Here is a 144,179-nt window from a genome sequence, read left to right as displayed (position 1 = left end):
ATAGGTCAAAAAATGTCTGAGAGGCCACCCTTCAGGCCCAATGTCTATAATAAACTTTCCTAACTGCAGTCTTAAATCCTGTCAGTCACCTAAAAAATGTGTTAAACTGCTCATGAGTTGGGCTTGGCAAGTAAAAATAGCTCAAACACTTCTTACCAGTCTTAAAAGTATCATTCAGAATCCAGGTCTTACAGAATCCACACCATGAATGATGGCATAGACAAAGCTCAGCCCAGCATATCAGCACCCAAATTTAACCAAATGTTGCTATTCCAACCCAATAGCATTGAAAAACAGAGATAGAATTGAAAGAGGAAAAATCAGAGTTAAATGCTGCATTGGTCTCCTAAACAGAGACCTTTTTTATTGTCATCCAAATACACTGAACTGCTAAAAATTGTCCATAGAAGTTGATCATAAAATCAGTTTTTATCTGAATTGATATTTCTCATGGTATAATGGTTTTCAAACACTTAGGGATGCATAAAATATTTCCCTTCTCCTTAATATGAATCTTGCTTTATCTATTATGGAAATATTTCACAACAGTTGTAAAAAATTTTTGATATACACTTAAATATTCTTGAAGAATTTTTATATTGATCTTGTAGTCAGATAAAGAAAAGATTGACTATCCATTAAGTTAAACATAAGACATCAGACTAGAAATGCATTCACCAAGTAAAGTCTTTATGGTAATTTTCCATTTATATATATTTTTAAAGATTGCTATATAGAAGTATAGGATATATAAACTTGATATATAGAATGCTAAGGTATGTCTGCAGAAAGAGACTAATATGTCACTAATATACCTCTTAGTTATTGGTTAATGAGTAGATAACTCAATCTACTTTAAGAATAGCTTAAAAAGTATACTTTTCCAGTTTTCAAAAACATGGATAATATATATTGTATAGGATGTCTACTTATAGCAAATAAAAAGAGATTCAAGTCATATTACAAAATATATTGTTACTGTAAAGCATCTTGAAGTTAAAGTGTGGCCCAATATTCTGAAATATCAAAAGAAAGCAAGGCAATTATTATTCAAATAATAATAGTACTAAATTTCTAGAAAGACATAAGATTTATTAATGCTTCAGACTCATTAATAAATATATATTTGAATCACTGATCTCTATGAATATTTCCTAATATATATGAAATACCAAGGCTCTACTTTGCATAAATCTTGCATAATTATTCCTAAATGAGGCATTCTAACTCATATTTTTGAGTTGGCAAATGAAAGGTTGTCTTTGGTCTTCTTAAAAAAAAGAAAGGCTAATATCTAAGAAGATGGCTGACTTGGAGTATTTGTTTTATTTTCAATGATACTATTTAGCATGAAATAATTCCCATTTTGAATGTATCTATTGCACAAGCTAGAAAATAACCACAGTATCATATTTGATACAACAACCTTCACCTTCTTGCACATCCAATTCAATACATCATAAAAACCACTTGATTGTACCAGGGAATTCCCTCTTAGTTAATATTTTTCTCCAATTCTACCACTACAAATCTAATTCAACTGACCTAATCCAAGTCTCATATGGAGTCCTGAATGATTTTGTAAATGATCTCCACAAATCTACTTTTACTCTACCACTACACAACAATAAATTAAAATCCTATGGCATGCTACTTTCTATCACAGGAATATCTACTTTGTATATGCCTTTTGTCACAGAATTTTGTCTGTCTTCATTCATTACTAATTTCCAGGAGCCTGAAAGAGTATCAAATATATGCTAAATCTCAGTAAATATTTTGTGAGTGAAAGATAAAGATTAGGTGAACTTAAATTAGAGCAAAAAAATCAATGAGCAGATTGGATTAAAGATGGCAGCATGAGAGGAGAGACAGAGGCTTCCTCCTAAAACTGGATACAATTAGAAAATGTAATTGGCGCAACTAATCCTGAGAGAGTGCCAGGAAAGAGGATGGCTTCAAACTGCACACACCTGGAGAAAAGAGCAGACCTCAGCGAATGGGGCACCAGTACCACTCCCCTGTGACCCCGGACATTGATTCAGGGTCTGAGCAGCTATGGAATAGAGCTTCTGGACACTAGAGAATGCCATATAAAACATGATATGCCAAAGGAAACTTGTCCAGAGTAAAATTGTTAATACAACTCCTGAGAAAGATTTAAATGATACAGACCTCGTGACTCTTCCTGAAAGGGAGTTCAAAATAAAAATCATCAACATTATAATGGAGGTACGGAAAGACATCCAAGAACTCAGGAATGAATTCAAGTCAGAGATCCAATCATTGAAGAACACAATGGAGGGTATTAAACATAGATTGGATACAGTGGAGGAGACAATAAATGAAATAGAAACTAGAGAAGAGGAATACAAAGAAGCTGAGGCACAGAGAGGAAAAAGGATCTCTAAAAATGAAAGAATATTGAGAGAAATGTGTGATCAATCCAGGAGGAACAATATTCACATTATAGGGATACCAGAAGAAGAGAGAGAGAAAGGGATAGAAAGTGTCTTTGAGAAGGTAGTTGCTGAAAACTTCCCCAATCTGAGGAAGGAGATGGTCTCTCAGGCCATGGAGATCCACAGATACCCTACACAAGGGACACAAGGAAGATAACAGCAAGTCACATAGTACTTAAATTGGAAAGATCAAGGATAAGGACAGACTGTTAAAAGCAGCCAGAGGCAGAAATAAGATCACATACAAAGGAAAGCCCATCAGACTAACAACAGACTTCTCAGCAGAAACCTTACAGGCCAGAAGGGTGTGGCATGACGTATTTAATGCCATGAAGCAGAAGGGCATGTAACCAAGATTACTTTATCCAGTGAGGTTATCATTTAAATTTGAAGGAGGGATTAAACAATTTCCAGATAAGCAAAAGCTGAGAGAGTATACCTCCCACAAACCATCTCTGCAGTCTAGTTTGGAGGGACTGCTATAGATGGAAATGTTCCTAGGGTTGGATAGCTGTCACCAGAGGTAGTAAAACCACGGTAGGGAGGGTGGAACAGCTGATTGCGAGGCAAATGCAAAATTAAATAGACTTTCCCCAAAGTCAATCAAGGTATAGATAAAAAGTACAGAATTTGATACCTAATATATAAAGAATGAAGGAAGAAGAAAAAGGAGGAGAAATAGAAAAGAACCCTTAGATTGTGTTTGTAACAGCATACTAAGTGAGTTAAGTTAGACTGTTAGATAGTAAGGAAAGTAATCTGGAATCTTTGGTAACCACGAATCTAAAGCCTGAAATGGCAATAAGTACATACCTATCTATAATCACCCTAAATTTCAATAGACTGAATGCACCAATCAAAAGACACAGAGTCACTGAATGGATAAAAAAAAAAAGACCCACCTATATGCTGCTTACAAGAGACTCACATCAAACCCAAAGACATGCACAGACTAAAAGTCAAGGGATGGAAAAAGGTAATTCATGCAAACAATAGGGAGAAAATAGCAGGTGTTGCAGTACTAGTATCAGACAAAATAGACTTTAAAACAAAGAAAGTAATAAGATATAAAGAAGGACATTACACAATGATAAAGAGCTCAGTCCAACAAGAGGATATAACCATTCTAAATATATATGCACCCAACACAGGAGCACCAGCATATGCAAAACAAATACTAACAGAACTGAAGGAGGAAAAAGAATGCAATGCATTCATTTTAGGAGAGCTCAACACACCATTCACTCCAAAGGACAGATCCACCAGACAGAAAATAAGAAAGGACACAGAGACACTGAACAACACAGTAGAAAAGATGGACCTAATAGACATCTATAGAACTCTACACCCAAAAGCAACAGGATACACATTCTTCTCAAGTGCACATGGAACATTCTCCAGAATAGACCACATACTAGCCCACAAAAAGAGCCTCAGTAAATTCCAAAAGATTGAAATTCTACCAACCAAATTTTCAGACCACAAAGGTATAAAATTAGAAATAAATTGTACAAAGAAAGCAAAAAGACTCAGACACATGGAGGCTTAACAACACACTTCTAAATAGTCAATGGACCAATGACCAAATTAAAATGGAGATCCAGCAATATATGTAAATAAATGACAACAACACAAAGCCCCAACTTCTGTGGGATGTAGCAAAAGCAGTCTTAAGAGGAAAGTATATAGCAATCCAGGCATATTTAAAGAAGGAAGAACAAACCCAAATGAATAGTCTAACATCACAATTATCAAAATTGGAAAAAGAGGAGCAAATGAGGCCTAAAGTCAGCAGAAGGAGGGACATAATAAAGATCAGAGAAGAAATAAACAAAATTGAGAAGAATAAAACGATAAAAAAAATCAATGAAACCAAGAGCTGGTTATTTAAGAAAATAAACAAAATAGATAAGCCTCTAGCCAGACTTATTGAGAAAAAGAGAATCAAAACACATCAACAGAATCAGAAACGAGAAAGGAAACATCACGATGGACCCAATAGAAATACAAAGAATTATTAGAGACTACTATGAAAACCCATATGCTAAGAAGCTGGAAAACCTAGAAGAAATGGACAACTTCCTAGATAAATACAACCTTCCAAGAATGACCAAGGAAGAAACAAAAAATTTAACAAACCAATTACAAGCAAAGAAATTGAAGCGGTAATCAAAAAACTACCCAAGAAGAAAACCCCCGGGCTAGATGGATTTACCTCGGAATTTTATCAGACATACATAGAAGACATAATACCCATTCTCCTTAGAGTTTTCCAAAAAACAGAAGAGGAGGGAATACTCCCAAACTCATTCTATGAAGCCAACAGGACCCTAATACCAAAACCAGGCAAAGACCCCACCAAAAAAGAAAATTACAGACCAATATCCCTGATGAATGTACATACAAAAATACTCAATAAAATATTAGCAAACTGAATTCAAAAATATATCAAAAGTATCATACACCACGATGAAGTGGGATTCATCCCAGGGATGCAACGATGGTACAACATTCGAAAATCCATCAACATCATCCACCACATCAACAAAAAGAAAGACAAAAACCACATGATCATCTCCATAGATGCTGAAAAAGCATTCGACAAAATTCAACATCCATTCATGATAAAAACTCTCAGCAAAATGTGCACAGAGGGCAAGTACCTCAACATAATAAAGGCCATATATCATAAACCCACAGCCAATATCATACTGAACAGTGAGAAGCTAAAAGCTTTTCCTCTGAGATCGGGAACAAGACAGGGATGCCCACTCTCCCCAGTGTTAATTAACATAGTACTGGAGGTCCTAGCCATGTCAATTAGACAAAATAAAGAAATACAAGGAATCCAGATTGGTAAAGAAGAAGTTAAACTGTCCCTATTTGCAGATGATATGATACTGTACATAAAAAACCCTAAAGACTCCACTCCAAAACTACTAGAACTGATATCGGAATACAGCAAAGTTGCAGGATACAAAATTAACACACAGAAATATGTGGCTTTCCTATACACTAACAATGAACCAATAGAAAGAGAAATCAGGAAAACAATTCCATTCACAATTGCATCAAAAAGAATAAAATACCTAGGAATAAACCTAACCAAAGAAGTGAAAGTTCTATACCCTGAAAACTATAAGACACTCGTAAGAGAAATTAAAGAGGACACTAACAAATGGAAACTCATCCCATGCTCGTGGCTAGGAAGAATTAATGTAGTCAAAATGGCCATCCTGCCCAAAGCAATATATAGATTTGATGCAATCCCTATCAAATTACCAACAACAATCTTCAACGAACTGAAACAAATGGTTCAAAAATTCCTATGGAAACACCAAAGACCCCGAATAGCAAAAGCAATCCTGAGAAAGAAGAATAAAGTAGGGGGATCTCGCTCCCCAGCTTCAATCTCTACTACAAAGCCACAGTAATCAAGACAATTTGGTACTGCCACAAGAACAGAGCCACAGACCAGTGGAACAGATTAGAGACTCCAGACATTAACCAAAACATATATGGTCAATTAATATTCGATAAGGGAGCCATGGACATACAATGGGGAAATGACAGTCTCTTCAACAGATGGTGCTGGCAAAACTGGACAGCTACATGTAAGAGAATGAAACTGGATCACTGTCTAACCCCATACACTAAAGTAAATTCAAAATGGATTAAAGACCTGAATGTAAGTCATGAAACCATAAAACTCTTAGAAGAAAACATAGGCAAAAATCTCCTGGACATAAACATTAGTGACTTCTTCATGAACATATCTCCCCGGGCAAGGAAAACAAAAGCAAAATTGAACAAGTGGGACTATATCAAGCTGAAAAGCTTCTGTACAGCAAAGGACACTGTCAATAGAACAAAAAGGTACCCTACAGTATATGCGTGAATATATTCATAAATGACAGATCCAATAATGGGTTGACATCCAAAATATATAAAGAGCTCATGCTCCTCAACAAACAAAAAGCAAATAATCCAATTAAAACATGGGCAGAGGAACTGAACAGACAGTTCTCCAAAGAAGAAATTCAGATGGCCAACAGACACATGAAAAGATGCTCCACATCTCTTGTTACTAGAGAAATGCAAATTAAAGCCACAATGAGATAGCACCTCACACCAGTACGAATGGCTACCATCCAAAAGACAAACAACAACAAATGTTGGTGAGGTTGTGGAGAAAGGGGAACCCTCCTACACTGCTGGTGGGAATGTAATTTAGTTCAACCATTGTGGAAAGCAGTATGGAGATTCCTCAAAATGATCAAAATAGAAATACCATTTGACCCAGGAATTTACCCTAAGGATGCAGCACTCCAGTTTGAAAAAGACAGATGCACCCCTCTGTTTATTGCAGCACTATTTACAATAGCCAAGAAATGGGAGCAACCTAAGTGTTCATCAGTAGATGAATGGATAAAGAAGATGTGGTACATATACACAATGTAATATTATTCAGCCTTAAGAAGAAAACAAATCCTACAATTTGCAACAACATGGATGGAGCTAGAGGGCATTATGCTCAGTGAAATAAGCCAAGTGGAGAAAGACAAATACCAAATGATTTCACTTATCTGTGGAGTATAAGAACAAAAGAAAAACTGGAGGAACAAAACAGCAGCAGAATCACAGAACCCAAGAATGGACTAACAGTTACCAAAGGGAAAGAGACGGGGGAGAATCAGAGGGTAGGGAGGGATAAAGGTGGGGAAGAAGTAAGGGGGTATTATGATTAGCATGTATAATGTGGTGTGTGGGTGAAAGGGGAAGGCTGTGCAACGCAGAGAAGATGCGTAGTGATTCTACAACATCTTACTATGCTGATGGACAGTGACTGTAATGGAGTTTGTCAGGGGGACTTGGGGTAGGGGAGAGCGTATTAAACATAATGTTCTTCATGTAATTGTAAATTAATGATAACAAAACAAACAAATAAATAAATAAAATCAATGAAATTGTAAAAAGGAAATAAAGAGAAAAATCAACAAAACCAAAACCTGGTTCTTTGAAAAGATCAGTAAAATCTATAAGCCTCTAGCCAGTATAACTTAGAAAGGGAGAGGACACAAATTACTAATCAGTAAAGGAGGACATCATTTTAGATCCCATAGTCATTAAAAGGATAATAAAGAAATACTGTGAAATCTATGCTCAGAAATATGACAACCTAGGTGAAATGGACCAATTCTCTGAAAGATACAATCTGCCAGAACTCACACAATGAGAAACAATCTGAATAGGCCTAAACAAATCTATTTACAACCTATTTTTAATCTATTAAAAAAGTAAGTCAATTTTTAATTGCAATTAGTGATCCTTTACAGCTGAAAGAATCAGAGCGAGATCAGTTCACTGGTGAATTCTACCAAATATTTAAGGAAGGAATTATACCAATTCTCTACAAATCTCTTCCAGAAGGTAGGAGAGGGAGGAATACTTCCTAATTCAATCTATAAGATTACCATTACCCTAACACCAAAACAAGACAAATACATTACAGGAATAAAACATTACAGACCAACATCTATCTTGAACATTGATAAAATTTTCTCAAAATATTAGCAAATCAAACCCAACAACATATAAGAATTAAAAACCATGACCAAATAAGATTAAAATGAATCTAGACACAGGTCTTAATCTTTCACAAAAATTTACTCAAAGTGAATCACAGACCTAAATATTACATATAAAACTGTTAGAAAAAATATAAGAGAAAACCTAGATGACCCTGGATATGGTATGCCTTTCTAGATACACCACCATTTGTATAATCCTTGAAAGAAATAATTGATAAGCTGGTCTTCATTAAAATTAAAAATTGCTCAGCAAAATATATTATCCAAAGAGTGAAAAGACGAGATGCAGACTAGGAGAAAATATTTGCAAAAGACATATCTGATAAAGGACTATTATCCAAAACATACAAACAACTCTTAAAACTCAACAATAAGAAGACAAACAGCATCATCACATTCATTGCAGCATTATTCACAATAGTCAAGATATGAACACTTAACTGTATGTCAATGGATGAATGGATAAAGAAGTTGTGGTCACCCACACACATATTAGGACATTATTCAGCATTAAAAAATAAGAAGATCCCCCATTCGCAACAACATCAGTGAACCTGAAGGATACTAAGCTAAGTGAAATAAGCCAGACATATTTAGAAAGAATACTGCAAGAGCTCCCTTGTATTCAGAATCTAATAAAAGTCAAAGTCAAAGAAGTAGAAAGTCAAATTCAAAGAAGCATAAGGTCAAACAGTGGTTACTGTTAACAGGGGCAGGCAGGTGGGAGAAATAGGGAGATGCTGGTCAAAGGGTACAAAGTTGCCATTACGTAGGATAAAGAAATTCTAGATACCTAGTTCATAGCATGATGGCTACAGATAATACTGTACTGTATACTAGAAATTTGCTGTAACAGATTTTAGGAGCTCTCACAACAAAAAAGAATGCTAACTATGAGGAGATGGATATGTTAATTTGCTTGACTTCAGTAATAATTTCACTATGTATAGATTAAAATATCATATTATAAACCCTAAATATATACAATTTTAAAAACAACCCAATTGAAGAAATGAGCCAAAGACCTTAATAGACAACCCAGAAATGATGATATATAGATGGCAAATAAGTGCTTGAAAAAAATGTTCTATGTTATGCCACCCAGGTAATACAAATTAAAACATCGCTATATACCTATTAGAATGGCCAAAATTCAGAACATTGACAATACCAAATGCTGACAGTATACAGGGCAACAGGAACTCTCATGCACTGCCTGTGGAATTACAAATCAGTACAACCACTTTGGAAGACAGTTGGGCTGTTTCTTACAAAACTAAACATACTCTTAGCTTACAATCCAGCAACTGTGTTTCTTAGTATTTCCCTAAAGACCTGAAAACTGATGTCCACTCACAAACCTGTACATAGATGTTTGTAGCAGCCTAATTCATAACTGCTAAAATTTGGAAGCAACCAAAATGCCCTTCAATAGCTATATAAAAAAAAAGATTTGATACATCTGAGCACTAGGATATATTCAGCACTAACAAAGGAACAAACTATGAAGCCATTAAAAGACTGAAAAATGCTTAAATTGATATTACTAGTTGAAAGAAACCAATTAAAAAAGGCTAAATACTGTATGATTCTAACTATATGGCATTCTGGAAAAAGCAAAACTATGCAGACAGTAAATAAAAAAATCACTGATTGCAGAGGTTAGGAGGGAGAGAGGGATCAAATATTTGAACACATTAATTTTTTTAGGGTAGTGAAACTACTCTGTATGTTCCCATAATGGTGAATACATGTCATTATATATTTTTCCAAACCCATGGTGTATGGTTCACCAAGAGTGAACCATAATGTAAACTAGATTTTGTGTGATAATGATGTGTCAGTGCAGGCTTATTGATCATAACAAATGTATTATTGATGTGAAATGTTGATAATGGGGAGACTACACATGAGTGGGGTCAGGGATTTATGAGAAATCTTTACAACTTCCACTCAATTTTGCTTTGAACCTAAAACTGCTCTAAAAAAGCCTAAAAAATGAATTTTAATATACTTTCCCAGTCTAATATTACACAGCTATTAGAAGAACAGAATCATTCTTTACTTTTAAGGTTAAAGAAAAAAATGTATGCATAATGCTTTATGGCTAGCAACACCATGCAGCTGCCAGTTTGTTAGCAAGTAATAGGCAGAGGGAAGAGGACATAATGGGCAATGACAGAGCAACAGGTTCAGAAACAGAGAACAGAGAAGTAAGTTAAAGCAATTTAATGAACTTGAATAGATGGTCTGACCAATTCAGAAATGCTTACTATCCTTAAATTCCTCCCCGAGAAAAGAAACATTGTTATACAACTTCAATTTGAAAATTTCTGGTAATTAGCAACTTGCTCCAGAAGAGATTCTTTTTAAAATGGAGCTCATTCTTACAATGAACTGCCTTATAACATCAATTCACCAGGCTTAATTCTGAATTTTGAACCTAAACAAAATCAATAGAATTATACTCCAGTTTTTTGTGTCCAATGATAACTATTATATCTCTGTCTTCTATGTGTTTATAATTCTTTCTAGTATTTTCAGTACTAGTGTCTATTCATGTCTCCTTCCTATTTTATATTGATAACTTTCAGTTTTTCACTTCAATTCCCAGAATTATTTCCTTCCTTTATTAAAAAAATACACATTTTTAAATACAGTCTGGTTACATTACTAACCAGGTCTGCCACATAATCAAGTAGTATTGAGTAGTCCACTAATGTTCTTACATCTTTCTATGTAAAATCATGTTAAGTATGAACTTGTAATATTTTCTATCTTTAATTTTGTTTAATTGAAAGTTTTATTTGTACCACTTAAAAATCACATCTTGTTAATTTCTTATAAATGCCCAACACATCCCCTTCTCAAATACCTTACACACGTCACTCCCTGTATCTTGAAGGCTTTTTCATTCATCTTCATCTGAATTTATCTTTATGTTCTCCTTATCCTCATGAAACTCCCTCAAGAAGCTCTTTTCTGATCACATTATACAAAGTATGGACCTCTCTTCCCTACCCTCATTTCCGACATCAGGAAGGCCTTTTTACTACTTAAAAGTACTTAACTTGTTTGCTGGTTAAATCACAGTTTCTCAATAATTGCAGTTTCCACAAAGACAAGGACTTAAGTCTGTTTTGTTCACTGTTATATTCCAGCACAGTAGAGTGCCTTGTAAAATGTGTTTGATGTTAAGAGAAATTAATCAAAACTTGGTAATAAGACAAGAGCAGGAGGATATGACTGGGTAATGTCATGCTGAGATAATGTTTAATAAACTGGCCTAAGAATTATTCAGTTCTAGAAGACAAGTCACCTTTTCTTGGCTTGGCTATTTATTATACAGTTGGAGCCCAGACAGTGAATTTACATATTAATTTAGAATTTTTTCAGATAACAATGATAACTCCAAAGTGTGCAGTATGATTGACTTGTAGAACATTAACCAGATCTATATCTAATTATGTAATCTTAATATTTTAATGCCTATAATTACTTTTTCAAATTCTTGAGTAAGATCTACCATTTCACTGTTCCCTCATTAATAAAGGAAACAAAGTTTTGGCATATCTTCATTTGATAATTGCATGAGAGTCCTTTACCAATCTTTGAAAATTATATTTTAGAACTTATGGAGGTTCCTTCAGATGCCCAAGAGAATTTTATTATAGGAGTCAATAAAACTGTGTGCCTGAAAAGTGCATCTTATGGACTATTAAGTTCAGAAATGCCTTTCTTTGGCCCCTGAAGGCAACACAAACAGTAGAACTTTACTGGTTCTCCCTCTTCCTATGTTCTCTGTGAAATAGTAGTTAATTTGGTTAAAAATTATAATGTGAGTGATATGGTTAATTCAATTAATTTGGATAAAAGTTACAAGGATGATTGAGTACTGGAAATAATATCAAAGAAATACAACTGTATACATAAAGTAATGGGATTTTCTTTTAAGGAAAATTGTTTTATTCTAGTGAAAAGTTAGTTGGTAACAATTTGATTCAGTCTCTTTACTTTATACGATAATACTGTTATTCACAAAAGTACAATAAGACTTAATCCTCTACTATTACCAGTCTATAAAAACTGACAAACTGATCATGCAACAATCAAGATCATACCTAGAGTGTCATGCTTGACAATAAATCAATTTAATAAGAAGCCCATCATTAATGAAAAAGGATTGTACTTTATGTCTGGAGACAACACCTTCTAACATCTCCAAAGAAAGAGGCCTCACAACAACTTTTCAGGGTCCCAGCCTCCCAGGTGTTAAGGAAGGTGACTCGCTGGAAGGCTAGAACTTGAGAAAATCTGGTGATCTCCAGTTATTGCTGGAGGAATTTGGTGGAGAATTTCTTTCACTTGGTTTTTCTAGCCTCAGGACAGAAGAATAAATTGTAGAATCTTTTTAATGATTTTTAAATGAAAATTTCTTGAAAGAATTCAATTCTTGACCCTCAGTAGTTGCTTGCCACTGTATGCTTAAGGAGACTTATATAGTCTTGCTAAAGCTATATAAATAAGCAGAACTATATAAAGAACAACCTTTTGTCATCAAAACCCACTGGTTAGATATTTATTATTCAAATGAGGGTACTGTTAAATGATATTTAAATAAGTTTTACTATCTAAGGCAGGGGTAGGCAAACTTATTCTTAAAGAAATTTAGGTTTGCAGACGGTAGAGTCTTTATCACAACTACTTGAATCAGTCACAAACTATGCGTAAGTTAATGAGTATGGCTGTGTTCAATTAAAACCATATGAAAATAGGAGATTGGTCAGCAGACATGGTTTGTCATATCTAAGGAAATGCGCATGGGTTTATCTTTGTTATTTCCTAATAAGTCAAGTCATAGATTCTGTGAGTTTATATGTTAATTTGCACATTTCTGGACAGTATAAAAGAAAATTCAAAGGTAATGGTTATTGACTTTTAGGACATTAACCATGTGTGTACCCAACCTAGCTATCTCATTTTGTTAATGAACTTTTTGGAATACTGTAAAATTCTTATTCCTCTAATTCCCATTTGGGTCAGATTTACTGTTCTACGGTTTATTCAGTAATGAACTGAGTAATTCTGATACTTCATATCTCTAAATCATGTTTTAAATTTTTGAAAATTATATATTAACAATATTAATATATGGATACATTTTGAATCCTAGTTCTATAATCTCAGATATTTTAGATTCTAAATTATCAAATTTCTATTCGATTTTGGTCTTTAGTGGTAGAATCTGAGGATTTTCAAATAGGGCAGCTTCTCATCTCTGGAGATTAAAATTTGATTACTTAAATGTATCATGGCCAAAATATTCGAGAAACAAAGAGTCAGGGATGAAGTATATACTTTCAAAGTACCTTTATCCTATCTATATTTTACTTGCATTTAGTCTTCTACCTTAAGACGATTTTTTTTCAACTCTGAATAATTCTAAATCCTAAATTGCCATTGTTTTCCAGGCCATTTAAGATAGTAAACAGAGATCATGCCTGTGCTTACAGAAATCTTTGTAGACCTGGAAGACCTCAGCTCCAAAGAGAGAGAGAAATTTCTTTAATTACTTTCCTTCATGACCAAGAATTTGAGCCTTTGATGCATTCAACAGAATTTCTCTTCGGTAAGGACACAGAGACACAGTTCACTCAGAGTTAAATGGCTGCACTTGACTCTGAACACAGGATTTCTGAATGACAATCATGCCTCTTGGTCTTTACTAGACAAGGTTTTTTATGGTTCAGAGACATATAGACAATAAATTTCATCAACCTCAACATATAGATCATACAACATATACTGGAGACTAAGACTTCATAGACTAATAACCAAAACCAGAGATTTAGCCCCACCCAATTCTGGAATCAAGATCATTGATTAGGAATCCCTTCCTTTTTACAAGAGGGTCAGGTGCTCTGCTCTCCCCCAAGCACCACAGGACTACCATCTTGGTCAGTGTTCTGCCACAATGGAAGAGTCCTTTCTTTAAGACTGTTTCCCAGTGGACTGTACTCTACAGTGGGGATGATTTTTACACTTGTCAAATTAAAAAATTAGCCACATGGGGAAAGACAGTGGTTTTCTGGGGATTTAAAAAATACTATCTCTGTTTTGCTCCTTCCCGCCTTCACTGCCTTTTCCACCATGAACTCTAGCTTGGGGCAAAGTATTAAGATTTATAGTCCTATCAAATTGAGGATTATCAGATTCATGGCCACATGGTATCACTGGCTGAGGGCAAAAAGTGTCTCTTCTCTAGGTTGTACTTATTTCTTCTCTCTTCTCAGATAGGCTATTTAGAAGCTAGTCTTTTTCTTGAAGGAACTTACTAAAAGCCACAAAAACTAGTTGACACATTCTTACCTACTGCCATTCTTCTACAGAATCTCCAAAAGGCCTATCCTCAAAGAACTAAAAATCTGAGCAAGTGAATGTACATGAACCTGGCAGTATAAGTAATTTTTTCCACTGTATAACAGGTATCAATATCTTCTCAACAAAGGTAGGGGAATCCTCATACTGTATTCTTTAGCAAATAAACTTCACCCACAATTTAAGTCTTCTAATTGTAATACTCTACCTCCAGGGACCAATTTCAGAATTAGAACTCCTTAGTTCCAGAGTGGCATAAGCAAAACTTTTTTAATCAACTGAACATTCCAAATATTCAAATCACATGCTAGAATTCTGTTTTTCCATCTCTCAGATGTTCTGTTTTGCTTGCTGTATTCTCAGTTAAGTTCCCCTTTATGGTACAAAAAAATGGTTACCAAAAATCAAAAATTCATATTCCTCTAGTTTTGCTGTGGGTTCTCTTTTTTCCAGATGTTCCAGATAAGCCTCAGGCTTCTGCTCATTATCTGATTGATTCAGTCAGCTTGCCTGGGAGATGAAATTTCTGACTGCCAAAGCCTGAAAATGCCCTACTGACACCCTGAACCAGGAGTGGAGTGGGAATGGTTCCACAGAAGAAAGCTAGGATTCTTTTACAAGAAAAGAAATGGAAACGAATGTGGTGCAAAGAACAGCTATAACTTGGTGAAGCATGTTGAAAATACAATAAATTTGAATTCTGGTGAACTTTTTTGGTAGACTTATGGTGACTTTTAATAAATGTCATTTCCTTTTGTAATCTTCATAAACCGTCTATTGAACAATCTCAGAGTTTTATTAGGTTTACCATTTATAGCTTATAGAATGTTATATCTGATATTCAAGAAAATGATTTCTTCTTCCATAGTTTTTAACAGTTTTTAACATCTTAAAATTCAACAATTGGAAAAAGAACTGAATTCATTTGAAAGAGCTATGTGGTCTCCTCTTACATCCTGGGTATGATTCTTTCTTTAATCTATTTTTTTCTTAAACACTTTCAGACTGGAGATTAAGTTTCTGTATAATGGTGTTATCCCATACATTATTTTAAGATATTTAAGTGATAGAGTTCTTTTCTGCCCCTTCTTGCTCTTAACATAGTTAAAACACACATCAATCTTTTAAAAATCATTTTCAGAGGCTTTTAGTATAGTCTGTCATTTAGTATTCCTAACACTATTAATGTCAGTTGTACATCTATATTTTATCTAGACCATTTGCTCCAACATTCATGCATTTCTTTCAAATTTGTGCTCATTAAATATCCCCAAAGATTTGATGTCTTTGGTTGACTACATTTCTTTATTTGGATAATTTATAACAAAACATAGGTACTTCCAATTTTTAGAAATCTTCATTCCTAAAAAAAAAGTGTTTTCAGAAGTCCAAAACTATGCCATCTTAAATGTTGTTTCTTCATCCTAAATTGTTGAGCTCTTGTCTGTCTAAATCTAACAGCCCCTCCTTTAACTTATTACTTTAAGTAAATAAATTCAGGGATTCCTTGAGTCCATTTTCTCATGGTGCTTGTCAGCTCTCAACAGTACTCCAGGAAGGCACTAAAATGCAACATAAACACTGCAGGTTAGAGGCCTGCTTTTCTTACTGAAATGGTTAATAATTTGGATATTAAATTTTTGAGCCTTCATGCTCTTTTCTATTAAAATGGCTATAATACTATGTGCCTCTTGAAGATGTGAAAATTAAATGTAGTAACCTAAATAGAACGACTAGTTTAAAATCTGACATACAGCGTTGTTTAATTGGTGATTGCCTTTCTTTTGTTGTTATACTTCGTTAGGCTTTTTGTTTTCTTTAATGCTTCCATTATGAATAGTTTTGACCATTAAGGACCATTTCTCCAATACTAGCCCACTCCTGAATTTGGTTTCAACCTATGGATACCTTTATATGCAGAGAGAACGACCAACTAACACTTCTTTCTTGCTTCTAGATTTCTTGCATCTGCTCATATCTGCAAATGCCTTTGTTATTCCATATAGAATAAAACATGCCACTATCTTTTAAACAAATAGAGAGGAGATAGAAGGAAATCCTATTTGAAAAACAATATAGATTACATAAAATCCTACAATCACACTTTTACACTTTTTCCTTTTCTTGTTTTTCCATTCACTAATTTCTGGATTCTGGTTTACCTCTTCTCTGTGTCCTCCTGTGCTCTTGCTTTCATCCCTCTTAAGTCATTTTTCCACACAGTAAAGGGACACTCCATCCTAACACTTCAGAAGCAGGAAGACATTCTGTGAACACTGAATTTGTTACGCATGTTAGGGACTGGTGTCTGTCATTTTGAGTTTGGATCAGACACCAGGCACAGCTTGCCTGGATCACCACAACTATCCCCTGATATCTCCTTGTATCTTGACTTTTTCTTATTCTTCACTTATCTAGAAATGATATTTCTAAAGGACTGGTATGATTATAAAAGTCCAACATTTTTTTTTAATTAGAGCTTCCAAACTGCTACAAATCAAAAATCAAAAATCAGTGTCAGTAGCATGACAAAGGCCTCTGTGATCCTATTTTACTGCAAAATACCAAATCATGTATACTTGCCACACTGAGCCAAGTGTTATCCCATATTATTTCCTAGTAGACTTATTTAATGAATGTCGGTTTATAGACCTTGACAATAGAGACAATAGAATGGGTCATACCACACTCTTAGTTACAGCTGAATGGGCTGGCAATAACTTGTATGCTCTCACATGAGGCGAGCTAGGCCAATCAAATTTCTTTGACAACTTGAAATTTGTACACTGAGGAATAAATACAGTAATCCATGGAGAACTCGGCTACAAAGCCATTTAGTTTCTGGGGATGGAAAGTTATCAGTGATGTATATACAGAGAAGGAAGTCAGAAGAGAGAAACAGAAGGAGACGCAAGCTTGGAACAAGAAGCTTAGTCATTGAGGACATTCAGATACACAGAGGCAGAGAAACATGGACAGACTGCTTTGATTCATGCAATTTTCTGGACGCCGATTTCACTGAGATATTTTTGCCTTTTTAAAATATGTCTCTCCTATTTCTTGAGCTAGCTTTCGTAGGTTTTTGTTCTTTTCCACCAGAGTTTTGACATGAACAGAACAGATGAGCTATTTTTTGTCATCTTGTATTTTTTCCTTTTGGCAAATTTTTCTCCCTTTGTAAAATTCACACTTTTATGTCAAAGCTTAGGTCAAATACTATAAACTCTGTTAGTTTTCTGCCTTCTTAAGCCAAACTGATTTTTGTCCCTAGCATGATCAAAGAATACTATTTGTTTACTTATACTATACATACTATATCACTGTGGGTAAAATTGCGATATTTCCAGAATCTCAAGCCTGGCTTTAGTGCTATCCATATCAACAGATGCTTCCAAGGGGTGGAGAGTAGTAGTTAATCTCCATATCAGTCGGTAAGTACCTGGGCTAGCAATAGCCTATCTGGAGCAGAGAGTTTGGGGGGAAACTGCTTGCTTCTGCCGCAGCAGAAGAGAGACTTCGGATGGCTGTTTGTAAGCAATAAACAGGTTTTAAACTTTATTTCTCCCTTTAACTGATTTTGGTTTCAGCTGGGTATTTTGCCCCAGGATTTCCCCTCCCTGGATTTACAATCACGTTGTATTTTACTTATACGTCTTTAGCTCACCTGGCATGCTTCAGTTTCTTCATCTATAAAAAGTAAATACTCAGAGAGCTGTAATTGGGACTGTTATTTGACACATGTAAACATTTATAGATTAGCTATTATAGTAGAAGGTGACTTTTCTATCTAGACAATATTAATTCTGGTAGAACCCATTTTCCAGTATTTTTTTTCTTGATCAATAAACATTTTGTTATTTTTGTTAAAAGTCAGTCAAGTGATCTATTTACATATTATTTGTGCTGGTGAACAGATAGGTATAAAATGAACAGTATCTGTAGCCAACTATAAAGTTTCAACTAAAATTTATTTAGTTCGAAAATAATGGTTTCTATAAGATTTGTCACCAGTAAATTTTTAATCCTAAAATGACTTGCAAGAACTGTGTTGACTAAAACCTTGTTTTGCAAATCCCATAGCTTACTTTCTATGTAGCAGAGCCAAGGACAATAGGGGGTGGGACATCTATCTTTTGATATGTGAAAATAGAAGCACTTAGAAACATTTAATATAGAAGCGTACTTTAGACATGTTTGAAAATTCAGTTTTTATAGAGTACTGAGCCAGTATGTCCTAAACCCAAGTACAACACACCTGAATGACATCGTATGATTAATAGGTTTTCAATTACTCATTGAAAACCGAGTACATTCCCACCTGTGCTATAGCCTTTTGCTTATATTATTAGTGAACTCTATCTTTTGTTGAAAGTTTAGAAATAAATGTATAATATTTCCATCGATAGGAAGTGTAAAGGAAGTAGATCAAACTGATAAACCTGTTTCTCTGATCTTGATCAGTGGGTTAGTTGTACACTATTTTAAATGTCTTTAAAAAGCAAAATGAACCAAGTTCTCCAAATCTTTTGTAGCTTGTTTTATTTAAATGTCAAACAGCACTAATGTTAAAGAATTGAAGATATATAGCCAGAGGAGTTCTGCATTTTATATGCCATAAACCTGTAGCTGTTCTCTGTATTAATGGCCATGTTCTTTAGGAATAGTTTGACTTAGTGGATGAGGCTAGAAACTGATAAAAAAAAAAAAAAAAAAACCCACTTCATTGACAGTGGCTTTAAAAGGCCTTTTAATTAAATATTCCTTAGAAAATAGAAATCTCACAGTGGGCATAAAAATAAGAAAATGGTACAGAAAAGTAGACCTGTGTTAATGAGAAAGTTTTTGAAGACCTACGTCAGATAAAGTGATAATATTCATTCTTCAGTGAAAACTCATACTGTTTTAAAACTTAGAACAGCATTTTGTTGTGAAAATTAAAAGGCCATAACAAAGCACAATAAAATCAAGTGACTTCAACAACAGCAATTTGTTTTCTCACTGTTTTGGAGGCTCTGAATTTCAAGAAGTATCAGCAGGGTGAACGCTGTGAGAGAAGTGTCTCTTCTATAGGCTTCTCTCTTAGCTTGTAATTGACCATCTTTTCTTTGTTTATATCATTTCCCCTCTATCTCTGTCCAAATTTTCCTTTTTTATAAGGATTATCAGTCATGTTGGGTAACGAGGCAATCTTACTGAAGTATGAACTCATCTTAACTATGTCTGCAAGGATCCTATTTCTGGGTACAGTCAGATTCTGAGATCTTGGGAGTTAGGTATGAATTTTGGTGGCACATGTAAACACTTATAGATTAGCTATTATAGTAGTAGGTGACTTTTCTATCTAGACAATATTAATTCTGGTAGAACCCATTTTCCAGTATTTTTTTTTCTTGATCAATAAATATTTTATTACTTTTGTTAAAAGTTAGTCAAGTGATCTATTTACATATTAATTGTGCTGGTGAACTGTAGAATCTAAGCATTTAGTGAAGACAGCAGGTTAGCTTAAGCACAGCCATCTTAAGGGCCCAGAAGCCATTTTCTGAATATGTGACTCAGAAAGGCCTTGAAAAACAAGTTAATCGATCATGAGCACCAACAGCAGTGACCTTTAGTCAGTTAACCTCGTTTGGGTTACTCATACATACCAAGAAACCACCCTAACATGATCTTATCTTGCTAAACTCCCAGGATGTGGTGCCAGCCTGAAAAGTTATGTGCTTATAGAAAAATACTGTCTTTTTGAAAGTGCTATATAAACCCTTGGCTTTGAGTGCTCAAGGTCCTTGTTGAGACCCGCTGCGTCGGGCTGACACTTGGACCCCATCTAGCTGGTTCCTGAATAAACTCCTCTTGCTTGTTGCATCAAGAGACGCCTTCCGTGAGTGATTTGGGGTGGCGTCCTCCTCTGGGAGAATCCAACAGAACAGATAGGTGCAAAATGAACAATATCTGTAGTCAGATATTATTAGGTATGAATTTTGGTAGCATACCAAAATAGCATCTTAATTTTTGTACAAACTTTCATTTCTTTAGCAACTGCTTTTCTCAATGTGGTTATGGGTGCCCTTAACATAATAGATTCAAACATATTCTTTAAGTTCCCATTTTTCAAGAACATGAATTGCTTGAAGGTAAAGAAAGTTGCCACCCAGCTGGCTACCTCTTAACATATCTAAAATGGCAAGGAGCTTGCCTTTACATTTTTGGCACAATCTTTCTTCAGTGCTTTTCTAGTGCACATTGAGAAGAGGAACTCCCAAATCATGATTACCTGGCCCTGTAACAGATACTTCCTTTGATCATGTCTCACCAAAAGAAGTCATGCAAATCCATATTTCACTTCCCACCCATTCCAAACCCAGCTTTAGGTCTTTCAGCTTTGCTTTCAAGCACTTACCCAGATTCATATTCCTAGTTTGTCTCTTTACAAATGCTTTCAAACCATGTTCTTTCAGGGAACACAAAGTGCCAGCTTATCCTTTTGCAATTCCCTTTTATCTCCATTCTCTTTGAGAAATTTTTCACAAGGTCAGTTTGTCTTAATTCAAGAGTCTTAAGGTGCTCTTAAAATGTCACAGTTTTTAACACCTAAAATAATGTTACACTGCATGGGCAAAGCTAAAGAAGGAAAATTAGAGCCTTTAGATGTCTTCCACTGGTATATCAAGTAGCTACTCTTTAGAAAGCACAGAAAAACATGTTACATGTATAACAGCAATCAGTCAATTGATTATATTTTAAAGAATGAGCAATGAAACATTTGTTTCTTCTGACAGACAGTTCATGGGTATGAGACTTTCTGACTACTTAGCTCCTAATCATTGATCTTTAATTAGAACATTTTCCTGCTTTTCAACTGGACAAAGCAAAGAACAGTAATACTCAACTGGACTTCCAACTCTAATTCAATCTTACACTGAGTTACTCTCTATAAAGTTCTTATCCTGAAAACCTACATTCATTCACTCAACAAATATTTAAAGAACAATCACTCTATGCCAGATACTATTCTAGGTGCAAAAAGCAGAGTAGTGAAATAAAATCCCTCTGTTCATGACATTTAGGAACTTATGGGGAAATAGAATGCATATAATACATAAGTTAACTACAATGTTAATTACATGTTGATTGTATAAAAGTAGTAACTGCTATGCATAAAACTCAGATGAAATGTTGGAAGCTATTTTAATAATAATTCAATTACCAAAAGCCATAAAAACACTGAAAAATTCAAGAAAAATTAAAACTTCAAAATGAGGGGGGAAAAGTATAAACAATGTCAAAACACTAACTGAAAAATATTTACAGCCTACATGAATATATGACCTCACTTAGAGTGAAATTTCATATCAAAGCTATATCAAATGGCCTTTTTGAATATAACAGATTGAAAACTTTAATTAGAAACTGAATTTCAAAAAGTTGAAAAGGTCTACAACAAACACAAGTTATCAGGGCTGTGTGGAAAGGGTTGTGTGGATTACTGATGAAAGTATAAAATGGTACAAACTCCCATATTTTACCTAGAATTTAAATTACCAGAAACATATTCCATAGCTATATCACATATGTTAGATGACATATATATAAGGTTATTCCTTGCACAGGTGTTTTAGAAAAATCTCAGAAAAACACTAAAAAGTATAAGAAACTTAATGTAAGATACATGGTATATATCCAAGAATTAAAAAGGAATAGTGTGTAAACGGTGAAAAATAATCTCTATCTACACTTTGAACAAAATGCAAAAAGATATTAGTAACAGTAACAATGGTAATAAGTAAACAGTAAATCTCTTAGAGTATACAGGATTAGACCTAGTTGGATATGGACATGGGGGAAGGGAGAATTTTCTGTTTACTTTGTAATGCATTATTTTGAAATATGTGAATGGAACAACTATTCAAAAATAACTCTCTTGTAAGAAAAAGGCATCTGTTATTTCATTTGATGGATGACCTTTTACAAAATAACAATATGTGGAGAATATACTTCTGTCTTAAATGTCCCTCCTAACCCAATTTTTTACTCTCAAAAATAGATTTCTCAGAATCCTAGAGTAAATTGTAGAGTAATACAGAATGCCCCTAAGTATACATACCCCATCAGAGGGAGGGAAAATTTGACATGTAAAATGTATTGAATACATTAATTTTCATGCACTTGCTTTGCCACCTGGTCAATTGATTTTATTCAATGAAATAATGATATCATATAAATACTAATCTAGTCCTGTCATACAGTGTGGTTGAAATTAGCTCTGGTGCATAGGATTAATATATTTTTCTCTTCTCTCCAATTGTTCCCTTTGCTTTTTCACATATGACTGAACTACTCTAAATTCCAATTCCACTATTGAAAGATATCCTTGATTTTCTTCCCTAAGTAGAAATGGGCATGTTGGGAAACATTAACACTAAATAGCTGCTCTAGCTTTATTTGGGAATAATTGGATATATCCCTAAAGATAACCCCTTCTTAAAACTGTTAGGCCAATGACATAGAAGTACGACATCATAAGGATGAATATCTGAAAATAATAAAAACAAAAATGCAGATAATAAACTTTCCTTAAGTTTTTTCTAAATTACATTTGATATGCAAATCAAAAGTATAACATTGTCTGATGTGGACTTCAATATATGTTTGTACATAGAATATGTATATATGGAGAAGAAATACTTTAGATTATAAAAAGGAAAGTATAAAGGAACTTTAAAGGAAAGCCAGGTTTCTTCACCTTACTCAATTGAAAAACACATGCCAATAGATCTCTAGGACAACAGAGTTAGTTCTGTATCTTAATGGCAATGATAGTTACAGGAACCTGTACAGGTGATAAAATGGCACAGAATTATACATAGGCCTTCTCCCAATGTCAGTTTCCTATGCTGGATATTGTACTATAGTTACCTAACCTGTAACCACTGGGAAACTGGGTACAGAGTACATGGCACCTTTCAACTTTGTAACTGCTTATAAATCTAATTATTTACAAATATAAATTTAATTGTAAGACAAATTTGCTTAAAAAGCTACCCATGTTTTCTAATGGACATACAATGTGTGTAATGTTTGATATTTTTAAATTAATTTTTACTGTATTATGCACTAATAGAAATCTGCCCCATTTTTTGTATTTCACAGAATTGAAATAGGTGGTTTCTCATTGCAAACAGTAGTTCAGTATGTGATTAATGTTAAAAATTTGCTTTTCAATCTTTATCAATACTGAGCAGGTATTATTTTTCAACTTAAAATATTAATGCATTTCTTATTTAGTTATTTAATACTTTATTTAAGAGAATTTTATTCCTGGTTCCCACATCTTAGAAAAAAAAAGATTTCTGAAAAAATTCCTATATTAAATACATAGAAAATATATTTTAGCTTGTGTTAGGAATTTGGCAGCTTTCTATGCCAACATACCTACTTTCAACTCAACTAGTTACATATTTTTAAATGATTTCTCAAATTACAATCATGTGGAACCAATTAGACACCCCAAAAAAAGTTACACTGTTAATTGTGAAGATGTATTTTAGCCAAAACATTCATTTTATCGCCCATATGTTATGTTATGCATCAGTTTAATTATATTGAAAATTAGTTGATATAAAGCCCTGCAGCTAAGATATCCCATAAAATTATTATCTGTCTCATACTGAATTACACGTTCTTTTCTTCTACTTAGTCATGAGTAATGCCTTTGGTCTAATTATCATCTTCTTTTCAATAACAGATAAGTAATGCTCTTAGTTGACTTAATTTCTATGGTTAATGTTGAAACATATTAACTATAGAATCATATAGTGAGAAATACAAAATTAATATACTTTGTTTTTAATTTCTGTTCATTTTATTGATGTTAGGGTACCAAATTTGAAAAGGCTTATTTTTAAAGTTTACATACAGGAAATACAAACACAGTGAAAAAAATTAGAAGGATCTTATGAAATGTATCTCTCATAGTATGCAGTTGTTACAGTAATTTCTGATCATGTACCTACAATGTTGTGTCATCTATATTGCAAAGTTCTAATAAAATCTGTGTATTTGCATAAGAATGCCAATATTTTATATACAAGTTATGAGAATAAATTTTTAATTACTTTCATGATATGAAATTAATGAGTTGTTTATTTAGCTTTACTTCTTAATGCTAAGCATGGACCAAAGAGAGCTGTTTTGGTCTCCCTGTGACATATCCACATGCAGTAGAAGGCAAGTCTCTAACAAAAGCAAGTTGCCAAAGCTAGAAAATTCCTTAATGTCATTTTTGTGTATAACATGGTATACTTATTAATATTTCAGTGAAACACACAATCAGCACAGGAAAAAAATGAAGACTGTCAATTAGATATTAGATATCTACTTTAAAGTGATAAGAATTCTCCCATTAACTTGTCATTTCTCTTTAATGTCATAAAAACAATTTGATCAGAGTATTTCATAAAAAATGTTACTTCCAAGAATATTTATGTAGAGAGAGGGATTTATTATGGTGTTGAATTCAGATTTCCTGAGATAGTATCAGTTAACAGATATAGATACTATAAGACTAAAATAAATTAAGACTAAACATCTAATAAATGTGAGTGCATTTTCATAAAAGGAATATAATTTTGCTATTGTTGAGGACATAAAAAGAAATGGTGGTAATTTGCCTGGCAAGTCATAACACACCCACTCACATAATGAGCCAGGTTGGTAAATCCCTATTTCTAGCAGAAAGTTTAATGGGTTAAAAACAAAGATGCTGAACATTTATTTTTTTAAGTATGGAGGTTCCCCAAAAACTAAAAATAGCAATACCATTTGACCCAGTAATTCTACTTCTAAGAATTCACCTGGAAAACAAAATGTGATTTAAAAAGATATATGTAACCCTATGTTTATTGCCATATTATTTACAATAGCCAAGATATAGAAGCAACCCAAGTGTCCATCAATAGATGAATGGGTAGAAAAGATGAGGTACATATCTACAATGGAATATTATTCAGCCATAAAAAGAAAGAAATCCTGACATTTGCAACAACATGGATGGACCTAGAGGGTATTATGCTAAGTGAAATAAGCTAGAGAAAGACAAATTACCATTTCACTTATTTGTGGAGTCTGAAAGCAAAACAGAACAAAATAAATGAACAAAACAGAAATAGACTCACAGACACTGACAAGTGAATTCTGGTTACTATAGGGGAGGGATTGGGGTGCATGAATAAAGTAGATGAAGGGGATAAAGAGGCACTAAATCTCAATCATAATATAAATTTGTCATAGAGATGAAAGTACAGCATGGAGAATATAGTCAACAGTTCTGTAACATTTTTCTTTGTTAACAGAAAGTAACTATACTGGTTAGGGTGAGGATTTAATAATGTAGATAACTGTCATATCACTATGTTGTATATTTGAAACCACTATAATATTGTGTATCAATTATACTTCAATAAAAAAATTATTTTCAAGAAAAATAGGATTTAGGACAATCAAAAGTTCAGAATATTTGCATTTAGATTCTCTTCCCAACATGCCTCATCAGGAGAGGATCATCTGTCTTGAAAGACAATCCCATAAAGTCCATGATGTGAAAGAAGTCATTAGATTTTTGGATTTTAAGTTTTATAGCTGAAACTTCAATAGTACTACCCGAGTTGTATAGGCCCCAAGTGTCACATTGAAGAGTCAGCATAAATGTCTAAGTCTTGTGGTAAGAAAGCTGATGAGGCTTCTTACACCAAGCTATTTAATGAGATCAGAACTAGTCAGAGATAGAGGATTGCTTCATTGCACAAGTAGGGAAGTGGAGCACCTGAAAATGTGACCACAAACAAACATTTTAGAAAGAAAATTATTATGGGAGAAATTCAGCATTATTAACCATTATCATCAATGTTAACTGGAAAGATTTCATGATTGAAACAATGTTTGCAATTAGAGAGATCCTTAGGATACAACTGGAAATACAAAAAATGTGGGCCTAGGTAAATTAAATTTAAAATCACTGTCTTACCCCTTTGAATGCTTTCAGGGACTCAAGTCTGCTCATCATATCCTCCTATCATCCCATTAGAAATAAGCAACACTCAGGGAAAACTTATGATAGGCTAAGCAAAAGAAATACAGATTTTTACTTGTGGTGATTGCAGATAATTGCTGGGTAACTCATGTTGGTTCTGTTTTTATAGAGAGTCATGAACACCTATAGCAACTTCTGTATTTAGAAATAAAACTACCACCACTACCACCAATGATAACACAGGAATAAAATCTCATTTGGAAAGTCTCTATAGCTTTTATTAGAGAAAGATGTTGAGGAGACCTAACACACATATGAGAATAAACCTTAAGTTGTGCCCTGGTGGGAGACAAATATTTGGTATTTGTTCTGAGGCAGGTAAAATGGCTTCCAATATTGTTTACTGATCTTCCAATTTGCTTCTTTTGAAGAAAATCTTAGTGGCAGGTTAAGAACTGTTTAATTAGCTGCTGCATTAAACCTGACAAAGCATACTCAGGAGACCCTCTGGAAGGCCCTTTTAACCTATCTTTCTACTCCTATGTTTGAACCCATTGACTAATGTCAATTCATCATATAAATTGGAGACAGTAGATTTTGGATAATTTTTCCCCTTTCTCTAAAGAGAATGAATTTTTCCAGACAGAAGGAGACAACATGTGCAAGCAATTCAGCTGGATTGTAACCCAGTGTGGACTTACTGCTGTCAAGGGGAACATATGCATTGATGGTTCTTTTGAACTACCCAGTTGAGTGGTTTTTCTGTTCAGTGTCAGCTTTTTCCTGCAGGCCGAGTACTGTGCTAGAGACTTCAGCTATAGGAGGAGTATGAGGATCTATTTCTGTTGGGGAAAAACTTTCAACCCCCCCTAACTTTCAGCATTAAACTTCTGCATAATTCTCCCCTTACGTTAGGATTTCTAGTTGGCCATTAGCAAAATTGAAATTAAGAAGTACACGTATGCTTCTAAGTAAATCAATGGATCAGTGAATAAATTAAAACAGAAATCAAGCAATACATGGAGACAAATGAAAACAAAAGTTCAACAGTCCACATCTGTGGGACACCATGAAACTTGTTCTAAGAGAAAAGTACATAGCAATACAGGCCTATCTCAAGAAACAGGAATAATCCCCCAAAAAACAGTCTAAACTCACAATTAAAGAAACTAGAAAAAGATCAAATGAGAATTAAAGTTAAGAGGAGGGAAATAATAGAGACAAGAGCAGAAATAAAATAGAGAAGAATAAAACAATAGAAAAAAATCAATGGAATCAAGAGCTGGTTCTTTGAGAATACAGCAAAATAGACAAGCCCCTAACTAGACTTACCAAGAAAAAGAGTACACAAACAAAATCAGAAATGAAGAAGATGTGGTAATAATGGATAGCACAGAAATACAAAGAAGTATTAGAAAACTATGAAAAATTATATGCCAATAAACTGCATAACCTAGATAAAATAGACAAATTACTAGAAGAATACAACCTTCCAAGACCAATCCAGAAAGAAACAGAAAATCTGACCAGACCAATTACCAGCAAGGAAATCGAATTGGAAATCAAAAAACTCCTAAAAAACCAAAGTCTAGGTACAGATGGCTTCACAGCTGAATTCTACCAAACACTTAAAAAAGAGTAATACCCATCCTTCTTAAAGTATTCCAAAAAGCAGAAGAGGAAGGAATACTTCAAAACACATTCTCTCAAGCCAGCATCACTTTAATACCAAAACCAAAGACACTATAAAAAAAAAGAAAATGACAGACCAATATCTCTGATGAAGAGAGATGCAAAAATGCTCAACAAAATATTAGCAAACTAAACTCAAAAATACATCAAAAGAATCATTAGTCATGACCAAGAGGTATTCATTCCAGGGATGCGAGGATAGTGTAATATTTGTAAAACCAATCAAGGTCATACACCACACTAACAAAAAGGATAAAAACCACATGATCTTCGCAAAAGTTGGTGAAAAAGCATTTGAGAAAATTCAGCATTCATTCATTATAAAAACTCTCAACCCAAAATGTGTATAAAGGGTATGTAACTCAACATAATAAAGGCCATAAATGACAAACACAGAGCTAACATCATACTGAATGGCAAAAAGCTGAAAGCTTTTCCTCTAGATCAGGAACAAGGATGTCCACTCTTACCACTTTTATTTAACATACTACTGAAAGCGCTAGCTGTGACAATCAGACAAGACAGAGATAAAAGGCATCCAAATGGGTAAGGAAGAAGCTAAACTGTCACTATTTGCAGATGACATGCTATTATACATAGAAAATGCTAAAGACTTCACCAAAAAACTATTAGAATAACTGAATTTAGCAAAGTTTCAGGATACAAAATTAATACACAGAAATCTGTGACATTACTATATACTCACAGTGAACTAACAGAGAAATCAGGGAAACAGCTCCAATTACAATCACATCAAAAAGAATAAAATACCTAGGAATAAACCTAACTAAGGAGGTGAAAGGCTTCTACTCTGAAAACTACAAGAAACTCATGAGAGAAATTAAAGAAGACAGCAATAAATAGAAATCTATTCCATGCACATGGATAGGAAGAATAATATTGTCAAAATGGCCATTCTGCCTAAAGCAATCTACAGATTCAATGCAATTCCTCTCAAAATACCAACAGCATTTTTCAATGAACTAGAATAGTTCTAAATTCATATGGAACCACAGAAGACCCCAAATAGCCAAAGCAATCCTGAGAAAGATGAATAAAGCTGGGGGGTCTATGCTCCCTGACTTCAAGCTCTACTATGAGCTACGGTAATCAAAATAGTAGGGGACTGGCATAAGAACAGATCAATGGAACAGAATAGAGAGCCTGTATATAAACCCACACATATATGGTCAATTAATATATGATAAAGGAGCCATTAATATACAATGGGGAAGAGTCTCTTCAATAAATAGCATTGGGAAAACTGGACAGCTACATGCAAGAGAATGAAATTGGAATACTGTCTAACTCCATACACAAAAGTAAAGTTGAAATGGATCAAAGACCTGAATGTAAGACATGAAACCATAAGACTCTTAGAAGAAAACATGCAAAAATCTCTTGAGCACAAGCATGAGCAATTTTCTCCTGGACACATCTCCTTGGGCAAAGGAAACAAAATTAAAAAAGAACAAGTGGGACTACAGCAAACTAAAAAGCTTTTGTACAGCAAAGGATACCATGAATAAAACAAAAAGGCATCCTACAATATGGGAGAATATATTCATAAACAACTCATCTGATAAGGGGTTAACATCCAAAATATATAAAGAATTCATACACCTCAACACCCAAAAAATAACCCAGTTAAAAAATTTGGCCAAGCACCTGAACAGACATTTCTTCAAAGAAATATAGATAGCCAACAGGCACATAAAAAGACACTCTATGTCACTAATCATCAGGGAATTGCAAATCAAAATCACAATGAGATATCACCTCACACCAGTTAGAATGGCCACTAGACAAGGAACAACAAGTGTTAGTGAGGATGTGGAGAAATGGGAACCCTCTTACACTGTTGATGGGAATGTAAATTGGGACAACTGGTGTGGAAAGCAGCATGGAAGTTCCTCAGAAAACTAAAAAATAGATCATTCAACCCACTAATTCCACTTCAAGGAATTCACCCAAAGAAAACAAAAGCCCTGAGTCAAGAAGATATATGCACCCCATGTTTATTGATGCATTACTTATAATTGACATTTTGTTAGGAAGCAACCTAAGTGTCCATCAATAGATGAATGGATAAAGATGTGGTATACATACAAAATGGAATATTATTCATAGATAAAAAAAGAAATTCTGCCATTTGCAACAACATGGTTGGATCTAGAGGAGGTATTATGCTCAGTGAAATAAATCAGGCAGAGAAAGACAAATACCATATGATTTCACTTATTTGTGGAATCTGAAAACAAAGCAAAACAAAATGAATAAAACAGCAGTAGACTCACAGACACAAGTGACTGGTGGTTACTATGGAGGAAGAGTTGCAGTGGATGGGTGGGAAAGGGGACAGGGAGAAAGGGACACAAAAATTCTGTCATAATATAAGTTGGTCATGGGTAACTGTTGAACCACTGTGTTTTATATTTGAAACCAATATAAGATTGTATATCAAAAGATATTTCATTTTAAAAAAAAGGGACAGTACAGTATACTATTAGCAAAAAAATCAGTTACAACAAAGAACAGTGAATGAACTCCTGTTTAAAAACCCACCAGCTACTTTTAAAAGCAGTATAATGGTCAATGATCATAGAGGAGCAATTAGGGTTTTGGAGCTCAGCTAGCTGTAAATGACCTAAGACAGTACCTGTGGTCAAACATGGATATGAAGCCAAGAACAACCTGAGGCTTCTAGAAGCATAATTAACAGCCATTTAATAACAATATAGGAAGAACACAGTCTACTCATATTTCTCCATAACTGCAACCATACAACGCTGAGAGCCTAAGGAAACCACCTCATAGGATAGTCTTTCTTAGTACCTACTGCCATTCCAAAAACTATTTGAAAGCCAACTTTTAAATGTAAGAACTATTTCTATAATTATTCCCATAATTTTTTAAAAAATTAGACTTTCACCAAAAGAGCAATTTAGTTGTGCTCTACTCAAGTGCATAATTTTTATCAAAGAATTAAAGCAATATTTCCAACTGCTATAGATGCTATTTTTCTATAATCAGACCCAGAATTGAAGTGCAATATTTACTAGAACTAAAATTAAAGTTTCCATGTTTTAAATGGCAGCAATGACTGTTGTTCTTAGCAGATAAATAGAAGTGTCATATGCTGGGAGAAAAAGCAGATGGTCGCATCAGAATTTCTTAAAGATATTGTCTTGCTATAAAATTGAAGAGTGGTTTATATCTGCAGTATTAGTAAGAAAAAAATACATTGTAGTATAGACTATATCCTTCATCTAATCTTGCTACTAGTGTCAGTGATTAGTACTGTATTTAAAGTTTGACAAGTCCAAAGAATAGCATAATTATCCACATATTTCTTTACTACTGAAAATTAAATAAGTATATCCTTTGACTAAAATTTTACTCTTTCAGTTTGTACTTTAATACTTTATTACTACTTCTAAAGAATGACTATCCATGTAATAAGACCTAGCTCAAATATCTAAAGTAGACCAGTGATAATGGTGACATAAATTTTGATATTTTCAGGTTGTCTGATTCAGATATGTACCCCTAAGATGCTAACTTTAAAAATTAGAGAAGTACTCTTCCTAAGTGTTAAGTAAAAAGTTAGAAAAGCCTAGATGGAATTTCCAAGATTTCATTCAGTATTTAGAATTGGGGCAGAGAATCAGAATCTCCCATGGTTAATCTTGAGAGCTATTTCTCTCCCTAGAGAAATAGAGAAAATACTTGAATAGGAAAAAAAGAAAAGATAGAATGCAAAAGCCAAGTGAAGAATGCAGGCTAGGAAAATTTTTTTTCAAAAAATAGGAAGATATTTACCATAAGTGTTTTGTACTAGAAAAATTTTTAGGAAAATATAAATTTAATAAAAAGGAGATGATAAAATAAATGAAAAAATAAATAGGAAACTAAAGAAACATGTTAAAGAGAAATATAACATGAAATAATATAAACTAGACACAGCAAGGAATGAAATACACATCACTGACAATTGAAAAGCAAATTATTAACAGAAGAGTAAGGCCTGAACTGAATACAAGCAAAATATGGAAAGATTAATAAGTCAGGAAAAATAGTGGATAAAGGTAAGTATCCTTAAAATGAACTGAATCTGCAAGTAGACCACACTGAGCTCCAGGCAAATCTGGTACAAAATGCTCAATACCAAAATATATTCTGATATAATTATAGAACTTCAGAAGAAAAAAAATTCCATATACTTAAGCAAATAAAGCATACCACCTATAATATCTCAGCATCTACATCACTCATAAGCTTTTTTCAGGGGAAGAATCAACTAGATTTAACAGGAAAATCCTGTTTATTCAGAGATATATCAAAATATACATACAGAATGAAAAAACTGTGGTAAATATATGATGGTAAGCACCAAATCCATTTAAATGTAATACTTCTACTTAAACAATTATGTGAATTGGTTATATAACAGATTGTAAATATTAGAAGCCTGACCATATAAAAACGTAACCAGTAAATCAGCAAGTACAGCAATGGGAAATAGAAGAGAATGTCACAGTACAGTGAGTTAATTAATGAATTCTAAGATTAAAATAAGTTGGTAATATATATATAAGGCTGCACTCTTAATTTATCACATAATCTCATTTTTAATATTCGAATTTTTTAATACTCAATTTTTGTGAAGATCTATGAGAAATTACTAAAATTTTATCCTTCATTTTTATTTAAAAAAATAAAGACCTTTTAGAAAAGTTTAATAGTACCTATGACAATCAATTTTTTAAGAGACATATATCTGCTATCTCTGTAAATAACTAGTTACATATATAAAAATCTGCAACTGAAATGTTATCCTAATATTAATAATTATTTCTGTACAACAGAATCTGGAGTGGTTTTCCTTATAGTTTTTTTTAATAGTTTGAATATATATTCAAATTGATATTACTTTGAAAAATGTCAAAAATAAAAGCATTCTTAAAGCATTCTGTTTCTGACAACATAAAGAGTCTAAATTAGTTTAACTCATTTGCTTAATATGATTTTAAAAGCATAAAATTGTGTATGTGGATTGTTCCCTGATATTTCCACATTTTTAAAGCATATTCTTAGTTTTGTGGTTATTTAAATACCTTTTTCAAAGCACAGAGTGTTAGAAATAAATATCAATACTAAAATGATTCATTTGGGAAAGCTGTAAAATAAACAGAAAGTGTTTTGATTGGCATGACATAAGGGATGAATTGTGGCCTAGAAATGAAACTCTTGTTTGCTCCTTTATGTTTCTTTCTCAAAAAATAAGCAACTGCTTTAGAAAAGCCCAAGACAAAATCTTGTGCTATATAATTTCTTAAGCGCTTCAGTTTCACACAAAAACTGTAGGAGCTTCTAAGTGACAATATTCAGCATTACTGCTGTCTTCACTAGCTCTAAAAGCTAAAGTTTATAATTTCAATACAACTAAAAATAATTCAAAATAATGCAGTTTACCATCTCATTAGATCTAAACAAAATAAAACCACTCAAATTTATGGCTACTATGTCTCTGAATGCATTTAACATCATGTGATTGTCTTATTTTCAACATTTCATCCTTCTAAATATGCTTAATTCCTTAATTTATAGAGTTTAATTTATATTGAATATACTATGTATGTGTGCCAGTCTAAGGGGGAAAAACTAATATTTTAAGTCCAGGGTCAAATTTGTGTCCTGTACATTTTCATTTCTTATGAGAGGTAGCATATTGTATATAAAGAATATTGGCTCTTTAGTCTCACAGAACTATTTTGATTTTCATCTATTCCCCTTATTAATACTGTGAGTTTAGGCAAACTACTTAATATCACGGAACTTCACTTTCTTCCTTAATGATATTTTATTACCTGTTTTATATAAGGATTAAATGATACAAAACTTGTTTATCACATGTAAGATAATATCAATTATAAGATTCCCTCATTTCACTATACCACAATAAATGGCTAATGAAGCTATGACAATGCTTTCTAATCACTTAATGTTTTTTTTGAGAGGGCATCTCTCATATTTATTGATCAAATGGTTGTTAATAACAATAAAATTCTGTATAGGGGACTCAATGCACATTCATTAATCAACCCCAAGCCTAATTCTCAACAGTCCCCAATCTTCTGAAGCATAATGAACAAGTTTTTACATGGTAAACAAGTTCTTACATAGTGAATAAGTTCTTACATGGTGAACAGTGCAAGGGCAATCATCACAGAAACTTTTGGTTTTGATTACGTATCATGAACTATAAACAATCAGGTCAATTATGATTATTCATTTGATTTTTATACTTGATTTATATGTGAATCCCACATTTCTCCATTATTATTATTATTAATTTTTAACAAAATGCTGAAGTGGTAGGTAGATGCAAGATAAAGGTAGAAAACATAGTTTAGTGCTGTACATGATCAGGTGTGTGCCTATAGACTAAGTATTAATCCAAGCTAGACAAGGGCAACAAAACATCCACGGATGCAGAAGATTTCTCTCAAAACCGGAGGGGTTGAGGTTCTAAGCCTCACCTCTGTTGATCCCCAATTTCTCACCTGATGGCCCCCCTGCGACTGTGCCTATCTTAGGTTGTTCCTCCCTTGAGGAATCTTACCCGTCTCTGGCTAACCAGTCATCTTCCGGGGCCATACAGGGAAATGTAAAGTTGGTAAGTGAGAGAGAAGCAATATTGTTTGCAAAGGTTAGCTTTTTACTTCTTTGAAGATTTATGCCCTGTGGCTTCTATGTCCAGCATTTGTCTTGAGGTATCTTTACCACTTGGAAGAATTATGATACTTGGTAATTTCGATATGAGGCACGAATTCTACTTAGGGGTTGTAATTATGAAGGAAGAAGAGAAGCTATAGAAGTAGCAGACAGAAGAAAACATGAGAAGATTGATTATTTCTTTGACATATCTTCTTGTAGTGTAACATAAGCGTGTATAGATTTTAAATTACTAATTAAATTCCATGCACACATTAACAAATAGGAATACAGCTACATAACCAAAGTAGACCTACAATTACCAGCTATATCCAGAATCACTTAATGTTTTATATTTGAAAAGAACTCTAAGAATTGTCATATTTACTGTAATTTTATTATATATATAAAGCAAAAAGCCAAGCAAATTGGTTATTCTTAAATCATCTTCATATTCAATATCCAGCTCTTATGAATCATTTGTCATGGTACATAACCATGGCACAATTCTCAAAACTTGGAAATTGATATTGGTAGAATATTGTCAACCAAAATGGAGACTTTCACCAGTTTTCCATGAATGTCTCTCTGCTATTCCAGATCAAATCCAGAAACTCACATTGCATTGAGTTACCATTGTCACTGTAGTCCCCTTCAATGTGTATAGTTTCTTGGTCCTTCTATGTATTTTATGTCCTTCACACCTATGAAGAGTACAGGTTGGGTAATTTGTGTTTGCCTGATATTTTCTCATGAAAAAGCTTATGATTTACTTAGGTTGTTTACTGAATTCAGGCCCCATTTCCTTGCTGGCTGTCAGCCAGCGTTGACTTCAGCTCTGAAGAGTGTCTACATTTCTTCTGTTGCCCTTTTTCCTCTACCTTTAAACCAGCAATGGGGGACTGAGTCCTCCTCATTCTTCAAATCTCTCTCAAGAGATAGTTCATAGCATGCCTACCTTTAAAAAACAGTGCTTCATCAAAACTGAAGGAACAAAATAGCAGCAGAATCACAGACTCCAAGAATGGACTAGTGGTTACCAAAGGGGAGTGGTGGGGAGGGCGAGTAGGGAGGGAGGGAGGAGATTGTGCAGTGTCTCGATTGATTCACAGTGGTGTGTGTGGGATCGCGGTGGGGGACAGTGTGGCTCAGGGGGCACAGGTGGGGGCTCTGTGGTGTCTTGCTACACTGATGGATCGTGACTACAGTGAGGTGTGTGTGTGGGGACTCAGTGGGGGTAGAGGTGGTGACCACATTGTTTTTCTTGTGAGGCCTTCATGGAGGTGTGTATCAATGATACCTTAATAAAAAATAAAAAAAAATTTTAAAATAGTGCTTCAAGTTTGAGGCTAAACAAAATGTACTATATGGCAAGCCTGTTCTCCAGTTGGTAAATTTGTTTCCTACAAAAGTATGGGTTGGCAATTTTGAAACTATTTTGTATTACCCTAGGGTTGAACAAACAATATATTGTAAATAATAAGAGACAGGTATCTCACTGCTAAAGATGACACACCATTAGCAATAGGCAACAACTAGGGTAAGACCCTAGTTTCTAATACCATTTTCAAGTCTATACATTTTAATGATTTTTTTGTTACTACGATTTGTCAGTGGAAGGTTTTCAGGGAATAACTGTACTGATTTCTTTCTCAAATTATATTTAAATTATTTGACATCTAAGTGTCAAGTTCAGCATTTACAGTAGTACAATATTGACGTAGAAATAAATATCCATGATCAAATCCCTTCACGCACAGTAATGGAAACTACAATGCAACTGCATTCTGGCCAACAGTTGTAAAATACTGTTAATTGTATGATACATCTTGAATTCAGAGGTGAAAAATATGGACTAGATACATGCATTTTAGAATTAATGAAATACTGTAAATGTAAAAGGCCTGTGATATACTAAGTCAATTAAGTCTGGATAGATAACAAACTTATCCTTGGTTCCTTCTACTTGTACAAAGCTGAGAAATCTTACTTTACATTTCAATTATTCCCCCACTGCAACTCCTTTACCTCATTGTACATTGCTGACAAAAAAAATCATTATTATAAAATAATTGTCGACAAGCATAAGTGTATCCAAAAAAATCCTTTTCCCAACAATTGAAATATTTATTTAAAGACAATATATTCATTTCAAGATAGACTGAAATAGAATTCTATGAACTGGTAACTCACTATGCTAAGATTATATATGTACACACAAGCACACATGGTCACATGCCCACACAAATAATTTGTATATATGAGTTAAATCAGCTTCAGTACATGTGCTGGGAGATGTTACCAGAAAAGAGACTTAAAATGCAAGCCTAAACCAAGGTAACCTATATAATAATTGTGCTCATTCATTGAAAATAGCTCTCCTTAAAAATCACTATCATTAAATTCCCTATCTATAAAACTGTTTTAGAATCTAAATAATTTTATTCATATATCATAAAGCGTTCAACATGGGCTCTTTGGAGGTCCAATTTGTTGATTTTAATACATAATATTCTCACATTGGACAAGAAGTTAATTAATAGCAGTTTGAGCCACATTTCTTCCACAAATAAATCCTAAGAATGATTCAAAAATGGCATAACATTATACAAGAACACAAAGTAATTTCACACCACATACCACTCCTTTCCATTATCTACAAATAACTACTGGATGCACAAATGATTACTTGGCAGTAATTTTGATTTCAGGGGAAAAAAATCATTTGAAAACATTTTAATAGCTATTAGAATTAACGCAAAAAATTATGGCTTATGCTCAGGTATGTGCTTTTAAATTTTCACAATTTGAGTATTGATCTGCTCACATCACTGTCTGCTTTCATGTCTAAGTGACGTCCTAGAAGTCATTTGAATGCTATTATTATCTTAGAAGTATTTCTAAAAGTCAAATGGTTTGTCTTTGAATAGTTAATTAACATCAGAGCTGTTTGTATCTCACAAAATATTGCTAACATCTTTATAAGTTTACAAAAAGATGATGAGTAGAAAAACTAGAGAATTCTTATCCATATAGTCACAGAGCACAGAACACATGCTTGAACATCAGAAGTCCCTGGTTTTATCTTCATATGTGACTTCCTAGCTATACAGTCTTCATCATGTTTTTAACTTCTTAGTTTCTTAATCTATAAAATAGGAAAATTGGTGATACACTATCACATTGCTGTGATCATTTATTGCATTCATGTATACAAAGTTCCTGATGTAACAGTGCCCAGGAAGCAGTGCTTCATGCATTCAAATGGTTCATAATCCACACATATAAATTTTTCACATTTGCCTATTATGCATTTCAATGAAAGATTAAAATATGTTCACTTACTTGTAAGTTACTTATATACTTTGCACTTGTCAATTCTGTTTTATTTTAATATTTAACTTCTCTTACATAATCTGTAGCCCAAGTGAATGAGAGAACTCAACAGCAGACATTCTTCTACAATTTAATGTTCTTACCCAACCTGACACCACAGTCTTCCTGATAAAAGTCCTAAAGTGCTTAAAACATAAATCCTAACCCAAACCAAAATAACAATAAACCCTTAAAATGCTCCAACCAAGAGATATTTCCAAAACTGGTATACAACATTTTTTACTTCTATTTTTGCAATAGGTGGCTGTTTTTGGCTTAGGTAATATGGGGGGGAAAAAAAACTTCCCGCCAAATCAGATTGTGATGACTTCACCCCACTGCCAACATGTTCTTTCAGCAAAAACATTAGTCAGAACAGATGTGTGGATGTAGAGAGCTCTCAGATCTGAGAAACAGATGTATTGTACTTTGAATAAGCAACTAGTAACAAGTTAGAGTGTATTTGAAGTAGAGTTTACATCAAGTCTAAACTATAGACAATTTCTGACAAAGGATTCACTAATTCTTTATGATTAGAAATAAGAACCATGGCACACAGAATCATTCATTTTGCTGCCACATACAGTAGCCACAGAAGAAATCAGAGAACAAAGTGGAATTTTGACAATGGATGAAAAAAGGAAAATAAACTAAAACAAGTCACTTAAGTACACCTGGCAAGGAGTTTCATTCATATTTACCAAGGGACTGAAAATAAAAATAACACTTGTCATTTCTTTTGCATGTAAATAATAAATTATGCATTGCTTTCCTTCCTTTCTAAGTCATTCTCAAGTTCATTTGTTTTATTTAATTCTACATGTTAAAAAGGCTTTGAATTGTTGAAAAGACTAATTTTACTCAAGAAACAGGTCAAGCAAAAATAAGTTTCTGTCAACAGAAAGTCAGTTGTTGAGCTGCCAGCAAATCCTTGATGGGCACAGGAGAAAGTGGTTTGTTTTGTATGTGAAGCAGCACGGCAGCTGGACTTCAGTGAGAGAAGCGAAGGCTACAAGGCTGAGGTTTAAAACAATCTCTACCCGTTTTTCTATGCAGCAGAAAGATGCCAAAATCTGTTTGCTTTAGAAACACTCCTGAAAACTAAGGAGATACACAGCCAACAAGTCCCCATTTTTTAATCTATGATTTTGTTTGACACTTTAAAATCACTAAGTATTAGAGCTGGAAGGACCTTATAGTCTGTCATCCTGCCCCCTCATTTTACAGCATAAAGTGAACTGGGTTTGGAGTCCAAACACCTGTGTTCCTTTCCTAATCAGTATGTAACAATCAAGTTTCATTAAGTATGTCATTTAAATTCTGAACCTCTTTTCCACATCTACAGAGATAATGGTATCTAAAAGTTTGTAGATAATTTTACAGATTTGTAAGTGACTTTTACATTGCAGATTTGTAACAACACTTCTATTCATTTCTTATTATTGCTGTAACAAATTACCACAACTTGGTGGCTTAAGACAAAACACATTCATTAGCTTACAATTTTGGAGACCAAAAGCCCTAAAAAGATCACTGTGGCCTAAAAATCAAGGTACTGGCAAGGCTGAGTTCCTTCTGGGGGCTCTAGGAGAAAATGTGACCTTACCTTTTCCAGCTTCTAGAAGCCACTTGAATTTCTTAGCTCCTGATGCCCCTTGTCTTTGAATAAGCAACTAGTAACAAGTTAGTGTATTTGAAGTAGAGTTTACATCAAGTCTAAACTATAGACAATTTCTGACAAAGGAGTCACTAATTCTTTATGATTAGAAATAAGAACCATGGCACACAGAGTCATTCATTTTGCTCTGATACTGATGCTCCGCCCTTTCTCTCCCTTATAAGGACCCTTTGATTACATTGGGCCCACCTGTGTAAACCTGGATACTCTCCCCATCTTAGGGTCAGCTGATTAGCAACTTTATTCTATCAGCAATCTTAATTCTACTTTTCCATTTAACAACACAATCACAGGTACTGGGGCTTAAGATATGGACCTCTTTTTGTGTGGGGGAGAAGCATTATTTTGCCTAACATTACAACTACTCAAATAATACATTACAAAGTGCTTTATGTATATAAACAATGTCTGTTAGAAATAAGGTAACAACTGTCAGGGTTTCATAGTTAATCAGCAGCAGAGCTCACTGTGGCCCCAGGTGCCCTAAGTATCTGATCAGAATGTTATCATCACAACAGGAGAGATCTGGCAAGAAGCAGGTACAGAGAAGACCAAAAACTTGGTTTCCATTCAGTTAACAGAATCTAAACTTCAGAGGGAGGAGCAAAGACATAGCTGTTGGTTTCAAGATGAACTTTTGACATCAAGTTGCCTATAGCTCCACAATTATTTAATTCAGAGACCTTTAGCAAGTTTCTTAACCTTTCTGGGCCTCATTTTCCCTATGGTAAAATGGGGATTTTAAGACTTACCTCAGAGATTTAATGAGAAAGTTAAATGAGAAAAATTAATGTAAAGTGCTTAGCAAACTGTGTGACACACAGCAGGTACTCAAGAGATGTCTTTAATGCCCTAGATAAATACATCCACCTGCCAGTTCCAGAACAGCTATTTTAGGCTCTCTGGAATATAAAAATTGTATTTAAACTTACATTGTGGACTTCAAGTTTATAGTCCAATAGTGAAATAAGTTAAATATATTTGTTTAGCTAATTAAGTATTTTCATATGTAAAGTGGCCTTCTTCACACAGTCTTCTAATACTTTTATATACAAAGAAAAGTTGCCAAGTCACAGGGAAAACCTATGAAAGCTCATTGATCCTAACCAAGGGAAACTTCAACTGTTAAAAATTAAATCTATGGAAATTATGTAAGATCATATTTTAAAATATAAAACATGTATTTTGTACATTGCTTTCATTCCTTTCTGTATGTATGTATATGTATAAACCCACCCATAATATATACATACACACATATATATGAAACCAAGTTTAATTTATATCTACTGAAAAGTCACAATATTTCTAGAAATTGATTTGTGAATGTGCCTTGTGCTCGATAGAGCCTACTGAAGATAAACTTATAGAATTTTTCCAGGGTACCATTGTGGTAAGTAATGTTGATAATGGGGGAGGCTATACAGGGGAGTGGGGGTTGGGGGAGGAGGAGGTATAATGGGAAATTGGGAGGGTATATGAATAAATCAAGATGGACATCACGTTCTTAGACAGAAAACTCAATATTTTAGTAGTGAGCATTCCACAAATCCAATTTAATTCCAAACAAAATCACAAGAAGTTTTAAGGACCCTAAAAAGCTGGTTGTCAAATTAGAAGAAAACATGCTTGAAAATATTAAGTGATTTCCTAAAAATATATAATTAGTAGTTTGATCTAAAAAAAATTCTCTAAGATACATCAACTAAAACATTGTGGAGGCTTCTAATTCTACATGTAAGGGATAATTTTGTTTTAAACCTTTTCAATTTTGTTTTAAACCTAAAACTGCTCTAAAAATTAAGTCTATTTTTATTGAAATACAGTTGATATAGTTGAAACCACAATACTGGATTCAGGTGTACCACATAGTGCTTCAATGATCATATATATTTCTAAATGCTCACCATGATAAGTATAGTGACCAACTGTGAACTACAAAGATATTATGATATTACTGACTATATTCCCTAGGCTGTACTTTCATCCCCAAGACTAATTTATTTTATAATTGGAAGTTTGTATCTCTTTAATTAAGCCCTTCACCTGTAGGACCCCAACCTCCCTGAGAAATAAGTTAGCCTAAGAGTAGCCATCTTGAAGCCCAAAAAGCCATTCTGATATATGACTCAGAGGGAACAACTGAAACCAGGTAACTCCTCTGGAAAAACAAGTTAATCAATCATGACTGCTGGCAGCGCTAACCTTTCGGTTAGTTAAACATAAAAGCTGACCCTACCTTGCTACACCCCCAGGACGTGGCACCAACTCAGAAATCATAGGTTTGAAAAATTACTGCCTTTGTAGTATTGTTATCTTGCTATGTAGTATTGTTATCTTGTTACTACAACATAATCTGTAACCATGGTAATTCTCTAGGGCTGAATGCCTCAGAAAATCCTATATAACCACTTAGTTGTAAGTACTCAGGGTCCTCGTTGAGACCCGTTGCGACGGGCTGACTTGGACCCCAACTAGTTGGCTTCTGAATAAATTCCTCTTGCTTGTTGCATCAAGAAACGTCTTTGGTGAGTGATTTGGGGCGGCGCCTTCCTCAGGGGAATCCAACATTTGGGGGCTCGTCCGGGATCGGGCGTCCACCCCGCTTCACTCCCGAAGTCGCTCTTGGAGGAAGAGGTAAGATTAGTGGCGCCTTGAGTTGTATGTGTTCTGTTTTCTGTTTCAGTGAGACCGGTCGGAGTTCTGAAGGGTACCCGCTGTCTGGCAGCCGTCTCAATCCCGTAAAGGGGCTGTGACTGCGGTCGGTAGACGTACTAGAGCACCGCAGGCTGCAACCCTGGGGGACGCCCCAGGGAGGTTGGGAGGCCAGGGACGCCTGGTAGCCTCCCGTCTGTTTTTCCGGCAAACTGAACCTGATGAGATAGGGTTGATTTTTGGGCGCCGAGAATATCAACCCTCTGATTCCTTTCGGTTTCTGTTCGAGGCTCTGAAAAGAACCAAAAGCAGCCGCTGTGTGTCTAATCTGTGTGTGTCTTTGTTTTTTGTGTCCTTTACGTGTCTAATTATTGTTATACTGACAATGGGACAGACAGTGATGACTCCCCTTAGCCTGACGCTAGATCATTGGACGGAAGTTAGAGCGAGGGCACATAACTTGTCAGTAGAAGTGAAAAAGGGACCATGGCAGACTTTCTGTACCTCCGAATGGCCCACCTACAATGTTGGGTGGCCCTCGGAGGGGACTTTTGATCTCCCCACCTTATTAGCAGTAAAAGCTGTTGTCTTTCAGGATTCGTCTCAAGGACACCCGGATCAGCAACCCTACATTGTAGTCTGGCAAGAGTTGGTGGAGAACCCACCACCCTGGGTAAAGCCCTGGGTGCAAAAGAAAATGGGCCCTCGAGTTTTAGCTGCCCAGACTCAACCTCAGAAAAAGGAAAAGGAAACTACCAAAGTTTACCCTGATACTCAGGATTCGCTTATAATTGATGATCCCCCTCCCCCTCCTTACCCTCCTGCCCCTACGGCACCCCCGGTGCCCCCACCCCCAGCACCCTCAGCACCCTCAGCACCCCCAGCTCCGGCACCCTCAGTCCCTGATGCTGAGGCAGTAGGGCAGGCTCCAGGACCTGCCCAGGGCACCCGGCGCCGCCAAGGGGTCATCTTGGACCCACCGGGTATCTTTCCTCTCCGGTCTTATGGAGTTCCCATCCTTGGAGAAGAAGGGGAACCACCTTTCCAACCCCTGCAATATTGGCCCTTCTCCTCTGCTGATTTGTATAATTGGAAAGCTAACCACCCGCCCTTTTCAGAGGAGCCACAGAAACTAACTGGTTTAGTAGAGTCTCTGATGTTTTCCCACCAGCCCACCTGGGATGACTGTCAGCAGCTTTTGCAGGTGCTCTTTACCACGGAAGAGAGAGAGAGGATTCTCCTGGAGGCACGGAGGAATGTGCCTGGAACCGACGGATGGCCTTCGCAACTCCCTCATGACATAGAGAGGGGGTTCCCGTTGACTAGACCCAACTGGGACTTTAATTCTCCAGAAGGTAGGGAGCGACTAACCATCTATCGTCAGGCTCTGGTGGCAGGTCTCCGTGGGGCCGCAAGACGCCCCACCAATTTGGCCAAGGTAAGAGAGGTCAGCCAGGGAGCCACTGAAGCACCTGCAGTATTCTTAGAGCGCCTGATAGAAGCCTTCAGGCGGTATACCCCCTTTGATCCCACTTCTGAGGGGCATAGTGCTTCAGTGGCCCTTGCCTTTATCGGGCAATCGGCACCCGACATTAAGAAAAAGCTTCAGAGATTGGAGGGCTTACAGGATTTGTCGCTGAGAGATTTAGTGAAAGAAGCAGAGAAAGTTTATCATAAGAGAGAGACTGAAGAAGAGAAGGAGTTAAGGAAAGAGAAGGAGAGAGAAAGTAAAGAAGAAAAGAGAGATAGGAAGCATGAGAGAAATTTAACAAAAATCTTGGCCGCAGTAGTAGAAAGTAAGGGACGGCCGCCCTCTAGTGGTAGAACTAGTAAGGCAGGGTCCCTGGGCAACCGACCTCCTTTGGATAAAGATCAGTGTGCGTACTGCAAGGAAAAGGGGCATTGGGTGAAAGATTGCCCTAAGAAACCACCACGGGGACCTCCGAAGAAAGTGTTGTCCCTGCTAGAAGATGAGGACTAGGAAAGACGGGGCTCGGAACCCCTCCCCGAGCCTAGGGTAACTCTGAAGGTGGAGGGGCAACCCGTTGAGTTTCTGGTAGATACCGGTGCTCAACATTCAGTACTGACCCAAGCTAGAGGCCCCCTTTCTAGTAAAAAGTCTTGGGTGTTTGGGGCCACGGGTCAGAAACAATATGCATGGACTACCCAAAGAACAGTAGACTTAGGAGTGGGACAAGTAAACCACTCATTCCTTGTTATACCGGAATGCCCTACACCCTTGTTGGGAAGAGACATCTTGACCAAAGTCGGGGCCCGAATATCCTTTCAGACTGAAGATACCCAAGTGACTGATAGCAAAAAGAGACCCTTGGGCCTAAGCATTCTGTCTATAAAGTTAGAAGACGAGTACCGCCTTTTTAAGGAACCAGAACCCTCCCGAGTTAATCAGAGGTGGCTCAACCAGTTTCCAGGGGCCTGGGCAGAGACGGCAGGTATGGGACTCGCTGTAAACCAACCCCTGGTGGTCATAGAATTAAAAGCCTCAGCCTCACCAGTAACTGTGAGACAATATCCAATGAGTAAAGAAGCCAGAGATGGGATTAGGCCCCATATCCAGAGGCTCATAGAACAGGGAATATTAGTAAAATGTAAATCCCCATGGAACACTCCCTTGCTGCCTGTAAAGAAAGCGGGAACAGGAGATTATCGACCAGTGCAAGATTTGAGAGAAGTTAATAAGAGAACACAGGACATTCATCCCACTGTGCCGAATCCTTACAACCTGCTAAGCTCTCTGGCCCCAGAAAATACTTGGTATACAGTCTTAGATTTAAAAGATGCCTTCTTTTGTTTGCGCCTGCACCAGAGTAGCCAACCGCTGTTTGCTTTTGAGTGGAAAGACCCCTCCACAGGAACTACTGGACAATTGACCTGGACTCGCTTGCCACAAGGATTCAAGAACTCACCTACCCTCTTCGACGAGGCTTTACACCAGGACTTGGCCTTTTACCGAGCCTCCAACCCTCAGGTAACCTTGTTACAATATGTTGATGACTTACTGATAGCCGCTCCTACACAGGAAGTCTGCCAAGCGGCTACTGAAGCCCTTTTGACTGAACTTACTAGGCTAGGGTATAGAGCATCTGCCAAAAAGGCACAGATCTGCCAACCACAAGTGACTTATTTAGGGTATTCCCTGAGAGAAGGGAAGAGGTGGCTTACTGAAGCCCGGAAGCAGACTGTGACGCAGATCCCGGTCCCTACTACTCCGCGCCAAGTCCGCGAATTTCTGGGAACAGCAGGGTTCTGCAGATTGTGGATACCCGGATATGCCACCTTAGCCGCCCCCCTGTACCCCCTAACCAAAGAGGCAGCCCCGTTTGTTTGGGGACCTGAACAGCAACAGGCCTTTGATGAAATCAAGAAAGCCCTCCTGTCGGCACCCGCTCTGGCCCTGCCAGACGTAACTAAGCCATTCGTCCTTTTTGTGGATGAGCGGAGTGGAGTGGCTCGGGGAGTGTTGACCCAGCAATGGGGACCTTGGAAGAGACCTGTCGCCTATTTGTCAAAAAAATTAGACCCAGTAAGTAGTGGATGGCCTGCCTGTTTGAGAGTAGTAGCGGCTGTGGCCCTCCTAGTTAAAGATTCTGACAAACTGACACTGGGACAGAAACTTACTGTAGTTGCTCCACATGCGTTGGAGAGTGTAATTCGGCAACCACCCGAGAGATGGATGTCGAATGCCAGAATGACTCACTACCAAACCTTACTCCTGAATCGTGATCGAGTAGAGTTTGCCCCCCCTGCCATCCTAAACCCGGCCACTCTGCTCCCCGATTTGGAGAAAGAAGTGCTTCACACCTGCCAGGAAATCCTGGCTGAAGAGACAGGAACCCGCCAGGACTTGCAAGATCAGCCCTTAGGGGGAACGAGACTCCTGACTTGGTATACAGACGGGAGCAGTTACATCATGGATGGTAAGAGAATGGCCGGAGCTGCAGTAGTAGATGATGACCGAGTTGTATGGGCCAGTGGACTCCCAACGGGCACCTCTGCACAGCGAGCAGAACTCATCGCCCTGACTCAGGCCCTAAAGATGGCAGAAGGTAAGAGACTTAACGTCTACACTGACAGCAGATACGCCTTTGCCACTGCTCATATACACGGGGCTATTTATAGACAGAGAGGGCTGTTAACTTCTGCCGGGAAAGATGTTAAAAACAAACAAGAAATTTTAGATTTGCTGGAAGCCATCCATAGGCCTAAAGAAGTAGCAATAATGCATTGCCCTGGACACCAGAAAGATGACTCTCCAATAGCTCGAGGAAATCGGAGAGCAGACCAAGCCGCAAAGCAAGCGGCTCAGGGAATGAACATTTTGCCCCTTCAAGTGTGTCCGGAAGCCACTCACATCGAGAGCTTCCAGTACACACCTGAAGATCTCGTTTGTATAAACAAATTAGGGTTCAAAAATTCCTCACCCCAAGAGATATACAAGTCTGAAAAAGGGAAAGTTGTCCTGCCCCAGAAAGAGGCAGAAGAATACTTAAGGCAATTACATCAACTGACACATTTGGGAGCAAAAAACCTAAAGACTTTAGTTCGAGACTCCCCTTATCATATTATTGGATTAGGAAAATTAGCTGACGAGATTGTAAAAAATTGTGTTCCCTGTCAATTAGTAAACGTGAGCAAAAATCAAGCAATATCCGGGAAAAGACTTCGAGGAGATGGCCCAGGAACTTATTGGGAAGTTGACTTCACTGAAATTAAGCCTGCTAAGTATAGATACAAGTACCTTCTAGTTTTTCTAGACACATTTTCAGGATGGACAGAGGCGTTCCCCACAAAAACTGAAACAGCTCAGACGGTGTCTAAAAAAATCCTTGAAGAAATATTTCCCAGGTTTGGGATTCCAAAGGTAATTGGCTCCGACAACAGCCCTGCTTTTGTTGCCCAGGTAAGTCAGGGATTGGCCAAGATCCTGAGGACGGATTGGAAATTGCATTGTGCATACAGGCCCCAGAGCTCAGGACAGGTAGAAAGGATGAACAGAACTCTAAAAGAGACCTTGACTAAATTGTCCATAGAGACTGGCTTATGTGATTGGTTAGTCCTCCTTCCCTTTGCCCTGTTTAGAGTTAGGAACACTCCCAGCCGCTTTGGACTAACGCCTTTTGAAATAATGTTTGGGGCCCCGGCCCCGCTTCAGTCAGCACATCTTCATACATTCCCTGAGTGTGCAACTAATAAGTTTTTGCTTGAAAGGTTACAAGCCTTGGAGGCTGTGCAGAAAGAGGTGTGGGCCTCCATCAAGGAAGCCTATCAGCCAGAAGACCTCTCGGTGCCTCACCAGTTCCAGGTGGGAGACCCAGTCTACGTGAGAAGGCACCGGACAGGAAACCTCGAGCCACGGTGGAAGGGACCTTTCATCGTCCTCCTGACTACTCCCACAGCTGTAAAAGTGGACGGCGTCTCTTCCTGGATACACGCTTCACATCTAAAGAAGGCACCCCCGGACCCGGACTGGCGAGTAACTCGGACTGATAACCCCCTTAAGCTTCACTTGTGTAAAAAGAATTATGCTGTTAGTAATTCTGATGCTCCTGCTACTTCCAACCCACCAGAACCCTAACCCCCATGAACCCAGGTTACTGACATGGCAAATCATTACCCCAGCTTCCCACCAAGTAGTAGTCCAGTTAACAGAACAGCATCCTAGGGGGACTTGGTGGCCTACCCTCACTGTAGACATATGTACTCTCTTCAAACAAGACCCTCGGCACGGAGGTAGAATAGGAAGGCCAGGATGTGGATCTCGGGCTTCTATGAAAAAACTCCAAGATACTTGCTTCTATGTGTGCCCAGCCCCCTCAACCGATCGTGCTAAGGCCTCACAGTGTGGTGGGCAGACAGACTTTTTCTGCAAAAATTGGGGCTGTGAACAAACAGGGACATGTCATTGGATAGGCAGAAATGCCGGGAGCTCCCCTCCAAGTCTTATAAGAGTTAAAAGAAACAGTACTCAGGCCCAATGTATGACCAGCTCTACCTGTAATCTTATTGATATTTCCTTTACTGAAACCGGAAAGGAGGCAAATTGGGAAAGAGGGCTCATGTGGGGATTAAGACTCTATCAGGAAGGATATGATAATGGAGTTGTATTCACTCTTAGACTCAAAGTAGAAACCCTCCCAGCTATTCCAGTAGGACCAAACGCTGTCTTACCAGATCAGCCTCGCCTCCCAACGCCAGCCCTGAAAAGAACCCTAACTATTTCAGCTGTCCCCGTCTTTGCTCCTAGCCCACTGACCTCCTTTTCTAGCAATGGACAGCGCCTCCTCAACCTTGTTGAGGGAGCTTTCAGAGTCCTAAATGCCACCGACCCTAAAACTACAGAGTCCTGTTGGTTATGTTTTTCTTCTAGACCACCTTATTATGAAGGGCTGGGATTGTCAGCTGATTTTAAGAATACAACCAGCCACGAAATTTGTAGTTGGGGCAGTCATAAAAAGCTAACACTAACCGAAGTGTCTGGAATAGGAAAGTGTCTAGGTACGGTTCCCGCCACGCATAAAAATTTATGTAATGAGACCATCCCCATGATCCCCACAAGAGAAAACAGGTATTTAGTCCCACCACCTGAAGGATGGTGGGCCTGTAATACTGGACTAACTCCATGTGTTTCCACCTCTGTCTTCAATTTCTCCCATGAATTCTGTATAATGGTCCAGTTAGTACCCAGACTAATGTATCATGATGACTTCTCATTCGTAGCAGAATTAGAACCTAGACTAAGGTATAAGAGAGAGCCAGTCTCACTCACTCTAGCTGTATTACTAGGAGTAGGAGTCGCAGCCGGAGTAGGAACAGGGGCGGCTGCAATTATACAAGAAAACCAACATTATGAAGGACTAAGAATAGCTATCGATGAAGATTTGAGAACTATAGAACAGTCTATTTCTAAACTTGAAGAGTCCCTAACCTCCCTCTCTGAAGTAGTGCTGCAAAACAGACGAGGATTAGATTTACTATTTCTAAAAGAAGGTGGATTATGTGCAGCTCTAAAGGAAGAGTGCTGCTTCTATGCAGACCATACTGGAGTAGTAAGAGACTCAATGTCTAAATTAAGAGAAAGATTAGATCAGCGAAAGCGAGAACGAGAAGCTAACCAGAGCCTGTTTGAATCCTGGTTCTCTAGATCCCCATGGCTTACAACTCTAATATCCACCTTGACAGGACCCCTGCTTATTTTTATATTGCTCCTCACCTTAGGTCCCTGCATTTTAAATCGAGTAATAACCTTTATTAGAGAAAGAGTAAGTGCTGTGCAGGTGCTAATGCTGAGACAACAGTATCATACCCTCACACATCAAGAAGACACCAACATTCCATGATTAGAATGTTCAGAAAAAGAAGTGGGGAATGTAGGACCCCAACCTCCCTGAGAAATAAGTTAGCCTAAGAGTAGCCATCTTGAAGCCCAAAAAGCCATTCTGATATATGACTCAGAGGGAACAACTGAAACCAGGTAACTCCTCTGGAAAAACAAGTTAATCAATCATGACTGCTGGCAGCGCTAACCTTTCGGTTAGTTAAACATAAAAGCTGACCCTACCTTGCTACACCCCCAGGACGTGGCACCAACTCAGAAATCGTAGGTTTGAAAAATTACTGCCTTTGTAGTATTGTTATCTTGCTATGTAGTATTGTTATCTTGTTACTACAACATAATCTGTAACCATGGTAATTCTCTAGGGCTGAATGCCTCAGAAAATCCTATATAACCACTTAGTTGTAAGTACTCAGGGTCCTCGTTGAGACCCGTTGCGATGGGCTGACTTGGACCCCAACTAGTTGGCTTCTGAATAAATTCCTCTTGCTTGTTGCATCAAGAAACGTCTTTGGTGAGTGATTTGGGGCGGCGCCTTCCTCAGGGGAATCCAACACACCTATTTCACATATTCCCCCAGTCTTTATTTAAAAATTCTTTTATTGATGCAGGATTAGTATAAAAACCAATCAGTGAAATAAAATTCAGAAACAGTACTATTCAGCTAATGTACACTGCAGTTTACCTCCTGAAAAGGGTGCCCAGGTATCTCCCTACAATCCCAGTCCTCCCAGGGACTCCTAAATAACTTCCCACAATCCTGTATCCTGTAACAATAGGCATAATGCCTAGCAAAGCAGGGTCTTCTGGGACTTTCCTCAGCAAAAAGTTCAGTGTCAATTCTGATGGCTCAGTGTATGTATCAACTGGTTGTTAAATACATTGAATATCACCTTATAAGTATTAAAAATTTTTTGTGAAAAGTAATTATGGGAAACCTCACTGGCATCGGGTCAGGATGCCTTCTGGAGAAGCTCTCATGCCCATAACTCCTTGTAAGGCTCATATTCCATTGGAAGAGACAGATGCCATACTGTTTTAGCTATTTTACCACTCAGCAAAAAGAAGATGCTTCCACCTTCCACCTCCCTGCTACAGCCCATCAAATGAGAGACTGTTACAACTCAGCCAATGAGAACCTACAATACATGGGACTTCCAATGTACTCCAGTGGAGTTTGGTCTTAGAACAAGACCTCCTAACTCAGCTTCTTCCTCTGTAAAAAAGTATTCCTCTGCTTTGTTCTCCAGACATGCCTATGGTTCGGCTGCAGCTTGGATGTCCCAGATTGCAATTCTCTGCTATTCCTGAATAACCCTGTTTTTGCTGGTAAGATAACTGTTTTATTTTTAAGGCTTACAGTATAAATAGTGGACACCTAAGAATGTGACACTTTACACAATTATAAAAAATTGATTCCCAAAAGTAAGACATCAATTTTTATATAGTGTTTTCAGTTTTGCTACTGTTTCTTTGGGTCTTTGTAACTCCAGGGGGAAAATCACAGGGCAAAATACCTTTGAAACCAAAATCAGTCAAAGGGAGAAATAAAGTTTAAGAAACCCGTTTATTTCTTACAAGCAGTCCTCCCGTCTCTCTTCACCAGGCTGTAGCAGAAGCGAGCTCTACCCAACCTCTCTGGTCCAGATAAATCCTTGCTCACCCATGTAATTACCTATTGATATGTAGATTGACCACTTCTCCCCACCCCTTGAAACACCTATTGATATGCAGATGCATGAAAGTCAGGTGAGAGATTTTGGAAATACTGCAATTTTGCCCACAGACTTCTATATATGTAATATATCATCTACATACAGAGAAAATGTTATGTACTGCATATTGGTGCCCTACACTCTACCTCTACCAAATTCATATGTTGAAACTCAAATCCCTAATGTGATATTTCGAGGTGGGACCTTTAGGGTGATTAGGTCATGAGAGTGGAGCCCTTATGGTAGGAGACACAAGAGATATCTCCCTCTATCCCTCTCAATCTCCCTGCCCCTGTGGGTAAAACTGCAATATTCCAGAATCTCTCCCCTGGCTTTACTGCATATGCATATCAACAGTAGTCCATCTCCACATTAACAGTTAATTATATGGGTGAGTGCATTTATCCAGACCAGAGAGGTTGGGTGGAGCTCACTCTTCTTCTGCAGCCTGGTCAAGAGAGAGACAGAATGACTGCTTGTAAGAAATAAATGGGTTTCTTAAACTTTATTTCTCCCTTTGACTGATTTTGATTCCAAAGGTATTTTGCCCCAGGATTTTCCCCCTGGAGTTATACCCCCACCCCTCTCTCTGCCACATGAGGATACAAAGAGAAGGCAGATGCCTATAATCCAGGAAACAGATTCTCACCTACTGGATCTGCTAACAACTTCAACATCTTGGAATTCCCAGCCTCCACAGTTATGAGAAATAAATGCTGCTGAAGTCATCCTGTCTATGACATTTTAGTCACAGCAGCCCACACTGACAAGGACAGAAATTTATACTGAGAAACTACCTGAAACAAATACCTAAAAATGTGGAAGTGGCTTTGGAACTGGGGAAAGGATAGAGGCTGGAGGAGTTTTGAAATTCATATTTCAAAAAGCCGACACTGCTGTTCAAGCACTTTGACAGGTGATTCTGTTTAGATCTCAAAAATAAAAGAGAACTGTAGAGAAAATTACCATCTTCTTAAAGAATATATAATCATGTTCAGAATATTGTTTGAAATATGCACAGTAAGGGCAACTTTGATGAGATATCAGATTGAAATGAGGGACATTTTAATAAACAATAGAGAAAAGGTGATCCTTGTCAGAAAGTGGAAAAGAACTTTGCTAAGTGTGTCCCTGCTCTAGTGTTTTGTGGAAGTGAGAACTTGTGAATGGTGAAATTGAGTATTTAGTTGAGATTTCTAAGCAAAGAATGAAAGGAGTGGCTTGGTTTCTCCTGACAGCTTATAGTAAAATACAAAGAAGGAATTGTTAAGCAAAAAGGAACCACAACTTGAATATTTAGAAAATGTTCAGCCTATTCATATTGAAAAAAAAAAATGAAAAAGTCTGTTCTGAAAAGAGCACTAAGGGTGTGGCTGGGCAAACATTTGATAAGATCAGTATGGGTAAGAACCACAGACTTAACCAGCTGCCCAGGACACCTGCTGGTTAGAACTGAAGGGGAAGGAAATGGAGGAATGAAGAAAGGCTATCTGATTTTTTGGATTTTACAGGACTGGCTTATAGAGCTACTAAGCTATAGACATGCACAGTTCTTTAAGACAATGGAAGAATAACTCCAAAAGTGATTCAGACATCATCACAGCTGCTCCTTGGTTTCATGGCAGGTCGGGTTATCACCTCTGTCTCAACAGGCCAGGTGACAGCTGCCCAGAGCCTTCAGACCACTTGGTTGAACCTGAGGTGTTGGAACCCCTCCCCCCAGGAGAACCATGCAGGTGGGTGGAGGGCACGATCCCCACCAGGGGCCTCACTGCAGAGCCTGGGGAGGCTCTAACCCCTGCCAACAGAGCCATAGGGGATCGAAGTGAGACAGGAGAAGGACAGGGAGCAATCCTGCCTAGTTAGAACACGATAAGGGGCTCAGGAAAGGACAAATACAGAATACCTGTGGTTGAAACAACGCAACAATGTATAGGGAAGTTCCCACTGAAACTCTGCAATAAGAGAATATTTTGCTGACTATAAACATCTGACTTAAACATATCAACCTAAATACAGATGACTGTAGTCATCTATGGGTCGAAGATGAGATGAGATTGGTGGAATAGTAACTGGCATTCTGGCAGGAACCAAAAGAAAATAGACAACCCAAATAAACTAAGATACATACCCCTAGGCAAAGCCAGATATGGGCACTCTTGTCCCCTCCCAGCTTGTGCTGGGAGTTGTGTACCTTTGCTCGCTCTCTCTCCTTCTCCCTCCCTCTCTCTCTCAATAAAAAGCCTCTTTCCTGCTTGCCTACCTTGAACATTTGCAAAGTTCATTCTTTGACTCCATTAACAACAAACCCTGTATAATCAATTCCCCACTCCAGTGGGTTTGGATAGTGGAGTCACAACCCAGTGGGTCTTAAAGACACAGAATCCAGCCAACAAGGATTATCCTCAGGCCTCAAGGTCTAATGGATTTTGCTTTGCTTGGTTTTGGACTTATTTGGGACCCATCACTGCTCCCTTCTTCCCTATTTCTTCCTATGCCTATCCCACAATTGTATTTTGGAAGCAGGTAACTTGTTTTATTCATAGCTAGAGAGGAATATTGCCTATGGATGAATGGATCTCAAGTCTCATGCATATCTGATTTAAATGATATTTAGATGAGAATTTGGTTTTTAGATTTTAGAATTGGTGTTGGATTGAGTTAAGACTTTTCAGGGTGTTAGGATGCAATGAATGTATCTGGCACGGGAGAAGGGCATGAATTTTGGGTGTCCAGTGGTGGAATGTTATGGGCTTCATGCTTGTGCCTACCCCACCCATATTTATAGGTGAAACTCTAATTTCCGATGTGATTTTATTTGGAGTTGGAACTTTTGGGAGGTAATTAGGGCATGAGGATGAAGCCCTCATGATGGGATTAGTGACCTTCAATAAGAGACATGAGAGTTTCCCCTCTTCTTTCCCCCTCCCCTCTCCCTCCCTCCCCACCACCCCACAACCCTTCCTACATGTAGGGATACAGCAAGAAGGAATCTGTCTGTAAGCCAAAAGCCAAACCTCACCAGACACCAGGTCTTCAAGCACATGGACTTCCTGCCCTCCAGAACTATGAGAATTAAATCTTTGTTGTTTAAGCTACTTAGTGTATGATATTTTTATTATAGCAGTCCAGAACTAAATAGAGATAGACCACTTCATTTCCAATTCTGAGTGATTCTACAGAGCCAGAGATTTTAATTCTTGCAGCTAAAATGTTAGGTCACTCAACACAGATTCCAATCCCATTCTCTTTTTCCCTTTTTCTTACTTATATACTCCAGTGGCTGGGAAACTAAAATATTAGATCTTCCTGTGCTGATAGGTGGGACAATATGAAGCATTTCTCTAATAAGCATAAGTAGAAGTATACAAGTGCTGTATTTTTTCTTTCCTTCCTTCTTACTGCCTGGACTGTGTGTTACATCTGTTGTGTAGATGTTATTGGAAAAGATGATAGAGCACAAAAGGAGAAAGCTCTTGGTTCCTTCACAGAAGTTTTCGGTTGCTATACTGTCCCTGCATTGCCCACTTCCAGACTACTCTCATGAAAGAAAATTAAACCTCTTATTTATCTAAGCCCCTATGGTAGGTAGAGGTTTCTGCAGCCCACCAAGGAATTCTACCTTAACTGAGGTACAGACCAAAGGGAAATTTTACTCCTATTCCAGCCCTTTCTCCAGGAGCCTTTATAGATTCCCTTATATGTAATTAGAAGAGAGCTGCCTTTCTCCTGCGTATTTTGTAACTCTATACTATTGCTATTATCAGTTGGCTATATGCTTCATTTATTTGAATAGATTCTGACAAAGCTGTGTGCCTTTGAAGGACAAAGATAGTGAGTACCTTCATGATATTTACATTCCTTACAGTGCTTAGCACAGTACCATTCTAGGACAGTAAATGCACAAATATATTTTATTTAAATTGAAGAATAAAGTATAGAACCACAGTAAAAGAATATAGCAGTTATGAAAAAAGAATAGGAAAATGAATTTGTAAGACAAGGAATAAAAATGTTTGGACCATATTACTTGGTCTTCATTTTATATCAGAAATGCAATAATGATTTGAAAATCTATGTCAAACCGAGATCAGTAGCTGCTGACTTAGGCTAAGTTATCAACACCTTCTAGTATCTATTAATTCCCAGGTAATTTCTTATGTGTCAATCATTATTGCCTAATTAAAATAGCATAGTATTTTAACTTTCTCTTTAGACCAAAGATGATAGAAATACCAAGATTCTTTTACTCTTGAAATATTTTTCTATTTTTTTAATATAGAAAATGCTGAATTAGAAAATGTCCCTCTCAGCAACATTCATTAACTTTTTATATCATCACCATGATTTATTACCAAAATTCAGCAGGAAAATTAATTGGATTCTTGGTGTCCAATTTCTACCTGCTTTCAGTTGGTTATCAGAGTGAGAAAAATTGAAAGTTTATAAATAGTGTAAGTATTTACTGTTACCTTCTCTTTTACTCACCAAGATTTAGACTAACATAATTACCTTTGTTTCCAGAGTAAAAAGGACCCAACCACACTTGCACATCCATTTCCTATGATGTTTCCTTCACTGATGCAAGGTATTTGAATCTTCTGTTCTCCGCTGAAAAGAAGTAAAAGCAGTATTCTCTTAGGCATAGTGAGAATTAAACAACTCTCAAATAGCAGAGAACTGGAGTATATTCTGTACTTCAGCCCTTAAACTAATGATGTTAATTTTAAATTAACTGACCATCTACCTTGGTAGATGCAAATATGATTTATGTAGAGAATCTTCTAGAAACAATATAGTTGGAGGGTTTTTTTTAAAAAAAAAGAGCTGAAGAAGTTAACGTAGACAAATTACTTTTGTCTGAAATAATTATAATTTTCTGAAACTATTAAAGTTAGATATTAAACGACAGAATATATAGTTTATAGAATTATATTGACAAAAAGATACTGAATTTCCATGAAAATAAAATGTTTAAATTCCACAGTTCTGATTCTTATTTTAATTATACTTTGAAGTTAGAAGATATCTAAAAGGCACTACTTCACTTTATGGAAATTCTAACCATTTTATAACACTTTAAAGATATGGACTCTGGTTACATACCATTGACATTACAGATACTGGGTAACAGATAGATATATCTGGGTCCTATGAAAGCCAAATTGGAACACAGATTCAGATAGTTTTGGTACAATGTCCCTGCTCTCCGCTCAGGGAGGAGGGTGTGCTCTGGCTTTTCATGATCTGTAGGACCCACTCATTTTTTCTTTTAATTTAAGTATCATTGATAAACAATCTTTTATTGATTTCAAATATATAACCCAGTAGTTCAACATCTTATTAAATCCTCATTCCCACTGGTGAAGTTACTATCTGGCAACATAGGAAGATGTTACAGAATCAATTACTATATTCTCTATGCTCTACTACTACCCCTGTGACCAACTTACATTATGACTGGGAATTTCTGTGCCCCTTTATTCCCCTCACTTTCCCTACCCACTCACTTCAACCCCTCCCCCATGGTAACCACTAGTCACTTCTCATTGTCCATGAGTCTACTGCTATTTTGTTCATTTTATTTTGCTTTGTTTTTAGATTTCACAAATAAGTGAAATCATATGGTATTTGTCTTTCTTTGCCTGGTTTATTTCAGTGAGCATAATACCTCTAGATCCACCCATGTTGCTGCAAAAGACAGAATTTGTTTTTTATGGATGAATAATATTCCATTGTGTATATGTACCACTTCTTTATCCATCCATCTTTTGATGGACATATGGGTTGTCCATATCTTGGCTATTGTAAATAATGTGGTAATAATAAACATAGGGGCACATATATCTTTTCAAATCAGAGATTTTGTTTTCTTCAGGTAAATTTCTAGAAGTGGAATTACTGGGTAGAATGGTATTTCTATTTTTAGTTTTTTTGAGGAACCTCCATATTGCTTTCCACAGTGGTTGCACCAACAGGGTAGGAGGGTTCCCATTACTCCACATCCTCGTCAACATTTGTTATTTCTTGTCTTTTGGATAGTGGCCATTCTGACTGGTATGAGGTGATAGCTCATTGTAGTTTTGATTTGAATTTCCCTGATGATTAGTGATGTGGAGCATCTTTTCATGTACCTGTTGTCCATCTGTATTTCTTCTTCAAAGAAATGTCTGTTCAGGTCTTCTGCCCATTTTTTAATTGGGTTATTTGTTTATGGGTGTTGAGAGGTATGAGATTTTTATATATTTTGGATGTTAACCCTTTATCAGATAAATCAGTTAAGAACATATTCTCCCATAGAGTGGGTTGCCTTTTTGTTCTGCTGATGGTGTCCTATGCTGGCTGTGCAGAAGCTTTCTAGTTTGATGGAGTCCCACTTATTTATTTTTTCATTTTGTTTCCTTATGTAGGACCCAGTCCAGGCTAATGGGGGCCACATAACTCCTTATCACCACAAACTTGCTCATTTTAATACGCAGATTAAAACTCTATCTAAAATTTTCTCATATTTGACAATTAATATAATATCATCACAGTATAACTCTTATTCTTTATAAAAAGACACGCAAATGCTATTTAGGATGATACAGAAACTTGATCAGGTAAATGTGAAAATCTTATATTGAATAAATAAAACAACTTCAGAGGCTCAAGGAGAATTTAAAGTAGTGCCAGATCAAACATTTGATATGTGTTGGAGGTGAGACTCAAAAACAGTCTGTGTGATTCCAGGTTCAGTCCTTGCAGTCACCATTCCATTAAATGGATTCTTATGGGAGAGCAAGATATTGTACAATAAGAAAGAGAAAGGAAAAATAATATACCATAAAGGAAAAAGAAAAAGGATACAGACTGAGCAATACAACAGGGTGAGGTGAGGGAAAGTACAGATTTACATCTGCTTCTAAAATTATCCTGAATCTGTTGCGATGGTATATTCAGTCTTAGAATTTGGGGAGATACTGGATATACTTTTCTGGTTATGACACTCAATTTTCTTCTCTGATGGGAACCTGCAAAAAGAGATTAATATTTACCCAAATCCTTATGAATGTTCCTACTAAGATAAACAGATGATTTTTCCCATCAAGAAGCTCTACCTAAGGCCAAACTAGCTATGAGGCTATATTAGATTTCTCCAAGGCAGAATCAGTAGAAGATATATATCTTAATATATATAGTATACCTTAATATATATATATGATATATATACATAAATGCATATAAATCATATATGTATTTATAATATGTACATATGTTTATTCATTTGTTAATTTTTAAAAGGAATTGTTTTATGCTTACATAATTGTTAGAGGCTAAGAAGTCTCAAGATCTGTAGTCAGCAAGCTTAAGACTCAGGAGAGCTGATTGTAAGATTCCAGTTACAGTCTGATGACCTGAGAACCAGGAAAACTGACGAAGTGAGTTCCATTCAGAGAGCCAGCAGGCTTGAGACCCCTGAAGAGCTGATGTTTCAGTTTTTGAGTCCAAAGACAGGAAAACACCAATGTGCCAACTCAAGCAGTCAGGCAGGAGGAATTTCCTCTTATTCAGCTTTTCCATTCAGGTCTTCAACTAATTAGATGAAATTCCACCCATATTAGGGAGGGCAATCTGCTTTATCCAGTCTACCTATTCATGTGTTAACCTCATCCAGAAATAATCTGAGTTTTTTAAAGAATGTTGTTGGTTGTCAGGATGACCAATGCAATAAACTTCTCAGTTATAACGTATCTGAATCTGTACAATTAAAGAGAAATTGTATGGGCCACTTGTTAAAAATGATAAGGAAAACTTTATTCAGGAATATGGGATCAAGATTATTTCAGTATGGATCAAGATTATTACAATAGGTGAGAAAGATTGAACTCAATGCCACTGAAACAAAAGGCAGAGGGTTTTTAAGCACTGAGGTGAGCTAGTGGAAATGCCCTGGAGGACACTGGAGAGGAGGCTGGTCAAGGGGATCAGTCCATCTGCCTGCTAACTGGTACTACAAATTTTGGTACTTAAAAAATTAGTTTCCTACCCTCTTACAGAGACTGGGAGACAGGAGCGCTATCCTTCTTAGTGATTATATTTCAAGGGGAGAATGTCAAGGATTTGTAAAAATGTCTGGGATGTAAAACTTATAAGAGGCAGGGAGAAAATTTAAATCTCAAAGGGGCCAAAAAATAATTTATAGTAATATATTTTCTAGAACACATAATCTAAGAAAAAAGGTCAGGGGCCTACAGTCAGGAAGAAACATGTCTAAAGTTTAGTCAAGCTGAGGGGACCATTAAAAATATCTTGGTCAATACCAGAACTGTACTCAAAACTTTCCAGTTTATCATTCAAAGAAAAAAAATGATGGTGGGGTGTGGTTAGGTCTAGTATATCATTGCTAAATGCATGCATTGCAAGATTATTTGTAAAAACTAAGAATTTTTACTATAACTTACTCATATTTTCAGTGCCAGATATTTTAAAATTTGCTTTTGTTATATGTCAATCAATGACAGCATATATATTGTAGTGTGCTCTGAATATGTATGAGAGATATTACTAACTAGATGAAACAAGTCTTGCCAGATTACTAGGTAATAACATTAAGCTTTCTAGCATCCTGGGGACTTTTACAGCCCCAAGCAGATGGAAGCATTTTCAGGCACACTGAATGAAATTGACAGATAAAATATTTACCTATTTTAATTTTTCCTTGCTTCTTTACTATTATACTTGCTTTCCTAAATATTTTCTCCAGAAAATCCTACATACTCATTGTTAATATTTCCCTTTATATTCTTAAAATTAGAAATAGCAGCTGAAATAAATGCATTTTACTCTAAACAGTAGACAATATAATGCATGCTGTGGTGTTTTTTTGAACTTTAATATAGGTGATGACTCTGAGAAACAAATCTAGGGACCAAATATTTCATATACAATATTATATACTATATTATATATCAGTAATAGTAAGGTTCTTAAAGTGCTGAATAAATTATGTGTTATCTTTCATCTTTTTTGAACTGTCCAGAAATATCTTAGTTTATTTCTCCAGTTTGTAATATTTTAGTTTGTATCTACTTATCACCTTTAATTTTACTTCTATTTCCATTTCTTTCATTGAGTAATTTATTATTTTATTCAACAAATATTTATTGAATCCCAAGCACCTTTCAGGTGTTGTGATAATTACTGAAACTACATACAGGAATTAAGTAGTGTCTATACCCAATAAGTACTCCTTATAATTTTCAAATTATAACACAATATAACAATTTCCTAAAAGATATATTTTTTAAATTCTATATAGTCACAAAAAGTAAAGTGGCTAGGTAGGCCTGAAGGAAATGAGAAAGTTTTCACAGAGAAAGTGATCTTTGATTTGATTATTTAAGGAATGGACATTTCCTTGAAGTCTTCTAGAATCCAGTGAAAAAGAAAAAAAAGGCATTGTAAATGCATAGTGTTAGATAGTAAGGCTTTTCCAGATTCTGAGAGATACTTATTCAGGAGATTATATAAGTGAGGGGGCTAAGGAAGATATACTGTATTAATATTCTACCAAATGTAAGCACAATATGTATTGTATTGCTAAATGTCTTAATATCAAAAAGTTATTTCTGGTAATGATACAATGAATGTTCAAAAATGAACCAGGTTATTTGATAAGGTAAATCAGTGCTCAACATGCATGTAATTCTTAAAAATATTCACAAGATCTTTTTTACATTCAAAATGATGGCATCTTTCAATGACACTCAAGAGTAATAAAATCCAAGTTACTTCAAAAATATTAGATTTTTAAGTGGCTGGTCCACTGCTACTTTAAAAATCTCCAATGAGATTTTTTTCCTTTCATGTATTTTTTTATCTCTTAGTGATGATGGTTAATTTCCCGAAATATACTACCACTGATTATCACTATTATTTTCATGTGATTACAGGATATTTGTATAGAAACTGAGTAAGAAAATATCCAGCTATTCAGCTAAATGTATGTGTGTATGTGTGTGTGCATATGAATTGTGTATCTTGAACATATCTTATATATCATATATATAATTTGAGCATAAAGTAATTAAAGTGAACAAATATTAAGAAATATTAAAATGTCTTAATGTGTGAAAACTGAAAATCCACAGAAGGAATGCAATGAAACATATAAGAGAATGAATAAATTATCATATCTAAATGAAACTTTGATCATAAATGTAAACAAAAAATATAATAAATATTAAGGCATGATACATGAGAAGGGAATAAAGCAAATATGAATATTGTATCAAATAGTTATCAAGCTTTAATCAAAGTGGAAAAGCATGTTACAAAATATGTATTCCAACTGTCATCTCTACAAAGCAAGTTACTGACACCAGTAAACACTTTGAATACAAACAGTGTTAATAATTTAGCATATAAATGGGTCTTGCATTTTTATCTATTCAGCCATCCTATATTTTCGATTGGAACATTTAGTCCATTTAAAGTAACTATTGATAAGTATGTACTTAGCTGCCATTTTTAAAGTAGTTTTCTGGTTGTTTAAGTAGTTCTTTTCTTGGTCTCTTCCCATGTATTTTCATGTTTTTCTTTAATGTTATGTTTAGATTCCTTTCTCTTTATTTTTTGTGTATCTCTTATAGATTTTTGGTTTGTGGTTACCATAAGATACATATAACAGTCTGTTTTAAGCTGGTACTCTCAAAAATTCAAACACATTCAAAAAGCACCACATTTCTACTCCCTGCCCCAACATTTTATGTATTTGATGTCATATTTTACATCCTTTTTATTTTGTGTATCCCTGAACTACTTATTGAAGTTATAGTTGATTTTAACTTTACTCTTTTTGTCTTTTAACCTTCATATTAGATTTTTAAGTGGCTGGTCCACTGCTACTTTAAAAATCTCCAATGAGATTTTTTTCCTTTCATGTATTTTCTTATCTCTTAGTGATGATGGCCTTTTCTTTCCCACTTAAAGAAAAGCATTACAAAATCTTTAAGGGCAGTTTAGTGATGATGAACTCCTTTTGTTTTTTTGGCCTGGGAAACTCTGTCCTTCAATTCTGAATGATCACCTTGCTGGTAAAGGATTCTAGGTTTTAAGTTTTGCTCTTTCAGCACTTAAAACATATCCTGACACTCCCTTCTGGACTGTGAAGTTTCTGCTGAAAAATCAGCTGGTAGTCTCAGGAGGTTTCCCTTGTATGTAACTATTTGTTTTTCTCTTGCTGCCTTTAAGATAACTTTTCCCAGTTTAATTAAAATATTTCTTGGTATGGATCTCCTTGGGTTCATCACTTTTGGCATTTGCTGTGATTCCTGGATCTGGATGTCTGCTTCCTTCCTCAGGTTAGGATAGTTATCAGCAATTATTTCTTCAAATAAGTTTTCTACCCCTTTCTTCTCCTTGTGGGACCTCTGTAATGTGAATGTTAGCATGCCTGATATTTTCCCAGAGATCCCTTAAACTATCCTCATTCTTTAAATTTCTTTTTTCTTTTTGCTGTTCTGATTGGATGATTTTCACTTCTGTCTTCCAACTTACTGTTGATTATCTCTAGTTATTTTTCATTTCAGTTACTGTATTTTTCATCTCTGATTGGTTCTTTCTTATATTTTCTAACTCTTTGTTGATGTTCTCACTATATTCTTTCATTCTTCCAAGTTTGCTGAGCATCTTCATGACCATTACTTTGGAAATCTTTATCAGGTAAATTACTTATTTCCATTGCATTAGATTTTTTTTCTGGTATCTTATCTTTTTCTTTTGTTGGGAAAATATTCCTCTATCTCCTTATTTCATTTGACTTTCTGTGTTTGTTTCTATAAATTATGTGGAACAGCTTCTTCTTCCAGTGTTAAAGGAGGGAACTTGTGTAGAGGCATCCCCTGCTTAGATGGTGTGTGCCTGGCAGCTATGGTAGGCCACCTGGAGCTGAAGCAAGGGCAGTCCAGGGGGTCCCTGGGCATGACACATCTGGGCCACCTTGGCAGGACAGCTGGTGTTAGAGCAGGCCTGGGCCAGGGTTCCCTGGGTGCACTGCACTGGGGCCACCTTGGCAGTATGGTTAAGCCTGGAACAGGCTCAGGCAAGGGGATGGGTGTATGCTGTGCTAGATCCACCCTTGTGGGACAGTGGAAATTGAAGCAAGTATGGACTAGAGGGTCCCAAGGTATGCTTCACCTGGGCCACCTCAGGTGGACAGCTGGAGCTGGTACAGGTGTGGTCTGACAGTCCCAGAGCTGCCTTAGCCAGACAGTTGGAGCTGGGGCAGACACAGGCCTGGGAGTCCCAGGGCATTTAGTACCAGGGCCACCTCTGTAGTATGGCTAGAGTTGGAGTCAGTGCGTGCTGGAAGATTCCATGGTGCCCCACACTGGGGCTGTTCTGACAGGATGGCTAGAGCTGGTAGAGGCCTGGTTCAGGAGGTCGTAGGGTGCACTGTGCTGGGGCTGGAAGAGGACAGCTGGAACTGGCATAGGAGGAAGTGGGGGGGCCGGGTGTGCCACACTGGGTTACCTTGAGCGGACAGCTGGAGCAAGCATGGTCTGGGGGCCCATGGCACACTGCGGTAGCCCTTAGCAGGCTGAGGGAGCACCTGGGCTGGCTCCTGTCTGCACTGTCCAGATGAAGGGAGAATGCACAAAATGGCATTCAGTGGCACCTGTCACCTTGGAGAGAGTCCCAGCAGTTCCCTGCCTGTTTAGCATCTGCTCCAGGGTTAAAATGGATTTCCTTTGCTTATAGTCTAGTTGCCCTTTAAACCACTGTTTTTTCACTGTGTCCCAGGGCAGATGAGTCTGCAAGTGTGTAGACGCCTCCCTACTACAGGTCCCGCATGGGAGGTGGGTTTACTGTCATCACCACATCTCTCTCTCCTGTCCTCCCCTATGTGGTCCCTCTATTGTTTGTTATACAGAAGCTGTTTAATCAGCCCTCAGTTCTTCTTCAAGAAGAATTGCTCTCTATATAGGTATAGATTTGGTGTTTCCATAGGAAGAGGTGACTTTAGGATCTTCATAAACTGCCAGTTTAGATCTGAGTCTCATTCTTTTGATTGAGGCATGAATAGAAAATGAACCAAGAGAAAACAATGCCCCACTTCTGGAACTGCCATCAGAGGAAGAGCCAGCATCTCACAGACAGGAAGATGGGAAAGCAGTATAACAAAGAGGAGCTGTACAAGCTGGGACTGCAGGCAGAGGTACTGTTCTTCAGGTGATGCTTTGAGACCCAACTGAGACCCTTAAAAATGCCTATAGGGGCTAGCCGCGTATCTCAAAATAAGGGTCCTAAAACAAGTGCCACATCCTACCAGCATCTTTCTGAGGAAGATGCCCCAATTGTAAGAAATACTTTCCAGGATCAAGAATGCAAGCAAAGAAGTATGAGCATTGGGTACCATTTTTAAATTTTCCTTTTTTATCCATAATTCCTGAATTAATAGACCTCTTTTGCTGTGTAGAGTTTGGGGTATAAAGAACATACAACTTATATTGGAAACAAGCTGGGAGGTTAGAGCAATGTATAACTGGTTCTCTTAGATCAATTAAAATTTTTTTGAGTCTCTTCTGCAATACCTTGTACAAGCTAGTTAATATGTCCAATCTCAGTTTCCTCATGTGTAAATGAGCATATAAATTATATTTACTTCTTGGGATCATTATGAGGATTAAATGCTATAAAGCTGAGGTCAGGAAACTTTTTCTATAATGGGCCAGATAGTAAATATTTTCTGCTGTGTGGGCTATATAGTATTGCTCTCAGCTCCTCAATGCTACTGTTTGCAGCTACAAAAAACATGCAGAAGAATGGTGTTGGCTGTGTTTCAATAATATTTCACAAGCACAGGTAGCCTGTGAGATATGAATTATAGACTATAGTTTGCTGACCACTGCACCACCATAATTCATGATAGCATTAATTATATGATTACTGTCATTATTGACACATGGCAACATACCATCATTGAGCTATCATTATTATTGGATTCTAATATATCTATTTAATTTTGGTAATAATAGTGTATAGAAATTGAAAGCTCATTCTTTACTTATTCAACAAATACGTGAAGAATGCCTCTCATAAGTAAGTCACTATGCAAGGTTATTTACATTCTGGATATCCTCTAATGTAGTCTATTTGGTATAGTCCATAAAGGTGAGCCTCTCAGAGCAGAAAAGAGTTAAGTGTGTGGGAAATTGATCTGAAGGGACAAAAGGAAGACATTAGCAAATACCTATTACCTTAATCACCATTACAACACTTTACTTGAATATTAGGATCTTCATTTTCTGAAGCAGAAATTGAAACCAAAGGAAGTAATGTACTATGCAAAAAGTCACATAACTAGTAAATAACTATTATTTGAACTCAGGGCCATCAGCAAATATAGCTTATGTTCTTTTTCTTCTGCCACTATACTCTGCTGTCTGCCTTGAAATATGGGTAAGATTTCAGAAATGCTGCACTCGAGAATTTCAGTATCTTATATAATTCTGTGCATGTTAAACTACGGATATCATTAAGTATTATCTGAGAACCATTGAGGAGGCTGAAAAAATTAGAAACAGTTTAATTGAGTGGCTCAGAATGACTAAGTCCATATATCTATTTCCTAATATGTTCCCAAATTACTTGAAGTGCTAGAAAATTTGTTTTTAAAGGGGAATTAATTTCCCATTTCCAACAACTTGGTAAAATATGTAACGAAAACATTATCCATTAAAAAAATAAACACAAAGGATATGTTAAATCTTAAAATACCTTCTCAAAACATGAATAAGGAAAACAATTGGAGGGCAGAAGAGATAAAGAAGCAAGATTACCAAGAGACAGAAGAAACCCAAACCAACATGCCCCTGAGATCTGGTTTAGAGCCTGGCATTTAGTGGACCTCAAGAGCATGAGAACAAGGAGAAAAGGCTTGGGGCTGGTCAGATCACAAAATGTGCATAAATATAGCTTATAACTTCAAAATTTGTAAAGCTGAAAAATGGATTGAGGCACGTAAAAGGAAAATACCATTAAAATAAAAAAATAAATAAAGAAACAAACCATCAAGCCTTTGCCCTAGTGACTGGAGGGCTTTGCTGTTCCTGGTGCCCAGACACACTCACCCACAATGTACCCACACAGCTCTCTCCTTCACTTTGCTGTGCTCTACTCACATGGTAGATCTTCTGAGAAGTCCTTCCTACCTGTAGTTCATAATTAGCATCCATTTTCACCCACTATCCCTTTTATTCATTCATTCACTCCTCGTTTATTTAAAAAAATCAAATATAAATTGAATACCTACAGTGAGACAATCCCAGTTTTAGGTGTTGAGACAACAATATGAACAATCAGATATAAATTTGGAAGGATATGTGCCAGATATCATTTCTGGAATTCAATAGCAACAACAGGAAGACTCTTGATATATTTATATCCAGAAAAGCTAAATAGAAACATGCACATGCAAGAAAGGGCATGAAAATAGGTAAAGTAATGAAGCCAAGATGGCTCTGCTCTCACTTGGACTGCATTATGCCTGCAGTATGTCACCAGCTGGTCATTTAGGGAAATCTGTCCTGACTCCCACATCTCCTAAAATGTGTTTGATTAGGTGACTATCTTTACTGTTTTAATTCTAACGTGACAAGATCCCATTTCACTTTTCACAACGGCAAAATTGCTCTCTCCAGATATATTCTGCAACTATTAAATTAAGCAGCTTTCCATTAGCAAAATGGATTCTTAAGCAAAATTATTCAAGAGGGAAGAGAACAGGAAATAAGAAAAGACTTAATATCCCTTTCATTTCCTGAGACAGGTCATCAGAAATCAATGACTGAGCTTTCTATAAACACTCAACAAAGTAAAAATAAGGCAAAACAGCTTAAGTTTAAAAGTAAATGTTTTTCTTCTTTGTCTCTTAAGAATATATCTATGATTCACCAAAGAAAACATCTCATAATTAAATAATACAATTGATTGATACATGTTTGTTTTATGGAGTATATATACCTGATCTACCAACAACAAATCCCTGAAGTAGTACAAAAGGTAAAGATTGAAGAATGGGAGAGTATTTCCTCATATGTAAATTAAAACTAACACAATTGTCATCTGCCACTGAAAACAAATATACAAGGATTAAGTCATTCTTATTATCAGTCTTGTATTTTATTCATTTATTCATATAATCTTTATTAATCCTGTACAACTAGTCACCTGTAGATGTTATTAAACAGTTTTAAAACTGGTTCTTATAATTTTGTTTTGTGCCTCAAATTATGCATTCATTTTAACTATTTCTTTTAAATGAATAAAACCTGTTATTTTGAGCATTTACTAACAGGGTCAGGGACACCATAACACACAAAAAAAAGATAACATGAAGCAGGTATGGGAGGAATTTAAGCAAAACAAACAATCTTGACATTTAGGTAATTGAAGCAAAAATGATCGTTTTTTAAAGATTTGGTTATTTCAACTGTCTCATTTCTTTTTCTTTAGTATTGTCATGTATAAAAACTGGGAGTTATGCAATCATTTCATTTTTTGATAAATGGGGACAAATTTAGTCTAAGAAATGTACATTCATGTGTCTCTTGAGGCAGATCTTCTACTTTTACCATCGAACCAGACAATGCCAAATCTCTAATTCACTATTTTAGAATATGTTCTTCAGAATAATCATTCCTTCTTCTAGACCTGTGCAAGGAACCTGCTGCATGAAAACAGTACTGTATGGAGAAGTCATCAGGAACCAGACCTATCCAGCATTTGTACATGTGCAAAACACCAGAAGTGTTACTGACAATCTTCTAAGGAAAAGTAGGCAAGAAGACATAATTATATAATATAGGAAATAAAACTGAATCCAAGTCTTCTACAGTTTATGATATATGAAAGATCCAGCACAGTTTACTGGCATCCCAGGCCCAGCTTCTCCTACAAGTCCACTCAGAGATAAAGATAGGGACGTCATAATGATGGAGCATAGAGGGAAACTAAACCAAAGATGTTAATTGCCTAATAGATTTTGATTATTCTTTCTGTTCAAGTGAGAACACTTCATTTCATTACACTTCAGGCAATGTGCGATGGTTTAAAAGCTTTTGCTTTTCATTAAGTGACAGATATTAGAAAAGAGAGTGTGTGTTTCAATAGTACCATTGTATTCTCCCCGTTGTATATCTAGATGTAATCATGGAAAATTTGAAACTAATAACATACTCAAAGTCTTAAAATAACTTATAATGACAGATAATACTTTCTGCTTCTGAATGAGTATAAATGAGGAATGCGTGATTACACGATGTGCTTTATAATCTCACGCTGTTTCCCTAATCTATCGTAACTCCAATAGCCTTAAGTAAAAGTAAGTCATGACGCTTTTTATGTTGACATAAAAGGCTTCTCACCCAAATGAAGCATCCCTCCCTCAGATTTAACTATCAGACTAGGGTGTTATTATTCCTAAATGATGAAAATTGTTAGTGTTTACAACAGCTAAGTACCAAAATCAATAGATGCATATTAAATTGCACCAAATGGCTAGGGTAAATTACAACTGTAGCCATATGCTGCAGAACTTGCCTCATAGTTAAAACTAAGCAGTTAATTGAATAAAAAAGAAAATCCAAAGAATTATAATTAAATTCGACAGGTAATTACGTATCACCTCACTTTAATACTATATAGCAAAATAAGTTTAAAAATAAAATCTATTATTTAAAATCTGTAGTAAGTAAACAAAATTTTGAAGAAGTATCTCTTTTATAATGTTGATAAGAGTTTTTAAATGTGCCTGGCAGAATCATGAATTAGTTTGCACTATTCCTAACTAGGTGATGAAGTTCATATCTACATTTGAAAACTTAATCTAAAGGTAGGAAGAAAGGCATCAGTGCCTTTCTTCTAGGCTCTCCTAGCAAGACACTTACAAATTATTTAGTAGTAAAAGGGATAATGTTCATAGTGATTTCATTTCTTCCATTAAAATTAGACCTTAAATTACATAGTCATTTGAATAAATACATTTTAAAGTATTCAACTTCTCAGTCTATAAACCTTGTAGACCACATATGTGCTAGCATTACACCAAACATTTAATATTATTTGCCACATTAATCTTTTAAGATAGATACTATCATTTCCATTTTCCAAATGAGGAAGGTAAAGATTAAAGGAATAAAGTAACTTGCCCAAGGTAACATAGCTAAAAATTGTATTATAGGACCTAAGCCCATCTGATATAAAGATGTGCCCTTAACCATGAAGCCTACATGATCATATCACACTGGATCCCATATCTACTTTGGAAATATGAGGTATTTCCAAAATCAGCTTTAATTAATGCATCTTATGTAGTTCCCACTATTCACATATATTTTCAGTTCATGTTTCTCTCCCTCTATGAGGCTAAAAACCCTTTCAAGGCAGGAATTACAAATCACTTATAGTTTTACTGACCTCTTCCCTCTGCCCTCCCTTGTGCTTAGTATGTAACACATACTGTACTTATTAAAGATGATAAATGATTTCCAAATTTTTCAGTGATGTATTCAAAAGGAATAGTATCTAATTCCATATATGGTCACTAACATTAACCTAAATTAATAAAAGATCTAGTTTTACTGGAATAGACTATGCACATTCATTTTAATTCTGATAGCCCTAAAAACATTTTTTATATTAGGATGAGATAAATTAATTACTCTTCTCTGATTATCTGACACCAGAATAAAACATCAAGCAAGTGCTTACTGAATTATATGAATACTGAGTTTATCTTCTACAGCTAAAAACAAAAAAGTATCTTCAAAATCGGGATTGTCCAGAATACATAGGATTGAGTCTTTAGCATTCAAGAGCAGAAAGAAATCTTTGAAATTGCTTACTAAACTCCATTTTTTTAATTTGACAAATTATGGCACATAGAGGTAAATGCCCTGCACAATACCAAATATTGTGAAATTAGGTTAAAATTGGAGCCAGCACTTCAAATTAGTGTGGAATTTTCAAGGAAACCATGCTCTCAACTTGAGTAGAAGTAGTTAGAAATGCATGGTCATGTCAGACATACTAATATTGATGCTTTACTTCTAAAAAATCCTGGCAATATTTTATGAGTTTTGAAGTGGAAATGTTTCTTTGTCGACCTTTGGTCAATAGTAAAGAGCCGTATGCAACAGACAGTTGTTATTTTGGTATACTATATTCCACATTCCTAGGTACACATTTGAAAAGAAAGATATAGATAAATAGATAAATATAAAGACATAAAGATATAGCTTTTCTTAGGTCAAATGAAAGCCTTTTATTCACCTTTATTTTTCTCATCTAAGTTGATTCTACTCCTTACTCAAATTCCAATGGTCTTGTGCTACTATTCATTTCCTTACAGCCTTCTGAAATTCTCATGAGGCAAAAAAAACTGTACTCTGACAAAATAACTCTGGAACTAATTAGTGATTATAGCAAGGTTACAGGATACATAGTTAATATACAAAAGCCAATTGCTTCCCTGTGTAACAGAAATGAACAAGTGGAATTTGAAATTAAAAACACAATGCCATTTACATTAACTCCCAAAATAATGAAATACATAGGTGTAAGTCTAAAAAAATTTGCACAATATCTATATGAGGAAAACCATAAACTCTGATAAAAAAAATTAAAGAACTAAATAAATGGAGAGATATTTCATGTTCATTCATAGAACTACTCAATATCAAGATACCAGTTCTTCCCAACTTGATCTATAGGTTCAATGCAATTCCCATCAAAATCCCAGCAAGATATTTTGTGGATATTGATAAACTAAATCTAAGTTTATATTGCAGAGGAAAAAGACCAAGAATAGCCAACACAACAGTTGAGAAGAACAAAGTTGGAGAATGGACATTATCTAACTTCAAGACTTTATATAAAACTATAATAATGAAGACAGTGGGGCATTGGTAAAAGAATAGACAGACTGTAGACAGACTGATGGAATAGATTAGAGACCTAAGAAACAATCCTCATAAATATAGTCAATTAATCTCAAAGTAATGAAGGTAATACAATGGAGCCAATAGTCTCTTAAACACACGGTGCTGGAACAACTGGACATGCACATGCAAAAACATGAAGCTAGACATAGACTTAAGTTAGCTTCCACAATAAGTAATTCAAAATGGATGATCTATCCTAATGTAAAATGCAAAACTATAAAATTCCTAGAAGATAACTAGGAGAAAATCTAGATGACTGTGGGTATGCTGATGATATTTAAGATATGATACCAAAGGCAAGATCCATGAAAAAATAATAGATAAGCTGACTTCATTAAAATTAAAACCTTCTGCTCTGCAAAAGACAGTGAAGAGGATGAGAAGGCAAGCTACAGACTGGGAGGAAGTATTTGCAAGAGACCTATCTGATAAAGGACCATTATCCAAAAACCTCTAAAAACTCAACAATAGGAAAACAAACACCCAGCTGAAAAATGGGCCAAAGGTTTGAACAGACACTTCACCAAAGAAGATGTACAGATGGAAAATAAGCATAGGAAAAGATGTTCCATATTATACATCACATGGGAATTGAAAATTAAAACAACATGCCTCCTATGAGGATAGCCAAAATCTAGAGTACTAATATCAAATACCAGTGAGGATGTTGTGCACTGGGAAACCTCATTCATGACTATAGGAATGCAAAGTGGTAACATATTTTTATCATACAATCCAACAACCATACACACTTTAATATTTACCAAAAGAGTTGAAAATGTATGTCCACATAAAAACCTGTGCATGGATGTTTATAGCAGCCTTATTCATAATTGCTAAAACTTGGAAGCAAACTATATGTCTTTCAGTAAGTGAATGTATAAACTGTAGTAGATCCAGACAATGGAATATCATTCACTGTTGAAAAGAAATGAGCTATCTATCCATGAAAAGACTTGAAGGAATCTTAAATGCTTATTAATAAGTGAAATAGGCAAGTCTAAGAAAGCTACATATTACATAATTAGTTTATATGACAGTCTGGAAAAGGCAAAATTATAGAGGTAGTAAAATGATAAGTGGCTCCAGGGGTTAACAGAGGGGGGATGAATCAGGGAGCACTGAGGATTTTTGAGCAGTGAAACTATTCTGTATAAAAGCAAAACACAGTTCATTACACATTTCTTTAACTCCTAGAATGTACAATACCAAGAGTGAGTCCTAAGCTAAACTATAGACTTTGGGTGATAATGATGTGTCAGTGTGTATCTGTGACACATGTACCCCTCTGGTGTGGGATGCAGACAGGGAGGCTGTGCATATTCAGGGGCTTTGGGGTATATGGAACATATCTGTACCTTCTGTACAATTTTGCTGTGAACTTAAAACTGCTCTAAAACCTAAAGTCAATTAAAGAAACTGTAGTATTTTGTCTTTCTTTGTTTCTTCCCTTTTATCAAAGTAGTTGTCTTTTTTTTTTAACTTTTTTTTCCCTTTCCATTCATGCCTCTGCCCGAAGACCTTATTCTCTAGGCTTTCCATTTCACTGCCCCTGGCCACAGGGCTGATGACTACTTTTAGTTTGAAAACTCTTTTGATTAATATTGCTTTAAAACTTAATTTTGAATTTGAAATATTGCTTGATGAACTAGAAACAACTGTCAATTCATAACATCTAAAAATATAAACATGTCTATGTCAAAAAAATTAGATTTCAAGCTTAAAACCTCAGCTTGTGGGGGGCTCAAGATGGAGGCATGAGTAGGGCAGCAGAAATCTCCTCCCAAAACCATACATATTTTTAAAAATACAACAGACACATCTATTCCTAAAAGAGAGACCAGAAGATACAGTACAACAGCCAGGCTGCATCTACATCTGCGAGAACTCAGCATCTCACAAAAAAGGGTAAGATACAAAGCCATGACATGGCAGGACCTGAGCCCTCCTCCCACTCCAGCTCACCAGCAGGAGGAAAAGAATCAGAGTAGGGAGGGAGCGGAAGCACAGGACTACTAAATAACCAGCCCTAGTAATCTGCACTGGGAGCACAGACACACATTGCATGGTGTACTGGATATTAGAGAAATGGTAAAGTAAAATCTGAGATGGAGACTGTGGCAGGTCCCCACAGCTGGCTCCCCGGGGCAAAAGAAAAACAGGCACTTTTTTAAAGTCTTAAAGGGACAAAGGCATAACAGCTGGACAAAATTGTACTGGCACACTCAGCACAGAAGGCTGGGAATCTTAAGGAACTTCAGGTGCTCTAACCCCCTGGGGGGTAACACAGCCCTGAAGCCCCTCACTGCAATAAGCAGCCTGCCATTCATTCCCCCTGGCCGGCACTGCAAGCAAACTGGCTGACTGGCCGCTCCTGCGGAGCAGCCAGAGAGTGGTCCCACCCACAGCAACCACATAGAGTCCTCTCCCAGCACGCAGCTAACCAGGATAGGCCCAGAGGCTGCCGCTGACTTGCAGCTGCCCAGTATAGACAGAGGAAGCTGGAGCAAGGCCCAGAAGGAATGAAGGGACACCATTCTCACAGGAGAACACACAGAGCACATCTGCAACCCCCCACAGGGCCCTAGGCTATCCTGAGGGCAACCCTGCCCATGGCAGTTCAGGAGATTATCCCAGAGACTTCTCCCAGTATACAGGTAACCAGCACATGCAGTTGAAGCCGGAATAATGTCCAGAAGGCACAAAACACCTCCATTCTCACAGGAGAACACACACAGCATGCCTGCCACCCCCTGCAGGGTTCTAGACTATCCTGAGGGCTACCCTGCCCATGGCAGCAGAAGATTATCCCAGAGACTGCTACTTATGTGTGGGTAATCGACACAGGCAGCAGAGAAGGGCAAGGCAACCAGCAAGCAAGAAGGGACTTTGTTCTCCCAGCTGACAGATGCGCCAACTACCTGCAATCACCTCTCTCACCATGAAAAGGCACAATAATCAGGTCCAGTCAAAAATCACTGAGACAACTGCAGAGAAAGGGCCCAGTGAGATAGATATAACCAATCTTCCTGAAAAAGAATTCAAAATAAAAATCATAACCATGCTGATGGACCTGCAGAGAAATATGCAAGAGATAAGGGATGAAATGTGAAGGAAGATAACAGAAATGAAACAATCAAGAGAAGGTCTTAAGAGCAGACTGGACAAAGTGAAGAGACTCTTAATGGAATAGAAATCAGAGAATAGGAATACAGAGAAGCTCAGGCACAGAGAGAAAAAAGGATCTCTAGGAATGAAAGAACACTGAGAACTGTGACACCAATCCAAACAGAAAAATATTCACATTATAGGGGTATCAGAAGAAGAAGAGAGAAAAAGGGATAGAAAGTGTCTCTGAAGAAATAATTGCTGAAAACTTCCCCAAGCTGGGGAAGGAAACAGTCTCTCAGACCATGGAGGCCCACAGATCTCCCAACACAAGAGACCCAAGGAGGACAACACCGAGACATATAACAATTAAAATGGCAAAGACCAAGGCGGAGCCAAGATGGCGGTGTGAGTAGAGCAGTGGAAATCTCCTCCCAAAACCACATATATTTTTGAAAATACAACAAAGACAACTTTTTCTAAAAGAGAGACCAGAAGACACAGGACAACAGCCAGACTACATCCATACCTGCGAGAACCCAGCGCATTGTGAAGGGGGTAAGATACAAGCCGCGGCCCAGCAGGGCCCGAGTGCCCGTCACCGAGTGCCCGGTGGGAGGAGAGGAGGTGGAGCAGGGAGGGAGAGGGAGTCCAGGACTGCTAAATAGCCATCCCTAGCCATCTGCACTGGAGCACAGAAACAGTGCATGTGTGGGGTGCTGAAAACTAGGAAAACAGGACAGTAAGACCTGTGAGCGGGTCCCCGTGGCTGGTGCCCTGGGGACAAAGAAAATTGAGTGCTTTTTGGAAGTCATAAAGGGACAGGGAGCCCACAGCTGGATGGAAGCGTCCTGGGACACTTGGCCCTGCAGCAGGGAATCCCAGAGAACTCCAGGCACCCTAACGCCCTAGATAGCAGGACAACTCAGAGGCCCCTCACAGAGATAAACAGCCTCAAGGCCGTTTCCCCTCCAACACAGCTCCGCCATATCAGAGCAGCAGCCCAAGGCAGGCCATGCCCATAGCAACAGCGGAGATAAACTCCATAGCAGCCGGGCAAGAATCACAAGCCCCGTCGTCATGCAGCTGCTCAGCACAAGCCACTAGAGGTCACTGTGCTTCCAGGAGAGGGACGCCACAAACCAACAAGAAGGGACATCCTCCCAGCTGTCACTCATGCCAGCTAGGCAAACTATCTCAATCGCCATGAAAAGGCAGAATTTGAGGCAGACAAAGATCACAGAGACAGCACCTGAGGAGACAGACCTAACCAGTCTTCCTGAAAAAGAATTCAAAATAAAAATCATAAACATGCTGTCGGAGATGCAGAGAAATATACAAGAGCTAAGGGATGACATCCAGAGGGAGATTACAGAAGTGAAACAATCTTTGGAAGCATTTACAAGCAGAATGGATAAGATGCAAGAGGCCATTGATGGAATAGAAACCAGAGAACAGGAACACATAGAAGCTGACACAGAGAGAGATAAAAGGATCTCCAGGAATGAAAAAATATTAAGAGAACTGTGTGACCAATCAAAAAGGAACAATATCTGTGTTACAGGGATACCAGAAGAAGAAGAGAGAGAAAAAGGGCAAGAAAGTGTCCTTGAAGAAATAATTGCTGAAAACTTCCCCAAACTGGAGGAGGAAATAATCGATCAGACTACAGAAGTACACAGAACTCCCAACAGAAAGGACCCAAGGAGGACAACACCAAGACACATAATAATTATATGGCAAAGATCAAAGACAAGGACAGAGTTTTAAAGGCAGCTAGAGAGAAGAAAAAGGTCACCTATAATGGAAAACCCATCAGGCTATCATCAGACTTCTCAACAGAAACCCTACAGGCCAGAAGAGAATGGCATGATATACTTAATGCAATGAAACAGAAGGGCCTTGAACCAAGAATACTGTATCCAGCATGAATATCATTTAAATATGAAGGAGGGATTAAACAATTCCCAGACAAGCAAAAGTTGAGGGAATTTGCCTCCCACAAACCACCTCTGCAGGGAATTTTAGAGGGACTATTCTAGACGGTAGCACATCTAAGACTAAACAGATGTGACCAGAGAAAATAAAATCAAAGCAAAGAAAGCAGACCAACGAAATACTAACTAAAGGCAAAAAATAAAATCAACTACCCACAAAAAGCAGTTAAAGGAAACAAGAAAGAGCACAGAATAAAACAACCAACATATAAAGAATGGAGGAGGAGGAATAAGAAGGGAGAGAAGAAAAGAATCTCCAGACAGTGTATATAACAGCTCAATAAGCAAGCTAAGTAAGGCAGTAAGATACTAAAGAAGTTAACCTGGAACCTTTAGTAACCACGAATCTAAAGCCTGCAATGGTAATAAGTACATATCTTTCAATAGTCTCCCTAAATGTAAATGGACTGAATGTACCGATCAAAAGACACAGAGTGATACAATGGATAAAAAAGCAAGACCCATCTATATGCTGCTTACAAGAAATTCACCTCAAACCCAAAGACAACCACAGACTAAATGTCAAGTGATGGAAAAACATATTTCATGAAAACAACAGAGAGAAGAAAGCAGGGGTTGCAGTACTAGTATCATTCAAAATAGACTTCAAAACAAAGAAAGTAACAAGAGATAAAGAAGGACATTACATAATGATAAAGTGCTCAGTCCAACAAGAGGATATAACCATTATAAATATATATGCACCCAACACAGGAGCACCAGCATATGTGAAACAAATACTAACAGAACTAAAGGAGGAGATAGAATGCAATGCATTCATTTTAGGAGACTTCAACACACCACTCACCCCAAAGGATAGATCCACTGGACAGAAAATAAGTAAGGACACAGAGGCACTGAACAACACACTAGAACAAATGGACCTAATAGACATCTATAGAACACTACATCCAAAAGCAGCAGGATACACATTCCTCTCAAGTGCACATGGAACATTCTCCAGAATACACCACATACTGGGTCACAAAAGGAGCCTCAGTAATCTCCAAAAGACTGAAATTCTACCAACCAACTTTTCAGACCACAAAGGTATAAAACTAGAAATGAATTGTACAAAGAAAAGAAAAAGGCTCACAAACTCATGGAGGCTTAACAACATGCTCCTAAATAATCAAGGGATCAATGAAAAAATTAAAATAGAGATCAAGGAATATATGGAAACAAATGACAACAACACACAAAGCCCCAACTTCTGTGGGAGGCAGCGAAAGCAGTCTTAAGAGGAAAGTATATAGCAATCCAGGCACACTTGAAGAAGGAAGAACAATCCCAAATGAATAGTCTAACATCACAATTATCAGAACTGTAAAAGAAGAACAAATGAGGCCTAAAGTCAGCAGAAGGAGGGACATAATAAAGATCAGAGAAGAAATAAATAAAATTGAGAAGAACTAAACAATAGAAAAAAATCAATGAAACCAAGAGCTGGTTCTTTCAGAAAATAAACAAAATAGATAAGCCTCCAGCCAAACTTATTAAGAGAAAAAGTTAATCAACACACATCAACAGAATCAGAAACAAGAATGGAAAAATCATGACAGACTACACAGAAATACAAAGAATTATTAAAGACTGCTATGAAAACCTATATGCTAACAAGCTGGAAAACCTAGAAGAAATGGACAACTTCCTACAAAAATACAATCTTCCAAGACTGACCAAGGAAGAAACACAAAAAAATTACGAGCAAAGAAATTGAAGCCGTAATCAAAAAACTACCCAACAACAAAACACCCAGGCCAGAAGGATTTACCTTGGAATTTTATCAGACATACAGAGATGACATAATACCCATTCTCCTTAAAGTTTTCCAAAAAATAGAAAAGGAGGGAATACTCCTAAACTCATTCTATGAAGACAACATCACCCTATACAAAAATCAGGCAAAGACCCCACCAAAAAGAAAATTACAAATATCCCTGATGAATGTAGATGTGAAAATACTCAATAAAATATTAGCAAACCGAGTTCAAAAATATATCAAAAGTATCATACACTATGACCAAATGGGATTCATCCCAGGGATACAAGGATGGTACAACATTCAAAAATCCATCAACATCATCCACCACATCAACAAAAAGAAAGACAAAAACCACATGATCATCTTCATAGAAGCTGAAAAAGCATTTGACAAAATTCAACATCCATTCAAGATAAAAGCTCTCAGCAAAATGGGTATAGAGGGCAAGTACCTCAACATAATAAAGGCCATTTATGATAAACCCACAGCCAACATCATACTGAACAGCGAGAAGCTGAAAGCTTTTCCGCTGAGATTGTGAACTAGACAGGGATGCCCACTCTCCCCACTGTTATTTACCATAGTACTGGAGGTCCTAGCCATGGCAATTAGACAAAACAAAAGAAATACAAGGAATCCAGATTGGTAAAGAAGAAGTCAAACTGTCACTATTTGCAGCTGACATGATATTGTATATAAAAAACCCTAAAGACTCCACTCCAAAACTACTAGAACTGATATCAGAATACAGCAAAGTTGCAGATACAAAATTAACACACACAAATCTGTGGCTTTCCAATACACTAATAATGAACCAATAGAAAGAGAAATCAGGAAAACAATTCCATTCGCACTTGCATCAAAAAGAATAATATACCTAGGAATAAACCTAACCAAAGAAGTGAAAGACCTATACCTGGAAAACTATAATACACTCTTAAGAGAAATTAAAGAGGACACTAACAAATGGAAACTCATCCCGTGCTCTTGGCTAGGAAGAATTAATATCGTCAAAATGGCCATCCTGCCCAAAGCAATACATATATATTCGATGGAATCCCTATTAAATAACCAGCAACATTCTTCAGTGAACTGGAACAAATAGTTCAAAAATTCATATGGAAACACCAAAGACCCCGAATAGCCAAAGCAATCCTGAGAAAGAAGAATAAAGTGGGGGGGATCTTGCTCCCCAACTTCAAGCTCTACTAAAAGCCATAGTAATCAAGACAATTTCGTACGGCCACAAAAACAGAGCCACAGACCAGTGGAACAGATTAGAGACTCCAGACATTAACCCAAACATATATGGCCAATTAATATATGATAAAGGAGCCATGGACAGACAATGGGGAAATGACAGTCTCATCAACAGATGGTGCTGGCAAAACTGGACAGCTACATGTAAGAGAATGAAACTGGATCACTGTATAACCCCATACACAAAAGTAAATTCAAAATAGATCAAAGACCTGAATGTAAGTCATGAAACCATAAAACTCTTAGAAAAAAACATAGGCAAAAATCTCTTGGACATAAACATTAGCAACTTCTTCATGAACATATCTCCCTGGGAAAGGAAAACAAAAGCAAAAATGAACAAGTGGGACTATATACAGCAAAGGACACAATCAATAGAACAAAAAGGTACCCTATAGTATGGGAGAATATATTCATAAATGACAGATCCAATAAAGTCTTGACATCCAAAATATATAAAGAGCTCACGCATCTCAACAAACAAAAAGCAAATAATCCAATTAAAAAATGGGCAGAGGAACTGAACAGACAGTTCTCCAAAAAAGAAATTCAGATGGCAACAGACACATGAAAAGATGCTCCACATCTCTTGTTACCAGAGAAATGAAAATTAAAACCACAATGACATATCACCTCACACCAGTAAGGATCGCTACCATCCAAAAAACAAACAACAACAAATGTTGGTGAGGTTGTGGAGAAAGGGGAACCCTCCTACACTGCTGGTGGGAATGTAAATTATTTCAACCATTGTGGAAAGCAGTATGGAGGTTCCTCAAAATGCTCAAAATAGACACACCATTTTATCCAGGAATTCCACTTCTAGGAATTTACCCTAAGAATTCAGCACTTCAGTTTGAAAATGACAGATGCACCCCTCTGTTTATTGCAGCACTATTTACAATAGCCAAGAAATGGAAGCAACCGAAGTGTCCATCAGTAGATGAATGGATAAAGAAGATGTGGTACATATACACAATGGAATATAATTCAGCCATAAGAAGAAAACAAATCCTACCATTTGCAACAACATGGATGGAGCTAAAGGATTTTTGAATGTTGTACCATCCTTGTATCCCTGGGATGAATCCCATGCTCAGTGAAATAAGCCAAGTGGAGAAAGACAAATACCAAATGATTTCACTCATCTGTGGAGTATAAGAACAAAGAAAAAGCTGAAGGAACAAAAGAGCCGCAGAATCACAGATCCCAAGAATGGACTAACAGTTACCAAAGGGAAAGAGACTGGGGAGAATGGGAGGGTAGGGAGGGTTAAGGGTGTGGACGAAGAAAGGGGGTATTATGATTAGCATGTATAATGTGGGGGATGGGGGAAAGGGGAGGACTGTGCAACACAGAGAAGACAAGTAGTGATTCTACAACATTTTGCTATGCTGATGGACAGTGACTGTAATGGAGTTTGTAGGAGGGACTTGGTGTAGGGGAGAGCCTAGTAAATATAATATTCTTCATGTAATTGTAGATTAATGATAACAAAAAAAAGGGGGGGATTAATCCCTGATAGGATAAAATTAACTGCAAATCAATGATTAATGCATGCTTTACATATCCTTAATTTTGATCTTTAAAAGGGTGTCTGATGATCAGCTGTGGAAGTACATTTTTCTGATAATATTTCTTTCTCTTAAAAAAAAAGCAGTTCCTGTGTGGTGGTTCTTCACAATGGTATAAAGGTCATATCAAAGTGTGGGCAAAGGGTTTGTTTGTGTTTATACAGAGGATCCAAGCCCAATTTGGCTACCCAGAAAACGAATTAAGATACAATATGAAGAATTTTCAACATCAACACCCTCTGGAAGAGTCATTCCAGAAGATGATCATCAAAAAACTTCAACAAAGATCCTCCTGGTGCTGTTGCAGTTGTAGCTGCATTCATCCCACCAGTTCCTGGACTTGCCATTGGAATGAAGAAGGCGATATCTAAGCTGGCCTGTGCATACAGAAAAAACAACAAATTTGACTTGATCTATATTGTTGGAACTCAACCAAGAATTAGGAGAAGTGCAAGTTGCAGTGCTCCAAAATCGTGCGACTATAGACTACCTTCTTTTAAAAGAACATATGGGATGTGAACAGTTCCCAGAAATGTGTTATTTTAATTTGTCTGATTTTTCTCAAACTATTCAAATTCAGTTAGACAATATCCATCATATTATTGATAAGTTTTCACAAATGCCTAGGGTACCTAACTGGTTTTCTTGGTTTCACTGGATATGGCCGGTAATTGCAGGTCTGCTTTTGTTATGTACCTGTATTCCTATTCTGTTAATGTGTGTATGCAATTTAATTAGTAGTTTGTTAAAACCTATACATGCTTATGTTACTCTACAAGAAGTTATGTCAAAGAAATAATCAATCTTCCCATGTTTTCTTCCATCTGCTACTTCTATAGCTTTTCTTCTTCCTTCCTAATTACAGCCATTTAGTAGAATTCGTACCTCATATCGAAAATTACCAAATATCATAATTCTTCCAATTGGTAAAGCTACCTCAAGACAAATGCTGGGCATAGAAGCCACAGGGCATAAATCTGCAAAGAAGTAAAAAGCTAACCTTTTCAAAGAATATTGCTTCTCTCTCACTTGCCACTTTACATTTCCCTCTATGGCTCTGGAAAATGGCTGGTTAGCCAGAGACAGGTAAGATTCCTCAAGGGAGGAACAACCTAAGACAGGCACAGTCCCAGGGAGGCCATCAGGTGAGAAATTGGGGATCAACAGAGGTGAGGCTGAGTACCTCACCCCCCCTGTTTTGAGAGAAATCTTCTGCATCTGTGGATGTTTTGTTGCCCTTGTCTAGTTTGGATTAATACTTAGCCCATAGGCACACACCTGATCATCTACATTTGCCCTCTTACAGCACTAAATTATGTTTTCTGCCTTTATCTTGCATCTACCTACCACTTCAGCATTAAAAAAAAATGGCAAAGATCAAAGAGAAGAACAGGGTATTAAAGGCAACCAGAGAGAGAAAAAAGATCACCTACAAAGGAAAACCCATCAGGCTATCATGAGACTTCTCAACAGTAACCTTACAGACCAGAAGAGAATGGCATATGTTTAATACAATGAAGCAGAAGGGTCTTGAACTAAGAATACTGTATCCAGCACAATTATCATTCGAACTGGAATGAGGGATTAATCAACTTCCAGACAAGCAGAAGTTAAGGGAATTTGCCTCCCACAAACCACTACAGGATATTTTTAAGGGACTGCTCTGGATGGAAGTGCTCCTAAGGCTAAACAGATGTCACCAGAGAAAATAAAATCACAGCAAAGAAAGCAGACCAACCAAATACTAACTAAAGACAAAAAATAAAATTAACTATCCACAAAAGGAGTCAAAGAAACACAAAAAAGTACAGAATTAAACACCTAACATATAAAGAATGGAGGAGGAAGAATAAGGAGGAAGAGAAATAAAGAATCATCACACTGTGTTTATAATAGCTTAATAAGTGAGTTAAGTTAAACAGTTAGATAGTAAAGAAGCTACCCTTCAACCCTTGGTAACCACAAATCCAAAGACTGCAATGGCAATAAGTACATATCTATCGATAATCACCCTAAAAGTAAATGGTCTGAATGCGCCAATTAAAAGACTCAGAGTAATAGAATGGATAAAAAAACAAGACTCATCTATATGCTGCTTACAAGAGACTCACCTCAAACCCAAAGACATACACAAACTAAAAGTGGAAGGATAGAAAAAGATATATCATGCAAACCATAGGGAGCAAAAATCAGGTGTTGCAGTACTAGTATTAGAGAAAATAGACTTCAAAACAAAGTAACAAGATAAAGAAAGATGTTACATAATGATAAAGGGGACTGTCCAACAAGAGGATATAACCATTATAAATATCTAAACACCCAACACAGGAGCACTGACATATCTGAAATAAATACTAACAGAATTAAAGGAGGAAATAGAATGCAATGCATTCATTTTGGGAGACTTCAACACACCACTCACTCCAAAGGACAGATCCACCAGACAGAAAATAAGTAAGGACATGGAGGCACTGAACAACACACTAGCACAGATGGACTTAACAGACATCTACAGAACTCTACACCCAAAAGGAGCAGGATACCCATTCTTAGCAAGTGCACATGGAACATTTTCCAGAATAGACCACATACTAGGCCACAAAAAGAGCATCAGTAAATTCAAAGAGATTGAAATTCTACCAACCATCTTCTCAGATCACAAAGGTATAAACTAGAAGTAATTTGTACAAAGAAAAGAAAAAGGCTAACAAACACATGGAGGCTTAACAACATGCTCCTAAATAACCAATGGATCAATGACTAAATTAAAACAGAGATCAAGCAATATGTGGAGACAAATGACAACAACAGCACAAAGCCCCTACTTCTGTGGGACACAGCAAAGGCAGTTATAAGAGGGAAGTATATAGAAATCCAAGCATTTTTAAAGGAGGAAGAACAATTGCAAATGAATAGTCTAAAGTCACAATTACTGAAACTTAAAAAAGAAGAACAAATGAGGCCCAAAGTCAGCAGAAGGAGAGAAATAATAAAGATCAGAGAGGAAATAAATAAAATTGAAGAGAATAAAACAATAGAAAAAATCAATGAAACCAAGAGCTGGTTCTTTAAGAATATAAAAAAGATAAACCCCTAGCCAGACTTATTAAGAGAAAAAGAGAATCTACACATATAAACAGAATCAGAAATGAGAAAGGAAAAAATCACAACAGACCCCACAGAAATACAAAGAATTATTAGAGAATACTATGAAAATCTATATGCTAACAAGCTGGATAACCTAGAAGAAATGGACAACTTCGTAGAAAAATACAACCTTCTAAGGCTGACCAAGGAAGAAACAGAAAATTTAAACATACCAATTACCAGCAATGAAATTGAATCAGTAATCAAAAAACTACCCAAGGGCAAAATTCCCAGGCCAGATAGATTCACTGCTGAATTTTATCAGACATATAGAGAAGATGTAACACCTTTTCTCCTTGTAATTTTACAAAAAATAGAAGAGGAGGGAATACTTCCAAACTCATTCTATGGAGCCAGCATCACTCTAATACCAAAAAGAAAATTACAGACCAATATCCCTGATGAACGTAGATGCAAAAATACTCAACAAAATATTAGCAAACCGAATTCAAAAATACATTAAGAGGATCGTACACCATGACCAAGTGGGATTCATCACAGGGATGCAAGGATAGTACAACATTCGAAAATACATCAACATCATTCACCACATCAACAAAAACAAAGACAAAAACCACATGATCATCTCCATAGATGCTGAAAATGCATTAGACGGTATTCAATATCCATTCATGATAAAAACTCTCAACAAAATGGGTATAGAGGGCAAGCACCTCAACATAATAAAGGCCATATATGACAAATCCACAGCCAACATCATACTTAACAGCAAAAAACCAACAGCATTTACTCTAAGATCCAGATCAAGACAAGGATGCCAACTTTCCCCACTTTTATTCAACATAGTACTGCAGGTCATTGCCATGGCAATCAGACAACACAGAGAAATACAAGGCATCCAGATTGGTAAGAAACAAGTTAAACTGTCACAGTTTGCAGATGACATGATACTGTGCATAGAAAACTCTAAAGAATTCACCCCAAAACTACTAGAACTAATAACTGAATTCAGCAAAATTATAGGATATAAAATTAATACACAGAAGTCTGTTGTATTTCTATATACTAATGATGAAATAACAGAAAGAGAAATCAGGAAAAATAATTTCATTCAAATTGCATGAAAAAATAATAAAACACCTAGGAATAAACCTAACCAAGGAAGTGAAAGACCTATACCATGAAAACTACAAGACACTCAAGAGAAATTAAAGAGGGCACTAACAAATGGAAACTCATCCCATGCTCTTGGCTAGGAAGAATTAATATTGTGGAAATGGTCATCCTGCCAAAAGCAATCTACAGAGTCAATGCAATCCCTACCAAAATATCAACAGCATTTTCAACGAACTGGAACAAATAGTTCTAAAATTCATATGGAACCACAAAAGACCCCAAATAGCCAAAGCAATCCTGAGAAGGAAGAATAAAGCAGGGAGAATTATGCTCCCTGACTTCAAGCTCTACTACAAAGCCACAGTAATTAAGACAATTTGGTACTGGCACAAGAACAGATGCACAGACCAGTGGAACAGAATAGAGTCCAGATATTACTCCAAATATATACGGTCAATTGGGATATGATAAAGGAGCCATGGACATACAATGGGGAAATGACAGCCTCTTCAACAGCTGGTGTTGGCAAAACTGGACAGCTACATGTAAGAGAATGAAACTGGATTACTGTCTAACCCCATACACAAAAATTAATTCAAAATGGATCAAAGACCTGAATATAAGTCATATAAACATAAAACTCTTAGGAAAAAACATAGGCAAAAATCTCTTGGACATAAACATGAGCAACTTCTTCATGCACACATCTTCCTGGGCAAGGGAAACAAAAGCAAAAATGAACAAGTTGAACTATGTCAAGCTGAAAAGCTTCTGTACAGCAAAGGACACCATCAATAGAACAAAAAGACATTTTACAGTATGGGACAATATATTCATAAATGACTTATCCAATAAAGGGTTGATGTCCACAATATATAAAAAGCTTGTGCACCTCAACAAACAAAATGCAAATAAGCCAGTTAAAAAATTGGCACAGGAGCTGAACAGATACTTCTCCAAAGAAGAAATTCAGATGGCCAACAGGCACATGAAAAGATGCTCCACATCACTAATCATCATAAAAATGCAAATTAAAACCACAATGACATATCACCTCACACCAGTAAGGATGGCCAACATCCAAAAGACAAACAACAACAAATGTTGGCAAGGATGTGAAGAAAGGGGAACCCTCCTACACTGCTGGTGGGAATGTAAACTAGTTCAACCATTGTGGAAAGCAGTATGAAGGTTCCTCAAAAAGCTCAAAATACAAATGCCATTTGACCCAGGAATTCCACTCCTAGGAATTTTCCCTAAGAATGCAGCAGCCCAGTTTGAAAAAGACATATGCACTCCTAGGTTTATCGCAGCACTATTTACAATAGTCAAGAGATGGAAGCAACCAAAGTGTCCATCAGTAGATGAATGGATAAAGAAGATGTGGTATATATACACAATGGAATATTATTCAGCCATAAGAAGAAAATAAATCCTACCATTTGCAACAACATGGATGGAGCTAGAGGGTATTATGCTCAGTGAAATAAACTGGGTGGAGAAAGACAAGTATCAAATGATTTCACTCTTTTGTGGAGTATAAGAACAAAGAAAAAAACTGAAGGAACAAAAGAGCAGCAGACTCACAGAACCCAAGAATGGACTAACAGTTACCAAAGGGAAAGGGCCTGGGGAGGGATAAGGGGGAAAGAGGGGCATTACTATTAGCAGACATAATGTATGGGGGGGGTGGGCACAGGGAGGGCTTTACTATACAGAGAAGACAAGAAGTGATTCTATAGCATCTTACTGCACTGATGGACAGTGACTGTTATTATGTGGTAAGTATTTGATGATGGGGTGAGTCTAGTAACCATAATGCTGCTAATGCTGCTCATGTAATTGTCAAATTGATACCAAAAAATAAAAAGGCTCTGTACAATACAGAGGCAATGAAAATAAAAGATGTATTTCAGGAACACACACAAACACACACACAAAAACTCAGCTTGTATGCAAGAGTAAACATGAAAGCACTACTGATTTGCTAGGAGAGACGTCATTAGTAAGCAGAACCAAGTGCTTCCTCCCCCTAGTTTCTTACCAACTCATATTTAAGAGCCTTTAACCTTCTCAAAATACAGGAGAAGAGCTCTTGCCCTTTCTCTTCGCCTACTGCCAGAGGGAACAGGCAGGCTTCCCTGGCCGGTGAGCTGGAGACAGGCTGCCTGCAGCAGGTCAGGCCTCTCCTACTGAACAGGGCCCAAGGCACCAGGACCAGCTCACAGACGATTGTCCCCGTGAGCTGTCTGCTTGTTCCCAGTGGATGTGAGGGAAGTCCTGGCCCTCCCTGCCTCTCACCAAGTGTGGGTCCCAAGGTTCATCGAGGGAAGAAAAGAAAACCCTGGTCCAAGCTGCTTTCCAAAAATTAGGTTTAGCAGCCTTGAAGCCTATATTTTTATTTGTTTCCTGTGTCTAGTTCTCAGTAGATTCATAGTTCAGAAGAAAGAAGAATATGCCTTGTTAGCATGCCCTCAATTCCCTACAACTTGAAGGAAGTGCTCTATTGCTTTTTTCTTAAGTCAGTAGAGTTACAGAATATAGAAACATATTTCTACTTGTGCATTCGTAACCAAAGTTTGCAGGTCAGCCTCTAAGGAAAGAGGAAAAGAGAAGAACAAACTGAGAAAACTCTCCTTGCTTTCTTCAACCTCCTTGACCTGTTTCCATGGGTGGCTCCCACATCTAAAGTCATTACTTGTTTTCTAAAGTTTTACCATGGATTTAATTGGAAGAACAAGTGGACCTGATGCAAGCTTGGCTGGATGTGGACACGCTTTGCAGCGGAGAACTCTGGAGAGGATGCACAATAGTAAATAAATTAAATAATAAAAAGAAGAGTATTTAGTAATTATGGTTAACAGTTGAACCACTGTGTTGTATATTTGAAACCAATATAAGATTGTACATCAACAATATGGAATAAAACATAAATTTAAAAAAAGAAGAGGAGCCTAAAGAAGGGACTTGCTTTATATACAATAACTTACCTTTCTTTGAACGTCTTCCTTAAAGTAATGAGCAGTATGAAATATTAAAATGCTATAAAGGTAACTTATCCTTGCTGTCATCTTATAAGAGAAACTTGTAAAGCGTAAAACAGTTGAATCTGTATCGAATTGTAAAATAAAATGTATATACATTTATATATATACAGACAAAATTTTTCACAGCGCCTTACAAAAGCATAAGGCTCATGAATGAGAATATCACAAAAACTCTCTGGAATGAAGTAAGCTCACCACAAGTGGTAATTCAACTTGAGGGATAGAGTTGTTGTTAGTGTGTGGCCTTCTGAGATACTTAATTGGACCAAAATAATTTGTGGAGGGTGGCGTATCATTACAGCAAATGAGATGACAGGGAGCAAGTGAAGCAGAGTTTAAGACAGCAGGAAATAAAAGGAGGAGAACTACTGAGAAAAAAAGGGCGACTGAAACAGACCTGATGTAGCACTGATCATTAGTGAGTGAAGTAATGAACTAGGGAAGAGATGGGGTTTTAGTTATGGCCCACCAAATGGAAATGAGAAATTCCCAGATGTTCCATATGGTCTCTTAAGTCAAATGTTTGTGCCTTCAGGTCAGAATTTTCAAACAGATAACAGATGTAGAAAAGACTAAAACTTTCATGCACACGCCATGATAGTTAGCTTTCAGAATCTGAGGGCTTGTGTGTAAACTCCCCACGTTAAGAAGCAGGATTCAAAATAAAGCCTGTCAGACCTCAGGGAGAATTCCAGTTGAGAAAAAGAATTCCAGGTTAATAATAGCTTTCTTTTTACATACCAATTCAAGTGGTAAAAAACAACATTAGGGATTTTAATGTGACTGGCACCAACTGAAGAACTACGGGAGTTCAAAAAAACATTTCTTGCCGAGTGGCCTTTTGCTAAAGAAAATAATTTAAATTGAAGACCTTGACATAGAGAGATTAATTCTGTGTACAACAGAACATAATGCCCAAATACATCAAAATATCAATTTTATCTTAAAGGAAAGGTAACAGAAATTTTCTCTACAATAACAAATTCTCACCATTTTTTAAAATATCAGAACTATAAAGGAATTGTTAAGTTTTCAAAAGTAAAACTTAAGTCACTGAGTAAACATTTGTGAGGTCCTATGCGGTACACCAACATGATTTAGATGTGAACCCTTCCCCCACTGAGCTTAAAAATCAAGTGAAGGAGGTAACATTTGCACCCAACCAAGTGACTGAAAATCTTAGAGTGGCTAGAGACCCACAGATGCACTAAGTAAATGTGGAGACGCTGAGAGTAGAACAATATTCATCCGAGAGCAGGAATAAGGGAAGCATCTTGAAAGGTGATATTCTAACTGGGCCACAGAGGCTCTGTGATAAAAAGCCAAGGAGGATTTCAGAGCACAGGTGTGAGTCCCAGCTCTGCTCTACACTCACCTTGTGACAGGGGCTAAGTCAACGTCTCTAAGCCCAAAGTTTGAATTTGTAAAATGGGAATATAAATAGGTTTCTTGAAGGGATAGAAAAAGATAATACATATAAAAAGCTTTCCTAGTACCTACTACCTAGGATAGGGGGAAATCTTTCCCTCTCCATGTTCCTGCTTTGAACAAAATATAGGAATGTGTAGTGATATTTCTGCCACTTCAGAAAAGGAATTACTCCTATGAGATTAGATAGGCAGGTAATCTTGAAATAAAGATAACTGAGGAAGTGTGGCCCATATTTCTCACTCTCTCCTTGTTTCCCCCTCTCTCTTGTTTTTAAAAGATGGCCAGCAGGTAAAGTAGATTTTCCTTCCCAGCCCTGCTTCTGGTAAGTCCAGACCCTTACATGCCCTTACAGACCCTTATAGATCATTATTTCATGGTGTGTGAGGCAGGACATGGTTCTTCACATTGCCTGCCTGGATAAGTGTCAGCTTTGCACATCCCAGTCCCCAGATTTTGGGTGGGAGGAGGATTAGGAAGGCTCCTTTTGATTTTGGAATGGAATGATATTCCATAAACCAGCTTTACCATGTATTTTCTCTCTGGCTTTTGTTCTAGTTTTCTACTGGTCTAGAAACTTATGAAGGAGTGTTATGATTAACCATCAAATCTGAATTACCAGGTGATATCTACTTTGGAGAAAGTGTGAATAATCACATGGGTAAAAACTCACAAAATATAGAGCCTCAAGTGGAAAGTGCAGGCAACATACAATTGTGTAAAAGAATGGCACTTCGTGGTGGGATGTGAGGGAAACCCTAGGCTCAGGTGTCTGGCTCCTTTCTCCTTGAAAGGACAAAATACGATGATTTCCCTCTCGCTTAAGGTCATTTAAAGACTAAAACATCTAAGCTCATTTTTTGTATAAGTAACTAAAGTTTTTGAGATATCTATTTGCTTACATATAAACTAAAGAATAAACTATAAGAATGTTTATTTTTATACAAACAACTTGGAAGAATGTAAAACTTCCACCTTTGCTATGAAGACAGACTTTCGAACTACACGTTGCTAGGTGCTCATTTCAACTAACTGCCCCTTTAAAAAAAAAAGTGTGGAAGCCACCTCTATCACCGGTGCAAAGAGCACTGAAATACATCCCGTGGTGCTCTCACTCAGCTCGTGTATAGAATGCGCTGCCCATCGCTGAAGTAATGATTGCCTCTATCTGAGGTCAATAAAGCCCTGTGTCTCTGCTTCCACACACCGTACTCTTTTGCCCTCACCGTCTGCAGCTGAGAGTGAGTGCCTCCTAAAATTTTGTGCCCTGGGCACCTCTCTCCTCACCCTAGTTCAGGCCCTGCTTAGTCAACTTGTCAAAAAACCTGTTAGGCATAAAATGAAGCATTTGTTTTTGCTTCTATTGATATTATCATTGCCCCTGGCTCTAAGAGGTGAAACCTTTCTGAATCAAACTTAACCTTCATCCCAATTACTGATGTTCAAGCAGAACCTGCATATTAATACCTTATCAAGGTCAAGGTCAGCAGACATATTCTAGACAGAACACTTCATTTACAATACTATAAAACAGGGATGGATTTTGTTCCCCACTTCTTTTAATTGGTACCTTAATGATTTAAAGCTACAGACTGCATATAAGTCTCAGCTACTGAGAGCAGAAATCTAAATGTTCTTAAACCTCTATTGTGCATGATTTGGGGCACTAGGAATGGCCTTGACAGTTGAATCTGGCTTAAGGTCAAAAAAATCCTATCATTACTTTTTATAATTTTCTCTAACATCCAATTGGCTGTCTTTGATTTAACGAATCTCTGTCAGTAAAAAATATTCATTAATCTAGATACACATCTTGTAATGTGTTTTTTTGTAGACTTCACTATGCATGTATTAAAGTTAGACAGCCAAGTAGCATTTGAAACATTTCTGTATTCTATGAAGGGCAATTAGTGGATTCTATGTGGATAAAATCATTGCCAGGTAAAAAAGTCATATCCATGATCATCAGCAAACAATTCTGGGATAGAATTGTCAACTTTCCCACACGTTGCAATGGACCCAAACTAACATCATGAAAAAGACTAGAAATTCACTAGAGCCATTCTTTGTTCTTCTGTTCAGATGCACATCCTGATTAAATTCCATAAAAATGTTCCTAAACTACCTAACTATAATCTCTGTCAAGATTATTGTCAAAGCTTATATAACTGATTACTCAGCAACAAATAATATTGGGACTTCAAGATCACGACAGATGGAACAACCTTTTTAAAGACATTTAGTGAAAGTCTAGCTTTGTAAAAGTACACTATTCATTCAAGATATCCTATAGAAGTAAATGTCAATTTGCCCAGCTGTTCTGAATTTTACTTTTGGAGCAAGTCAAAACAATTTTCTTAGAAACCTATTGTATTCTGTATCCTCAAAAATGGTTTACATTTGTTCTTTGGCATTAGTCTTCATTTTGATGACTTTGAGAAACTATGCAATGAAATCTGTTGTATTTGTTAGAGAAATATTATCAAGCATATATTAACGACAATATTTGTTTTTCTGATTATGAAGACTGTGGAAAAACTCCCATCATATACACACACACACAAACGCGCACACACCCCATAGGTCTCAGTATTAGAAATATCTTCACTTCTTTTCATTCTTTAGATGCTGACATTTGCTTCTATATTGTCCAATAGTAATCTTGGTGAGCAAATTCATATTTTACTGCTGCTCGCTGAATTATATAAACAACTAATACATCTACTGGTCAAATATTGGCCAATCAGAAGTCTCCACTAGTTTTTCTAGTTAATTTTACCAACAGAGGATTGATTTACTTAATGTTATTAAATTTTTTACACAAAAGCACCAAATACTATTAGCATTGTATATATCATAAATCTAGTCCAATAATACATCTTATAATGGAAGAAATTAAAAAAGAATTTCAGAATGTTTCCAAGGTTAGAGAATTTACCCCAAAGTATACTGTATATAACACACAAGAAAATATAAAGATATTCTGAATATGACTTTTTTCACAATAAATTGAACTTTATTGTTCAATTTCTTTTGATTTTCTTCTTAAACTTTGTATCAAATCCATTTTTCAAAGCAACAATTAAAAAAGGTGTCAGACATGATTATGGTTGATGTAACACAGTCAAAGAAAAGGTCTGAGATGAATCTTGACTTAAAATCTACAGGGGAAAAAAAAAATCTTGCATAATCTCCCCAGCTTGCCACCATCATGTAAAAAATATTTTCCTTCCACATCAATTTGCTAAATAGGCAGAAAGCTTTGGTAAATTTTCCATACTGCCAGTTAAATATCCCTCAATAAATTTAATATTAATTACAGTTACTTCCAACCATCCATCCTCCCTAGTCATATTCCTCTGCTATAGCCACATGGGTCTAATATTCATAATTCTCCACAAAGCAGAAGTCTTTGTCTGTAGTTATGAACCTGTCAGCAACTTACTGTGTGACTTTGAATGAGTCTCTCAACAACAATAGGCTTCTGGGTCTTCATTTATAAAATAAGGGAAGTAAATTAAATGACCTATTATCTATTCTTGCTTCAATAATCTATGAGAGAAACTACAGTTTCTAAACTTTCAGAATAAAATGTCCTTTGACACTATTTCTACTTGCACACTCTTCAAGCTTTATTTACTCTAAGAAACTTGGTTATTGGCTCTTTTTGATCTTTCCCAAAGTTGAAATAGAGTCATGTGTCAATCATACCGTAATTTCCACATGTCTGCTAGCAGTTGTAAAATGCCATATATTTAAATTCCAATTTCAGAGCACTTAAACTGGGGCAGAGAGGGGTGTGGAATGTAATTTAGATCAGTGAAATAGGATATCATTTGCTATAGACAAAATAAATCAGTTCTCCATTCTCCTATTGCATATTGTTTATTACTTCATTATACCAACTATCTGGTTATCTCCTAAATGAAATTCTGTGTTTTCAACTCTTAATGAGATTTAGTGAGCTCCAGAGAAATGGGTTATATCTTTTCATATTTTTTCAATTTCCCCAATTACTTAGTGACTTAAGCCTTTTACAATGAAAACTTTTAAATATATTTACTTTTTTAACTTATCTATTCATCTTTATTATAGACAAAGTTTAGGTTCAAAGAACATTCTTTAAAATGTTTAAAAACAACATCTGGTCCTCTTTATTAAACAAAGCTAGAGGTCATACAGCAGGAGAGTTGTGAAAACTAATGTATGGCACTCCTAAAAACTGCAAATAATATGAAAGGACTGATAAAATAAGGACAAGGCTGGAACTTTTACCATTTATTCTTTTCTTTCTGACAGCACCTAAGTATATCATTTATATTTCCAAGTCATAAGTATTACTATAAAATATGTTTTCAATTTTGCCATAGATGAATTTATGAATAAATCAACATTTATCTAACCAGTTTCCCATTGTTGGGCATACAGATCTTTCCCAGTATGTCACTCTCGAAAATACAGTATAATAAGTAGATTTACAAATGTTTGTCTATATTTATGATAGTTTTATTAAGATTAATTCTAGAATTAAATTTCTGAATCAAATTTTCTAACTACTTCTATCAACACTGATCTATATGGTCAAATAATTCTTTAGAAATATTACATTATGAGGCACAATAAACCTATAAGAGGGCCTAATCCTCCTCAAAGCCCTATTAACATTATATAATTTAAGAACTATCTTACCTTAGGAAAAGTTCATTATGTTGTGTAATTGAACATATTTGCATATTTTTCTTGAAGATTTCTCATTTTATTTTGTCAAGCTTTACTAATCCCCTTTGCTTATTTTTCCACTGAAAAATTTTCTTTATGAAATAGCAATATTTTTATATTTATGATATTTATTGCACATATAATTAACACTTAGTCATATGCTATATGCTATAAATGTTTTTCTATCTAATGGTTCCTATCTGAGGCTTATATTGCTTTTGCTACTTTTACTTTATTTATATAGATACATAGATATGCACACACATGAATGCATATATGATCTACTAATTTTTGTGGTATCTTTTCTGATTTTTACAGTGTTTGGAAGAGTAATTCACTACAAAATTTTCATTTATTTACAAATAAACATTTATTTTTAATACCCTTCTATTTCTAGTCCTTTCTTTTACTTTAATATTTTATCTACAGAAATTTGATTTCCTTTTTAATTTTTTGGTAGGGCATATAACATTTTTTAAAATTTTATTTTGATAAAGTTAATGCACAATTACTTTAACAACATTATGGTTACTAGACTCCCCCTATTTAAGACCCCCCAACATACCCCATTACAGTCACTGTCCATCAGTGTAGTAAGATGCTATAGAGTCATTACTTGTCTTCTCTGTATATACTGCCTTTCCCATGTTCCACCCCCCTGCATTATGTGTGCTAATAAATTGTAATGCCTGTTTTCATCTTCATCCCTCCCTTCCCACCCATCCTCCACAGTCCCTTTCCCTTTAGTAACTGTTAGTCCATTCTTGGGTTATGTGAGTTTGCTGCTGTTTTGTTCCCTCAGTTTTTTCTTTGTTGTTATACTCCACAGATGAATGAAATCATTTGACACTTGTCTTTCTCCACCTGATTTATTTCACTGAGCATAATACCCTCTAGCTCCATCCATGCTGTTGCAAATGGTAGGATTTGTTTTTTTCTTATGGCTGAATAATATTCCATTGTGTCTATGTACCACATCTTCTTTATCCATTCATCTACTGATGGACACTTAGGTTGCTTCCATTTCTTGGCTATTGTAAATAGTGCTGCAATAAATATAGGGGTGCATATGTCTTTTTCAAACTGGGCTGCTGCATTCTTAGGGTAAATACCTAGGAGTGGAATTCCTGGGTCAAATGTCATTTCTATTTTTAGTTTTTGAGGAACCTCCATACTGCTTTCCACAATGGTTGAACTAGTTTACATTCCCACTAGCAGTATAGTATGGGTTCCCCTTTCTCCACATCCTTGCCAACATTTGTTGTTGTTTGTCTTTTGGATGTTGGCCATCCTAACTGGTGTGAGGTGGTATCTCGTTGTGGTTTTAATTTGCATTTCTCTGATGATTAGCAATGTGGAGCATCTTTTCATGTGTCTGTTGGCCATCTGAATTTCTTCTTTGGAGAAGTGTCTGTTCAGTTCCTCCATCCATTTTTTAATTGGCTTATTTGCTTTTGTTTGTTGAGGTGCATGAGCTCTTTATATAATTTGGATGTCAACCCCTTATCAGATATGTCATTTTTTAATATATTCTCCCATACTGTAGAATGTCTTTTTGTTCTACTGATGGTATCCTTTGCTGTACAGAAGCTTTTTAGTTTGAAATAGTCCCAATTGTTCAATTTGCTTTTTTTCCCCTTGTCCAGGGAGATATGTTCATGAAGAAGTTGCTCATGTTTATGTCCAAGAGATTTTTGCCTATATATTTTTTAAGAGTTTTTTTGGTTTCATGACTTACATTCAGGTCTTTGATCCATTTTGAGTTTACTTTTGTGTACAGGATAAGACAATAATCCAGTTTCATTTTCTTACATGTAGCTGTCCGGTTTTGCCAACACCAGCTGTTGAAGAGGCTGTCATTTCCCCATTGTATAGCCATGGCTCCTTTATCATATATTAATTGACCATATAGGCTTGGGTTTATATCTGGACTCTCTATTCTGTTCCACTGGTCTATGGGTCTGTTCTTGTGCCAGTACCAAATTGTCTCGATTACTGTGGCCTTGTAGTAGAGCTTGAAGTCAGAAAGCGTAATTCCTCCTGCTTTATTCTTCCTTCTCAGGATTGCTTTGTCTATTTGGGATCTTTTTTGGTTTCATATGAATTTTAGAACTATTTGTTCCTGTTTGTTGAAGAATGCTGTAGGTATTTTGATAGGGATTGCATTGAATCTGTAGATTGCTTTAGGCAGGATGACCATTTCCACAATATTAATTCTTCCTAGCCAAGAGCATGGGATGAGTTTCCATTTGTTAGTGTCCTCTTTAATTTCTCTTGAGTGTCTTATAGTTTTCATGGTATAGGTCTTTCACTTCCTTGGTTAGGTTTATTCCTAGGTATTTTGTTCTTTTTGATGCAATTGTGAATGGAATTGTTTTTCCTGATTTCTCTTTCTACTAGTTCCTCGTTAGTGTATAGGAATTTAACAGATTTCTGTGTATTAATTTTGTATCCCACAACTTTGCTGAATTCAGATATTAGATCTAGTAGTTTGGGAGTGGATTCTTTAGGGTTTTTATGTACTATATCATGTCATCTGCAAACAGGGACAGTTTGACTTCTTCCTTGCCAATCTGGATGCCTTTTATTTTTGTGTTGTGTGCCATGGCTAGGACCTCCAGAACTATGTTGAATAAAAGTGGGGAGAGTGGGCATCCTTGTCTTGTTCTCGATCTTTAAGGAAAAGCTTTCAGCTTCTTGCTGTTAAGTATGTGGTAGGGCATATAACCTTTTAATGTTATATGTTATATGTCATTTGTTAGATGACTAAAATTATTCATATTTTGTCATGTGTTTTATTTGAATGGTATATACCAATTTCTACATTTTAACCCTTCCATCATGTTCATTTTACCCATTTTGATAATCTCTGTTTTGAATTTATATTCTGATTTGAGCTCAAAGACTTTTCCTTAATAAATATACTTAAGCATTCATATTTTTTTGTTTTGAACAAGCTGACATGTTTTCTTTTATTTATCACATCAATTTACTTATTTACTTTTCATTATTGTTATTTATATTTTTTTATTTTTAATCCTTTCATATATGGGTTTTTTCTGAAATAATTCATTGTTTATAAGTGGATCCTTTTCAGTTTTAAAAGGTATTTGTGCTTAAGCCTGTATTTTTCTTGCTATCAATATTAAAAATTATTTTGTTTCTTGGGTCCTTTTTAGGTGACAGTGTTGATACACTTTTAATTTCCTCCAATTTCTCCTCTTTTAATATTCTCTTTATGGTACAAAAATATGGATTATAAAAGCTAATCCCTTGTATTGAAATTTTGTTGCCAATGTTTCATTTTTAATAAGTATTAATGATATGTATGTTTCATTTTCCTTCACAGTCTGACTTTTACTCCAAGGACCTGAAGTGGTTGTCTCTTAAGTGTTACAACTGGTTCCACAGAGACAAGCCCTTCCTCCTGGTGAACAGCACCATCTGGCAGCTGTGAACTCTCCACCACACAGTCAGTGCCAGGGATTACAGCAAGTTACGGGGAGAAGTTATATCCCTATTTTCTGGGTCTGTCTGTAAATGCACTACCAGCTCTATTCATTATGTCGGAGTAAACAACACCTTGCTTGCATTATAATAGTTATGACACAGGAACACTGATTCCTACAAATTCAGATTCAAGAGAATGGGACAAAGTATGGTTATCACATGGGGGTCGGGGTTGGAAGGAGTCATGGGAAAGAAATACTGAGGTGCTTTGAATTCACCCAGTTTTGTAATCTAAAACAAGAATGCCTCCAGGTCACACCTAGAGTCAGCTAAAGCAGAACAGGAGGGCAGTGAGAACAGAGGTGCAGAAGGTTTTTTAAACAAGTGAAGGTGCTTTTTGCCTACTACTGCAGAGTTCTCAGTTGCTAATGTTGCTTCCAGAGCCTGTGCTGCCTGCCATGAGTCTGTATTTCTCCATGGGGGCTGGGTGTGACTTACGAGAACAAAATCACTTGATTTTTAATTTGATCATTATAATTTCAGAAACCTCATTTTTCACTATTAAAAGGAAGACTTAGACATACTCTTTGCATATCAATGTCTGTAGCTAAGGCACTGTATATTATTAAAGATAGCAACTGACTATTTCAGACAACTGAATTACATATAGAAATATAACTCCTTAACCAAATGCAAATATTACCCTAATTATAGTATATATGAGAAGACACTTGTATAAAATAACATAGTCATAAATTTTGGAAATTTAGCTCAAGTCAGAAGTTAGGTTAATCAAAAAGCAGCTACAGGACCCCTGGAACACCCCACCTGCCCCGCTGAGGATCAGTCTAAGGATAAGAGGTAACCCTTTGAAGTGCTCACAAAGTGGCTGTTGTTCCACATTGTGCCCAGTACAGAGTGGATTAGCTGAACATATCATCAGAGAGGCACAGTGCTCAAGAACCAATACCTTGGAGCTTAACATGTGATACAAAATGTTCAGCTGCTCTCAGTTATGCCCTTCATCTTTAATTTCAAAACTAACATGTATACCACAGTCAGAACAACAAAATAGTGTTGTAGTCTAGGACAGGAATTTGCTTGGACCTAGAGCAAAATAAACCTGTAAGTTTTTAGAGATTGTGTGCAGATGCTTACTGCTTCCCAGTACTATCCATGAAGTGAGTTGAACTTTAAACTCTGCCGAGATTTACCCTTCAGACATCAGAAATGCTCCTCATGCAAGATGTACAATGCAAGGTCCAGTTCAAACAATGGAATGTATAAATTTGGATCATTTCCTTATGCCAATTCTATTTTGAAGGGGAAGAGGGAAGGTAATCAGCAAATAGAACTATCTTCCACTACATTCTCTTAACTAAATTTTCCTGTTTCAGGAAGATTACTGTGGTTGGATTTTATTGGGATGCATTCAAACTGGAAAAATAAAAAGCTGATTTGAGATCAACATGAGAAGATATTACATTCTTTTAAACAAAGATGAAGTAATAATAGCACTTCCTTTTGATCTTATGTTTTTCCTCAAATCTGCTGTAAAGAAAGGTCATGTATTAAATTAGGTGCTACAGTTTTGCACATACATACACAAAAAGAGAAGATTCTCTAACTATATCAAGAAAAATAAATGTGAATTTGTCAATTACTCATATGATTTTTTACCTGCTGTGACTATGTATAGATTTATGTGCTAGATGTTACCTTAACATTAGCGATCAGAAAGTAAAGTTCCTATATTTCCTAACAAGATACCATAGGCCTTAGGGCAATAAAATTTTTTCAACAACAACAAAATCTTTGCATGGATTTCGTAAGAAATCCTCTGAGAATGTGGGCATGTTTCACATTGTGCAGGTGGTGTTACCTGGTTATAAAATACTAAGAAAATCCTGCTGTGGCTGCCTGCAGCAGATAAGTGCTGGGTGTACCTCCCTCCTGGATCACATACATAGCAAAAGAGGAGAGGTGGTGCTTGCTTCAGGCTTTTCCATCTCCAAAAATGCTTTGTACTTTTTCCTTCCCTTTTTGATTAGATCCAGTGCCTAAACACAAGTAGAAACTTGATTCCCATTATTTCTACCCATCCTACTTCAATCCTCATGAATGAGACTACCTTTGGTAATACACACTCCAAAATCCTGGATTTTATTTTTTTCAATTGAACATATTTTTAACATTATTTTTACAATATGTAGATCATTTGTATAACAGAAACTTATATAATGTAATTTAATTAAGCCAATAATGCACAATATATAAGATGTACTAAAAACTGAAACACTGAAAAAAGATCCTATCTGCTTGATGTGTTAAGGATTCTTTAGTGAAGGTATGTTATGGATAGGTCTACACCCTGATAAGAGGAGAGAGGGAAGATTTGTTTTAGACAGTAACTGGTATAAGTAAAAATTTGTATTGGAAAGTTTGGGGATGTTATGGCAGAGAGTTAAATTTTACATATAATGTGTGCAAAATATTTGAAAATCTGGCATAAGTTTTGAAATGCAATTTAGGACAACTTTGTTTTGGACCTTAAATGCTAGGGAAGGAAATTCCACTATTTTCAGGTAGCATCAGCAAGCAGTGAATATTCACTAAAAGTATATTATGAGCTATGATGCCATCTTAGTGGCATTGCAGGAAAATGATTCAGGCAACTGTTTATCAAGCAAGACTGGGGAAAGGAAAAAATTAATTGGGGAAAGTTCAGTTAAGAGGCTATTGCATGTTATTTATCCTCTGAAATTCAGAGACTTCTCTGAAAAATAAGTCTTGTAGCATTTTGTAAGGATTAAATAATACATAACAAGTAACAGTGGGCATGAAATAAATAGTAGCTCTTGGTATTAATATAAATTATGTAGATTTAGGGGGGGTGGAGCCAACATAGGGGCATGAGTAGGACAGTGGGAATCTCCTGCCAAAAACATATATTTTTGAAAATATAACAAATACAACTAATCCTAAAAGAGAGACCAGAAGACACAGGACAACAGCCAGACCACATCCACACCTGCTAGAGCCCAGCGCCTGGTGAAAGGGGTAAGATACAAGCCCCGGTGCGGTGGGACACGAGGCCCCTCACCCCAGCTCCTGGCGGGAGGAGAGGAGTCGGAGCGGGGAGGGAGAGGGAGCCCAGGACTGCTAAACACCCAGCCCCAGCCATCTGCACCAGAGCGCAGACACAGTGCATGCGTGGGGTCCTGGATACTAGGAAACAGGGCAGCAGGACCGGCGAGCAGGTCCTGAAGCTGATGCTCCTGTGACAAAGAAAAGCGAGTGCTTTTTGAAAGTCTTAAAGGGACAGGGACGCAACAGCTGGACAGAAACAACACAGGTCACAGTCCAGTAGCTGGAAATTACAGGGAAAACCGGGTGCACTAACCCACTGGGCAACAGCTCTGAGACCCCTCATGGAGGTAAACAGCCAAACAGCCCCCTTTCCATTACCCCTCCGGGGCGCGGCAAAAGCAGAGAAACAGCCTAAGCTGGCCACGTGCTCAGAAAGGGAGGTTCCTGCATACCCGCCAGGCAAGACACAAAGACCCAGTCTACATGCAATTGCCCAACACAAGCCACTAGGGGTCGCAGTTGTCCCAGTAAAGAAAGGCCAGTAGCAAGTGGAAAGTTTGGCCCCACCAGCTGAAAGGCAATAGCACCTATCAACATGAAAAGGCAAAAAAATATGATCCAGACAAGATTAACCCAGACAGCTTCGGCATCTGCTACATCTTCCCCTGAGAAGGAACCTGGGGAGATAGATTTAACCAGTCTTCCTGAAAAAGAATTCAAAACAAAAGTCATAACCATCCCGATGGACTTGCAGAGAAATATGCAAGAACTAAGGAAGGAGAATACAGAAATAAAGCAAGCTCTGGAAGGACTTCAAAAAAGAATGGACGAGATGCAAGAGACAATTAATGGACTAGAAAACAGAGAAAAGGAATGCAGAGAAGCTGATGCAGAGAGAGATAAAAGGATCTCCAGGAACTAAAGAATTCTAAGAGAGCTGAGTGACCAATCAAAAGAGAACAATATCCGCATTATAAGGGTACCAGAAGAAGAAGAGAGAGAAAAAGGGATAGAAAGTGTCTTTGAAGAAATAATTGCTGAAAACTTCCCCACACTAGGGGAAGAAATGGCCTCTCAGACCACAGAGGTACACAGAACTCCCATGACAAGGGATCCAAGGAGGGCAACACCAAGACACATAATAATTAAAATGGCAAAGATCAAAGACAAGGACAAAGTATTAAAGGCAGCCAGAGACAAAAAAAAAGGTCACCTAAAAAGGAAAACCCATCAGGCTACGATCAGACTTCTTAACAGAAACCCTACAGGCCAGAAGAGAAGGGCATGATATACTTAATGCAATGAAATAGAAGGGCCTCGAACCAAGACTACTGTATCCAGCACGATTATCATTTAAATATGAAGGAGGGATTAAACAATTCCCAGACAAGCAAAAGTTGAGGGAATTTGCCTCCCACAAACCACCTCTACAGGGCATCCTACAGGGACTGCTCTAGATAGGAGCACTCCTAAAAAGAGCACAGAACAAAACACCCAACATAGGAAGAAGGGAGGAGGAGGAATAAGAAGGGAGAGAAATAAAGAATCATCAGACTGTGGTTATAATAGCTCAACAAGCGAGTTAAGTTAGACAGTAAGATAGTAAAGAAGCTAACACTGAACCTTTGGTAACCACAAACTTGAAGCCTGCAATGGCAATAAGTACATACCTTTCAATAATCACCCTAAATGTAAATGGACTAAATGCACCAATCAAAAGACACAGCATAATAGAATGGATAAAAAAGCAAGATCCATCCATATGCTGCTTACAAGAGACACACCTTAAACCCAAAGACATGCACAGACTTAAAGTCAAGGGATGGAAAAAGATATTTCATGCAAGCAACAGAGAAAAAAAAGCATCTGTTGTAATTCTAGTATCAGATGAACAGACTTCAAAATAAAGAAAATAATAAAAGATAAAGAAGGACATTACATTATTGTAAAGGGCTCAGTCCAACAACAGGATATAACCATTATAAATATATATGCATCCAATACAGAAGCACTAACATATCTGAAACAAATACTAACAGAACTAAAGGAGGAAATAGAATGCAATGCATTCATTCTGGGAGACTTCAACACATCACACACTTCAAATGACAGATCCACCAGACAGAAAATAAGTAAGGACACAGAGGCACTGAACAACACACTAGAACAGATGGACCTAACAGACATCTACAGAACTCTACACCTAAAAGCAAAAGGATACACATTCTTCTCAAGTGCACATGGAACAATCTCCAGAATGGACTACATACTAGGCCACAAAAAGTGCCTCAATAAATTCCAAAAGATTGAAATCCTAACAACCAACTTTTCAGACCACAAAGGCATAAAACTAGAAATAAACTGTACAAAGAAAGCAAAAAGGCTCACAAACACATGGAGGCTTAACAACACACTCCTAAATAATCAATGAATCAATGACCAAATCAAAATGAAGATCAAGCAATATATGGAAACAAAAAACAACAACAGAGCAAAGCCCCAACTACTGTGGGATACAGCAAAAGCAGTCTTAAGAGGAAAGTATATAGCAATCCAGGCATATTTAAAGAAGGAAGAACAATCCCAAATGAATGGTATAACGTCACAATTATCGAAATTGGAAAAAGAAGAACAAATGAGGCCTAAGGTCAGCAGAAGGAGGGACATAATAAAGATCAGAGAGGAAATAAATAAAATTGAGAAGAATAAAACAATAGCAAAAATCAATGAAACCAAGAGCTGGTTCTTCGAGAAAATAAACAAAATAGATAAGCCTCCAGCAAGACTTATTAAGAGAAAAAGAGAGTCAACACAAATCAGCAGAATCAGAAACGAGAAAGGAAAAATCATGACAGACCCCACAGACATACAAAGATTTATTAGAGAGTACTATGAAAGCCTATATGCTAACAAGCTGGGAAACCTAGGAGAAATGGACAAATTCCTAGATAAATACAACCTTCCAAGACTGACACAGAAAGAAACAGAAAATCTAAACAGAGCAACTACCAGCAACGAAATTGAAGCGGTAATCAAAAAACTACCAAAGAACAAAACCCCCGGGCCAGATGGAATCACCTCGGAATTTTATCAGACATACAGGGAAGACATAATACCCATTCTCCTTAAAGTTTTCCAAAAAAATAGAAGAGGAGGGAATACTCCCAAACTCATTCTATGAAGCCAACATCACCCTAATACCAAAACCAGGCAAAGACCCCACCAAAAAAGAAAACTACAGACCAATATCCCTGATTAATGTATGTGCAAAAATACTCAACAAAATATTAGCAAACCGAATTCAAAAATACATCAAAAGGATCGTACACCATGACCAAGTGAGATTCAGCCCAGGGATGCAAGGACGGTACATCATTCGAAAATCCATCAACATCATCCACCACATCAACAAAAAGAAAGACAAAAACCACATGATCATCTCCATAGATGCTGAAAAAGCATTTGACAAAATTCAACATCCATTCATGATAAAAACTCTCAGCAAAATGGGAATAGAGGGCAAGTACCTCAACAGGCCATTTATGATAAACCCACAGCCAACATTATATTGAACAGCGAGCAGCTGAAAGCTTTTCCTCTGAGATCGGGAACAAGACAGGGATGCCCACTCTCCCCACTGTTATTTACCATAGAACTAGAAGTTCTAGCCACGGAAATGAGACAAAACAAAGAAATACAAGGAATCCAGATTGGCAAAGAAGAAGTTAAACTGTCACTATTTGCAGATGATATGATATTGTACATAAGAAACCCTAAAGACTCCACCCCAAAACTACTAGAACTGATATCGGAATACAGCAAAATTCGAGGATACAAAATTAATACACAGAAATCTGTGGCTTTCCTATATACTAACAATGAACCAACAGAAAGAGAAATAAGGAAAACAACTCCATTCACAATTGCATCAAAAAGAATAAAATACCTAGGAATAAACCTAACCAAAGAAGTGAAAGACTTATACTCTGAAAAACTACAAGTCACTCTTAGGAGAAGTTAAAGGGGACACTAATAAATGGAAACTCATCCCATGCTCATGGCTAGGAAGAATTAATATCGTCAAAATGGCCATCCTGCCCAAAGCAATATACAGATTCGATGCAATCCCTCTCAAAATGCCAGTAACATTCTTCAATGTACTGGAACAAATAATTCAAAAATTCATATGGAAACACCAAAGACCCCAAATAGCCAAAGCAATCCTGAAAAAGAAGAATAAAGTAGGGGAGATCTCACTCCCCAACTTCAAGCTCTACTATAAAGCCATAGTAATCAAGACAATTTGGTACTGGCACAAGAACAGAGCCACAGACGAGTGTAACAGACTAGAGACTCCAGACATTAACCCAGACATATATGGTCAATTAATATTTGATAAAGGAGCCATGGACATACAAAAGCATAATGACAGTCTCTTCAACAGATGGTGCATGCAAAACTGGACAGCTACATGTAGGAGAATGAAACTGGACCATTGTCTAACCCATATACAAAAGTAAACTCAAAATGGATCAAAGACCTGAATGAAAGTCATGAAATCATTAAACTCTTGGAAAAAAACATAGGCAAAAACCTCTTAGACATAAACATGAGTGACCTCTTCTTGAACATATCTCCCCAGGCAAGAAAAACAACAGCAAAAATTAACAAGTGGGACTGTATCAAGCTGAAAAGCTTCTGTACAGCAAAAGACACCATCAATAGAACAAAAAGGAACCCTACAGTATGGGACAATATATTTGAAAATGACAGATCTGATAAAGGCTTGACGTCCAAAATATATAAAGAGCTCACATGCCTCAACAAACAAAAAACAGATAAGTCAATTAAAAAATGGGCAGAGGAACTGAACAGACAGTTCTCCAAAAAAGAAATACAGATGGTCAACAGACACATGAAAAGATGCTCCACATAGCTAATTATCAGAGAAATGCAAATTAAAACTACAATGAGGTATCACATCACACCAGCAAGGATGGCTGTCATCCAAAAGACAAACAACAACAAATGTTGGCAAGGCTGTGGAGAAAGGGGAACCCTCCTACACTGCTGGTGGGAATGTAAATTAGTTCAACCATTGTGGAAAGCAGTATGGAGGTTCATCAAAATGCTCAAAACAGACTTACCATTTGACCCAGGAATTCCACTTTTAGGAATTTACCCTAAGAATGTAGCAATCAAGTTTGAGAAAGACAGATGTACCCCTATGTTTATCACAGCACTATTCACAATAGCCAAGAATTGGAAGCAACCTAAATGTGCATCGTGAGATGAATGGATAAAGAAGATGTGGTACATATACACAATGGAATACTACTCAGCCATAAGAAGAGGGCAAATCCTACCATTTGCAGCAACATGGATGGAGCTGGAGGGTATTATGCTCAGTGAAATAAGCCAAGTGGAGAAAGAGAAATACCAAATGATTTCACTCATCTGTGGAGTATAAGAACAAAGGAAAAACTGAAGGAACAAAACAGCAGTGGAATCACAGAACCCAAGAGTGGACTAACAGGTACCAAAGGGAAAGGGACTGGGGAGGATGGGTGCGTAGGGAAGGATAAGGGAGGGGAAGAAGAAGGGAGGTTTTAAGATTAGCATGCATAATGGAGGGGGGAGGGGAGGGCTGTACAACACAGAGAAGACAAGTAGTGATTCTACAACATTTTGCTATGCTGATGGACAGTGACTGTAAAGGGGTTTATAGGGGGACCTGGTATAGGGGAGAGCCTAGTAAACATAATATTCTTCATGTAAGTGTAGATTAATGATAACAAAAAAATAAATAAGGAAAAAGAAAAAGGGGATTACGCTCTGATAGGATAAAATGAACTGTAAATCAATGATTAATGCATGCTTTAAATATCCTTAATTTTGATCACTTAAAGGGTGTCAGATGATTGGCTATGGAGGTACATTTTTCTGATAATATTCCTTTCTCTTAAAAAAAAAAAAGCAGTTCCTTTGTGGTGACCTCCAATGAGTTCTACACAATGGTATAAAGGGCATGTCAAAGTGTGGGCAAAGGGTCTGTTTGTGTTTATACAGAGGATCAAAGCCTAATTTGGCTACCCAGAACATGAACTAAGATATGATATGAAGAAGAACTTCCAACATCAGCACTCTCTGGAAGACTCATACCAGAAGATGATCATCAAAAAACCTCAACAAAGATCCAGGCACTGCTACAGCTGTAGCTGCCTTCATCCCACTGGTTCCTGGACTTGCCATGGGAATGAAGAAGGAGATATCTAAGCTGGCCTGTGCATACAGTAAAACAACAAATTTGACTGGATCTGTACTGTTGGAACTCAACCAAGAATTAGGAGAAGTGCAAGTTGTAGCACTCCAAAAATCTTACAACTACAGACTATCTACTGTTGAAAGAACATATGGGATGTGAACAGTTCCCAGGAATGGGTTGTTTTAACTTGCGATTTCTCTCAGACTGTTCAAGTACAGTTGAACAATATCCATCATATCATAGATAAATTTTCACGAATGCCTAGGATGCCTAACTGGTTTTCTTGGTTTCACTGGAGATGGCTGGTAATTATAGATCTGCTTTGGTTATGTAACTGCATTCCTATTATGTTAATGTGTGTGTGCAATTTAATTAGTAGTTTAAAACCTATACATGCTTAAGTTACTCTACAAGAAGATATGTCAAAGAAATAGTCAATCTTCCCATGTTTTCTTCCGCCTGCTACTTCTATAGCTTTTCTTCTTCCTTCCTAATTATAACCCTTAAGTAGAATTCGTGCCTCATATCGAATTTACCGAGTATCATAATTCCTCCAGGTGGTAAAGATACCTCGAGACAAGTGCTGGGCATAGAAGCCACAGGGCATAAATCTGCAAAGAAGTAAAAAGCTAACCTTTTCAAACAATATGGCTTCTCTCTCACTTACCAACTTTACATTTCCCTGTATGGCCCCAGAAGATGACTGGTTAGCCAGAGACGGGTAAGATTCCTCAAAGGAGGAACCACCTAAGACAGGTACAGTCGCAGGGGGGCCATCAGGTAAGAAATTGGGGATTAACAGAGTTGAGGATTAGAACCTCACCCCCCCTGTTTTGAGAGAAATCTTCTGCATCCGTGGATGTTTTATTGCCCTTGTCTAGCTTGGATTAACACATAGTCTACAGGCACACACCTGATCATCTACATTTGCTCTTTTACAACACTAAACTATGTTTTCTACCTTTATCTTGCATCTACCTACCACTTCAGCATTTTATTAAAAATAATAATAATAATAATAATAATAATAATAATAATAATAATAATAATAATGGGAGAAATGTGAGATCCACGTATAAATCAAGTATAAAAATCAAACGAATATTCATATTTGACCTGATTGTTTATAGTTCATAATGCGTGATCAAAACTGAAAGTTTCTGTGATGACTGCCCTTGTACTGTTCACCATGTAAGAACTTGTTCGTTATGCTTCAGAAGATTGGAGACTGATGAAAATTAGGCTTGGGGTGGATTAATGATTGTGCATTGAGCATTAACTCCCCTATACAGAATTTTATTGTTGTTAACAACCATTTGATCAATAAATACGAGAGATGCCCTCTCAAAAAAATAAATAAATAAATAAAAATAGAAATAAAAATAAAACACAGTTGTCTTTGGTAAAAGAAAAAAAAATTATGTAGATTTAGGAAAGTTTTATAAAACTAGAAAACATAAGTTCTTTTAATATATCTGGAATAATAATATTCCATGAAGTTTTTTAAAGGGTACAATGAAATACATTGTTAAAAAGCTTTGTAAGTGATGGAGTTCTACAAAAGCATAATATGATGCTGTAATTGTTTGATTTATGATCTTCAAGAATGGTTGAGAGAAGAAAAAATGTTACTATAGGGAAATCTTTGTTGGATGGTAGTAGCAAGGAGGAGGTAGAATTGAGAGTAGGAAACAGAGCCTGAGATGGTGGTGTTCTTCTATTGTTGAAATATTTAGCAGACAGACATTAAAAGATTCTGGGGCAGAAAAAGAGATCAGATAACTAGGAAATCACCAACTTGTGATTCACTGGAAACTTTGGAAATGGATAGGTGTGACTCAGGATGGTGTGCATAGAAAGAGTAAAGGACTAAAAAGCTAACACTCTACAGGTTTTCTATATTTGGACATGGAATTACGTGAGAAGCCAGAAAAGTTCTTAGAGAGATGGCAGGGTTGCTAAAGTTCAGAAATTCCTTTACACATCTGTCCAACTAATATTCTGAACGTCCAAGCACAATCTCTATATATTTCCTTCACACTGCACCTCAGGGACACAGCAAGCAAAGAGTTCACTACTGAGTGCAGGACACAAATGTGCAAACACCTATTCCTTATTTATGCCCCATAACAGAGGAAGTCTAAGTAAAAGCAAGTATCTAATCCCCCAAGGATGTCCTGGGAAGGCTCCAGAGAATGTCAGTAACACAGGTTCAGATCTGCACTATTTACCCAGCAGACCACTGGGGAGGGTCCTTCTGGGTGGGGGATCCCATACAGTTGAAGAGAGTCAGGTGAGCTGAAGAAAGAAAAAGCATGCAAAATTTGGAGCTGCACATAGTTTGGAAAGTCTGTGCGATATCAAAAAAGGCAAGAGAAAGATTTTCAAACAGGAGTAAGTAATGATAGTGTCTGTTAAAAAACTCCTTTTTGTTAAACAACAATAATGAAAATAACTGTTTAAGAAATGGTTACATAGTGTCAGGTGCATTATCACCACAGAATTTTTGCGTTTAATCCACACATTATGTGGTATCACCAACAATCCCATTTAAAAGATGAAAACACTGAAGCACTATGAATTTAAATAAGTAGCCCAAAATTAATTATTGCCCACAATTAAGTGTCACAGTTAAGATTAAAAACCAATTCTATCTGCCTGTGGAATGCACGGACATTTGCAACCATTACCCCAGGGAAGAACAGTGTCAAACAGCGGGAGGCAGAGAAACTGTAAAGAGTGAGTAAGTAATGAGGAAGAGAACAAAAACTATCTTTCAAGTTGAACCTTTTCTAGCTAAAACCATCTGAATGAAATAAAGACAGAGATTGCAAGAGTTGTCACAAAAAATAGAAGTGAGAATGAAAAATAAATAAGTATATTCATCCCTTATTACATAAAATGCACAGAGGGATCAGTAATCTCTCAACACCATGGCCAATAGTCCTACAGAACTCAGAATCTTTGGAAAGCTCTGGGCTACCCTGGTCCCACAATATTTCTTAGTTACTGATCAACTCTATGATGGAAGTTTCAAATAAAACATATCCAAGGAGAATTACTATCATATTTTTCTGAAAACACCAGCATCCAGGGTAAGGATTCTCCGCAGCAGTGTGCTTTCCTGGGGTCCCACAATATCAACAGGCAGCCTCCTGCGCTGTGAGAGGTGTGGGGCTCCTTTTTGTTCTACGTTATTAGTGCTTGCTTTATTTAAATCAGATACCAGTGTCCCATTATATCTACAACACATGCAACATATTGAAAACACAGTGTGGTACAATTCTCAACCCTATTCTAAAATATTTACAGGAAGCATTTCTCAAAATTACTATCCCACATGAAAGAACCTCACAAATGTAAATATCTAAGACACACTGTATGTGTCTTTTTTCAAAAGAGCTAATATTTCTTATGTTCATAGGTTTTTCCATCAGCACAAAGCTAAGCAATGAAAACCATAGTGACCGCAAGCATGTCACTTATCCTGATTTCTGCATAATTAAAAAGCTGCTGCCAACAACAGCACTAACTCTTCAGGGAGTATTTATAGAAGCCAACAAAAGCATGTCAACACTGAAAACAACAGATTGTAACATATGAATTGCTTTGGGGTATGTGGCTGGTAAGTTTACCTCCCCGCTCAAAAAAAGTGCAGAAATATTTTGGAGCTGGTAATTAACCTGCCACTGAAGTTGGCATTGAATCGAATCCCTTCAACATACGCCTTTCCCTTAGATACCTAAAGGAACCTGTCCGTGAAGGATGCTCATTTTCTGCTGGGTAAGACATTGTGCAAGTGGAGAATTTCAGTTCACCAGAAGGATTCTATCACTTTCCTTCTTTGGAAGAAGTCCAGACTTCATCATGAAGGTGTATCGCATCGTTACACTGCAGGAAGCAGCATATGGCACAATGCCTCCCAACAGCTAAAAACGGACTTTCTGCTAAGAAACTTAGTTGTGAAATAAACAGTATATATTCAATATGTGCAAAGTTTATCAGTTCAGAATATAAGAAATCTACATATTTTGAACAAATAAAACCATATTAAGTATGCATTCCTACAAAGAAGCTAGAATAGAAATGCAATGTGCAGTTTAGCATGTTATAGAAACTACTGCATTTTTTAACTGGTAAAGGGTGTGAGAGTTAGGTATTAGGTAAAGTGACAAAGCTGCCAAAATTCAGTGATAATAAGTCATCAGTAAGAGTAAGCATTCAACCATAAGTCAAGAACCATTTTTAAAATATTAACTAAGACAATTTAATCTTTTAAAGATAACAAATGCACCATTAACTGAAATAGTTATTCATGAACTGTGTTAACTTTTATGGACAGTCATATATATTAAAATCTGATAATTACTTACAGATAGCAACCCATACACTCACAAGATTGATGAAGTCAATTGAAAGGGCACGTTTCTGTTTTTGTCTTTTCCTCAGGCCTCTGTTGCTGTAAATGGTACTGTTCCACGGTGTACTTAGAGCTGCAGTGTGATCTGGCAGCCAAAAGGCCAATGTTATTGTTCCAGATCAGGTGCAGGAGGAATATATTCAACAGTAGCATGAAACAGAACAGAAATTTTGCCACATGATCATCAAATTTATTCTCTTTAGACATATTTAAGATGATAAAGTCTGAATCGTGTGGCATTTCCAAATATTAAGGAAAGAAATGCATACATATATTCCTCTTTTTCATGCTGGAAAATATTTAGCAATATATTTCATAGTGTGAGGTGATATTTCCATTTAAAGGTTATGGTGAATTGTATTAATTTCCCCAGAAACCAAAACAAACTTAGTAATGTCATATACTGGTGCCTTCACTTCATTTCACATGGTTTGCTATAGTATAATAGAACAGTTGGCCTGGTTATGAATGCTGCCCCTTCCTTACATTGTTCCTTCTTTTGTTACAGTTAAATATTTGAGTGTTCACTTTCTGTAGATATGAATGATGGCATATCTGTAGATCTGAAAGGAAACCCTTAGTAGGATAAGATACATACACTTAGATTTCCTTGAACTTTGAATCTCACAACCTATCACATCATATATATTGCTAAGCTTAATTCCAAATTGGTATCTAAATAAATGACTGCAAATAAATGATGATAGAATGCAAATAAAAGCAGTACACTCTTGCTTTGTGGAAAAATCCTTAATATCTGAGTTATTCACATAAATAAATTAAGTAGTAGTTTACTTATAGAACTCTTCTTCCCTTTTCACATACAGAGGCACCTGCTAGGCATCTCTTAAAAATCTGAAAACCTGACTCTCAGGCGGACAGCTTTCTAGAAGTCCCCATTGTCACTGGGAAGAAACGAGATAGGTAACAAACTTAGAAGAGCATTCTATGATGACTCCTCATGCTACACACGAAATTAACACATACGCACAAATTCAGTGTGTGTATCTGTAGTCCTTACCCAAACACTCTATGCACTAATCTTGAGTTCCAAAAGCTTTTTTTCTCCTATATAATACAGAAAGACTTTTACATACCGTAATATAAAAATAGACATTCAAATTCCACTAAAGCTCTACATTTCCTCCATGATGGCATTTTAATGAACAAGAAAAATAATTAAACTAAAGAAAATTTTCTCTTGTCCATAATAAAACTAATGATTTTTCTGTATTTGCTTTCAAATCATGCAAAGGCCTGAAATCCTGTGATAATATTTCCAATACAGGGTAACATATAATGCATACACACACACACACACACACACAGAGTTTATCAGCTTAATAGTGGATTTCACTTTAATTTATAGTTATGCAATTGGCCAAATATTTAGTGCTTATAGTGGCTTTTCTTCATCTTTTGTTATGCTGCTGTTTGATTATATTTATGAAAGTGAACTTCTATCTTACATTAGCAGTAGAAAGTAAGATAAATTAGACTCTAAAACACACACACAATAGCAGACAGTACTGCTTAAAAATTAATAAGTGAACTCACTATAGCACTTCAACTGCCTACAGCCTAAAAATATCTTTCCTGTGGTACTTTCCATGCAGTCCCTGAGGGACCAATAAACCAAGAGCACTAGACAGATCTGAACTTCTCTCTCACAGCTATGATTGTGCTCTGTGCTCTCTATGTTTCTTCTTAAAAGCATCTAATTCACTGCCTGTTCACAGCATTCATTACTTGAAACAAAGGACACTAAGAAGAGTAAATAAAATAGACATAATAAAGTGAATTCATTCCACTTTCCCTTTTTAGCTATCAAAAACCCAAAACTATGTACTGCTCTAGAGATTTGATTTTCACACCTCTTGATTTTTTGCTAGATAGAAAAACTGTACATTTCTAACTATGCTTCACCTCCTAATACTCTATCACTCTGCATTACATCAGGATGTCCAGGCATTTCATACTAAAGCTTCCAAGCCATCAAGAACAGGGAAGATTTCAGTTTGGTTCCTGAGGGCACATAACTTCTCTGCAATGGAAATCTCAGAAAGGAAGAAGCCAGTGTAAAGAATTTAGAATTCTGCCCAAAGTTCCCGCTTCCCCCTCCATACAAGGAACTGAATAACCAGAAACACTCCCATAATCTTTGACCCTCCCATGCAACCTCTCACCTCCAGATTCCTTCTTGAATAGCATCAGTGAAGCCCTCTGTGACAGAAAATGCTGCAGCATCCACCCTGTTATTACTGAACATTAGCATGAATAATTCATATTATTCAGTTTAGCATTTTTCAATTGTTTGACTAGCTAAAATTTATAATAGTACTTCTTTGACTATCATTCCTTCTTGTAAAAGTATCAGATACATAATAATAAACACTACAAACATGAGAAAGCATCTCTAAGTACTTATTTCTTTATTTTTGCAGAGACGTTGAAAAACAGTCAGGACCCATTATCTTCAGCCTGAAGAAAAGGCATGAAAAGACCAGATAAAAAGCGACAGCTTAAAATTAGAGATGAACCAGATAATTCAAACCAAACAATTTTCCTTTGGAGGCTAAATGTTCTAATTTGTCTTAATGGAGGTATTAACCATGTAGTAGTTTTCACATCACTTCTTTTTTATGAGTGTAGGTCATCTATGGGGGTATAGACAAGAAAATGATAATATTCTCTTGTAAACCTCAGACTGAATTTCTAATTAGCATTGTTATTTCTAATTACATTTTCTTCAACAAAAAAGTAAAATAGTTCATTATTTAATATTCTTTAAAATAATTATGTCTGGCTGTGGTATCACCTTTTTTGTTCTTTTTTATGCAAAGCTATTTTGAGATTTTTAACACTCTTTAGATCAAACAGTTTTTCCATCAAATAATTTTCATTTTAGTGTTTCCAAGATAAAAGAACATCTGAGGTAGTATAACACAGTTTCCTAATAAATAACTATTGTTATAAATATTATAATTTACTTTAAGAAATGTCTATTTGCAGCAATTACTAGTGACACACAGTCAAGTAGTTGTTAAATGATTGCATTACCTGTCAATCACAACCAGCTATGTTAGGAATAAACACACTCTAATGAATAGATTGATGCAGAAATGATGAGTGTTGCCTTAACAAATATTTTAAAAAATTTTTGTTACTTTAAAGCTATCAAAAAGAAAAAGTCACTCCATTTTCAATTTAATTTTTTGACCTCATAGTAGGGATTACAATACGAGAAAAATTGCTTCTTACTTTGATAGAACTGGAACAAACTTTTGGAATTAGCATTTTCATCCCTTTGAAAGCATGGAGGCTTCTGAGGTGCAATCTTAGCTCAGCGCTACACTAGTGAAGATATGTGAGCTGCAGCAAGCAGCAGGAATCCCGCTACTACTCCTATGGGCAGGAAAGACATCTCAGTAGCTGGTAAGTCCCTATTGCATGTTTCAAAGATGACCAGGCCTATTTCTTGACGTGGCTTATTCTGTGGAATTTGCAGCATCCTTAAAGCCTACATAGTGAGACAAACCAAACAGACTTCAAGACTCATTAAATGAATAGTCCACTGTCCATTTTTTTTCTAAATCCACAATTGACATGGAAATGAATGGTACATCCCAATTTTTTCCCTGAATATGTAAAAGGTTATGAAAGTTTTAAACACAAATGCCATAGGGATAATGATAATATCCTTACTAACCTAATGTTATTGAGGATGTTGGTCATTAAAACCTTGAGAACTACATATGAATTACCATATAATATATCCTTTCAGAATTTATGTCAATGTAGACCTCTGATTATGCTGCAGAACTTGATGTAAGTAGCCATATATCCTCTGCTTTTACTTTGATTACTAGGAAGTACAGAAACCAAATTGAAGTTCAGTCACAGAAAATATCGTGATATATAGATTCACTGTGTTTATGTCCTTCCATTGTTGTACTGATTCTATAATCTTTATTTTTGTTTTTGGTTTATATTTCATCATTATGTAATCAAATACATTATTTTCGCAAACTGATTTTTAGGATTTAATGAATAGATAATTTAAAGGGGCACAATTTATAATAATGAATGCTGTGAATAGATAATTTAAAGACTAAAACATATGAAAGATTGTCAAGTAAAAGAAGCAGCTAATAGATACTGTGCTGTGCAACAAGGGCCAAGGAATTGAATAAAAAGAAACATCTGTTGGAGCTATAAGAGCAAGAATTTTTTAATCATCCTCCTAGCCCCAAATGTAATGGGTTTTCCTGAAAAGCTGTGGAATCTTCAACACTGCACATGTTTAAGTAGTGGCTAAATAACTGTCCATCTGGCATGTTGACAAAAGTTCCTGAATTGGAAGAAAGGTTAAACTAGAAGCCCTCAAAAATCTCTTCCACTCTATTATTCCATAATTAAATATGCCAGTCTTAATGAGCCATTTGTTATCTCCACAGGGTGAGTAGCTTATGGCACACATCTCCATGCTATCTCCCTGCAAGGTCTGGAAACTAAATTAAATTTAATCTATCACAACCTGAAATTGGGAATGGGGGAAAGATATGTCATAATGACTTAAATAGTCTGGTGTCTTCAAATATTCACTTAAGAAATTTAGCTTTACTGCTGGCAAAACTTCCAGTCTACCTCTATCATATCATTACCCTAAACATGAGCCAGTAATTATTAGGGAGTAAGTACCCTAAACAACAGGAGAAACATTGATATTTTTCAAATTAAAATCTGAAAGGAATTTGATAAAGTACATTTTAATATTCTGAATATTTAAAAGCAGATTATATAATTACCCACATCACAGATAAATTTTTTAAATACTTCCTATAAAGTAAAAGACTTTTGAAGATTGCTAACACTGGGAGGGTATAAATATTTGTTTGGGGGGGGGTAGGTCCACTCTAAAACAGTAAATTAAATTGACTTGATATTTAATATATATTGAATATCTATTACTGTATTTCTGCACTATAGGAAAGGTAAACAAATCCTGAAGGCACTAAATTATTTACCGAGATGAATCATCTTATGTTAAATAACTGCCACTTTGCAAAGCAAAGCAAATCTTTGCTTCCTTTCACATTTGATAGTCTCAGGAAGGTGTTATTGCTTTGAAATTTTTGTTAGGGATAATTTTACAGGTATGTAACAATAAATTAATATAACCAGAGAATGTGTGTGTACAGGTGATTGCCCTGTATTCCAACCATTAAAATTCTATGATTACACAAGTATAAATGTTTTAAATCCTAGTGCAAATTTGACTTTAATCAACTTGAAGAACAAATGAATCAAGAATGGTTGGGGAAAAATGACTGAAAAGAAATCAGTAGTAAAGATCAAATAGAAACATACAAATTATAACATTTGCCTGTGCTATTATAGAACAAGAGTGGCAGGTACTTTTTGCTTTTAAATTTAACAACTGATAGTATCTGTGTCTTGAGGAAGCAGTTATCCTCAAACTCTGTAGGAACCCACAGGACCCTGATTACGATCAAGGGCTTTAACTGGTATGAACTCCAACATCTCTGATCATTCAGTATCAAGAGTCTACTGCCTTGATTACATAATCAAGAAAAAAAATGGCAAAATGAAAATTCAAACAGCATAGCCCTGGCCCTGCCTGCAGATAGCCATGTTATTTAACTCATGGCAAACACCGTCCAGTCAATATTTATAAATTATAGACCCCTTCTTCAAATTTAGCATCTAAGCACAAGAGAGACTAGGTCTGAGTATAGGCTGGGGATCTCAGAACATGGCTATGTTGCCCTGAAGTTCACAAAAGCAGACTAGAATCAGTAATGGTATTTGTAAGATGGCAGGACAATAGAGGTTTATAAGTAGATAATAGAAAACTCAATTTTCATCAGAGACTTTTCATTTTAATTATAAATTAGTTCTTAAAAAAAAAGGTAAAAACTAAAATGCAGACATCCTTATACCTATTAACCAGATCTAGCAAATGTTAACATCTTGCTACATTTGCTTCCAATCTCTATGTTTTTAAGAGTAAAATTTTAGATACAAACAGCAGTCACCAACCATCCCATTTACACTCCCATTTTAACAAAAGGCAAATTTTACCTGAGTTTGCTGTCTTTCATTCAAATCAGAATAAATACATATGTAGCCATAAACAACATATAGTACATTTATTTTAATTGTAACTTTTAATAAAATATCATGTATATCATTCTGTAACTTACTTTTCCATTAAATATTATTATTTTAAGGTTTCTATGAAACTTGTACATTTAGTTTATTAACTTTAACTTTTTCATAGTATTTAATTATATAATTTATTTATGAATAAGTATGAAATAATGTGAGCTTATTTCTCCATTACTCTCTTATTATAGTATTTGTAATTTTTACTTGATAAAAGTGCTGCAGAAGGCGGGAGCCAAGATGGTGGCGTGAGTAGAGCAGTGGAAATCTCCTCCCAAAAACACATAGAGCTATGAAAATATAACAAAGAAAAATCTTCCTAAAATAGAGACCACAGGACACAGGACAACATCCAGACCACATCCACACCTGCAAGAACCCAGCGCCTTGCGAAGGGGGTAAGATACAAGCCCCGGCCCGGTGGGACCCGAGCATCCCTCCCCCAGGCTCCCGGCAGGTGGAAAGAAACCGGAGCGGTTTTTTGGTTTTTTTTTGGCGAGTGCTTTTTGGAGGCCTTAAAGGGACAGGGACCCCATTGCAAGGGAGGCAGGGTGGCGGGACCGGTAACCAGGTGCCTGGGACCGGCGCCTGAGGAAAAAGAATATCCCGCGTTCTTCCCTGCGGGACCAGTGGGTGGGTGCCTGAGACCGGCACCTGAGGATGGAGGAAATCGCGCGTTTTTCCCCTTTTTTTTTTTTCTCTTTTTGGAAGCCTTAAAGGGACAGGGACCCTGGTGCTAGGGAGGCAGGGCGGCGGGACTGTTGAGCGGGTGCCTGGGACCGGCACCTGAGGACAAAGAATATTGCGCATTTTTCCCTGCGGGACCAGTGGGTGGGTGCTTTTTGGAAGCCTTGAAGGGACAGGGACCCTGGTGCAAGGGAGGCAGGGCAGCAAGACCAGTGAGCAAATGCCTGGGACCGGCGCCTGAGGACAAAAAAAAAAAAAAATCACGTGTTTTCTCCTTTTTTTTTTTTTTTCTCTGTTCCCTTTCTCATTGTTCCTGTTGTTGTTTTGGTTTGGAGAGTGCTTTCTGGAACTCTTAAAGGGGCAGGACAGGTCACTTAGACCAGAGGCAGGGAATCTGGGGATCTCTAGGCACTCTAACCCCCTGGGCAGCAGGGAGCACAGAGGCCCCTTACAGAGATAAATAGCCTCCCAGCCACTCCCACTCCAACGGGGCTCCACCATTTTGGAGGAGCGGCCCCAGCCAGGCCACGCTTACAGCAGGAGCGGAGATAAACTCCATAGGAACCGGGCAGGAAGCAGAAACCCTGTCTGCATACAGCTGCCCAGCACAAGCCACTAGAGGTCGCTATTCTCCCAGGTGAGGAAGGCCACAAACCAACAAGAAGGGAAGCTGTTCCAGCGGTCATTTGTACCAGCTCTGCACACTATCTCTATCACCATGAAAAGACAAAACTACAGGCAGACAAAGATCACAGAGACAACACCTGAGAAGGAGACAGACCTAACCAGTCCTCCTGAAAAAGAATTCAAAATAAAAATCATGAACATGCTGACAGAGATGCAGAGAAAAATGCAAGAGCAATGGGATGAGATGCAGAGAAAAATGCAAGAGCAGTGGGATGAAGTGTGGAGGGAGATCACAAATGTCAGGAAGGAGATCACAGAAGTGAAACAATCCCTGGAAGGATTTATAAGAAGAATGGATAAGATGCAAGAAGCCATTGAAGGAAAAGAAGCCAGAGAACAGGAACGTATAGAAGCTGACATAGAGATAAAAGGATCTCCAGGAATGAAACAACACTAAGAGAACTATGTGACCAAGCCAAAAGGAATAATATTTGTATTATAGGGATACCAGCAGAAGAAGAAAGAGGAAAAGGGATAGAAAGTCTCTTTGAAGAAATAATTGCTGAAAACTTCCCCAACATGGGGGAGGAAATAATCGAACAGACCATGGAATTACACAGAACCCCCAAAAGAAAGGATCCAAGGAGAAAAACACCAAGACACATAGTAATTAAAATGGCAAGGATCAAGGACAAGGAAAGAGTTTTAAAGGCAGCTAGAGAGAAAAAGGTCACCTATAAAGGAAAACCCATTAGGCTGACATCAGACTTCTCGACAGAAACCCTACAGGCCAGAAGAGAATGGCATGATATACTTAATGCAATGAAACAGAAGGGCCTTGAACCAAGGATACTGTATCCAGCACGACTATCATTTAAATATGACGGCGGGATTAAACTATTCCCAGACAAGCAAAAGCTGAGGGAATTTGCTTCCCACAAACCACCTCTACAGGGCATCCTACAGGGACTGCTCTAGATGGGAGTACCCCTAAAAAGAGCACAGAACAAAACACACAACATATGAAGAATGGAGGAGGAGGAATAAGAAGGGAGAGAAGAAAAGAATCTCCAGACAGTGTATATAACAGCTCAATAAGCGAGCTAAGTTAGGCAGTAAGATACTAAAGAAGCTAACCTTGAACCTTTGGTAACCACGAATCTAAAGCCTGCAATGGCAATAAGTACATATCTCTCAATAGTCACCCTAAATGTAAATGGACTGAATGCACCAATCAAAAGACACAGAGTAATAGAATGGATAAAAAAGGAAGACCCATCTATATGCTGCTTACAAGAAACTCACCTTAAATCCAAAGATAAGCATAGACTAAAAGTCAAGGGATGGAAAAACATATTTCAGGCAAACAACAGTGAGAAGAAAGCACGGGTTGCAGTACTAATATCAGACAAAATAGACTTCAAAACAAAGAAAGTAACAAGAGATAAGGAAGGACACTACATAATGATAAAGGGCTCAGTCCAACAAGAGGATATAACCATTCTAAATATATATGCACCCAATACAGGAGCACCAGCATATGTGAAGCAAATACTAACAAAACTAAAGAGGGAAATAGACTGCAATGCATTCAATTTAGGAGACTACAACACACCACTCACCCCAAAGGATAGATCCATCGGGCAGAAAATAAGTAAGGACACACAGGCACTGAACAACACACTAGAACAGATGAAACTAATAGACATCTATAGAACTCTACATCCAAAAGCAACAGGATATACATTCTTCTCAAGTGCACATGGAACATTCTCCAGAATAGACCACATACTAGCTCACAAAAAGAGCCTCAGTAAACTCCAAAATATTGAAATTCTACCAACCAATTTTTCTGACCACAAAGGTATAAAAGTAGAAATAAATTCTACAAAGAAAACAAAAAGGCTCACAAACACATGGAGGCTTAACAACATGTTACTAAATAATCAATGGATCAATGAACAAATCAAAATAGACATCAAGGAATATATAGAAACAAATGACAACAACACTAAGCCCCAACTTCTGTGGGACGCAGTGAAAGCAGTCTTAAGAGGAAAGTAAATAGCAATCCAGGCATATTTAAAGAAGGAAGAACAAATCCAAATGAATAGTCTAACATCACATTTATCAAAACTGGAAAAAGAAGAAAAAATGAGGCCTAAAGTTAGCAGAAGGAGGGACATAATAAAGATCAGAGAAGAAATAAACAAAATTGAGAAGAATAAAACAATAGCAAAAATCAACCAAACCAAGAGCTGGTTCTTTGAGAAAATAAACAAAATAGATAAGCCTCTAGCCCAACTTATTAAGAGAAAAAGAGAATCAACACAAATCAACATAATCAGAAATGAGAATGGAAAAATCATGACAGACTCCACAGAAAAAGAAAGAATAATTAAAGACTACTATGAAAATCTATATGCCAACAAGCTGGAAAACCTAGAAGAAATGGACAACTTCCTAGAAAAATACAACCCCCCAAGACTGACCAAGGAAGAAACACAAAAGTTAAACAAACCAATTACGAGCAAAGAAATTGAAACGGTAATCGAAAAACTACCCAAGAAGAAAACCCCGGGGCAAGACGGATTTACTTCGGAATTTTATCAGACACGCAGAGAAGACATAATACCCATTCTCCTTAAAGTGTTCCAAAAAATAGAAGAAGAGGGAATACTCCCAAACTCATTCTATGAAGCCAACATCACCCTAATACCAAAACCAGGCAAAGACCCCACCAAAAAAGAAAATTACAGACCAATATCCCTGATGAATGTAGATGCAAAAATACTCAATAAATTATTAGCAAACAGAATTCAACAGTATATCAAAAGGATCATACACCATGACCAAGTGGGATTCATCCCAGGGATGCAAGGATGGTACAACATTCGAAAATCCATCAACATCATCCACCACATCAACAAAAAGAAAGACAAAAACCACATGATCATCTCCATAGATGCTGAAAAAGCATTTGACAAAATTCAACATCCATTCATGATAAAAACTCTCAGCAAAATGGGAATAGAGGGCAAGTACCTCAACATAATAAAGGCCATATATGATAAACCCACAGCCAGCATTATACTGAACAGCGAGAAGCTGAAAGCATTTCCTCTGAGATCGGGAACCAGACAGGGATGCCCACTCTCCCCACTGTTATTTAACATAGTACTGGAGGTCCTAGCCACGGCAATCAGACAAAACAAAGAAATACAAGGAATCCAGATTGGTAAAGAAGAAGTTAACCTGTCACTATTTGCAGAAGATATGATACTGTACATAAAAAACCCTAAAGACTCCACTCCAAAACTACTAGAACTGATATCGGAATACAGCAAAGTTGCAGGATACAAAATTAACACACAGAAATCTGTAGCTTTCCTATACACTAACAACGAATCAATAGAAAGAGAAATCAGGAAAACAATTCCATTGACCATTGCATCAAAAAGAATAAAATACCTAGGAATAAACCTAACCAAAGAAGTGAAAGACTTATACTCTGAAAACTACAAGTCACTCTTAAGAGAAATTAAAGGGGACACTAATAAATGGAAACTCATCCCATGCTCATGGCTAGGAAGAATTAATATCGTCAAAATGGCCATCCTGCCCAAAGCAATATACAGATCGATGCAATCCCTCTCAAATTACCAGCAACATTCTTCAATGAATTGGAACAAATAATTCAAAAATTCATATGGAAACACCAAAGACCCCGAATAGCCAAAGCAATCCTGAAAAAGAAGAATAAAGTAGGGGGGATCTCACTCCCCAACATCAAGCTCTACTACAAAGCCATAGTAATCAAGACAATTTGGTACTGGCACAAGAACAGAGCCACAGACCAGTGGAACAGATTAGAGACTCCAGACATTAACCCAAACATATATGGTCAATTAATATTTGATAAAGGAGCCATGGACATACAATGGCAAAATGACAGTCTCTTCAACAGATGGTGCTGGCAAAACTGGACAGCTACATGTAGGAGAATGAAACTGGACCATTGTCTAACCCCATATACAAAGGTAAACTCAAAATGGATCAAAGACCTAAATGTAAGTCATGAAACCATTAAACTCTTGGAAAAAAACATAGGCAAAAACCTCTTAGACATAAACATGAGTGACCTCTTCTTGAACATATCTCCCCGGGCAAGGAAAACAACAGCAAAAATGAGCAAGTGGGACTACATTAAGCTGAAAAGCTTCTGTACAGCGAAAGACACCATCAATAGAACAAAAAGGAACCCTACAGTATGGGAGAATATATTTGAAAATGACACATCCGATAAAGGCTTGATGTCCAGAATATATAAAGAGCTCACACGCCTCAACAAACAAAAAACAAATAACCCAATTAAAAAATGGGCAGAGGAACTGAACAGACAGTTCTCCAAAAAAGAAATACTGATGGCCAAGAGACACATGAAAAGATGCTCCACATCGCTAATCATCAGAGAAATGCAAATTAAAACTACAATGAGGTATCACCTCACACCAGTAAGGATTGCTGCCATCCAAAAGACAAACAATAACAAATGTTGGTGAGGCTGTGGAGAAAGGGGAACCCTCCTACACTGCTGGTGGGAATGTAAATTAGTTCAACCATTGTGGAAAGCAGTATGGAGGTTCATCAAAATGCTCAAAACAGACCTACCATTTGACCCAGGAATTCCACTCCTAGGAATTTACCCTAAGAACGCAGCAATCAAGTTTGAGAAAGACAGATGCACCCCTATGTTTATTGCAACACTATTTACAATAGCCAAGAATTGGAAGCAACCTAAATGTCCATCGGTAAATGAATGGATAAAGAAGATGTGGTACATATACACAATGGAATACTACTCAGCCATAAGAAGTGGAAAAATCCAACCATTTGCAGCAACATGGATGGAGCTGGAGAGTATTATGCTCAGTGAAATAAGCCAAGCAGAGAAAGAGAAATACCAAATGATTTCACTCATCTGAGGGGTAAAGAACAAAGGAAAAACTGAAGGAACAAAATAGCAGCAGAATTACAGAACCCAAAAATGGACTAACAGGTACCAAAGGGAAAGGAACTGGGGAGGATGGGTGGGCAGGGAGGGATAAGGGGGGGTTAGAAGAAGGGGGGTATTAAGATTAGCATGCATGTGGGGGAGGAAGAAAGGGGAGGGTGGGCTGCACAACACAGAGAGGACAAGTAGTGACTCTACAACATTTTGCTAATCTGATGGACAGTAACCATAATGTGGTTGTTAGGGGGGACCTGATATAGGGGAGAGCATAGTAAACATAGTATTCTTCATGTAAGTATAGATTAAAAATTAAAAAAAAAATAAAAAGAAAGAAAGAAAGAAAGAAAAGGGGGATTACTCCTTGATAGGATAAAACTATTGGTAAATCAAAGATCAACGCATGCTTTAAATATCCTTAATGTTGATCACTTAAAGGATGTCAGATGATCAGCTATGGAGGTACTCTTTTCTGATAAAATTCCTTTCTCTTAATAAAAAAAAAAAAAAAGCAGTCACTGTGTGCTGACCTCCAATGAGTTCTGCACAGTGGTATAGAGGGCATGTCAAAGTGTGGGCAAAGGGTCTGTTTGTTTCTATGCAGAAGATCAAGGCCTATCTTGGATACCCAGAAAATGAACTAAGACACGATATGAGGAGGAGCTTCCGGCATCAGCACTCTGTGGAGGACTTGTGCCGGGGGATGATCATCAAAAAGCCTCCACAGGGATCCGGACAATGCTGCGGTTTTGGCTGCATCCAGCCCACCGTCTCCTGGACTTGCCATAGGAATGAGGAGGGAGATGTCTAGACTGGCATGTGCATACAGTGAGACAACGAATTTGACCGGATCTGTACTGTTGGAACTCAACCAGGAGTTGGGAGGGGTGCAAGGTGTAGCACTCCAAAATCTTATGACTATAGACTATCTACGGTTAAAAGAACATATGTGATGTGAACAGATCCCAGAAATGGGCTGCTTTAATTTGTCTGATTTCTCTCAGACTGTTCAAGTACAGTTGGACAATATCCATCATATCATAGACAAATTTTCACAAATGCCTAGGGTGCCTAAATGGTTTTCTTGGCTTCACTGGAGATGGATGGTAATTATAGATCTGCTTTGGTTATGTAACTGCATTCCTATTATGTTAATGTGTGTGTACAATTTAATTAGTAGTTTAAAACCTATACATGCTTAAGTTACTCTACAAGAAGATATGTCAAAGAAATAGTCAATCTTCCCATGTTTTCTTCCGCCTGCTACTTCTATAGCTTTTCTTCTTCCTTCCTAATTATAACCCTTAAGTAGAATTCGTGCCTCATATCGAATTTACCGAGTATCATAATTCCTCCAGGTGGTAAAGATACCTCGAGACAAGTGCTGGGCATAGAAGCCACAGGGCATAAATCTGCAAAGAAGTAAAAAGCTAACCTTTGCAAACAATATGGCTTCTCTCTCACTTACCAACTTTACATTTCCCTGTATGGCCCCGGAAGATGACTGGTTAGCCAGAGACGGGTAAGATTCCTCAAGGGAGGAACAACCTAAGACAGGCACAGTCACAGGGGGGCCATCAGGTGAGAATTTGGGGATCAACAGAGGTGAGGCTCAGAACCTCACCCCCCCTGCTTTGAGAGAAATCTTCTGCATCCGTGGATGTCTTGCTGCCCTTGTCTAGCCTGGATTAATACTTAGTCCATAGGCACACACCTGATCATCTGATCATCTACATTTGCCCTCTTACAGCACTAAACTATGTTTTCTACCTTTATCTTGCATCTACCTACCACCTCAGCATTTTATTAAAAATAAAAATAATAATAATAATAAAGGGAGAAATGTGGGATCCACATATAAATCAAGTATAAAAATCAAACGAATATTCATATTTGACCTGATTGTTTATAGGTCATAATGCATGATCAAAACCGAAAGTTTCTGTGATGAATGCCCTTGTACTGTTCACCATGTAAGAATTTATTCACTGTGTAAGAATTCGTTCACCATGTAAGAACTTGTTCGTTATGCTTCAGAAGATTGGAGACTGACGAGAATTAGACTTGAGATGGATTAATGATTGTACATTGAGCATTGACCTCCCTATACTGAATTTTATTGTTGTTAACAACCATTTGATCAATGAATATGAGAGATGCCCTCTCAAAAAAAAAAAAAAGTGCTGCAAAATAAATATTCTCTATAACACTTTTGGTGAACATGAACCAGAATTCATATGGAGGGGGAGTGTGTGTTTGTGTATGGAGAGAGTCAGGAAGAGACAGACAGTTAAAAACAGAATGTATACAGGAGATGAAGATTCCTGAATTGAAATCACTAAGTTGTAGGTTTTGGCAAATCCAGGTATTGTCAAATTGCTCTCCAAAATAGTTACTCTATTTTAAACTTGTACCAGTTCCATTAGAGAGTATCCTATTTCCCATTATCTTATCAACACTTATTTTTATCAAATTAAAAAATTTACCAACTTAACAGGTATGAAATAGTATATTGTTATTATTTTAATTTAATAAGTGATGAGTAGTGAAATTAGCTCTCCTTTCATAATAGTGCATGAGACTTCAGGTTTTATCGCCAGGCTTACAGTCTTTGCCCAGTTGTGAGGTTCAAAAAGATTTGCTGTAATTTATTCACTATAGTTTGTCCAAATTTGTGGTTTGTCTTTGAACTTTGCTTGTGGAGTCCTTGGTTATACAGACAATTTTAATGTTAATGAACTCAATTACTCAATGAAATATTTCCTACATATTTTGTGCTTTTACATCTTATTAAAGAAATTCTTTCTTGCCTTGAAAAAAAACATACATTAAGATTATTCTTTGGTAATTTCTACTAAATTTTTTTAAAGCTTAGCTTTACAAATTTAGTACTATAAATATGGAGTATGAAGTAGGAATCTAATTTATCCTTTTCCCATACACAGTTCCCATTCTTTCTTCACTTCTTGAATAGTCTGTTAATTTCCAACTATTTGTTTTTGCCAAACCAACTTCTATATATTACATTTGCTATTCTGTCCCATTTTCTTGACTACCCTGCCCTATAAAACTCTTGCTGTTTAGGGTAGTACACACATCCTTTCTGCTGCTTCACAACAGTCCTGATGCTTAGCTTGGTGACATTCAATTATAAATATTTACTGATTGATTTTATGATTTTTCATCAATAATGAATTATTCAGACTTTTTAAATGTCCCTGGCTATTTTGCTATTGTTTTCTTTTTATTGTAACTGATTTTTTTATTATATTGCACTGTGGTCTGAGAACATGTTCTCTAACATTATAAATCTTGACTGTTCTTGAGACTTTTTTGTGGCTGATATTTGGTTGATTCTGTCATTATGTCATGTGTGCCAAAAGTACATTTTACTCCATTTCCTGGGTATCTAGTGTAAAATAAAATAAGTTTTCTCATTGTGTTACTCATGTTGTCCCTATTCTATTAGCTTATTTGAATTCTAAACTTCAGAGAAAGTTGTTTAAATCTCCCAATATGATCTTGAATCTATAATTTTTTCCTAATCAAGCTGTATTTCATTTATATATATATGCATACTCCTATATTTCTCTCTCACACACACACACACACATACACATACACACAACACTATATTTTCATGTCTTATGATTTAGTACTTTCATATAGTCCTGGTCTATTTTATCAAAGCATAATGACCTCATTTATTCTTAGAAATTGCCTTTCTCTTTAACATCTATTTTATCAGAAAGTAATATAAACATTATCATTTTTTCTTTAGATTGGAATGCATTTATTAGCTCTTTATTTCAGCATTTCTATATCATTATGTTTTATGTTAGCTTCTGTATAGTCCACATAATTGGACCTATTTAACACATATGGATGTTTCTGTTTCTTAGCAATCAAATTTGATCCATCTGTATTTTTTGTAATATCTGATATTCAGAGTCCTTTATGTCTGATTATTTTTACTTTTTTTCTTTCATCTTTCAATATGTTTTCATCAAAGATGCTAAGACAATTCAGTGAAAAGAAAAATAGTTATTTCAACAAATGGTTCTGTGACAGTTGGACATCCACATGCAAAAGCTGGACCCTTACCTCATACCAAATACAAAAATTAACTCAAAATGGAACAATGACCTAAATAAAAAGGCTAAAGTATAAAAATCTTCAAAGAGAACAGAGACGTTTTGTGATCTTGAATCAAGTAATGGTTTCTTAGATATGATACCTAAGAACAACCACAAAAGGTAACTAACTTTCTCACAGTAATGCTTCAAGGGCCATCATCAAAAAAATGAAAAGAAAACCCACAAAATAGGGAAAATATTTACAAACTATATATCTAAGAAGGGACTTGTATCTAGAATATATGAAGAACTCTTATAAGTCAATAATACAAAAATCCAATAAAAAATGGGCAAAGAAGACATTTTTCCAGTGAAAATTTACAAATTGCCACATAAATTTTGTAATTTTTTACAATAGAAAATTTACAATTGGGCATATAAAAAGATACTCGAGATCAACAGCAACCAGGAAAACACAAATCAAAAAAAAAAAACCACAGTGAGATACTACTTCATACCCACTAGGATGAATATATTGAAAAGACAGGTAATAACAAGTGTTGGCAAGAATGTGGAGAAATTAGAACCCTTGTGCATAGAAATTTGTAGTGGCACAGCCACTTTTATCACTGATTTTGATAAACTGTACATTCAGCTTAAAATCTACAGAAGATATATTTACATTAAGACACCAGTCTACAGTCCTGAGGAAATATTTGCATAAAAGTTAATTTATGCAAATATTAAATGTAATATTTAATATAACTTAAAGAGGCTTTGATCCCTCTTAAAATGATTTTTTTATAATAATTGATCATTTTGTTCATGCAATAAAAATTAGAAAGAGAAGTTGAGCATACTTTATTGTCACAGACATCTCATTGTTTTGACTATGATCTGGCTACCACATACCACATACAAGCATAAGGAACAAGAATGTAGGCCAAGAAAAGTAGAAGTTGGAAAATTAGTATAGCAGCAATTCACTTGATAGATGCTAGTGTTCAGGACAGACTGTAAGGAAATGGGATAACATGGTTAAGATTTAGGTATAAAACAACAGTTTCATTGGCACATGAGAGAAAAGAGTAGTTACAGCTTGATCCAGGGTTTGGGCCTGAGCATTTGGAAGAATGGAGCTGCTTTTTTTTGTATGGAAGATGACTGAGAGTTTCATAGTGAAAATAAAAAATTATTTTAGGTATGTTAAGCTTAAGATGCCTATAAGACTGCAAGTGCAATTTATGTGTTTGAAGCCAACAGAAGAGTTAGTACTGATGACATAAACTGGTTGTCATCAGAGTACAGATGAGATGCATATGTCCATCACTGAATGAGATCAATTAGAAAATTCTTATTGATAACGAAAAGATGTTCAAGGATTGAGCCCTGTGACACTGATCTTTAGAGGTTAGATCAATGAGAGACCAGAAAGGAAACTTCAATGAGAGCACTCAGTGACATAGACATAGGGGGAGAAAGGAAAGACTTTTTAGAGGTCAGGTGAAGAGAATGTTTCATAGAAGGCTTATGACAGTTATTTATGTCAAATGCTACAGATAGTTCCAGATAGATGAGGTTTTAAAATTTACCATTAGATTTAACAACACAGAAGCTATTGATGATCTTAGAACCAGCAGTTTTTGTGCATGGATAGAAATAAAAACCTAGACAGATTAAGGAAAATGTGATAGTAAATATGATCATTTTGAGGAATTTTGCCATAAAAGTAATCAAAGAAATGGGGAGGTGGGTGAAGAGGTACGATAAATGTATATTATAACATAGTTGCATAACAATGGGAATTTTCCAGTAGGAAGAGAATAATTGATGATGGGATAAAAAGGGGACAAGAGTAGAAACAAATAGAAATTAAGGTACAGGGCATGATGTCATGTAAATTTGATTATACATATCTAAATGTTGGCTATGCTTTTGCTATTAAAAAAAAAGAAAGAGTTCTTGGTTTAAACTCCTCTAACCGCTAAAAACAACAACAAAAAAGGATAATAGCATAGGGACATGATAACAGAATGGTTTAAATTCTCAAAATATTTTCCCTTCATTCTGGGTGTAGAAATATCTTAGTATAAGCTCTCTTTTTCAATATATTGTATGATCTGCTTGTCCTTTGGTTTGTCAAACCTAAACATGTTTCAGTTAAAGGCTATCATGACCCCCAACAGAGAATGGAATGATATTTATTCAAGCCTCAGTGCCAGATTAATGTGCTAGAAATTATGCTGATGCCTACAAAATGTTACTTTATTTTTTTCCCTGAGTGTTGCAGCCAGATAATTTAGCTTCAGGCAATCAAAGCATATTCCTCTTCAAGGATGATTTTTCCAAAAGCAGCTGTTTATAGTCTAAAGCTGCATTTGTGTGTGAGTCATTAGCACAGTGTTTACAAGTTTGCTTTTTTTTGTCCTACATGAATTCTATAAAACCGTATCATGGTTTGTATTTTATTTCTAAACATTTGCCTATGTTAATTCATCCTCTGGTATGGGAATATGTGAAGCATGAATTCAATCATTTACACCAATCAGGTCTTCTTGGTGTCTAATACTAAATGATTCAAAATATACCACATCCTCCTTTACTCTATTCCACACATCCTTAACGATGTAATATCTAGGGTGACTTCTTTTTTGACCCACTGTAAACTAGTTGGTGGATTTAAACAATGACTGATGAATTTAGGCACTGAAGAGTTAGGATTAACTCCAGGGACCAAATATTTTCCTGTACCACATCACTCCTGCCACTGTTGTGAACAATCATCATTAATCCTAACAGTCAATTATTCACCCTTTTGATCCCCATTCTCAAAATGTTCTATTTAAAATATTCAGTCAAGTTCTTATTGAGAATCTTGGACCAAAAAAAGATGGCAATCTCAGTAAAAACAGAATTGCAATTAAAGTTTGGATATTTACTCTACATAGAAGTTAGTCTCATATAAGGTGTGAGGAAGGGATCAAACATTCATGTTTCTTGACCTGGAAACCTAAAATCAAATAAATGCTCCCCGTGTACCCATTATACAACAGATGAACACAGACATTATAACTACAATAAATACATTAACTCGGGAAACGGAAGAATGAAAACTATTCCCAAGAGCCACATGCTGTGACATTCTGAAGTCCCTCAGGGCAGATATTAAGGACTTTAATATAGGGCAGAAAACATTTATTAAGTAGTTCACCCTTCTGCTTCTCGGAAAGAGCTTTCCATTCATTGTTCTACTTGGTCTTTGGTTCTACCCGCTGGCTGATTATTCCATTCCCATTATTCTACTTAAATACATACATTATGCATTAGAAAAAAAAATGTCATCTTTATAGGCTGAACAGCCTTTATAGACTATTTACTACCTGGAGAATTCTGGGAATCCAACAGTCATTTTAAGTTTTGAAGAGACAATTTTAGAATTTCCTAAACTAGTTTATGGTTTCTTTGGCAATTCAATCCTCCAAAAAACTTCATAGGCTGCTCTTTATCACATGTATTAATTATTGGATGCACAGTCTTCTCTAGACTTCTCAGATTTTTCTAATATCTCTTTGCTTTCTCATCGCCTTGACTCTTTTTGTTTCTCAAATCCACTGCAGCTCTCTGCAATCTATCTGGCTTTAATGAAAGAACCACACATTTAGTCTTTTCTCCTTGAGCTATTTTTTTTCTAATTAAAAAGATTTATTGAAAGTACCCTCTTAGTTGGATCTTTACACTGAGACATTTTAGTTGATTTAGAGGTTTTAGCAAAATGGATGTATCAGCTATTCCCTTGCCTGTGGCTGAGATTTAATCTGTCTTTATTGGTCATAGAATTTCTCCATTTAATCTTTTATTATTTGGGGATAAGAAGCAGTCACCTTTCCTCCTCTACAAATCCCCAAATTTCTGATCTCTCTCTATTCTCTTTCATACCAATCTTTGAGACAATGACAGCAAATTCTGGGCTTTTTACTTCTTTGTAATTCCTTCTTAAATGCAGTCAACAGCTAATATGCACTAATCACTACTAATATAATATTTTTCCATTTTTTTTCTTAGAGCTATGTGTTCATTAAGTATATTGTCTGCTTTCTAGGTCACTGCAAGGCTAGAGTTTCCACTATTTCTCCACTGAAAATCATAGAACACCATCCTCCTAGACTTGTCACAAAAAACTAAAATGTCTATGTGAGTACTAACACAGTAAGAACTTTTGGTTTCAGTCACTTATGGTAGCATGGGGTATTGTTTTAGAGAATAAAATAACAGGACAATGTTGACTATTCCACAGTAACAAACAATCCTGAAATGTCTGTGATTTATACAATGGTTTATTTCTTAATTCGGTTATATGTTCAATATGGTTATTTAGGATGATTTGCTCCATTAGGGACCTTAACTAATGGAAATTCCATATTTTCACATGCTTCCAGGAGTCCCAAACAACAGCAAGGAGTCTAGTGCACCCCACATTGCTCTATAAGGCTTCAGCAGGAAAGTAACCCATCTCACTTCCTCTCACCTTTCACGGTCAAAACAAGTCATATAACTATTCCCAACTTAAAGGGGGTGCAACAGACACACAGAAAACAGCACTAATAACTTCCACACTCTCATGTCACCTTTCTGTGTGTCTCAACTACAAATTGTTTAACTATATTTTATGATAAAGTATTGCTTTGTGCCCAAAACAACTATCATATTTTGTATAACTTAATGAGAATATAAAGGTAGGTTTGGTAATTTATATTCTGAACAACTTGAGATACATAGCTGTAGAACAAAAATATTAAGAATTACTATTATGATTAATAAAAGTTATCTTTTGTAAGGGAAAGAAGCTTCTTCTGCTATAACACATTTCATGAAGGTTAGAGATACACTGCATGGCCAAAGGAAAAGTTCTGGTCTCTTCCAATCTGTTCACTGTTCTTTAGTCACAGAAGAAAATGTGACTCCAGCTTACAAAATTCTGGATCCATTGTCTAATTTAACTAGGTTAATAACATTGATGTCATTGTTCAACTACTAAGCTCTTTGTTCTCTTTCTCTCTGCAGTGCCTACTTGAAAGTAGTTATGTTCCCTATGCCACTTCCTGTATATTAACTTCTTCCTTCATATTAAAATATTTTCCAAACCGTAGAGGAAAACAACTACTCTGGCAGTGACAGAATGAGGACTTAACTTCAATTTACACTGAAAAATGTACAAAGCTGGATTTTGTCCTCTAGTTCAAACTGTATTATTCAATCTAGACGTACCTTAATTCCTGTCTCCTGTTCATATTTTCTATTGACTCAGTACTCAGAAGAGGTATGGTTATATACCCTGACTCAGAATGATCAAAACATGGCAATAATAACACCTTACAAATAGGGAGAAAGCAGAAAATTAAGGGATAAAATAACACATAGAAAGAATAAAACCTCTTTTGTGATGTAATGGTAGGCTTCTGCAGCCTCAAACCTGGCTTCAATAGATATATGCCTTGGAAATAGGGATTATTAGCTGGTGGAAAATCAAGCACCATCATACTACACTCATGATACACCTGGACTTTTCTCACATTGAAGATAAGGGAGGCAGGTAGTCATTGCATTTCAATTAAGGTTGACATCAAAATTGACAGAGCTTCTGTATACAGGTTTTTAAGGTATTACTGAGTGAAATTACTATCTTCTTGGGCTGTAGTCCAAAAGCTTAAATTGCAGTGGGCATATAAATTCTTTGCAAAACCACAGAGTTCTCATGCATGATCCTCTATATGAATTATCAGCTGCCACCATATTTCTATGTAACAAAAGTCAGTAGCTTAAAACAGTAACTGCTTAGGTTTAACAGGAATCTGTAGGATTTGGAGAGGTCAGCTAGAAGGTCACTAGTCTCATTCACACGTCTGTATCAGGTATACGGGTCAGGCAGACTGCTGATTTTGACTAGGGTTCTCTCACATGTTTCGAGATAGGCTGAATGTTGGCTGTTTCATGATGGCCTCATATCTCTTAGATGTGTTTCCTTTACCTGTCAAGTAGATGGGATTGTTCTTGTGACAGAGTGAGCAGAAGTTGCTATCTTGGGACCAAAACTCAGATCTGGTACACTATTAATTCCACAGCACTCTATTAACCAAAATAAGTTAGAAGGCAAAACCGAGACCCAGTAGAGCACAAACAAAATCTACCACCCTGGTGAGAGAAACTGCAAAATCAAAGTACATGAATGTAGTGAGCTGTAAAAAAATGTTGCCATTTTGCATTCACCACTTCTAAACTTTTATGCACTGGAATGTTGCCTCAATCGTTATTCCTCTATAGATGTATTACATTTCACCTAAGAACAAATGGGAAACGAAAGATTCTAACTTCTTAGATTCATGTCATTTGCTACTGACTTCTAGGTGATAATCTCAAAGGGGTTCATCACAGTTAATTAATTAAGCCCTGACAAAGGTTTTTTACTTTAGAGACCTACACATAGCAGCCATCATAGTGGAGTGATTTGTTTTTGTGTTTGAGCAAAGACTCTTTTTTATTGAGATATTCTTCTTCTTAAGTTGAGATAGAGGAAGAAATAAAATTGTTAATTATGAATTTTAATTCTCTGACTAAAGAATTCAGGTTTGCTCAGAATATCAATAAGAAATCATGTTAGTTTTAAAAGCAAACTGAATCTTGTTTTTAGAACAAGAACAGTGTGGCAGTGAGATCAAATAAAAAGAAATAAAATCAGATGTCTGTATATTATTTTATTAATAAATAATGGAGGGTGTGGGGCCCCAAAGAGATTTAAAGAAGAAAAGGAAACAAGATCACAGAAAAAAATAATATAAAATCATGCTTGTAGGGACAATCCAGATCCAAAAAAACAAATGAAAAGCACTCAAAACTACAGATAGGCTACAATAAATGCAACTGGGAACCCTCAGCTTGAAATTAGTAAGAGCCATGTGGTTGAAGGAAATTCAGAAAGATTTCAGAAGGGAGGACTGAAAAGATAAGTCTAAAATACTTAAAGCAATATTTAATTATTTCAAGGTAATACTTTTTGTTGCTATTTTTTATTGCTCGTTTTATCGACAGTTTTGTTTAATTTTGCTTCTATCTGAGAAAGCATACCTATATATTTCTTGAGGGAATATTGTCAGAAAACTTATGAAGTTAGATCTCTAATTAGAAGACACATTGAAGATGAACCATCCTGAAAAAAACCTATAGTAGATAAAACCCTGGCCTAGGTTATATTGTGTTGAATTGTCTAATATGATGGTCACAGGTTTGATAAGATTGGGGCCTTAGTGCCTTCCTATCTCACCACGGAGCACACGCCAAGGGAGAGTCTAGAGAAATATGACAGGAAAACAAATATGCGGGCCTTAGAGAAAAAGGGTAAAAAAGGAGAGCAGACATTATAACCTAGCCTTACACACAGAAGAGAAAGAAAAAAATAAACAGTCTAAAAAACACATGAAAGATTTAAAACCCAAATTGCCCTACGATAAATGACTAAGACTATATAAAATAAATAAAACACTGGGGGTAGGGGCATCTTCCATTGCTACACAGAAACAAGTGATGAGAAACAGTGATTCAACCACTTTAGAAATAATACAGTTACATATACTTATCTGAACACTCAAAATATTAAGAAAAATAACATATTAATAAATACATATCAAAAAACAATGTTTCTACCCACTGTGCTGTGAAGATACTGTCTTTAAAAAATATATTGACCATGATTCCCAAATGAGACAAAAAATGGACAAGGAGAGATCGTCTCCAGTAAGTAAAATTAGTAACTCCAAGAATTTCTAGATCTGATACAGTAGCACACTCATTGTTGCAAATGGCTAAAAATGATTGAGGAACTGTTACCTAAAATTTTTTATAAAACTCCCCTAAACCCTGGGACTAGACCTCCAGTGAACTGGCCATTCTAAATTGCTCCACTGGAGAAATCTGCAAATCTGCCAGTTCTTCATTCTTCATCTCTAAATGAAGAATATCACCTTATCTTTCCTCCTTTCCTGTATTTTGTGTATGTGTGTGTCAAGAAATATTGACATTGATGATATAGGGGCAGAAGGGAGGCTGGATATTTGTCAAGTAAGAAACTCACAGTCAAAGGAGACTGGGTGGTATTATGACTGATGGGCTATTTTATTTTCAGTTTTTCATATGGGTATATGACTAGTGTACTGCTACTCTGTCCATTTCATTTATATCTGAGAAGGCATATCTATATACTTCTTGAGGGAATATGGTGAGAAAATTTGTGAAGTTAGATCTCTAAAGAAGACACACTGAAAATGTACCATACTAAAAAGACCCATAATAGAAAAAAAATATATCAAATCCTGGTCTAATTTATATTCTTGTGCCCTCTTAACTAATTCTTTGGGAAACTGGGTCCCAGGAAAGAGTTGAGTGGGGTTGATTTAACTTTGTAAATACAAACTACATCCATTCAAAAGGAAGATAGTAGCCCAAGCTGCCACTGCTGACAGCCATAAATCTCCACAAGAATCTAAATGATATATATCTGACAGCAAGTGAGTAGAATATGAAATTGGAAAGGCAGGACTTCATACTTTAATTTTGTTAGATTCAGTAAGAGATTTTAGATTTTAATGTATTCCTTTGAATAATGTGAGCATATGGTAATCATGTATATAATTAGAGAATTCTTACATTCCTGGCAGCCTTTTATGACTTATGTTGACATTTGGGTATGTTGCCTCATCTCAGCTCAGTTATATTGAACAAAGTCATGAGGTATAATTTCTCAATAGAATAAACAGCAAAATTGTAGTTAATAATACAGTATGCTTTAGAGTTAACTTATTAATGTTTAATTCTGGCCCTATTTCAGAGATTTCTGAAGAAGCTGAGCTGCGTGTGTGCCCTGGATCCTAGGGAGACACAAAGGGGCAGCAGTGTTATCGAGGAAGCGTCCTGGTAAAAGTTTGCTTGGGTATTCATGAGCTGAGCAGGGGGTTCTTCTCTACTGAAAAAGAAAACCAAATATTGATTGTCCACAGATTTGACTGTTAGGTTCAGTTAGGTAAGGAGATAACAGTCTGGAGAGTTGTGGAAAATATGTTTCCATAGATAGCAAGGAACTTCCACTCCACTCTGCGAGAAGGAACAGTTTTGAAGTTTCATTTATGGTTCCCCTCTTATACCTCTTCATGAGAGGATGAGACACTAATGCTACTGAGAAGCCAGTACTTTCATGTGGGTCCATTAGAGGAGAAGTCTCTGCACATGTACGACCTAGCCTTTCGGCATGCTCTCTCTCTCTCAGGGATGCCCATGTTGTGTAGTGTGTGTTCTCCTCATATTGTCTCTCTTTCATGTGCCAATGATGTTCAGGCAGAGATTCTCCACTGTATGGAGTAGTCCTATCATTTCTCAGCTCCTCAAACTATGACTGAGCACGTGGATGAGAGAGATTGCATTATTTTTTCAAATAGCACTGCCCATTCATTTCAGAAGCAGATATTCCTGACCAAAAGGGTACTATACTAAATTATATCAATATGAAAATATTAACTACTCTCATCAACTAGACACATTACATATTTCTGATGCTGGGGTTCTTGTTCACAAAGCAGAAGAATTAGCTTCACGAACAGTTAAGGTAGGAGAGCAAGGTACAGGCTTTTATTTAGAGATAAAGTGAGAGAATAGAGCTCCTGGCTCATCATGCCTGGAGGGGACAAGAGAGTCTGTAGTGGTGTGTTGTCTAGGAGGTTTTATAGGCAGCTGAGGATTTTTCGAGAACATGAAAAAAACTTAGGGGTATGAACTTGTTAAGTAGTCCCTGAATATTTAGAATTACCTTAACACAAGCAACTTCCTCTGATGATTTCTCTGAGATACCACCATCTTGGTCTGGGAGCATATGAACCAAGGCTACCTGCTCAGCCCCCAAGGTGGGCTGAGGTATTGTTTGCTAAAGAGTAAGTTCAGAATTTCTAACGTCTTAACTTCTTGGGTATTAAAATGCAATCTTATCTTTAAGATGGAATCCTTCCTGCCTTTTACTGTGTTGTTTATGCCTGGGCTTACTTGCTAAATTAGTTGCCCAGCCTGCAAAATCACTTCATCAGGTCTGAAGGAGGAAAGACAGCACATAGGCCTGGGCCTTTTAGTATGCTAAAGTGAACCTTACACATGATTATAAATGGTTAGCATAATAAAATATGTGCTACTCTTCTTTATCTGGGGAACATTAACTGATTTCACCGAAGAATGATTTTAGAGCTCAATGTTTAACATAGAGTTTTAGCAGGGGGGTTTCCTTGCATGTAGTTCACATTGCTCTGACTGCAAATATCCCACCCTGCCCCCTCCGGAGGCCCTCACCCTACTCTGACTACATCTACGGTCCCTGTCTCATTCTACTGATTGACATCATGTTTGGTCATGTGATCTGCTATATCCAAGTAAATATTAGAGATAATGATTGTGCCAGTTCTAAGTAGAAGCTTTAAGAGCCATCATATGGTGATTCATCTTTTTTTCTCTTTGAAACAAGCCTGATAATGTTTCTACTCCTCATCCTGGATTCTGGAATGAAGAGTCAAGAGACCAGAGCCACAGTAAACCCACAGCCAAATGATAGTCATCATGTAATGCCAGCAAGCTTTTATTGTGCTAAGCCATTAAATATTACAGTGTGCTTGTTACTATAGCATAGGATAGGGCAAGGTGACTAATGTAGCAAGTGGCAACTATAATTAGGGGACTGCAGTAAAAATTCTGAAATGTGCAGCATTGGCTCTGGGATTAGACAATAGACATCCAACTATTGTTAGACCAAGAACAATGGAGACTAATACTCTGAAGCTGCAAATGTCTGGTGAAACTGTTTCCTATTAATAACTATACCTAATGAGCTGTGGCTTTAGGTATAGTGGGAAAACAGTGGTGTGGTTTGATCCCTGTGACTAAATTTGATACACATCTTAAGAATCTATAAGAAAAAGATGAGCTCAGGAAATAATTGGCTAGTTTGCAAACAGAATAAAAGGGAATTTTAAAAATCTAGACATCCTTTACCTTCAAAGTGAAAAAAGGCAGCTAGTTCTCATTTCTAACCATAAAAAAAGATGAAACTGAAAAATACAAAAAGATCTACAAAACCTCAACTTAGTGTCAAGACCAAATCAAAGAAAAGCTATAAAATGCATTTGAAAGCCTCTGAATTAGTTAATGTAGCATCCACTAAATCATTTTAGTTAGATAAAATGGCTTGGAAGAAAGAGACTCAAAGTTTAGCTCTCCCATTGGAGACTTGATCAATTCAAGTTGCCCTTAATTAAATCTAAAAGAAGAGACATATCTTATAAAAAGCTACATGTGTCTCTATGGGCAAAGGTTAAATGTTATCAAATAGATAAGGAAGTGATCATGTTTTTGAGAGAGCTATACTTCTAAAAGAGCCATAGTCAGGCTGAAAAATCACGAGCTTTCTAGGGAGCAGAGGGTTTCCCTCACCAAGGGTTTCCCACATGTCCTAGAGAAGGGGGAGGAGGGGGTCCCTTAGGACAATCAACACAGAAAACATTCAGAATTACTATGGAGCAATGATTGCTGAGTACTTCCCCTATTACCTTTTCTGCATTGTAGTGCTTATTGGGGTTGGTCTATCCCATTCCATGATATAGACTGTATGGGAAGCAGATAAATTCCCTTTAAAGTTTACAGGTGTCCAGATAAGCAAAGCCACATCCAAAGATACTCACTCACAGACCCTGAACCTGATGCTATGATGAATGTTACACTTGGGGAGAGGGTGTGTGTACTTTGTTTGCCCAGGGAAAGATGGTAAGTATTTATAAACAAAGAATGGACTGTTTTAGATGATATTATTGTAAAACTATTGATGGCTTCTTCCAAAGAGATACTTTATACACCTCTGCCATATTAATATCAGGTTTGTCATATGACTTGTTTTGGTCAGTGATATATCTGAGGAAGTGATATGTACTACCTCCAAGCAATGGTATTGCGTGGTTCAACCACTTCTTTATTTCTCTGTGCTAACAGCCTAGTAATATCCTGAACAGTGTCTATATCTTCATTGTAGATCCTGGAATAAAGAAGACATAGCACAGAATCTCAGATGACATATAGCCAACATGTAACAGAAGTGGGAAATAAATCTTTGTTTTGTAAGCCACAACTATTTAGGATAGTTTGTTACCACATATCACAATACAACAAAAGCCGACTAAAACAATGAGTTGGTTCAATTAAATAAGAATACCAGTGATGGTCTCTTGCTTAAGTTAAACTCTCCAATTCAAATGCCAGTATTAAAGGAGACAATAAATTTAATTCCAATCTAACACAGATGTCTATATCTCAATCGGTTGAAATGTGGAAGATCTCCAAATCCCAGCATTATTTGATTGCTTTCTTTGCTCCAGACACTCTGTTGTGTTTCATATATATTAGCTCAATAAAACTTATCAAACTCTATTGTTGCCCCATTTAACAGATAAGGCATCTGAATAGGATAAATTAAATAACTTTTCCAAGGTTACCTAGATAGTAAGAACGCTGATTCCAGGTCCCACATAGATAACTAACCACCACCTTCAAATACTCAGGATAAACTTTCCCCTCTAAAACTTTTTCTCTAACTAAGTCTCAGCCAGTGTCCACTTTGTGAAATTAACAAATCACTTGAGTATGCTTATCATGATCCTCCCTTTAGACCAGATATCAGAACATGATCTGGCCACAAATTTTGTGATAAAAGAGAATCTTAAAAATGATACTGGTCTCTAACTGAGCTACATGAAGCAACAAGCAATATTAATGTCATTCACCTTTCTATTTGTATCTCTGTGATGGAGGACACAACGATGTAACCTAAATTTAAAAGAAAACAAATCCTTCTAAGCATACTCAGCCAGTTTTCTCCCCTCAGGCTAAGCATCAACCTAAGGAGAGCACCTCCATCAGCTATAGCAGCAATGAAGACAGCAGCTGTTTTCTCTCTACTAGACTAAAACTGAATATTAAAACTCACTGCAGCTCTGCTCCCTGCCTTTCCTGAACCACTGTTTGTGTAATCCAGCAAACTAATACAGCTTGGAAACAAAACACAATGCAGCTGCATTTTATAATTGTCTTTACAATACAGTTGGAATAGTAGGAAGGGTATCAGATTTGGAATTAGCTCCCACTTATTATCCTCACAGGCTCAAAGTCCTTGAAGAAATGGCCCTTTTAACATTTGAAGTTTATGTCTGCATCTGCAAAAGAATAATATCTCCCAGATTTGGTGTGCTGTTTAAATTAAAGCAATTAAAAGTAAGACAATATATTGATAAGAATAGGCTAGGGGAGTCTCAGCTAACAACTTTCAAATCTCATCAGTTTAAGACAATGCAAGTTTATTTCTCTCTATATGTGCAAAATGTGATTGGTGAGTGGCAGGGGCAGGGAACTAATCCATAGTCCTGCAGGGGCTCCAAGACACAGCCATCTTGTAATCCCACTATCTGGCTTTTGTGGCCTTCTTTTTCACTGAGGCTAGGGAAAAGAGCACTATCTCATACTAGAAATTAAATGCTTCAGTCAGAAAGTAACAATGTCACTTCCAATCACAGATCATGACTCCCGCTAACTGTAAAAGTACAAGGAAGTAAAGTGCTCCTGTGTTCCCCAAAGGAGATGAGAACAATAGATAGATGAATTCTTGAAGGCTCTTCCATAGTTAATACTGTGGCACACACATGCTTGTAATGTACACACAAACATGTAATGTTTGCAGACACTATCAGTATATAATATTATTCGATCAATCAGTATACAATCATATTATTCGATCAATAATATTTTATCTTTACCCTTAGTTGTACCCTCCCCACCCAGTCATAAACTGAAATAAGTTCCAGTGTTCAAGTTTTTCACTGTTCAAGTTTTAGTCAGTAAGCATGTAAGAGCATTTCTGGAATTTTCTGAGGAAACATTGCAATTCATTTAAGAAATAAGCATAGGCTCATGAAAGTAGCTAAAAGTGAACACAGAATAACTGTAAGACACTAAAGTAGATAAGACATAATGTCACAGAGTAACCTCTAGTACAGGGTCAAAACAAGAAGATAATTAAATTTGCTGGTATTTAAGATTATTTGATTTGAACTCCTCCACCTTAGGTCTCTGTCTGATAACTAATTAAATTTTGCCGTGTTGATTTGGTTTCTATTTGCATTTGTATTTGAAAACTTGAATGTTATGTAACAGATAATTGCAATGCTGTAAAACTGTAAGTTTATATTCATTTTAATTATGACTGCTCTGGTGTCTAAACACCCTGTTTTCCAACTGCTTCACCCAGAGAGAGTGTTAATAAGACTTTAAATTGGACCTTACAATCTGGTATTTATGTTTAAAAATCTATTTATTTAATTTGATGGTCCTTATTCCCAAGGCTATTTACTAAACTAAAGGACCTGTTAGAACCATTCAGACTAATTTAAGTCTTAAAATTCTACTTAAAGACTACAGTACCTTTTGATTGAATCATAAAGACATTTCAAAGGTTATTCTTATAATATAGGAGGAGAATATATTTATTGAAAACTATAGGTCTTTATGTTCAATAAGTTTTTAGAATATGTGTTAAAAATTCTAATACTTTTAAGAAGTCAGGAAAAAAGAATTCATTGGCCCTAAAAAGGGGGATTATAGTGACAAGAACAGATTTATCATGTATAGGACAACTGTTTTTAGGAAAGAAAGTTACTAGAGCAAACTAGATGATAGTTATGTGGGAAGAGAGGGACTCATCCTTTTGTTATACAGCAAATACAGCCTAGGTCTTCCTTGCTAAGAGGAAATATGAACACAGGATCGGAAACATACTGATATACTCAGTTATCAAGAATGGTCTCCCAAGGTGATAGGGATATTTTCTATATACTTCCACAAAAAGTCAGAATCTTAAATTTAGTAAAAAAAACCCGAAGGGTCTGGAGAGTGACACAGCAAACCTAGACACACAGATGTTTCTAATCACTTAAGAGTTAGAACAATATGAAGCCATATAATGATAGCAACAAGCCATGTACAAGGATAACTGCTCAGACCTGGAGCTGGAACTGCTGTTTCCTGGAACTTAAAATCTTGAGTTTTGAAATGAATTTGAAATCAAAGCTCATCAATTACCTCTACTGAGAGTGAGGTAAAATTAGAATAATCTACTCCTCTGTGTTTAAAACAAGTGTTTTTGAATTATTTTAAAATACCTGTTCATTGTTTATAGTCTCAACGAAGTCAACTAATTACACTGTTTTAATAGTTTATTTTTATAAAGTCCTGGATTTAACCTGTATGTTTCATGAGAAAATATAGCTAATCTAATATGTAAATTCACATAATTTTCCTTGCTAAGAAATATTTAAAGTACAAACACATATCCTAAAGAATTATCCAGGGTTAGGCTGGTACACTCAATCCTAATTCAGAAATTAAATTAAAAGAGTGCTATTGTTTAATTTTATAATATTATGTTATTAGTGTTAGCTGTCTCTCTACTCAGAGGCAATGAAACTACTAATACTTTTCACTCAATGGTAATGA

The sequence above is a fragment of the Manis javanica genome, chromosome 8 (assembly GCF_040802235.1).
Source record: "Manis javanica isolate MJ-LG chromosome 8, MJ_LKY, whole genome shotgun sequence".
Taxonomy (NCBI): domain Eukaryota; kingdom Metazoa; phylum Chordata; class Mammalia; order Pholidota; family Manidae; genus Manis; species Manis javanica.
Note: the sequence above shows the minus strand (reverse complement) of the source record.